This window comes from Eleutherodactylus coqui, chromosome 13 (genome assembly GCF_035609145.1).
Source record: "Eleutherodactylus coqui strain aEleCoq1 chromosome 13, aEleCoq1.hap1, whole genome shotgun sequence".
Taxonomy (NCBI): Eukaryota; Metazoa; Chordata; class Amphibia; order Anura; family Eleutherodactylidae; genus Eleutherodactylus; species Eleutherodactylus coqui.
Window position 1 is genome coordinate 128,303,231 of NC_089849.1, and position 144,179 is coordinate 128,447,409.

Consider the following 144,179-nt stretch of genomic DNA (forward strand, 5'->3'; position numbering starts at 1 on the left):
CCTCTCCTCCTACAGGTGTAATACTCTGCAGTACTGGGGCTCTGTGTGTCCTCTCCTATAGGTGTAATATTCTGCAGTACTGGGGCTCTGTGTGTCCTCTCCTATAGGTGTAATACTCTGCAGTACTGGGCTCTGTGTGTCCTCTCCTCCTACAGGTGTAATACTCTGCAGTACTGGGCTCTGTGTGTCCTCTCCTCCTACAGGTGTAATGCTCTGCAGTACTGGGGCTCTGGGTGTCCTCTCCTCCTACAGGTGTAATACTCTGCAGTACTGGTGTCTGTGTGTCCTCTCCTCCTATAGGTGTAATACTCTGCAGTACTGGGGCTCTGTGTGTCCTCTCCTCCTACAGGTGTAATACTCTGCAGTACTGGGGTCTGTGTACTCTCCTCCTACAGGTGTAATACTCTGCAGTACTGGGGTCTGTGTACTCTCCTCCTACAGGTGTAATACTATGCAGTACTGGGGTCTGTGTCCTCTCCTCCTATAGATGTAATACTCTGCAGTAGTGGGCTCTGTGTGTCCTCCCCCTACAGGTGTAATACTCGGCAGTACTGGGGTCTGTGTCTCCTCTCCTCCTACAGGTGTAATGCTCTGCAGTACTGGGGTCTGTGTGTCCTCTCCTACAGGTGTAATACTCTGCAGTACTGGGCTCTGTGTGTCCTCTTCTCCTACAGGTGTAATGCTCTGCAGTACTGGGCTCTGTGTGTCCTCTCCTACAGGTGTAATACTCTGCAGTACTGGGGCTCTGTGTCCTCTCCTCCTACAGGTGTAATACTCTGCAGTACTGGGCTCTGTGTGTCCTCTCCTATAGGTATAATACTCTGCAGTACTGGGCTCTGTGTGTCCTCTCTTCCTACAGGTGTAATACTCTGCAGTACTGGGGCTCTGTGTGTTCTCTCCTCCTTTAGGTGTAATACTCTGCAGTACTGGGGCTCCGTGTGTTCTCTCCTCCTATAGGTGTAATACTCTGCAGTAGTGGGCTCTGTGTGTCCTCCCCCTACAGGTGTAATACTCTGCAGTACTGGGGGTCTGTGTGTCCTCTACTCATATAGGTGTAATGCTCTGCAGTACTGGGGCTCTGTGTGTCCTCTCCTCCTACAGGTGTAATACTCTGCAGTACTGGGGGTCTGTGTGTCCTCTACTCATATAGGTGTAATGCTCTGCAGTACTGGGCTCTGTGTGTCCTCTCCTCCTACAGGTGTAATACTCTGCAGTACTGGGCTCTGTGTGTCCTCTCCTTCAGGTGTAATACTCTGCAGTACTGGGGTCTGTGTGTGCTCTCCTCCTACAGGTGTAATACTCTGCAGTACTGGGGCTCTGTGTGTCCTCTCCTCCTACAGGTGTAATGCTCTGCAGTACTGGGGCTCTGTGTGTCCTCTCCTCCTATAGGTGTAATACTCTGCAGTACTGGGGCTCTGTGTGTCCTCTCCTCCTATAGGTGTAATACTCTGCAGTAGTGGGCTCTGTGTGTCCTCTCCTCCTACAGGTGTAATGCTCTGCAGTACTGGGGCTCTGTGTGTCCTCTCCCCCTACAGGGGTAATACTCTGCAGTACTGGGGTCTGTGTGTCCTCTCCTCCTACAGGTGTAATACTCTGCAGTACTGGGGCTCTGTGTGTCCTCTACTCATATAGGTGTAATGCTCTGCAGTACTGGGGCTCTGTGTGTCCTCTCCTCCTACAGGTGTAATGCTCTGCAGTACTGGGGCTCTGTGTGTCCTCTCCTCCTACAGGTGTAATGCTCTGCAGTACTGGGGCTCTGTGTGTCCTCTCCTCCTATAGGTGTAATACTCTGCAGTACTGTGCTCTGTGTGTCCTCTCCTCTTACAGGTGTAATACTCTGCAGTACTGCGGCTCTGTGTGTTCTCTCCTCCTATAGGTGTAATACTCTGCAGTAGTGGGCTCTGTGTGTCCTCTGCTCCTACAGGTGTAATACTCTGCAGTACTGGGGCTCTGTGTGTCCTCTCCTACAGGTGTAATACTCTGCAGTACTGGGCTCTGTGTGTCCTCTCCTCCTACAGGTGTAATACTCTGCAGTACTGCGGTCTGTGTGTCCTCTCCTCCTACAGGTGTAATACTCTGCAGTACTGGGCTCTGTGTGTCCTCTCCTCCTACAGGTGTAATACTCTGCAGTACTGGGGTTCTGTGTGTCCTCTCCTCCTACAGGTCTAATACTCTGCAGTACTGGGGCTCTGTGTGTCCTCTCCTCCTACAGGTGTAATACTCTGCAGTACTGGGCTCTGTGTGTCCTCTCCTCCTACAGGTGTAATACTCTGCAGTACTGGGGCTCTGTGTGTCCTCTCCTCCTACAGGTGTAATGCTCTGCAGTACTGGGCTCTGTGTGTCCTCTCCTCCTACAGGTGTAATGCTCTGCAGTACTGGGGTCTGTGTGTCCTTTCCTCCTACAGGTGTAATGCTCTGCAGTACTGGGGCTCTGTGCGTCCTCTCCTCCTACAGGTGTAATACTCTGCAGTACTGGGGTCTGTGTGTCCTCTCCTGCTACAGGTGTAATGCTCTGCAGTACTGGGGCTCTGTCTGTCCTCTCCTCCTACAGGTGTAATGCTCTGCAGTACTGGGGCTCTGTGTGTCCTCTCCTCCTACAGGTGTAATGCTCTGCAGTACTGGGCCTCTGTGTGTCCTCTCCTCCTACAGGTGTAATACTCTGCAGTACTGGGCTCTGTGTGTTCTCTCCTACAGGTGTAATACTCTGCAGTACTGGGGTCTGTGTGTCCTCTCCTACAGGTGTAATACTCTGCAGTACTGGGGTCTGTGTGTCCTCTCCTCCTACCGGTGTAATGCTCTGCACTACTGGGGCTCTGTGTGTCCTCTCCTCCTACAGGTGTAATACTCTGCAGTACTGGGGCTCTGTGTGTCCTCTTCTCCTACAGGTGTAATACTCTGCAGTACTGGGCTCTGTGTGTCCTCTCCTCCTTCATGTGTAATAGTCTGCAGTACTGGGCTCTGTGTGTCCTCTCCTACAGGTGTAATGCTCTGCAGTACTGGGGCTCTGTGTGTCCTCTCCTCCTACAGGTGTAATACTCTGCAGTACTGGGGCTCTGTGTGTCCTCTCCTCCTACAGGTGTAATGCTCTGCAGTACTGGGCTCTGTGTGTCCTCTCCTCCTACAGGTGTAATACTCTGCAGTACGGGGGCTCTGTGTGTCCTCTCCTCCTACAGGTGTAATGCTCTGCAGTACTGGGCTCTGTGTGTCCTCTCCTCCTACCGGTGTAATACGCTGCAGTACTGGGCTCTGTGTGTCCTCTCCTCCTACAGGTGTAATACTCTGCAGTACTGGGGCTCTGTGTGTCCTCTGTTCCTACAGGTGTAATACTCTGCAGTACTGGGCTCTGTGTGACCTCTCCTACAGGTGTAATCTGTGTGTCCTCTCCTACAGGTGTAATACTCTGCAGTACTGGGGCTCTGTGTGTCCTCTCCTACAGGTGTAATACTCTGCAGTACTGGGGCTCTGTGTGTCCTCTCCTCCTATAGGTGTAATACTCTGCAGTACTGGGGCTCTGTGTGTCCTCTCCTACAGGTGTAATACTCTGCAGTACTGGGGCTCTGTGTCCTCTCCTACAGGTGTAATACTCTGCAGTACTGGTGTCTGTGTGTCCTCTCCTATAGGTGTAATGCTCTGCAGTCCTGGGGCTCTGTGTGTCCTCTCCTCTTACAGGTGTAATGCTCTCAGTACTGGGGCTCTGTGTGTCCTCTCCTATAGGTGTAATGCTCTGCAGTACTGGGCTCTGTGTGTCCTCTCCTCCTACAGGTGTAATGCTCTGCAGTACTGGGCTCTGTGTGTCCTCTCCTCCTACAGGTGTAATGCTCTGCAGTACTGGGCTCTGTGTGTCCTCTCCTCCTACAGGTGTAATGCTCTGCAGTACTGGGGTCTGTGTGTCCTCTCCTCCATGTGTAATGCTCTGCAGTACTGGGCTCTGTGTGTCCTCTCCTCCTTTAGGTGTAATACTCTGCAGTACTGGGGCTCTGTGTGTCCTCTCCATCTTACAGGTGTAATACTCTGCAGTACTGGGGCTCTGTGTGTCCTCTCCTCCTACAGGTGTAATACTCTGCAGTACTGGGGTCTGTGTGTCCTCTCCTCCTACAGGTGTAATACTCTGCAGTACTGGGGCTCTGTGTGTCCTCTCCTCCTACAGGTGTAATGCTCTGCAGTACTGGGGCTCTGTGTGTCCTCTCCTCCTACAGGTGTAATGCTCTGCAGTACTGGGGCTCTGTGTGTCCTCTCCTCCTAGAGGTGTAATGCTCTGCAGTACTGGGGCTCTGTGTGTCCTCTCCTACAGGTGTAATGCTCTGCAGTACAGGGGCTCTGTGTGTCCTCTCCTCCTACAGGTGTAATGCTCTGCAGTACTGGGGTCTGTGTGTCCTCTCCTACAGGTGTAATACTCTGCAGTACTGGGGCTCTGTGTGTCCTCTCCTCCTACAGGTGTAATGCTCTGCAGTACTGGGGTCTGTGTGTCCTCTCCTCCTACAGGTGTAATGCTCTGCAGTACTGGGGTCTGTGTGACCTCTCCTCCTACAGGTGTAAAACTCTGCAGTACTGATGTCTGTGTGTCCTCTCCTCCTACAGGTGTAATACTCTGCAGTACTGGGGCTCTGTGTGTCCTCTCCTCCTACAGGTGTATTGCTCTGCAGTACTGGGGCTCTGTGTGTCCTCTCCTACAGGTGTAATACTCTGCAGTACTGGGGTCTGTGTGTCCTCTCCTCCTACAGGTGTAATGCTCTGCAGTACTGGGGCTCTGTGTGTCCTCTCCTACAGGTGTAATGCTCTGCAGTACTGGGGCTCTGTGTGTTCTCTCCCCCTACAGGTGTAATGCTGTGCAGTACTGGGGCTCTGTGTGTCCTCTTCTCCTACAGGTGTAATGCTCTGCAGTACTGGGGCTCTGTGTGTCCTCTCCTACAGGTGTAATACTCTGCAGTACTGGGGCTCTGTGTGTCCTCTCCTCCTACAGGTGTAATACTCTGCAGTACTGGGGTCTGTGTGTCCTCTCCTCCTACAGGTGTAATACTCTGCAGTACTGGGCTCTGTGTGTCCTCTGTTCCTACAGGTGTAATGCTCTGCAGTACTGGGGCTCTGTGTGTCCTCTCCTATAGGTGTAATAGTCTGCAGTACTGGGCTCTGTGTGTCCTCTCCTACAGGTGTAATACTCTGCAGTACTGGGCTCTGTGTGTCCTCTCCTACAGGTGTAATGCTCTGCAGTACTGGGGCTCTGTGTGTTTTCTCCTCCTATAGGTGTAATACTCTGCAGTAGTGGGCTCTGTGTGTCCTCCCCCTACAGGGGTAATGCTGTGCAGTACTGGGGCTCTGTGTGTCCTCTCCTCCTACAGGTGTAATACTCTGCAGTACTGGGCTCCGTGTGTCCTCTTCTCCTACAGGTGTAATACTCTGCAGTACTGATGTCTGTGTGTCCTCTCCTCCTATAGGTGTAATACTCTGCAGTACTGGGGTCTGTGTGTTCTCCCGTCCTACAGGTGTAATACTCTGCAGTACTGGGGCCTGTGTGTCCTCTCCTCCTACAGGTGTAATACTCTGCAGTACTGGGGCTCTGTGTGTCCTCTCCTATAGGTGTAATATTCTGCAGTACTGGGGCTCTGTGTGTCCTCTCCTATAGGTGTAATACTCTGCAGTACTGGGCTCTGTGTGTCCTCTCCTCCTACAGGTGTAATACTCTGCAGTACTGGGCTCTGTGTGTCCTCTCCTCCTACAGGTGTAATGCTCTGCAGTACTGGGGCTCTGGGTGTCCTCTCCTCCTACAGGTGTAATACTCTGCAGTACTGGTGTCTGTGTGTCCTCTCCTCCTATAGGTGTAATACTCTGCAGTACTGGGGCTCTGTGTGTCCTCTCCTCCTACAGGTGTAATACTCTGCAGTACTGGGGTCTGTGTACTCTCCTCCTACAGGTGTAATACTCTGCAGTACTGGGGTCTGTGTACTCTCCTCCTACAGGTGTAATACTATGCAGTACTGGGGTCTGTGTCCTCTCCTCCTATAGATGTAATACTCTGCAGTAGTGGGCTCTGTGTGTCCTCCCCCTACAGGTGTAATACTCGGCAGTACTGGGGTCTGTGTCTCCTCTCCTCCTACAGGTGTAATGCTCTGCAGTACTGGGGTCTGTGTGTCCTCTCCTACAGGTGTAATACTCTGCAGTACTGGGCTCTGTGTGTCCTCTTCTCCTACAGGTGTAATGCTCTGCAGTACTGGGCTCTGTGTGTCCTCTCCTACAGGTGTAATACTCTGCAGTACTGGGGCTCTGTGTCCTCTCCTCCTACAGGTGTAATACTCTGCAGTACTGGGCTCTGTGTGTCCTCTCCTATAGGTATAATACTCTGCAGTACTGGGCTCTGTGTGTCCTCTCTTCCTACAGGTGTAATACTCTGCAGTACTGGGGCTCTGTGTGTTCTCTCCTCCTTTAGGTGTAATACTCTGCAGTACTGGGGCTCCGTGTGTTCTCTCCTCCTATAGGTGTAATACTCTGCAGTAGTGGGCTCTGTGTGTCCTCCCCCTACAGGTGTAATACTCTGCAGTACTGGGGGTCTGTGTGTCCTCTACTCATATAGGTGTAATGCTCTGCAGTACTGGGGCTCTGTGTGTCCTCTCCTCCTACAGGTGTAATACTCTGCAGTACTGGGGGTCTGTGTGTCCTCTACTCATATAGGTGTAATGCTCTGCAGTACTGGGCTCTGTGTGTCCTCTCCTCCTACAGGTGTAATACTCTGCAGTACTGGGCTCTGTGTGTCCTCTCCTTCAGGTGTAATACTCTGCAGTACTGGGGTCTGTGTGTGCTCTCCTCCTACAGGTGTAATACTCTGCAGTACTGGGGCTCTGTGTGTCCTCTCCTCCTACAGGTGTAATGCTCTGCAGTACTGGGGCTCTGTGTGTCCTCTCCTCCTATAGGTGTAATACTCTGCAGTACTGGGGCTCTGTGTGTCCTCTCCTCCTATAGGTGTAATACTCTGCAGTAGTGGGCTCTGTGTGTCCTCTCCTCCTACAGGTGTAATGCTCTGCAGTACTGGGGCTCTGTGTGTCCTCTCCCCCTACAGGGGTAATACTCTGCAGTACTGGGGTCTGTGTGTCCTCTCCTCCTACAGGTGTAATACTCTGCAGTACTGGGGCTCTGTGTGTCCTCTACTCATATAGGTGTAATGCTCTGCAGTACTGGGGCTCTGTGTGTCCTCTCCTCCTACAGGTGTAATGCTCTGCAGTACTGGGGCTCTGTGTGTCCTCTCCTCCTACAGGTGTAATGCTCTGCAGTACTGGGGCTCTGTGTGTCCTCTCCTCCTATAGGTGTAATACTCTGCAGTACTGTGCTCTGTGTGTCCTCTCCTCTTACAGGTGTAATACTCTGCAGTACTGCGGCTCTGTGTGTTCTCTCCTCCTATAGGTGTAATACTCTGCAGTAGTGGGCTCTGTGTGTCCTCTGCTCCTACAGGTGTAATACTCTGCAGTACTGGGGCTCTGTGTGTCCTCTCCTACAGGTGTAATACTCTGCAGTACTGGGCTCTGTGTGTCCTCTCCTCCTACAGGTGTAATACTCTGCAGTACTGCGGTCTGTGTGTCCTCTCCTCCTACAGGTGTAATACTCTGCAGTACTGGGCTCTGTGTGTCCTCTCCTCCTACAGGTGTAATACTCTGCAGTACTGGGGTTCTGTGTGTCCTCTCCTCCTACAGGTCTAATACTCTGCAGTACTGGGGCTCTGTGTGTCCTCTCCTCCTACAGGTGTAATACTCTGCAGTACTGGGCTCTGTGTGTCCTCTCCTCCTACAGGTGTAATACTCTGCAGTACTGGGGCTCTGTGTGTCCTCTCCTCCTACAGGTGTAATGCTCTGCAGTACTGGGCTCTGTGTGTCCTCTCCTCCTACAGGTGTAATGCTCTGCAGTACTGGGGTCTGTGTGTCCTTTCCTCCTACAGGTGTAATGCTCTGCAGTACTGGGGCTCTGTGCGTCCTCTCCTCCTACAGGTGTAATACTCTGCAGTACTGGGGTCTGTGTGTCCTCTCCTGCTACAGGTGTAATGCTCTGCAGTACTGGGGCTCTGTCTGTCCTCTCCTCCTACAGGTGTAATGCTCTGCAGTACTGGGGCTCTGTGTGTCCTCTCCTCCTACAGGTGTAATGCTCTGCAGTACTGGGCCTCTGTGTGTCCTCTCCTCCTACAGGTGTAATACTCTGCAGTACTGGGCTCTGTGTGTTCTCTCCTACAGGTGTAATACTCTGCAGTACTGGGGTCTGTGTGTCCTCTCCTACAGGTGTAATACTCTGCAGTACTGGGGTCTGTGTGTCCTCTCCTCCTACCGGTGTAATGCTCTGCACTACTGGGGCTCTGTGTGTCCTCTCCTCCTACAGGTGTAATACTCTGCAGTACTGGGGCTCTGTGTGTCCTCTTCTCCTACAGGTGTAATACTCTGCAGTACTGGGCTCTGTGTGTCCTCTCCTATAGGTGTAATGCTCTGCAGTACTGGGCTCTGTGTGTCTTCTCCTCACGCAGGTGTAATGCTCTGCAGTACTGGGGCTCTGTGTGTCCTCTCCTACAGGTGTAATGCTCTGCAGTACTGGGCTCTGTGTGTCCTCTCCTATAGGTGTAATGCTCTGCAGTACTGGGGCCCTGTGTGTCCTCTTCTCCTACAGGTGTAATACTCTGCAGTACTGGGCTCTGTGTGTCCTCTCCTATTGGTGTAATGCTCTGCAGTACTGGGCTCTGTGTGTCCTCTCCTCCCACAGGTGTAATACTCTGCAGTCCTAGGATCTGTGTGTCCTCTCCTCCTATAGGTGTAATGCTCTGCAGTACTGGGGCTCTGTGTGTCGTCTCCCCCTACAGGTGTAATGCTCTGCATTACTGGGGCTCTGTGTGTCCTCTCCTCCTACAGGTGTAATGCTCTGCAGTACTGGGGCTCTGTGTGTCCTCTCCTCCTACAGGTGTGATGCTCTGCAGTACTGGGCTCTGTGTGTCCTCTCCTCCTACAGGTGTAATGCTCTGCAGTACTGGGCTCTGTGTGTCCTCTCCTCCCACAGGTGTAATACTCTGCAGTCCTAGGATCTGTGTGTCCTCTCCTCCTATAGGTGTAATGCTCTGCAGTACTGGGGCTCTGTGTGTCGTCTCCCCCTACAGGTGTAATGCTCTGCATTACTGGGGCTCTGTGTGTCCTCTCCTCCTACAGGTGTAATGCTCTGCAGTACTGGGGCTCTGTGTGTCCTCTCCTCCTACAGGTGTGATGATCTGCAGTACTGGGCTCTGTGTGTCCTCTCCTCCTATAGGTGTAATACTCTGCAGTACTGGGGCTCTGTGTGCTTCTCCCCCTACAGGTGTAATACTCTGCACTACTGGGGCTCTGTGTGTCCTCTCCTCCTACAGGTGTAATACTCTGCAGTACTGGGCTCTGTGTGTCCTTCCCCTACAGGTGTAATACTCTGCAGTACTGGGGTCTGTGTGTCCTCTCCTCCTACAGGTGTAATACTCTGCAGTACTGGGGATCTGTGTGTCCTCTCCTACAGGTGTAATACTCTGCAGTACTGGGCTCTGTGTGTCCTCTCCTCCTACAGGTGTGATGCTCTGCAGTACTGGGGCTCTGTGTGTCCTCTCCTCCTACAGGTGTAATGCTCTGCAGTACTGGGGCTCTGTGTGTCCTCTCCCCCTATAGGTGTAATACTCTGCAGTACTGGGGCTCTGTGTGTCCTCTCCTATAGGTGTAATGCTCTGCAGTACTGGGGTCTGTGTGTCCTCTTCTTCTACAGGTGTAATACTCTGCAGTACTGGGGCTCTGTGTGTCCTCTCCCCCTACAGGTGTAATGCTCTGCAGTACTGGGGCTCTGTCTTCTCCTACTACAGGTGTAATGCTCTGCAGTACTTGGGCTCTGTGTGTTCTCTCCTCCTACAGGTGTAATGCTCTGCAGTACTGGGCTCTGTGTGTCCTCTCCTCCTACAGGTGTAATACTCTGCAGTACTGGGGCTCTGTGTGTCCTCTCCTCCTACAGGTGTAATACTCTGCAGTACTGGGCTCTGTGTGTCCTCTCCTCCTACAGGTGTAATACTCTGCAGTACTGGGGCTCTGTGTCCTCTCCTACAGGTGTAATACTCTGCAGTACTGGGGCTCTGTGTGTCCTCTCCCCCTACAGGTGTAATACTCTGCAGTACTGGGGCTCTGTGTGTCCTCTCCTCCTATAGGTGTAATACTCTGCAGTACTGGGCTCTGTGTGTCCTCTCCTCTTATAGGTGTAATACTCTGCAGTACTGGGCTCTGTGTGTCCTCTCCTCCTACAGGTGTAATGCTCTGCTGTACTGGGGCTCTGTGTGTCCTATCCTCCTACAGGTGTAATGCTCTGCAGTACTGGGCTCTGTGTGTTCTCTCCTCCTACAGGTGTAATACTCTGCAGTACTGGGCTCTGTCTGTCTTCTCCTCCTATAGGTGTAATACTCTGCAGTACTGCGGCTCAGTCTGTCCTCTCCTACAGGTGTAATGCTCTGCAGTACTGGGGCTCTGTGTGTCCTCTCCTACAGGTGTAATACTCTGCTGTACTGGGCTCTGTGTGTCCTCTGTTCCTACAGGTGTAATACTCTGCAGTACTGGGGCTCTGTGTGTCCTCTCCTACAGGTGTAATACTCTGCTGTACTGGGCTCTGTGTGTCCTCTGTTCCTACAGGTGTAATACTCTGCAGTACTGGGGCTCTGTGTGTCCTCTCCTCCTACAGGTGTAATGCTCTGCAGTACTTGGGCTCTGTGTGTCCTCTCCTCCTACAGGTGTAATACTCTGCAGTACTGGGGCTCTGTGTGTCCTCTTCTCCTACAGGTGTAAAACTCTGCAGTACTGGGGTCTGTGTGTCCTCTCCTCTTACAGGTGTAATACTCTGCAGTACTGGGGCTCTGTGTGTCCTCTCCTCCTACAGGGGTAATGCTCTGCAGTACTGGGGCTCTGTGTGTCCTCTCCTCCTACAGGTGTAATACTCTGCAGTACTGGGGCTCTGTGTGTCCTCTCCTCCTACAGGTGTAATACTCTGCAGTACTGGGGTCTGTGTGTCCTCTCCTCCTACAGGTGTAATACTCTGCAGTACTGGGGCTCTGTGTGTCCTCTCCTCCTACAGGTGTAATACTCTGCAGTACTGGGCTCTGTGTTTCCTCTCCTCCTACAGGTGTAATACTCTGCAGTACTGGGGGTCTGTGTGTCCTCTCCTCCTACAGGTGTAATACTCTGCAGTACTGGGGCTCTGTGTGTCCTCTCCTACAGGTGTAATGCTCTGCAGTACTGGGGCTCTGTGTGTCCTCTCCTCCTACAGGTGTAATACTCTGCAGTACTGGGCTCTGTGTGTCCTCTCCTCCTACAGGTGTAATACTCTGCAGTACTGGGGCTCTGTGTGTCCTCTCCTCCTACAGGTGTAATACTCTGCAGTACTGGGGCTCTGTGTGTCCTCTCCTCCTACAGGTGTAATACTCTGCAGTACTGGGCTCTGTGTGTCCTCTCCCCCTACAGGTGTAATGCTCTGCAGTACTGGGGCTCTGTGTGTCCTCTCCTCCTATAGGTGTAATACTCTGCAGTACTGGGGCTCTGTGTGTCCTCTCCTCCTACAGGTGTAATACTCTGCAGTACTGATGTCTGTGTGTCCTCTCCTCCTACAGGTGTAATACTCTGCAGTACTGGGGCTCTGTGTGTCCTCTCCTCCTACAGGTGTAATACTCTGCAGTACGGGGCTCTGTGTGTCCTCTCCTCCTACAGGTGTAATACTCTGCAGTACTGGGGTCTGTGTGTCCTCTCCTCCTATAGGTGTAATACTCTGCAGTACTGGGCTCTGTGTGTCCTCTCCCCCTACAGGTGTAATACTCTGCAGTACTGGGGCTCTGTGTGTCCTCTCCTCCTACAGGTGTAATGCTCTGCAGTACTGGGGTCTGTGTGTCCTCTCCTCCTATAGGTGTAATACTCTGCAGTACTGGGGCCCTGTGTGTCCTCTCCCCCTACAGGTGTAATGCTCTGCAGTACTGGGGTCTGTGTGTCCTCTCCTCCTATAGGTGTAATACTCTGCAGTACTGGGGCTCTGTGTGTCCTCTCCTCCTACAGGTGTAATGCTCTGCAGTACTGGGGCTCTGTGTCCTCTCCTACAGGTGTAATACTCTGCAGTACTGGGGCTCTGTGTGTCCTCTCCCCCTACAGGTGTAATACAATGCAGTACTGGGGCTCTGTGTGTCCTCTCCCCCTACAGGTGTAATACTCTGCAGTACTGGGCTCTGTGTGTCCTCTCCTCCTATAGGTGTAATACTCTGCAGTACTGGGCTCTGTGTGTCCTCTCCTCTTATAGGTGTAATACTCTGCAGTACTGGGGCTCTGTGTGTCCTCTCCTCTTACAGGTGTAATACTCTGCAGTACTGGGGCTCTGTGTGTCCTCTCCTCCTACAGGTGTAATACTCTGCAGTACTGGGGCTCTGTGTGTCCTCTTCTCCTACAGGTGTAAAACTCTGCAGTACTGGGGTCTGTGTGTCCTCTCCTACAGGTGTAATACTCTGCAGTACTGGGGCTCTGTGTGTCCTCTCCTCTTACAGGTGTAATACTCTGCAGTACTGGGGCTCTGTGTGTCCTCTCCTCCTACAGGGGTAATGCTCTGCAGTACTGGGGCTCTGTGTGTCCTCTCCTCCTACAGGTGTAATACTCTGCAGTACTGGGGCTCTGTGTGTCCTCTCCTCCTACAGGTGTAATACTCTGCAGTACTGGGGTCTGTGTGTCCTCTCCTCCTACAGGTGTAATACTCTGCAGTACTGGGGCTCTGTGTGTCCTCTCCTCCTACAGGTGTAATACTCTGCAGTACTGGGGTCTGTGTGTCCTCTCCTCCTATAGGTGTAATACTCTGCAGTACTGGGGCTCTGTGTGTCCTCTCCTCCTACAGGTGTAATACTCTGCAGTACTGGGGCTCTGTGTGTCCTCTCCTCCTACAGGTGTAATACTCTGCAGTACTGGGGTCTGTGTGTCCTCTCCTCCTACAGGTGTAATACTCTGCAGTACTGATGTCTGTGTGTCCTCTCCTCCTACAGGTGTAATACTCTGCAGTACTGATGTCTGTGTGTCCTCTCCTCCTACAGGTGTAATACTCTGCAGTACTGGGGCTCTGTGTGTCCTCTCCTCCTACAGGTGTAATACTCTGCAGTACTGGGCTCTGTGTGTCCTCTCCTCCTACAGGTGTAATACTCTGCAGTACTGGGGTCTGTGTGTCCTCTCCTCCTATAGGTGTAATACTCTGCAGTACTGGGCTCTGTGTGTCCTCTCCCCCTACAGGTGTAATACTCTGCAGTACTGGGGCTCTGTGTGTCCTCTCCTCCTACAGGTGTAATGCTCTGCAGTACTGGGGTCTGTGTGTCCTCTCCTCCTATAGGTGTAATACTCTGCAGTACTGGGGCCCTGTGTGTCCTCTCCCCCTACAGGTGTAATGCTCTGCAGTACTGGGGTCTGTGTGTCCTCTCCTCCTATAGGTGTAATACTCTGCAGTACTGGGGCCCTGTGTGTCCTCTCCCCCTACAGGTGTAATACTCTGCAGTACTGGGGTCTATGTGTCCTCTCCTCCTACAGGTGTAATACTCTGCAGTACTGGGCTCTGTGTGTCCTCTCCTCCTACAGGTGTAATGCTCTGCAGTACTGGGGCCCTGTGTGTCCTCTCCTACAGGTGTAATACTCTGCAGTACTGGGGTCTGTGTGTCCTCTCCTTCTACAGGTGTAATGCTCTGCAGTACTGGGGTCTGTGTGTCCTCTCCTCCTACAGGTGTAATGCTCTGCAGTACTGGGGTCTGTGTGTCCTCTCCTCCTACAGGTGTAATGCTCTGCAGTACTGGGGCTCTGTGTCCTCTCCTACAGGTGTAATACTCTGCAGTACTGGGGCTCTGTGTGTCCTCTCCCCCTACAGGTGTAATACTCTGCAGTACTGGGGCTCTGTGTGTCCTCTCCCCCTACAGGTGTAATACTCTGCAGTACTGGGCTCTGTGTGTCCTCTCCTCCTATAGGTGTAATACTCTGCAGTACTGGGCTCTGTGTGTCCTCTCCTCTTATAGGTGTAATACTCTGCAGTACTGGGCTCTGTGTGTCCTCTCCTCTTACAGGTGTAATACTCTGCAGTACTGGGGCTCTGTGTGTCCTCTCCTCCTACAGGTGTAATACTCTGCAGTACTGGGGCTCTGTGTGTCCTCTTCTCCTACAGGTGTAAAACTCTGCAGTACTGGGGTCTGTGTGTCCTCTCCTACAGGTGTAATACTCTGCAGTACTGGGGCTCTGTGTGTCCTCTCCTCTTACAGGTGTAATACTCTGCAGTACTGGGGCTCTGTGTGTCCTCTCCTCCTACAGGGGTAATGCTCTGCAGTACTGGGGCTCTGTGTGTCCTCTCCTCCTACAGGTGTAATACTCTGCAGTACTGGGGCTCTGTGTGTCCTCTCCTCCTACAGGTGTAATACTCTGCAGTACTGGGGTCTGTGTGTCCTCTCCTCCTACAGGTGTAATACTCTGCAGTACTGGGGCTCTGTGTGTCCTCTCCTCCTACAGGTGTAATACTCTGCAGTACTGGGGTCTGTGTGTCCTCTCCTCCTATAGGTGTAATACTCTGCAGTACTGGGGCTCTGTGTGTCCTCTCCTCCTACAGGTGTAATACTCTGCAGTACTGATGTCTGTGTGTCCTCTCCTCCTACAGATGTAATACTCTGCAGTACTGGGGCTCTGTGTGTCCTCTCCTCCTACAGGTGTAATACTCTGCAGTACTGGGCTCTGTGTGTCCTCTTCTCCTATAGGTGTAATACTCTGCAGTACTGGGCTCTGTGTGTCCTCTCCTCCTATAGGTGTAATACTCTGCAGTACTGGGCTCTGTGTGTCCTCTCCTCTTATAGGTGTAATACTCTGCAGTACTGGGCTCTGTGTGTCCTCTCCTCTTACAGGTGTAATACTCTGCAGTACTGGGGCTCTGTGTGTCCTCTCCTCCTATAGGTGTAATACTCTGCAGTACTGGGGCTTTGTGTGTCCTCTCCTCCTACAGGTGTAATGCTCTGCAGTACTGGGGCTCTGTGTGTCCTATCCTCCTACAGGTGTAATGCTCTGCAGTACTGGGCTCTGTGTGTTCTCTCCTCCTACAGGTGTAATACTCTGCAGTACTGGGCTCTGTCTGTCCTCTCCTCCTACAGGTGTAATACTCTGCAGTACTGCGGCTCTGTCTGTCCTCTCCTACAGGTGTAATGCTCTGCAGTACTGGGGCTCTGTGTGTCCTCTCCTCCTACAGGTGTAATACTCTGCAGTACTGGGGCTCTGTGTGTCCTCTCCTACAGGTGTAATACTCTGCAGTACTGGGGCTCTGTGTGTCCTCTCCTCTTACAGGTGTAATACTCTGCAGTACTGGGGCTCTGTGTGTCCTCTCCTCCTACAGGGGTAATGCTCTGCAGTACTGGGGGTCTGTGTGTCCTCTCCTCCTACAGGTGTAATACTCTGCAGTACTGGGGCTCTGTGTGTCCTCTCCTACAGGTGTAATACTCTGCAGTACAGGGCTCTATGTGTCCTCTCCCCCTACAGGTGTAATACTCTGCAGTACTGGGGCTCTGTGTGTCCTCTCCTCCTACAGGTGTAATGCTCTGCAGTACTGGGGTCTGTGTGTCCTCTCCTCCTATAGGTGTAATACTCTGCAGTACTGGGGCCCTGTGTGTCCTCTCCCCCTACAGGTGTAATACTCTGCAGTACTGGGGTCTATGTGTCCTCTCCTCCTACAGGTGTAATACTCTGCAGTACTGGGCTCTGTGTGTCCTCTCCTCCTACAGGTGTAATGCTCTGCAGTACTGGGGCCCTGTGTGTCCTCTCCTACAGGTGTAATACTCTGCAGTACTGGGGTCTGTGTGTCCTCTCCTTCTACAGGTGTAATGCTCTGCAGTACTGGGGTCTGTGTGTCCTCTCCTCCTACAGGTGTAATGCTCTGCAGTACTGGGGTCTGTGTGTCATCTCCTCCTATAGGTGTAATACTCTGCAGTACTGGGGTCTGTGTGTCCTCTCCCCTACAGGTGTAATACTCTGCAGTACTGGGGATCTGTGTGTCCTCTCCTACTACAGGTGTAATACTCTGCAGTACTGGGCTCTGTGTGTCCTCTCCTCCTACAGGTGTAATGCTCTGCAGTACTGGGGCTCTGTGTGACCTCTCCTTCTACAGGTGTAATACTCTGCAGTACTGGGGCTCTGTGTGTCCGCTCCTCCTACAGGTGTAATACTCTGCAGTACTGGGCTCTGTGTCCTCTCCTACTACAGGTGTAATACTCTGCAGTACTGGGCTCTGTGTGTCCTCTCCTCCTACAGATGTAATACTCTGCAGTACTGGGGATCTGTGTGTACTCTCCTCCTATAGGTGTAATACTCTGCAGTACTGGGCTCTGTTTGTCCTCTCTTCTTCTATTGGTGTAATACTCTGCAGTACTGGGCTCTGTGTGTCCTCTCCTCCTACAGGTGTAATACTCTGCAGTACTGGGCTCTGTGTGACCTCTCCTTCTACAGGTGTAATACTCTGCAGTACTGGGGCTCTGTGTGTCCGCTCCTCCTACAGGTGTAATACTCTGCAGTACTGGGCTCTGTGTCCTCTCCTACTACAGGTGTAATACTCTGCAGTACTGGGCTCTGTGTGTCCTCTCCTCCTACAGATGTAATACTCTGCAGTACTGGGGATCTGTGTGTCATCTCCTCCTATAGGTGTAATACTCTGCAGTACTGGGGTCTGTGTGTCCTCTCCCCTACAGGTGTAATACTCTGCAGTACTGGGGATCTGTGTGTCCTCTCCTACTACAGGTGTAATACTCTGCAGTACTGGGGCTCTGTGTGTCCTCTCCTCCTATAGGTGTAATGCTCTGCAGTACTGGGGTCTGTGTGTCCTCTCCTCCTACAGGTGTAATACTCTGCAGTACTGAGGTCTGTGTGACCTCTCCTTCTACAGGTGTAATACTCTGCAGTACTGGGGCTCTGTGTGTCCTCTCCTCCTATAGGTGTAATACTCTGCAGTACTGGGGTCTGTGTGACCTCTCCTCCTACAGGTGTAATACTCTGCAGTACTGGGGTCTGTGTGACCTCTCCTCCTACAGGTGTAATACTCTGCAGTACTGGGGTCTGTGTGTCCTCTCCTCCTACAGATGTATTACTCTGCAGTACTGGGGCTCTGTGTGTCATCTCCTCCTATAGGTGTAATACTCTGCAGTACTGGGGTCTGTGTGTCCTCTCCCCTACAGGTGTAATACTCTGCAGTACTGGGGATCTGTGTGTCCTCTCCTACTACAGGTGTAATACTCTGCAGTACTGGGGCTCTGTGTGTCCTCTCCTCCTACAGATGTAATACTCTGCAGTACTGGGCTCTGTGTGTCCTCTCCTCCTATCGGTGTAATGCTCTGCAGTACTGGGGTCTGTGTGTCCTCTCCTCCTACAGGTGTAATACTCTGCAGTACTGGGGCTCTGTGTGTCCTCTCCTCCTACAGGTGTAATGCTCTGCAGTACTGGGGTCTGTGTGTCCTCTCCTCCTACAGGTGTAATACTCTGCAGTACTGGGGCTGTGTGTCCTCTCCTCCTACAGGTGTAATACTCTGCAGTACTGGGCTCTGTGTGTCCTCTCCTCCTACAGGTGTAATACTCTGCAGTACTGGGCTCTGTGTGTCCTCTCCTCCTACAGGTGTAATGCTCTGCAGTACTGGGGCTCTGTGTGACCTCTCCTTCTACAGGTGTAATACTCTGCAGTACTGGGGCTCTGTGTGTCCGCTCCTCCTACAGGTGTAATACTCTGCAGTACTGGGGTCTGTGTGTCCTCTCCTTCTACAGGTGTAATACTCTGCAGTACTGGGGCTCTGTGTGTCCGCTCGTCCTACAGGTGTAATACTCTGCAGTACTGGGGCTCTGTGTGTCCTCTCCTCCTATAGGTGTAATGCTCTGCAGTACTGGGGCTCTGTGTGTCCTCTCCTCCTACAGGTGTAATACTCTGCAGTACTGGGGCTCTGTGTGTCCTCTCCTCCTACAGGTGTAATGCTCTGCAGTACTGGGCTCTGTGTGTCCTCTCCTCCTACAGATGTAATACTCTGCAGTACTGGGGCTCTGTGTGTCATCTCCTCCTATAGGTGTAATACTCTGCAGTACTGGGGTCTGTGTGTCCTCTCCCCTACAGGTGTAATACTCTGCAGTACTGGGGATCTGTGTGTCCTCTCCTACTACAGGTGTAATACTCTGCAGTACTGGGGCTCTGTGTGTCCTCTCCTCCTATCGGTGTAATGCTCTGCAGTACTGGGGTCTGTGTGTCCTCTCCTCCTACAGGTGTAATACTCTGCAGTACTGGGGCTCTGTGTGTCCTCTCCTCCTACAGGTGTAATGCTCTGCAGTACTGGGGTCTGTGTGTCCTATTCTTCTACAGGTGTAATACTTTGCAGTACTCGGGCTCTGTGTGTCCTCTCCTCCTATAGGTGTAATGCTCTGCAGTACTGGGCTCTGTGTGTCCTCTCCTCCTACAGGTGTAATGCTCTGCAGTACTGGGGCTCTGTGTCTTCTCCTCCTACAGGTGTAATACTCTGCAGTACTGGGGCTCTGTGTGTCCTCTCCTCCTCTAGGTGTAATGCTCTGCAGTACTGGGGTCTGTGTGTCCTCTCCTCCTACAGATGTAATACTCTGCAGTACTGGGGCTCTGTGTGTCCTCTCCTCCTACAGGTGTAATACTCTGCAGTACTGGGGCTCTGTGTGTCCTCTCCTCCTACAGATGTAATACTCTGCAGTACTGGGCTCTGTGTGTCCTCTCCTCCTACAGGTGTAATACTCTGCAGTACTGGGGCTGTGTGTCCTCTCCTCCTACAGGTGTAATACTCTGCAGTACTGGGCTCTGTGTGTCCTCTCCTCCTACAGGTGTAATACTCTGCAGTACTGGGCTCTGTGTGTCCTCTCCTCCTACAGGTGTAATGCTCTGCAGTACTGGGGCTCTGTGTGACCTCTCCTTCTACAGGTGTAATACTCTGCAGTACTGGGGCTCTGTGTGTCCGCTCCTCCTACAGGTGTAATACTCTGCAGTACTGGGGTCTGTGTGTCCTCTCCTTCTACAGGTGTAATACTCTGCAGTACTGGGGCTCTGTGTGTCCGCTCGTCCTACAGGTGTAATACTCTGCAGTACTGGGGCTCTGTGTGTCCTCTCCTCCTATAGGTGTAATGCTCTGCAGTACTGGGGCTCTGTGTGTCCTCTCCTCCTACAGGTGTAATACTCTGCAGTACTGGGGTCTGTGTGTCCTCTCCTCCTACAGGTGTAATACTCTGCAGTACTGGGGTCTGTGTGCCCTCTCCTCCTACAGGTGTAATGCTCTGCAGTACTGGGCTCTGTGTGACCTCTCCTTCTACAGGTGTAATACTCTGCAGTACTGGGGCTCTGTGTGTCCTCTTCTCCTACAGGTGTAAAACTCTGCAGTACTGGGGTCTGTGTGTCCTCTCCTACAGGTGTAATACTCTGCAGTACTGGGGCTCTGTGTGTCCTCTCCTCTTACAGGTGTAATACTCTGCAGTACTGGGGCTCTGTGTGTCCTCTCCTCCTACAGGGGTAATGCTCTGCAGTACTGGGGCTCTGTGTGTCCTCTCCTCCTACAGGTGTAATACTCTGCAGTACTGGGGCTCTGTGTGTCCTCTCCTCCTACAGGTGTAATACTCTGCAGTACTGGGGTCTGTGTGTCCTCTCCTCCTACAGGTGTAATACTCTGCAGTACTGGGGCTCTGTGTGTCCTCTCCTCCTACAGGTGTAATACTCTGCAGTACTGGGGTCTGTGTGTCCTCTCCTCCTATAGGTGTAATACTCTGCAGTACTGGGGCTTTGTGTGTCCTCTCCTCCTACAGGTGTAATACTCTGCAGTACTGATGTCTGTGTGTCCTCTCCTCCTACAGATGTAATACTCTGCAGTACTGGGGCTCTGTGTGTCCTCTCCTCCTACAGGTGTAATACTCTGCAGTACTGGGCTCTGTGTGTCCTCTCCTCCTACAGGTGTAATACTCTGCAGTACTGGGCTCTGTGTGTCCTCTCCTCTTATAGGTGTAATACTCTGCAGTACTGGGGCTCTGTGTCCTCTCCTACAGGTGTAATACTCTGCAGTACTGGGCTCTGTGTGTCCTCTCCTCTTACAGGTGTAATACTCTGCAGTACTGGGCTCTGTGTGTCCTCTCCTCCTACAGGTGTAATACTCTGCAGTACTGGGGCTCTGTGTGTCCTCTCCTCCTACAGGTGTAATACTCTGCAGTACTGGGCTCTGTGTGTCCTCTCCTCTTACAGGTGTAATACTCTGCAGTACTGGGCTCTGTGTGTCCTCTCCTCCTACAGGTGTAATACTCTGCAGTACTGGGGTCTGTGTGTCCTCTCCTCCTACAGGTGTAATACTCTGCAGTACTGGGGTCTGTGTGTCCTCTCCTCCTATAGGTGTAATACTCTGCAGTACTGGGCTCTGTGTGTCCTCTCCCCCTACAGGTGTAATACTCTGCAGTACTGGGGCTCTGTGTGTCCTCTCCTCCTACAGGTGTAATGCTCTGCAGTACTGGGGCTCTGTGTGTCCTCTCCTCCTATAGGTGTAATACTCTGCAGTACTGGGGCCCTGTGTGTCCTCTCCCCCTACAGGTGTAATACTCTGCAGTACTGGGGTCTATGTGTCCTCTCCTCCTACAGGTGTAATACTCTGCAGTACTGGGCTCTGTGTGTCCTCTCCTCCTACAGGTGTAATGCTCTGCAGTACTGGGGCCCTGTGTGTCCTCTCCTACAGGTGTAATACTCTGCAGTACTGGGGTCTGTGTGTCCTCTCCTTCTACAGGTGTAATGCTCTGCAGTACTGGGGTCTGTGTGTCCTCTCCTCCTACAGGTGTAATGCTCTGCAGTACTGGGGTCTGTGTGTCCTCTCCTCCTACAGGTGTAATGCTCTGCAGTACTGGGGTCTGTGTCCTCTCCTACAGGTGTAATACTCTGCAGTACTGGGGCTCTGTGTGTCCTCTCCCCCTACAGGTGTAATACTCTGCAGTACTGGGGCTCTGTGTGTCCTCTCCCCCTACAGGTGTAATACTCTGCAGTACTGGGCTCTGTGTGTCCTCTCCTCCTACAGGTGTAATACTCTGCAGTACTGGGGCTGTGTGTCCTCTCCTCCTACAGGTGTAATACTCTGCAGTACTGGACTCTGTGTGTCCTCTCCTCCTACAGGTGTAATACTCTGCAGTACTGGGCTCTGTGTGTCCTCTCCTCCTACAGGTGTAATGCTCTGCAGTACTGGGGCTCTGTGTGACCTCTCCTTCTACAGGTGTAATACTCTGCAGTACTGGGGCTCTGTGTGTCCGCTCCTCCTACAGGTGTAATACTCTGCAGTACTGGGGTCTGTGTGTCCTCTCCTTCTACAGGTGTAATACTCTGCAGTACTGGGGCTCTGTGTGTCCGCTCGTCCTACAGGTGTAATACTCTGCAGTACTGGGGCTCTGTGTGTCCTCTCCTCCTATAGGTGTAATGCTCTGCAGTACTGGGGCTCTGTGTGTCCTCTCCTCCTACAGGTGTAATACTCTGCAGTACTGGGGCTCTGTGTGTCCTCTCCTCCTACAGGTGTAATGCTCTGCAGTACTGGGCTCTGTGTGTCCTCTCCTCCTACAGATGTAATACTCTGCAGTACTGGGGCTCTGTGTGTCATCTCCTCCTATAGGTGTAATACTCTGCAGTACTGGGGTCTGTGTGTCCACTCCTCCTACAGGTGTAATACTCTGCAGTACTGGGGATCTGTGTGTCCTCTCCTACTACAGGTGTAATACTCTGCAGTACTGGGGCTCTGTGTGTCCTCTCCTCCTATCGGTGTAATGCTCTGCAGTACTGGGGTCTGTGTGTCCTCTCCTCCTACAGGTGTAATACTCTGCAGTACTGGGGCTCTGTGTGTCCTCTCCTCCTACAGGTGTAATGCTCTGCAGTACTGGGGTCTGTGTGTCCTATTCTTCTACAGGTGTAATACTTTGCAGTACTCGGGCTCTGTGTGTCCTCTCCTCCTATAGGTGTAATGCTCTGCAGTACTGGGGTCTGTGTGTCCTATTCTTCTACAGGTGTAATGCTCTGCAGTACTGGGGCTCTGTGTCTTCTCCTCCTACAGGTGTAATACTCTGCAGTACTGGGGCTCTGTGTGTCCTCTCCTCCTCTAGGTGTAATGCTCTGCAGTACTGGGGTCTGTGTGTCCTCTCCTCCTACAGATGTAATACTCTGCAGTACTGGGCTCTGTGTGTCCTCTCCTCCTACAGGTGTACTGCTCTGCAGTACTGGGGCTCTGTGTGTCCTCTCCTCCTACAGATGTAATACTCTGCAGTACTGGGCTCTGTGTGTCCTCTCCTCCTACAGGTGTAATACTCTGCAGTACTGGGGCTGTGTGTCCTCTCCTCCTACAGGTGTAATACTCTGCAGTACTGGGCTCTGTGTGTCCTCTCCTCCTACAGGTGTAATACTCTGCAGTACTGGGCTCTGTGTGTCCTCTCCTCCTACAGGTGTAATGCTCTGCAGTACTGGGGCTCTGTGTGACCTCTCCTTCTACAGGTGTAATACTCTGCAGTACTGGGGCTCTGTGTGTCCGCTCCTCCTACAGGTGTAATACTCTGCAGTACTGGGGTCTGTGTGTCCTCTCCTTCTACAGGTGTAATACTCTGCAGTACTGGGGCTCTGTGTGTCCGCTCGTCCTACAGGTGTAATACTCTGCAGTACTGGGGCTCTGTGTGTCCTCTCCTCCTATAGGTGTAATGCTCTGCAGTACTGGGGCTCTGTGTGTCCTCTCCTCCTACAGGTGTAATACTCTGCAGTACTGGGGTCTGTGTGTCCTCTCCTCCTACAGGTGTAATACTCTGCAGTACTGGGGTCTGTGTGCCCTCTCCTCCTACAGGTGTAATGCTCTGCAGTACTGGGCTCTGTGTGACCTCTCCTTCTACAGGTGTAATACTCTGCAGTACTGGGGCTCTGTGTGTCCTCTTCTCCTACAGGTGTAAAACTCTGCAGTACTGGGGTCTGTGTGTCCTCTCCTACAGGTGTAATACTCTGCAGTACTGGGGCTCTGTGTGTCCTCTCCTCTTACAGGTGTAATACTCTGCAGTACTGGGGCTCTGTGTGTCCTCTCCTCCTACAGGGGTAATGCTCTGCAGTACTGGGGCTCTGTGTGTCCTCTCCTCCTACAGGTGTAATACTCTGCAGTACTGGTGCTCTGTGTGTCCTCTCCTCCTACAGGTGTAATACTCTGCAGTACTGGGGTCTGTGTGTCCTCTCCTCCTACAGGTGTAATACTCTGCAGTACTGGGGCTCTGTGTGTCCTCTCCTCCTACAGGTGTAATACTCTGCAGTACTGGGGTCTGTGTGTCCTCTCCTCCTATAGGTGTAATACTCTGCAGTACTGGGGCTCTGTGTGTCCTCTCCTCCTACAGGTGTAATACTCTGCAGTACTGATGTCTGTGTGTCCTCTCCTCCTACAGATGTAATACTCTGCAGTACTGGGGCTCTGTGTGTCCTCTCCTCCTACAGGTGTAATACTCTGCAGTACTGGGGCTCTGTGTGTCCTCTCCTCCTACAGGTGTAATACTCTGCAGTACTGGGGCTCTGTGTCCTCTCCTACAGGTGTAATACTCTGCAGTACTGGGCTCTGTGTGTCCTCTCCTCTTACAGGTGTAATACTCTGCAGTACTGGGCTCTGTGTGTCCTCTCCTCCTACAGGTGTAATACTCTGCAGTACTGGGGCTCTGTGTGTCCTCTCCTCCTACAGGTGTAATACTCTGCAGTACTGGGCTCTGTGTGTCCTCTCCTCCTACAGGTGTAATACTCTGCAGTACTGGGGTCTGTGTGTCCTCTCCTCCTATAGGTGTAATACTCTGCAGTACTGGGCTCTGTGTGTCCTCTCCCCCTACAGGTGTAATACTCTGCAGTACTGGGGCTCTGTGTGTCCTCTCCTCCTACAGGTGTAATGCTCTGCAGTACTGGAGTCTGTGTGTCCTCTCCTCCTATAGGTGTAATACTCTGCAGTACTGGGGCCCTGTGTGTCCTCTCCCCCTACAGGTGTAATACTCTGCAGTACTGGGGTCTATGTGTCCTCTCCTCCTACAGGTGTAATACTCTGCAGTACTGGGCTCTGTGTGTCCTCTCCTCCTACAGGTGTAATGCTCTGCAGTACTGGGGCCCTGTGTGTCCTCTCCTACAGGTGTAATACTCTGCAGTACTGGGGTCTGTGTGTCCTCTCCTTCTACAGGTGTAATGCTCTGCAGTACTGGGGTCTGTGTGTCCTCTCCTCCTACAGGTGTAATGCTCTGCAGTACTGGGGTCTGTGTGTCCTCTCCTCCTACAGGTGTAATGCTCTGCAGTACTGGGGTCTGTGTCCTCTCCTACAGGTGTAATACTCTGCAGTACTGGGGCTCTGTGTGTCCTCTCCCCCTACAGGTGTAATACTCTGCAGTACTGGGGCTCTGTGTGTCCTCTCCCCCTACAGGTGTAATACTCTGCAGTACTGGGCTCTGTGTGTCCTCTCCTCCTATAGGTGTAATACTCTGCAGTACTGGGCTCTGTGTGTCCTCTCCTCTTATAGGTGTAATACTCTGCAGTACTGGGCTCTGTGTGTCCTCTCCCCTTACAGGTGTAATACTCTGCAGTACTGGGGCTCTGTGTGTCCTCTCCTCCTACAGGTGTAATACTCTGCAGTACTGGGGCTCTGTGTGTCCTCTCCTCCTACAGGTGTAATACTCTGCAGTACTGGGGCTCTGTGTGTCCTCTCCCCCTACAGGTGTAATACTCTGCAGTACTGGGGTCTGTGTGTCCTCTCCTACAGGTGTAATACTCTGCAGTACTGGGGCTCTGTGTGTCCTCTCCTCTTACAGGTGTAATACTCTGCAGTACTGGGGCTCTGTGTGTCCTCTCCTCCTACAGGGGTAATGCTCTGCAGTACTGGGGCTCTGTGTGTCCTCTCCTCCTACAGGTGTAATACTCTGCAGTACTGGGGCTCTGTGTGTCCTCTCCTCCTACAGGTGTAATACTCTGCAGTACTGGGGTCTGTGTGTCCTCTCCTCCTACAGGTGTAATACTCTGCAGTACTGGGGCTCTGTGTGTCCTCTCCTCCTACAGGTGTAATACTCTGCAGTACTGGGGTCTGTGTGTCCTCTCCTCCTATAGGTGTAATACTCTGCAGTACTGGGGCTCTGTGTGTCCTCTCCTCCTACAGGTGTAATACTCTGCAGTACTGATGTCTGTGTGTCCTCTCCTCCTACAGATGTAATACTCTGCAGTACTGGGGCTCTGTGTGTCCTCTCCTCCTACAGGTGTAATACTCTGCAGTACTGGGCTCTGTGTGTCCTCTCCTCCTACAGGTGTAATAATCTGCAGTACTGGGCTCTGTGTGTCCTCTCCTCCTATACGTGTAATACTCTGCAGTACTGGGGCTCTGTGTGTCCGCTCGTCCTACAGGTGTAATGCTCTGCAGTACTGGGGCTCTGTGTGTCCTCTCCTCCTACAGGTGTAATACTCTGCAGTACTGGGGCTCTGTGTGTCCTCTCCCCCTACAGGTGTAATACTCTGCAGTACTGGGGCTCTGTGTGTCCTCTCCTCCTACAGGTGTAATGCTCTGCAGTACTGGGGTCTGTGTCCTCTCCTCCTATAGGTGTAATACTCTGCAGTACTGGGGCTCTGTGTGTCCTCTCCTCCTACAGGTGTAATACTCTGCAGTACTGGGGCTCTGTGTGTCCTCTTCTCCTACAGGTGTAAAACTCTGCAGTACTGGGGTCTGTGGGTCCTCTCCTACAGGTGTAATACTCTGCAGTACTGGGGCTCTGTGTGTCCTCTCCTCTTACAGGTGTAATACTCTGCAGTACTGGGGCTCTGTGTGTCCTCTCCTCCTACAGGTGTAATACTCTGCAGTACTGGGGCTCTGTGTGTCCTCTTCTCCTACAGGTGTAATACTCTGCAGTACTGGGGTCTGTGTGTCCTCTCCTTCTACAGGTGTAATGCTCTGCAGTACTGGGGTCTGTGTGTCCTCTCCTCCTACAGGTGTAATACTCTGCAGTACTGGGCTCTGTGTGTCCTCTCCTCCTATAGGTGTAATACTCTGCAGTACTGGGCTCTGTGTGTCCTCTCCCCCTACAGGTGTAATACTCTGCAGTACTGGGGCTCTGTGTGTCCTCTCCTCCTACAGGTGTAATGCTCTGCAGTACTGGGGTCTGTGTGTCCTCTCCTCCTATAGGTGTAATACTCTGCAGTACTGGGGCCCTGTGTGTCCTCTCCCCCTACAGGTGTAATACTCTGCAGTACTGGGCTCTGTGTGTCCTCTCCTCCTACAGGTGTAATGCTCTGCAGTACTGGGGTCTGTGTGTCCTCTCCTCCTATAGGTGTAATACTCTGCAGTACTGGGGCCCTGTGTGTCCTCTCCTCCTATAGGTGTAATACTCTGCAGTACTGCGGCTCTGTGTGTCCTCTCCTACAGGTGTAATGCTATGCAGTACTGGGGCTCTGTGTGTCCTCTCCTCCTACAGGTGTAATACTCTGCAGTACTGGGCTCTGTGTGTCCTCTCCTCCTACAGGTGTAATACTCTGCAGTACTGTGGTCTGTGTGTCCTCTCCTCCTGCAGGTGTAATACTCTGCAGTACTGGGGCTCTGTGTGTCCTCTCCTCCTACAGGTGTAATGCTCTGCAGTACTGGGGCACTGTGTGTCCTGTCCTCCTACAGGTGTAATGCTCTGCAGTACTGGGCTCTGTGTGTCCTCTCCTCTTACAGGTGTAATACTCTGCAGTACTGGGCTCTGTGTGTCCTCTCCTACAGGTGTAATACTCTGCAGTACTGGGGCCCTGTGTGTCCTCTCCTCCTACAGGTGTAATACTCTGCAGTACTGCGGCTCTGTGTGTCCTCTCCTACAGGTGTAATGCTATGCAGTACTGGGGCTCTGTGTGTCCTCTCCTCCTACAGGTGTAATACTCTGCAGTACTGGGCTCTGTGTGTCCTCTCCTCCTACAGGTGTAATACTCTGCAGTACTGTGGTCTGTGTGTCCTCTCCTCCTGCAGGTGTAATACTCTGCAGTACTGGGGCTCTGTGTGTCCTCTCCTCCTACAGGTGTAATACTCTGCAGTACTGGGGCTCTGTGTGTCCTCTCCTCTTACAGGTGTAATACTCTGCAGTACTGGGGCTCTGTGTGTCCTCTCCTCTTACAGGTGTAATACTCTGCAGTACTGGGGCTCTGTGTGTCCTCTCCTCCTACAGGTGTAATACTCTGCAGTACTGGGGCTCTGTGTCTCCTCTCCTCCTACAGGTGTAATACTCTGCAGTACTGGGGCTCTGTGTGTCCTGTCCTCCTACAGGTGTAATGCTCTGCAGTACTGGGCTCTGTGTGTCCTCTCCTCCTACAGGTGTAATGCTCTGCAGTACTGGGCTCTGTGTGTCCTCTCCTCCTACAGGTGTAATACTCTGCAGTACTGGGCTCTGTGTGTCCTCTCCTCCTACAGGTGTAATGCTCTGCAGTACTGGGCTCTGTGTGTCCTCTCCTCCTACAGGTGTAATGCTCTGCAGTACTGGGGCCCTGTGTGTCCTCTCCTTCTACAGGTGTAATGCTCTGCAGTACTGGGGTCTGTGTGTCCTCTCCTCCTACAGGTGTAATGCTCTGCAGTACTGGGGTCTGTGTGTCCTCTCCTCCTACAGGTGTAATGCTCTGCAGTACTGGGCTCTGTGTGTCCTCTCCTCCTACAGGTGTAATACTCTGCAGTACTGTGGTCTGTGTGTCCTCTCCTCCTGCAGGTGTAATACTCTGCAGTACTGGGGCTCTGTGTGTCCTCTCCTCCTACAGGTGTAATGCTCTGCAGTACTGGGGCACTGTGTGTCCTCTCCTACAGGTGTAATACTCTGCAGTACTGGGGCTCTGTGTGTCCTCTCCTCCTACAGGTGTAATACTCTGCAGTACTGGGGCTCTGTGTGTCCTCTCCTCTTACAGGTGTAATACTCTGCAGTACTGGGGCTCTGTGTGTCCTCTCCTCTTACAGGTGTAATACTCTGCAGTACTGGGGCTCTGTGTGTCCTCTCCTCCTACAGGTGTAATACTCTGCAGTACTGGGGCTCTGTGTCTCCTCTCCTCCTACAGGTGTAATACTCTGCAGTACTGGGGCTCTGTGTGTCCTGTCCTCCTACAGGTGTAATGCTCTGCAGTACTGGGCTCTGTGTGTCCTCTCCTCCTACAGGTGTAATGCTCTGCAGTACTGGGCTCTGTGTGTCCTCTCCTCCTACAGGTGTAATATTCTGCAGTACTGGGCTCTGTGTGTCCTCTCCTCCTACAGGTGTAATGCTCTGCAGTACTGGGCTCTGTGTGTCCTCTCCTCCTACAGGTGTAATGCTCTGCAGTACTGGGGCCCTGTGTGTCCTCTCCTTCTACAGGTGTAATGCTCTGCAGTACTGGGGTCTGTGTGTCCTCTCCTCCTACAGGTGTAATGCTCTGCAGTACTGGGGTCTGTGTGTCCTCTCCTCCTACAGGTGTAATGCTCTGCAGTACTGGGGTCTGTGTGTCCTCTCCTCCTACAGGTGTAATGCTCTGCAGTACTGGGGCTCTGTGTCCTCTCCTACAGGTGTAATACTGTGCAGTACTGGGGCTCTGTGTGTCCTCTCCCCCTACAGGTGTAATACTCTGCAGTACTGGGGCTCTGTGTGTCCTCTCCTCTTACAGGTGTAATACTCTGCAGTACTGGGGCTCTGTGTGTCCTCTCCTCCTATAGGTGTAATACTCTGCAGTACTGGGCTCTGTGTGTCCTCTCCTCCTATAGGTGTAATACTCTGCAGTACTGGGCTCTGTGTGTCCTCTCCTCTTACAGGTGTAATACTCTGCAGTACTGGGGCTCTGTGTGTCCTCTCCTCCTATAGGTGTAATACTCTGCAGTACTGGGGCTCTGTGTGTCCTATCCTCCTACAGGTGTAATGCTCTGCAGTACTGGGCTCTGTGTGTTCTCTCCTGTGTAATACTCTGCAGTACTGGGGCTCTGTGTGTCCTCTGTTCCTACAGGTGTAAAACTCTGCAGTACTGGGGCTCTGTGTGTCCTCTGTTCCTATAGGTGTAATGCTCTGCAGTACAGGGCTCTGTGTGTCCTCTCCTCCTACTGGTGTAATACTCTGCAGTACTGGGCTCTGTGTGTCCTCCCCTCCTACAGGTGTAATACTCTGCAGTACTGGGGCTCTGTGTGTCCTCTCCTCCTACAGGAGTAATGCTCTGCAGTACTGGGGCTCTGTGTGTCCTCTCCTACAGGTGTAATACTCTGCAGTACTGGGGCTCTGTGTGTCCTCTCCTCTTACAGGTGTAATACTCTGCAGTACTGGGGCTCTGTGTGTACTCTCCTCCTACAGGTGTAATACTCTGCAGTACTGGGGCTCTGTGTCTCCTCTCCTCCTACAGGTGTAATACTCTGCAGTACTGGGGCTCTGTGTGTCCTGTCCTCCTACAGGTGTAATGCTCTGCAGTACTGGGCTCTGTGTGTCCTCTCCTCCTACAGGTGTAATGCTCTGCAGTACTGGGCTCTGTGTGTCCTCTCCTCCTACAGGTGTAATACTCTGCAGTACTGGGCTCTGTGTGTCCTCTCCTCCTACAGGTGTAATGCTCTGCAGTACTGGGCTCTGTGTGTCCTCTCCTACCGGTGTAATACTCTGCAGTACTGGGCTCTGTGTGTCCTCTCCTCCTACAGGTGTAATACTCTGCAGTACTGGGGCTCTGTGTGTCCTCTCCTCCTACAGGTGTAATACTCTGCAGTACTGGGGCACTGTGTGTCCTCTCCTACAGGTGTAAAACTCTGCAGTACTGGGCTCTGTGTGTCCTCTCCTTTTACAGGTGTAATACTCTGCAGTACTGGGGCTCTGTGTGTCCTCTCCTACCGGTGTAATACTCTGCAGTACTGGGCTCTGTGTGTCCTCTCCTCCTACAGGTGTAATACTCTGCAGTACTGGGGCTCTGTGTGTCCTCTCCTACAGGTGTAAAACTCTGCAGTACTGGGCTCTGTGTGTCCTCTCCTTTTACAGGTGTAATACTCTGCAGTACTGGGCTCTGTGTGTCCTCTCCTTCTACAGGTGTAATGCTCTGCAGTACTGGGGCTCTGTGTGTCCTCTCCTCCTACAGGTGTAATACTCTGCAGTACTGGGCTCTGTGTGTCCTCTCCTCCTACAGGTGTAATACTCTGCAGTACTGGGCTCTGTGTGTCCTCTCCTCCTACAGGTGTAATACTCTGCAGTACTGGGCTCTGTGTGTCCTCCCCTCCTACAGGTGTAATACTCTGCAGTACTACGCTCTGTGTGTCCTCTCCTCCTACAGGTGTAATGCTCTGCAGTACTGGGGCTCTGTGTGTCCTCTCCTCCTACAGGTGTAATGCTCTGCAGTACTGGGGCTCTGTGTGTCCTCTCCTCCTACAGGTGTAATGCTCTGCTGTACTGGGCTCTGTGTGTCCTCTCCTCCTACAGGTGTAATACTCTGCAGTACTGGGGCTCTGTGTGTCCTCTCCTACAGGTGTAATACTCTGCAGTACTGGGGCTGTGTGTCCTCTCCTCCTACAGGTGTAATACTCTGCAGTACTGGGGCTCTGTGTGTCCTCTCCTACAGGTGTAATACTTTGCAGTACTCGGGCTCTGTGTGTCCTCTCCTCCTACAGGTGTAATACTCTGCAGTACTGGGGCTGTGTGTGTCTTCTCCTCCTACAGGTGTAATACTTTGCAGTACTGGGGTCTGTGTGACCTCTCCTTCTACAGGTGTAATACTCTGCAGTACTGGGGCTCTGTGTGTCCGCTCCTCCTACAGGTGTAATACTCTGCAGTACTGGGGCTCTGTGTGTCCTCTCCTCCTACAGGTGTAATACTTTGCAGTACTGGGGTCTGTGTGTCCGCTCCTCCTACAGGTGTAATACTCTGCAGTACTGGGGTCTGTGTGACCTCTCCTTCTACAGGTGTAATACTCTGCAGTACTGGGGTCTGTGTGTCCTCTCCTCCTATAGGTGTAATACTCTGCAGTACTGGGGCTCTGTGTGTCCTCTCCTCCTATAGGTGTAATACTCTGCAGTACTGGGGCTCTGTGTGTCCTCTCCTCCTACAGGTGTAATACTCTGCAGTACTGGGGTCTGTGTGACCTCTCCTCCTACAGGTGTAATACTCTGCAGTACTGGGGCTCTGTGTGTCATCTCCTCCTATAGGTGTAATACTCTGCAGTACTGGGGTCTGTGTGTCCTCTCCCCTACAGGTGTAATACTCTGCAGTACTGGGGATCTGTGTGTCCTCTCCTACTACAGGTGTAATACTCTGCAGTACTGGGGTCTGTGTGTCCTCTCCCCTACAGGTGTAATACTCTGCAGTACTGGGGATCTGTGTGTCCTCTCCTACTACAGGTGTAATACTCTGCAGTACTGGGCTCTGTGTGTCCTCTCCTCCTACAGGTGTAATGCTCTGCAGTACTGGGGCTCTGTGTGACCTCTCCTTCTACAGGTGTAATACTCTGCAGTACTGGGGCTCTGTGTGTCCGCTCCTCCTACAGGTGTAATACTCTGCAGTACTGGGGTCTGTGTGTCCTCTCCTTCTACAGGTGTAATACTCTGCAGTACTGGGGCTCTGTGTGTCCTCTCCTCCTCTAGGTGTAATACTCTGCAGTACTGGGGTCTGTGTCCTCTCCTACTACAGGTGTAATACTCTGCAGTACTGGGGCTCTGTGTGTCCTCTCCTCCTATAGGTGTAATGCTCTGCAGTACTGGGGCTCTGTGTGTCCTCTCCCCCTACAGGTGTAATACTCTGCAGTACTGGGCTCTGTTTGTCCTCTCTTCTATTGGTGTAATACTCTGCAGTACTGGGCTCTGTGTGTCCTCTCCTCCTACAGGTGTAATACTCTGCAGTACTGGGCTCTGTGTGACCTCTCCTTCTACAGGTGTAATACTCTGCAGTACTGGGGCTCTGTGTGTCCTCTCCTCCTACAGATGTAATACTCTGCAGTACTGGGGATCTGTGTGTCATCTCCTCCTATAGGTGTAATACTCTGCAGTACTGGGGTCTGTGTGTCCTCTCCCCTACAGGTGTAATACTCTGCAGTACTGGGGCTCTGTGTGTCCTCTCCTCCTATAGGTGTAATGCTCTGCAGTACTGGGGTCTGTGTGTCCTCTCCTCCTACAGGTGTAATACTCTGCAGTACTGGGGCTCTGTGTGTCCTCTCCTCCTACAGGTGTAATACTTTGCAGTACTGGGGTCTGTGTGACCTCTCCTTCTACAGGTGTAATACTCTGCAGTACTGGGGCTCTGTGTGTCCGCTCCTCCTACAGGTGTAATACTCTGCAGTACTGGGGTCTGTGTGACCTCTCCTTCTACAGATGTAATACTCTGCAGTGCTGGGGCTCTGTGTGTCCTCTCCTCCTACAGGTGTAATACTCTGCAGTACTGGGGTCTGTGTGACCTCTCCTCCTACAGGTGTAATACTCTGCAGTACTGGGGTCTGTGTGTCCTCTCCTCCTACAGATGTAATACTCTGCAGTACTGGGGCTCTGTGTGTCATCTCCTCCTATAGGTGTAATACTCTGCAGTACTGGGGTCTGTGTGTCCTCTCCCCTACAGGTGTAATACTCTGCAGTACTGGGGATCTGTGTGTCCTCTCCTACTACAGGTGTAATACTCTGCAGTACTGGGGCTCTGTGTGTCCTCTCCTCCTATCGGTGTAATGCTCTGCAGTACTGGGGTCTGTGTGTCCTCTCCTCCTACAGGTGTAATACTCTGCAGTACTGGGGCTCTGTGTGTCCTCTCCTACAGGTGTAATACTTTGCAGTACTCGGGCTCTGTGTGTCCTCTCCTCCTATAGGTGTAATGCTCTGCAGTACTGGGGCTCTGTGTGTCCTCTCCTCCTATAGGTGTAATGCTCTGCAGTACTGGGGCTCTGTGTCTTCTCCTCCTACAGGTGTAATACTCTGCAGTACTGGGGCTCTGTGTGTCCTCTCCTACAGGTGTAATACTCTGCAGTACTGGGGCTCTGTGTGTCCTCTCCTCCTCTAGGTGTAATGCTCTGCAGTACTGGGGCTCTGTGTGTCCTCTCCTCCTACAGATGTAATACTCTGCAGTACTGGGCTCTGTGTGTCCTCTCCTCCTACAGATGTAATACTCTGCAGTACTGGGCTCTGTGTGTCCTCTCCTCCTACAGGTGTAATACTCTGCAGTACTGGGGCTCTGTGTGTCCTCTCCTCCTCTAGGTGTAATGCTCTGCAGTACTGGGGCTCTGTGTGTCCTCTCCTCCTACAGGTGTAATACTCTGCAGTACTGGGGCTCTGTGTGTCCTCTCCTCCTACAGGTGTACTGCTCTGCAGTACTGGGGCTCTGTGTGTCCTCTCCTCCTACAGATGTAATACTCTGCAGTACTGGGCTCTGTGTGTCCTCTCCTCCTACAGGTGTAATGCTCTGCAGTACTGGGGCTCTGTGTGACCTCTCCTTCTACAGGTGTAATACTCTGCAGTACTGGGGCTCTGTGTGTCCGCTCGTCCTACAGGTGTAATACTCTGCAGTACTGGGGCTCTGTGTGTCCGCTCCTCCTACAGGTGTAATACTCTGCAGTACTGGGGTCTGTGTCCTCTCCTACTACAGGTGTAATACTCTGCAGTACTGGGGCTCTGTGTGTCCTCTCCTCCTATAGGTGTAATGCTCTGCAGTACTGGGGCTCTGTGTGTCCTCTCCTCCTACAGGTGTAATACTCTGCAGTACTGGGGTCTGTGTGTCCTCTCCTCCTACAGGTGTAATACTCTGCAGTACTGGGGTCTGTGTGTCCTCTCCTCCTACAGGTGTAATGCTCTGCAGTACTGGGCTCTGTGTGACCTCTCCTTCTACAGGTGTAATACTCTGCAGTACTGGGGCTCTGTGTGTCCGCTCCTCCTACAGGTGTAATACTCTGCAGTACTGGGGTCTGTGTGTCCTCTCCTCTTATAGGTGTAATACTCTGCAGTACTGGGGCTCTGTGTGTCCTCTCCTACAGGTGTAATACTCTGCAGTACTGGGCTCTGTGTGTCCTCTCCTCTTACAGGTGTAATACTCTGCAGTACTGGGCTCTGTGTGTCCTCTCCTCCTACAGGTGTAATACTCTGCAGTACTGGGGCTCTGTGTGTCCGCTCCTCCTACAGGTGTAATACTCTGCAGTACTGGGGTCTGTGTGTCCTCTCCTCTTATAGGTGTAATACTCTGCAGTACTGGGGCTCTGTGTGTCCTCTCCTACAGGTGTAATACTCTGCAGTACTGGGCTCTGTGTGTCCTCTCCTCTTACAGGTGTAATACTCTGCAGTACTGGGCTCTGTGTGTCCTCTCCTCCTACAGGTGTAATACTCTGCAGTACTGGGGCTCTGTGTGTCCTCTCCTCCTACAGGTGTAATAATCTGCAGTACTGGGGCTCTGTGTGTCCTCTCCTCCTACAGGTGTAATACTCTGCAGTACTCGGGCTCTGTGTGTCCTCTTCTCCTACAGGTGTAATACTCTGCAGTACTGGGGTCTGTGTCCTCTCCTACTACAGGTGGAATGCTCTGCAGTACTGGGCTCTGTGTGTCCTCTCCTACAGGTGGAATGCTCTGCAGTACTGGGCTCTGTGTGTCCTCTCCTACAGGTGGAATGCTCTGCAGTACTGGGCTCTGTGTGTCCTCTCCTACAGGTGGAATGCTCTGCAGTACTGGGCTCTGTGTGTCCTCTCATCCTACAGGTGGAATGCTCTGCAGTACTGGGCTCTTTGTGTCCTCTCCTCCTACAGGTGGAATGCTCTGCAGTACTGGGGCTCTGTGTGTCCTCTCCTACAGGTGTAATACTCTGCAGTACTGGGGCTGTGTGTGTCCTCTCCTCCTATAGGTGTAATACTCTGCAGTACTGGGCTCTGTGTGTCCTCTGCTCCTACAGGTGTAATACTCTGCAGTACTGGGCTCTGTGTGTCCTCTGCTCCTACAGGTGTAATGCTCTGCAGTACTGGGGCTCTGGGTGTCCTCTCCTCCTACAGGTGGAATGCTCTGCAGTACTGGGCTCTGTGTGTCCTCTCCTACAGGTGGAATGCTCTGCAGTACTGGGCTCTGTGTGTCCTCTCATCCTACAGGTGGAATGCTCTGCAGTACTGGGCTCTTTGTGTCCTCTCCTCCTACAGGTGTAATACTCTGCAGTACTGGGCTCTGTGTGTCCTCTCCTCCTACAGGTGTAATACTCTGCAGTACTGGGGCTCTGTGTGTCCTCTCCCCCTACAGGTGTAATACTCTGCAGTACTGGGCTCTGTGTGTCCTCTCCTCCTACAGGTGTAATACTCTGCAGTACTGGGGCCCTGTGTGTCCTCTCCTCCTACAGGTGTAATGCTCTGCAGTACTGGGGTTCTGTGTGTCCTCTCCTCCTACAGGTGTAATACTCTGCAGTACTGGGGCCCTGTGTGTCCTCTCCTCCTACAGGTGTAATACTCTGCAGTACCGGGTTCTGTGTGTCCTCTCCTACAGGTGTAATACTCTGCAGTACTGGGGTCTGTGTGTCCTCTCCTATCAGGTGTAATACTCTGCAGTACTGGGGTCTGTGTATTCTCTCCTCCTACAGGTGTAATGCTCTGCAGTACTGGGCTCTGTGTGTTCTCTCCTCCTACAGGTGTAATGCTCTGCAGTACTGGGCCTCTGTGTGTCCTCTCCTCCTACAGGTGTAATGCTCTGCAGTACTGGGCTCTGTGTGTCCTCTCCTCCTACAGGTGTAATGCTCTGCAGTACTGGGGCTCTGTGTGTCCTCTCCTCCTACAGGTGTAATGCTCTGCAGTACTGGGGTTCTGTGTGTCCTCTCCTCCTACAGGTGTAATACTCTGCAGTACCGGGTTCTGTGTGTCCTCTCCTACAGGTGTAATACTCTGCAGTACTGGGGCTCTGTGTGTCCTCTCCTCCTACAGGTGTAATGCTCTGCAGTACTGGGGCTCTGTGTGTCCTCTCCTCCTACAGGTGTAATACTCTGCAGTACTGGGGCTCTGTGTGTCCTCTCCCCCTACAGGTGTAATGCTCTGCAGTACTGGGCCTCTGTGTGTCCTCTCCTCCTACAGGTGTAATGCTCTGCAGTACTGGGCTCTGTGTGTCCTCTCCTCCTACAGGTGTAATGCTCTGCAGTACTGGGGCTCTGTGTGTCCTCTCCTCCTACAGGTGTAATACTCTGCAGTACTGGGGCTCTGTGTGTCCTCTCCTCCTACAGGTGTAATACTCTGCAGTACTGGGTTCTGTGTGTCCTCTCCTACAGGTGTAATACTCTGCAGTACTGGGGTCTGTGTCTCCTCTCCTCCTACAGGTGTAATGCTCTGCAGTACTGGGGCTCTGTGTGTCCTCTCCTCCTACAGGTGTAATACTCTGCAGTACTGGGGCTCTGTGTGTCCTCTCCTCCTACAGGTGTAATACTCTGCAGTACTGGGGCTCTGTGTGTCCTCTCCTCCTACAGGTGTAATACTCTGCAGTACTGGGCCTCTGTGTGTCCTCTCCTCCTACAGGTGTAATGCTCTGCAGTACTGGGCTCTGTGTGTCCTCTCCTCCTACAGGTGTAATACTCTGCAGTACTGGGCTCTGTGTGCTTCTCCCCCTACAGGTGTAATACTCTGCAGTACTGGGCTCTGTGTGTCTTCTCCTCCTATAGGTGTAATACTCTGCAGTACTGGGGCTCTGTGTGTCCTCTCCTCCTACAGGTGTAATACTCTGCAGTACTGGGGCTCTGTGTGTCGTCTCCCCCTACAGGTGTAATACTCTGCAGTACTGGGGCTCTGTGTGTCCTCTCCTACAGGTGTAATACTCTGCAGTACTGGGCTCTGTGTGTCCTCTCCTACAGGTGTAATGCTCTCCCTAATAACATAGTCTATAATGTGCGGTGGGAGCCACGCTCTGCCCTGGAGATGACTAGTTGTCGGGTGCCTCGGATCACATGGCAGTAGTCGTGCCCGATGTGTGTTAATGGTCAGTCCTCCTACAGCGCTGAAGATGGCCGTCTGTGGGTACATGGGATGTACAAGATACTAAGATGCCAATCTACAGACAAGAGCCACAACTGCTGGCATCGATCACAGAAGGTATTTGATTCATCCGAGTCTGTAATAACTCTGCATCTGTCTATGAATAGACACTCAGGCACAATAAGTGTCTTTTGGTTGGTCTACTTTGCAGTGTAGCGCTATATATTATAAACTTTCATCCCTCAGCTGGTAGGTTATATAATAATAAGCTCTCTGCTCATTACTGTGCATAGAGCACTGCCAATCATTGGCTGGAGGAGGGGTGGGTGTGGCTGCAGCTCATGAATATGCAGGACTACTTGTGGGTCAGGCTGCTATTACTACAAGTCTCTCCTGCATAGATCCCCACCGCAGACGTATCACTGCAATCAGTGTGATGGGCGCTATCTTATGGGGACTGTCTCTTTTAAGATCTTCATGGATCGTTCAAGCGATCGTAGCCGTAGGACCTCTCGTGGGTTACGTGAACAGTTCTAGTTTTTGTAGGCACCAGTTTTGGGTCCATATAATGGATTGAGTAACTTAGCACATTTTCTTGCTGGTGGCTGTGGAAACAAAGCTATTTCCCCATTATTTGTCCCCATTTTCTGTCCTTCACCATGTGGTATAAGGACTTTATTGTTCGGGTCCTTCAGCTTACCCCAAACCTAACGCGATGGATACCTTGTATCACCCAGCTAGGGGCCCTCTGCTCTTCACCATGACATCTTGGAAGAATTCAGACAGTATGAAACCATGTATGTCCCAAAGCACCAGTCCTTCATGGAGGACTCAGCCGTCCCCGGCACACGCGGCCTAATGGCCGACTGCTCGCTTCTTCAAACCCCATTTTCTGCAAATAAAATGGAGCGATCAGTCCGAGCCGTGAGCTGGAGAGGTGTTAGTTCAAGCTTCACCATGTCCTTAGAACGGTCTTCAATCCCTTGCAGGTGACATCAGGGCGACGTCTTTAGCAAACCCTTCAGTTCCACCTCAACCTCTTGAGGACCACGCCGGCCCTGGGGATCAGTCCTCTAGCTTTCATACATACGAATGTCGTCCCTGCTGTGGTGAAGCTCAGATGTTCCCAGCAGAGACACTTACTGCATTATTAGATGCAGGTCCCGTCTATCAAGAACGTAGGTGGCCACCTGACTGGACTGGTTGCTGAAGGCCACAGTCTTCAGGCGGAGAAGAAAGGGAGAGGTATCTAATCTTTTCTATGGGAGTTACAAAAGTAAGCTGTCCCCCACAAAACCAGGTGGGGGTGGAGGTTGGGGGACCCCATTCTTGACAGGTACAGATGCCAGGAGGTATGAGACTCTCACACAATACCAACATCTCTTTATTTCCTCACAATGACTTAGGTAAGAACATACACCGATGGCATTTGACGAGTTGCTCTTCCCCCACATTTGCCCCGGTGTCAGCTCTATGATGGACGAGGTCAGCTGCTTTTATGCCAAAACATTTTCCACAATCTGAACATGAACATTGTTTCTCTTCCGTGTGAGATCGCTGATGGCGGACAAGGCCTGATTTCAGAGTAAAACATTTCCTGCATTCCGAACATGAAAATGGCCTCTCTCCTGTGTGAATTCTCTGATGTGCAATGAGAGTTGATTTCTGGCCAAACATTTTCCCACATTCTGAACATGAAAACGGTCTCTTTCCGGAGTGGATTTTTTCATGTTCTATAAGAACAGATTTATAGCTAAAAGATTTCTCACATTGCAAACAGGAATACGGGTTTTCCCCTGTGTGAATTCTCTGATGTGCAACAAGAGCCGAAATCCGAGTAAAATGTTTCCCGCACTCGGAACAAGAAAACGGCCTCTCATCTCGGTGGATTCTTTGATGTCTCTCAAGATGATCTTTACATGTAAAACCTTTCCAACATTCCAAACATGCAAAAGGCTTCTCCCCCGTGTGACTTCTCTCATGTTTAACAAGAGCAGACCTCTGGGCAAAATATTTCCCACATTCCAAACATGCAAAAGGCTTCTCCCCCGTGTGACTTCTCTGATGTTCAACAAGAATGGAGTTCTGTGTGAAGCCTTTCCCACATTCTGAACAGGAGAACGGCCGCTCGTCCCTGTGAATTCTCATGTGCAGAGAAAGGCTCGAGTTCTTCTTAAACAGTTTCCCACATTGAGAATAGGGAAATACTTTCCACGCGGCGGGAACGGCCCTTTCATTTACAATTTGTGACCGGTCAGGGAACCAGGGATGGTGGTGACGAGGATCAGATGGAAGCTCTGTGCTATGATGGAATGTAGACACCTGGGGCGCCAGGGCGTATCTTCCAGAATGACCCTCCGGACTATCAGAACCTTCAGCTTCAAAATCCGGAAGTAAAATTATGTGTTCTTCTAAACTCGTGGTGCAACCATCTGCGGGGAAACATAATCATCACTGTAGTAGGGGGAGAGAGAAGATCCCACACCAAGGACAACATACGCTTGTCTGCGAAGACTGACCTAAACCGACTATTCTTCATCAAGACAGGAAGTTCTGTTGTTCACATTCAGGCAGCCTCTCCCGGCCGTATGCGTAGAACAGAGTCGCGCAGGGTTTTACCGCGGTGCAGCCGGCCTACCTCCACCTAGGGCAGCCTATCTCACGCACGCAGTCATACGCAGTATCCCTGTTCTTCGTTTACATCCCCCATTCTATCGCTTTGCAAAGAAGACAATGCGTGTGTAATACGCAACGGACGCACGCAAACGAAACACGAGTCAATGGACTAGATTGCCTGAGAATTACCGCATATCACACCAGCAGACGTGCGCTTGTGCGAGCCCGGGCCGCAGCGCCGCAACATGTAGACTTCAGGAAAGAAAAAAGCAAGTTCTCGTATCATGGCGAGAGGTCGGCGGCGGCGGCAGACGGGACGGGATCATTCAGACTCCTGCTGCAGCAATCGTTCGGTGGAAACGCTGCCGGCGACTGAATGACAAACAATTCGATTGCTGATTGTAGTTCCCGCAGGCATAAACACCTGATGCTCCTCGCTGCACAATCCTGCTGAGCGCTCATTACTTCATCACGAGTCACCATTTCATTATTTACCTAATTTGATTTTACCTTTGTTGTGCTGCGGCTCTGCCAATCACTGCAGCGTTCAATGAACCAATGACAGCCTTTCATGGCTGTGATTGGTTGGCTGAGTTGCAGTAGTGAACAATCACACCCTGGTACAAAGGCCCGCCTCATAATCTGGACCTCCGCCCCGATAAGGGTGATCCCGTGCAAGAACTTCTTTGCAAGAGCCCTAGCTTTTCCTCTTTCCTTAGAATAATAAGTATGGGATAGAGCACAACAGCCAATGGAAAAACAGGGATGCATCCAAATGAAGGACCCCAAATAGTGCAACACATTCAAAATGCCAAGAGGGCCAACATTACAACAAAGAGACACCTAGAAGGGACTCGCCCCCGCATAACTCTGGCCTTAGGCAGACAAAATAACTCCCACCCTATCTAGTTCAACCCCTGCAATGTTGATGCAAAGGCAGGCAAACCCCCCAGGGGTCAGGAGCCAATCCTACTCATGTTAGACCCGTGTCACATGGGTGTATTTGTATGTACAATATGCAGACAATAGAACCAATGGATTTTAATCATCTAGCTTATGGCGCTTTAGGCAGGGGAGCTGGAATACCCCACCACTATGAGGGGCGCCCCGAGCCTACCCCACCACCATGAGGGGCGCCCCGAGCCTACCCCACCACCATGAGGGGCACCCCGAGCCTACCCCACCACCATGAGGGGCGCCCCGAGCCTACCCCACCACCATGAGGGGCGCCCCGAGCCTACCGCACCACCATGAGGGGCGCACCGAGCCTACCGCACCACCATGAGGGGCGCCCCGAGCCTACCCCACCACCATGAGGGGCGCACCGAGCCTACCGCACCACCATGAGGGGCGCCCCGAGCCTACCCCACCACCATGAGGGGCGCACCGAGCCTACCCCACCACCATGAGGGGCACCCCGAGCCTACCGCACCACCATGAGGGGCGCCTCGAGCCTACCCCACCACCATGAGGGGCGCCCCGAGCCTACCCCACCACCATGAGGGGCACCCCGAGCCTACCGCACCACCATGAGGGGCGCCCCGAGCCTACCGCACCACCATGAGGGGTGCCCCGAGCCTACCCCACCACCATGAGGGGCGCCTCGAGCCTGAAGCTTACCAGCAGCAGAAGGTCCTGGCAGAGCAGGACCCGCCGGCTCCGCCTCCAATTCAGGTTCATACGAGTTTTATGACAAAATCCTGCTCCTCACTGACGGCGCAGAACGCAAAGTACCCGCAGAGGGTTATTGTACACAAATACTAAGACGCCCCGCTGAGCCGCGCCATTTCCAACCATGAGAGGCCGGTTGACAACTAAACTTCAATGCACTTTAAGAAGCGTCTACTCGGTCCTCGCTAGTGGGTCCAGATTGGGTCTCCGAGTCCGTTGGCCTACGGTAGGACACAAGTGGGACATGGGTCGCCCGAGTCGGTTGGTGTGCAGAGGGAGGCAGTACGGGTGTCCCCACATTGGTGGGCTCCATAAACCTCCCTCTGATGCCCGGGGTTAACGATATGTTAGGTCTCAAATACCCAAAGAATGAAGTGGAGCCATTATTGGCTCATTGGAAGGGATATTGGGGAGGTAAAGGTGTGAGGCTACAGCGGGGAGGGACTCCAGGGTTACCTGGACAGTACAGGATCTACACCGCCGCTACAACACAATTAGATGATGCCGCTTGCCAAGTTTTCTTTAAACAGACTTTACTCTCAGAAAGGAAACAACTTGGGATATTTGACAACCCAGCGTCTCCGATTCCGTCGCTCCCCCAACCGTCCGGCCATCTTTAGCGTATGAGCGGCCGTCAGTTAACTTCAGTACAAGGAGGGGGATCCGGTGTAACACCGCCAGAAAGACGGGATGCCCGCTACAGGTGAGGCTCAACAGCCGGCATGCACTGTAAACAGGAGCGCACGAGGCTCAGCGGACCTCATCTATTGGAAACAGCGAGATTCCTGCAGCCGCGCAGAACATACGGCCATTTTTGTATCTCACACTAGCGTCTGTGCGGATCGACCCGCTGACAACAATAGCGTCTACTTCAGCGCATCTTGCAATGTACAAAGCTGGGACGAGAAACTCAGTTGTGTGAACGCGCCCTAAAGCTAATATCACACGGCTGCGTGCGACACTCCGCCAGATATCATATCCTGCATGTGCAACGTCCCAGCACGGGAGGCGATTCTGGGTCCAAAGCGGCTCCCATCACTTCCGTCAGGTTGCGATCCGCTGGCGCGGCTTTCATCAAGTATTTACATTGTTTCCAGTGAGGCTTTTGGAGGGAACGCCCAAAGATAAGACAGGATGTGGGAAAAAAGATGGTCGCTCGTATATGAAGCCGTTCAAAAGAATTCATGTTTTTTTTTGTTATAACCATTTTTATTCAAAGTTTTCACTTTTACAGAGAACAATAACAATATCAGAATAAAAGTCAAAGCTGGACCCTGGACATAATCGGGCCTTACATAGGACACCTTTTAAGGACTAATAAAGCTTTAGCGTATAATCATAATGAATGCGCTTCTTAAATTCTAGTGTCCTCGAATTCACTTGGGTCCTACTATATGCAATAGCCTAACGCGCGGCTATCCTATACACAAAATATCTAAAACATATACCAAAAGACATAACATGGGAGGTGGGGTAGGAAAGGGTAAGGTGGGGAAGGGTCTGGGGAGGGGGGGATGTTATAGCAGGTATATATTGCTCTTCCGAATTTACCTGTCTCTTGAATGGGGGGGGCGCTCGCCAATACCGCCTTCCCTCTAGTGTCTCCCTGGTCATCCGCCTCAGGCTTCCATTGTGAGGACTTCCAGTGGAAAGCACCATGCTAAGATCTCCCTCAACGTCCGGGGCGTCCCCCCAGCAAGGCTGGGTGACCGCAGCTTGAATGTAGAGGTTCGTTATGTGGGGGAGTGAGATGAAGCCGCCTTGTCCCCGGAAAGTCCGGGAAAGGGCGTTTCTCCTCCTGTCTTTATGTATTAATGTGTGACACGGGGCTTAGCTTATACGTTTCCACAACTCCCACTCCTTGATAAATTTGTCGTGGGTGTTCCTCTTCCAACTAATGAGTTCTTCAATATTATAGATCAGGTCAACCCTTTCTCTCCATTGTGTCCCAGTGGGGGTTAACTTTTGGAGCCACCATACCGGTATAAGCGCTTTCGCCGCATCAATTAACAGAGCGACTAGTTTGTCCTTCGTGGGGTGAAACTCAGGGGACGGCTTCCACAGGAAAATTATCTCTGGGGTCAGTACAAAGTTGGGCCTAACTGTTCTTATGGAGCGTTCAATCTCTTTCCAGTATGGGGTGATAGCTGGACAATCCCACCATATGTGGCGGTATGAGCCGCCGTCGGCATCACAACGCCAGCACCTGTCGTGCGAGGCCAAGTTGTGCGTGTGTAGCCCCTGCGGTGTTCTGTACCATCTAACGAGGGTTTTGTAATGAGATTCCTGCAGCGCCACACACAGGGACAGGCAAAAGCTAGCTGTAAGGTTAGTTTTGTGTCCTCTGCTGTGAGGTGAATACCGAGTTCTTTTTCCCAGGAAGTGAGAAATGCGGGCTTGTAGCCTATGCTGGGATCGATAAATTTCTTTTGTACTCTCGCTATTTGTTTTTGTTTGGGCGCTCCTTCCTCGAAGGGGGTGTGGGGTCTGGTAGATCTATGTTTTCTAAGAAATTCTTCTGTCGTTTTGCTGATATGTGCTCTGTGTAGGAAAGAGATTTGTAAATTAGCAGTCAGAGCCTGTCCATCCTCGCCTGATTCTTGGCTAGCTAGTGCCTGCACCTCTCTTATTTGAGCGCCTGCAAGACATTGCCATATATTTCTCATGTTCCGGTCCATGTCAATGCCCACCAGATCGCACATGATACTCAATGGGGCTATTGGGGAAGGGTCAGGTGCAAGGTTGGGCCTATATGTGTCCCAGGTCTCACAGGGGGCCCTCAATAAGGGATTGAATTTTTTGGAAGTATATCGCTGTCTCCCGGGCAACCACAGGTCTTTGACTATGTCTTCCCCGTGTGCGCATTCCGCAAATTTTTGGAGAAGGAGATCTCTGCTTGGGTGGGTAAGGTCTAACCAGTACGTGAGCTGTATGGCTCTGTATATGTTTGAGATGTTGGGTAAATCCATCCCTCCCTCTTCTCTTCTTTTGGACAGTAAGCTAAGTGCAATTCTTGGCTTCTTCCGGTTCCATACGTACGAGGCTAGCAAAGAATTCAGGTCCCGGAAGAATGGTTTAGGAATGTGAATCGGGATCATGCGCATTTTATAGGTGACTAGCGTACCCGTCGCGCGTTGCTGCGAAGACAGACAGACATACATTCGTTTTTATATATCTAGATAACAACCAATCACAGCGCAGCTTTTTTAGGTTACCTCAGTGGTATAATATATAACACCCAATCACAGCGCAGCTTATATGTTACCTCAGCAGTATAAAATATAACAACCAATCACAGTGCAGCTTTCGTGTTACGTCAGCAGTAAGAGAAATAACAACCAATCACAGCGCAACTTTTATTCTGCCTCAGCAATATAAAAAATAGCAACGAATCACAGCGCAGCATTCATTTTACCTCAGCGGTATAATATATAGCAACCAATCACAGCACAGCTTTCATTTTACCTCAGCATTCTGAATATCCAGGAATTGTCTTGTGATACGTTCGGCGGATGCATCATTTTGTAGTTGAACACGCCTCCCGTTGCTCGTAATGCCTTTTGCTTTTGTGCTTGAGATGGAAATCAAACGATCTTTGTCTGGGGGGCATAACTGTCGACGACGCTCGCACGCGCGCCACCTATCGTAGGATTGTTGTACTATGCCAGTAATCTTCCCAGGAGTGTACTCAACAACTTCCCATTAACTTTTCCTATTTATGACATAATCAATGCTCGTGCCAAATTTCAAGTTTCTATTACATCGGGAAGCGAGAGAATTCGATTCCGTACGTAAAATTTGGACGCTAATTCTTTTGCGCATAGAATTGAATAATCGAGTTGGGACCCATTAGCTTTTCCTATTTATGACATAATCAATGCTCGTGCCAAATTTCGAGTTTCTATGACATTGGGAAGTGAGAAAATTACTTTCCGTACGTAAAATTTGGACACTAATTCTTTTGTGCATAGAATTGAATAATCGAGTTGGGACCCATTAGCGTTTCCTATTTGTGACATATTCAATGCTCGTGCCAAATTTCAAGTTTATATGTGAGAAAATTACATTCCGGACGTAAAATTTGGACGCTAATTCTTTTGCGCATTGAATTGAATAATCGAGTTGGGACCCATTAGCTTTTCCTATTTATGACATAATCAACGCTCCTGCCAAATTTCACGTTTCTATTACATTGGGAAGCGAGAGAATTCGATTCCGTACGTAAAATTTGGACGCTAATTCTTTGGCGCTTAGAATTGAATAATCGAGTTGGGACCCATTCGCTTTTCCTATTTATGACATAATCAATGCTCGTGCCAAATTTCATGTTTCTACGACATTGGGAAGTGAGAGAATTAGTGGCAGTGATGGAAATCGAACGATTTACGTGGGGGGGGGGGCGTAACTGTCGACGACGCTCGCACGCGCGCCATTTATCGTAGGATAGTTGTACTATGCCTATAATCTTCCCAGGAGTGTACTCAACAACTTCCCAAAGTTTCATGGCGATCGGATGAATGGTGTAGTAGCGCATAAAGGACAAACAGACACGCACGCACGCACAACCATTTATGACATAATCAATGCTCGTGCCAAATTTCAAGTTTGTATGACACTGGGAAGTGAGAAAATTAGATTCCGTACGTAAAATTTGGACGCTAATTCTTTGGCGTTTAGAATTAAATAATCGAGTTGGGACCAATTACCTTTTCCTATTTATGACATAATCAATGCTTGTGCCAAATCTCAAGTTTCTATGACATTGGAAAGTGAGAGAATTAGATTCCGTACGTAAAATTTGGACGCTAATTCTTTGGCGCTTAGAATTGAATAATCGAGTTGGGACCCATTAACTTTTCCTATTTATGACATAATCAATGCTCGTGCCAAATTTCAAGTTTCTATGACATTGGAAAGTGAGAGAATTAGATTCCGTACGTTTGCGCTTAGAATTGAATAATCGAGTTGGGATGAGACATAAGGCCTTGCCCATAAGCATTCCCCAACCTCCAAGAACTGAACCTACCTACCTGAATGAGATTTTGTAGGCCGCTGCTTCCCCCTTGCGGGCTGAATAAAATAGCCGTTGGGTAAATCCATCCCTCCCTCTTCTCTTCTTTTGGACAGTAAGCCAAGTGCAATTCTTGGCTTCTTCCGGTTCCATACGTACGAGGCTAGCAAAGAATTCAGGTCCCGGAAGAACGGTTTAGGGATGTGAATCGGGATCATGCGCATTTTATAGGTGCTGATAGGGGTCACGTAGGATTTGACAATATTCTTTCTCCCGAACCACGAGAGGTATGGCAAATCATATGTACCCAACAGGTTTTTAATCTGTGTCAGAAGGGGTTGAAAATTGTATGTGTATAGGTTTTCTACCTTCTTCGTGATTTTAATCCCTAAGTACTCGATATAGTCCTCTTTCCATACTAGGGGTGATTCGGACCTCAGAATACTGCTAAATTTTGGAGACACCGAGACATTCAGGATCTTAGACTTTGCGTAGTTTATTTTAAAATCTGTAATGGACCCGGAAGTGTCCAAAGTTTTAATTAATGTGGGGATCCCTTTCCGCGGGTTCGACACGACGAACATAATGTCGTCGGCGTAAGCCGCCAAAGAAAGCATCTGACGTTCTACTGATAGCCCTTCAATCTCTGGGTGTCTCCTGATCTCCTGTAACAGGGGCTCTAGCGCTAGGACAAAGGGGGTCGGGGAGAGCGGACACCCCTGTCTTGTCCCATTACGTATCTCAAATGCCTGTGAAAGAGAATCGTTGACTTTCAACCTTGCGTATGGGTTATTATATAAAGAAAATATTGCCGTGACCCAGGGACTTGGGAAGTTGTAATTAAGCAACACTCTCTCTAGGTACGTCCAATTGATACGATCGAACGCTTTTTCAGCGTCAGTGCTGATCAATACTGTGGGAATTTTGCGTGCCTGGGCGACCTTTATCGCGTGCAGCAGTCTATATGCGTTATCCTTCCCCTCCCTGCCCTTGATAAACCCCGCCTGCACTTTATTTATTAACTTAGGGATATGGTCCTCCATCCTTCTAACCAGGAATTTGGCCCATAATTTCGCATCAACATTAATAAGCGAGATTGGCCTGTAGTTTGCACAGTTTACAGGATCTTTATCCCCCTTTTGAATGAGGGCTATGTGAGCTTCCAATGCTTGTTTAGGGAAAGCCTCGCCTTGTAATAGTGAATTAAAAAGATTCTTTATATGAGGGATAAGTGTTGCTTTAAAGGTCTTGAAATATGTGGCTGAGAAGCCATCCGGCCCTGGACTTTTGCCTGTGGGGGTGGCTGTGATTATGCCTTCTATTTCTTTGTCTGTGGCTGGTGTCAGGAGGGCTTGCGCATCTGCCTCCTTTAGTCTGGGGAGTGTTAGTGACTCTAGAAAGGTGCTTATTTTACTTATATGTAGGGTTTGTTCTGTCGGGGATGGGCGTTTTCTTAGATTGTACAATTTAGTATAGAAATCCTGAAATACTTTGGCTATTTCCTGCGTTGAAGTTTTTATCATGCCCGCCTGATCTTTTATTGAGTTAATATGATTTCTGGATTTGGCTTTTTTAAGAAGAGCCGTCATAAACTTACTCCCTTTATTCCCCTGAATATATACTGTCTGTTTAAGAAATAAATGCCTTCTGTTAAATCTGGATTGCAATAGCCGGCTCAGTGTCCTTCGTTTTTCTATTAGCTCATCCAGATTGTTCCTAACAGATGACAGTTTAGAAGCGTATTCCAGCTTTGCAATTTGGGATAGTAATATGTCAATCTCTCTATTTCGTTGTTTCTTGTGTTTGGTCCCTAACGCGATGAGTATCCCCCTCATGTAGGCCTTATGGGCCTCCCACACCACCGGGGGTTTAGGGCCCTTCTCTCCGTTTAAACGGAAATATTCATCCATAAGTTCCGTTAATTTAGCCCTATCCTCCTCCTTGTCTAATAGGGTGTCGTTAATTCGCCATATCCATTCTCTGGGGCTTTCGCTTGCTATAGTTATGTCTAAGTGAATGGGGGCGTGGTGCGATATTGAAATCACGTCTATGACTGCTCTGGTGACCTTTGGTAGAAGGGTTGTGGATGTGAATAAATAATCCAATCTTTGATAAGACCCATGTTGTTGTGAGAAGTGGGTGTAGTCCCTGGTTGAAGGGTGTTGTGTGCGCCAGACATCTACTAGTCCGAGGTCTCCGTCAGCTTTAATGAATTTACTAATGCGTCCCTGTGAGACCTGGGATCTACCCTTAGATGAATCCAGATAGGGGTTCAGGGAAAGGTTCCAGTCACCTCCCATCAAGATTTCTCCACTGGCGAATTCTTTGAGAATTTTGACTTGCTTGAGTAACCATTCAATCTGGTGGGTATTGGGAGCATAAAGGTTTGCTATAGTAAGTCTGACTCCGTTGATCGAGCCCTTGACAAACAGCGCTCTACCTTCCTGATCCGAATACTCCGCAGAGGGAATAAAGTTAACCGACCTGTGGAAGAGGATAGAAACCCCTTTGGAGGCTGAAAGGGGGTGAGAGTTGTGGAAAGATTGCACAAACTGTTTCCCTGGTAAGGGGAAATGTTTGCCCCCCTTAAAATGTGTCTCCTGAAGGAGTAATACTTTTGATTTATGTTTTTTGACTAGTTGGGATATTCCATACCTCTTTTGCGGCGTGTTGAGGCCCCGGACGTTGAAGGATGTGCATCTCAGTACCACCATGAGTAGAATCCAACCAGGGAGATCACTGTGTCACTAAAGAGAAAGTAGAAAGATTAAGAGTTTGCAGGTTCCGAGATGATTTTTCCCCCAGGACTGTGGGTCAGCAAATGTTGTGCAAGGCCCTGTGTTTCGCTCACCCGGTCGCGTCGGGCAGGGCAAGCCCGTGCCGTCTTACTTGCTCCGCTCCTAGTTGCAGTCCGAGTTGAGGAAGTGGGATTGGACGTCGAAGATCCGGAAGAATCTATAGTAAAGGGTAGGCTGGAAGGAGAAAAAGGGGTGGGGGGGTGGGGAACACACGTAGGACTGAGGGAATAGATATCACAAGACAATACAACAATTAAGCGATGAGACAATAAAACAATCAGTTAACTCTCTTAACTTTCTCTCACTTTACTAGTGAGAGACGAACGTGGTCTTCCGAAGACCTGGTTACGTTCGTGAATGTGAGGCAGAATTAAACTACAGTTTAAACCTTTAAAGTTTATAAACTCTCTGTGCCTGATCCGGATGAGGCGGTCAGACATCCCTTTTCCATAGGGGTTCTTTTTAGACGCAGTCTTTTGAGGACCGAAAAGTCTGAAGTACTCCAGGGGGGAGGGGGGGGGGGGGGGGGGCAAAAGGAAAAAAAAAGAAGAGAAAGCAGGGACGGGACGGGGCCGTCCATTAAATCCGTGGCACCCGGAACCCCGGAAATCCCCGAGTGAGCCGTGAAAGCCCCAAAGTTCTCTTACCCAGAAGGTTTGTAGAACTGCCCTGGGTATGGCTTTCAGGTGTCAGTCTCTGTGAGCTCCTCTCTTTGCTTCTTCTTGTTCTTACTCCTTGGTGATTTCATGTTGGTTACCGTATTCCAATTTTCTGCGATTGGCAGGGTAGGTAAAGGAGGGAAGTCCGGTAAGGGGAGCCAATTGGGGATCTCCATGGGCTCTCCAGCAGGTGCCAGCTGTTGCGCAGGTCATCAGGCGTTCTAATATTTATTCTTTTGCCTCTGTGGGTCACCCCCAGGCCAAAGGGGAACAGCCAGGCGTACCTTATGTTTTTTGCCTTCAGCAGGGGTCTTAAAATCCTGCGTTTGGCCAGCGTGGTGGGAGAGAGGTCCTGATAGAATTGGATTAACGCTCCTTCATACTGTAGGCCCCTCTGATTTCTAGCCGCTTCTAGAATAGATACTGCATCCGGATATGAGAGCAGTTTGCAGATTAAGTCCCTTGGGGGCTCCTCTACAGAGGGTAACGGGTGCAATGCTCTATGAACTCGCTCTATCACTATGCTCGCTGCTCTGTCTGCACCCAGCAATGTAGCAAATATCTCTCTGACCACCTTAGGGAGGGCCTCCGACGCCCAGGACTCGGGGACCCCCTTAATGCGCACATTACTGCGCCGGCTGCGATTCTCTAAGTCTTCCTGTTGCAGAAGAACTTTGTTAAGGTGTTGGTGCAGTGATTGCAGGGCCTGTGCGAGTTCTAGCGAGTGTGAAGTTATAGCTGCAGCCGTTCCCTCCAGGTCCTCCACTCTCCTGCCCATGTGCCTGACTTCTTCTTTGATTACCGTTAGGTCCGCTAGGACTGGGCTCATAGCAAAAGCGATGAGATCCCTCATGAAAGCCCTGGAGACTCCCTGCTCCTCTTCTCCCTCAGATGAAGACTCACCCCCTCCTGCACTGCGAGGTCTCGGCTCCGCTGCCGGCGCCATCTTGATAGGAGCGCGGGGGGAGCGTGCAGCTCTCTCTCGGAGGTATTTTTGCAGGTCTGCTTGTCCCCGTGCCGGTTTTGGAGTTCCTGAAGCCTCTCCGCTCCTTTCTTTTGTCAGTTTTCCCATCTTGGGGTCTGATAGCTGTAGCGGGATGTCTGTTGTACAGCCTCAACGACAGAGCCGCTCTAGCAAGCGGCCATCTCTCTCCGCGGTCAGGCTCCGCCCCAAAAGAATTCATGTTTGTGCGCCTCGCAATGCACAAATCGCACGCAATTTTCTCGGTTGTGTGAGAGCGGCCCAACAGTCACATCCGAAAGAGGAGTACTCACCCGCACCGATATCCACAGGGACGTCCTCCTCCTTACACCGCCGGCAGCCCTTCACGTACATCTCTGCCAGCGGTAGATCTTCCACTTTCATGTTGGTCGCATCTTCCGCCTGATTCAGTATTTGGGCAAAGAACAGACAAGAAACAGCAAAATGTGAAGTAAATATAATTACCGGCCAACCAGAAGTTAGAGGACAGCAAGGGTTAACAAGGGGGTCCCGAGCGTTCCCCACAGGGGGACATTCTGCTGAATGTAGTGAACAGACACCAGGCAGCAAGCCCCTCGGCTCCTCCACACCCTGCCGCTATCAGACCTACCCGGGGGGTCTGCGGGGCTCCCCCAGCTTCCTCTGGACACTCCCGGAACCCCGGAGGACTGCGGCATCGATCTGGTGGAGTCTCATTACTAGGTCCATCTATAGGGGAAAAGACAGGAGGTGACTGAGCACACCGTTCATATGCGATACGCAGGCGACCCTATAAGCTGCTCCACCGCACAGCGTACCCCATTCATTCTTCTACCGCTACATCCACGGTCATACATCGGCCGGGACCAGCCTTTACAGCTTTACTAACCAAAGGCCGGCTTCAGGCGGCCAAGAGAATTGCGCAGTGCGAGACGCACAAATATGAACCCAATCTTTGGACTAGGGTCATACATGTCAGCCATGTTTTCCTGCATTGGCCCAGCGAAGACACCGAGGGGTTTGCAGGGTGTCAGTGAATGATGGAATGGACGCTACGGAGGGGAACCAGGTTAGATTGGGCGCTGACGACGGCCGTGTTCGTGTCTGGTGACCTTGGGGTGAGCGCCCCAATCATGCCCCAACTGCTGCTGTGATGATCTGCGGGAGATCCATTGAGATGGAGGACAATTGATGCCACCCATGAGTGATGGAGCGCGCCGCAGACGGTCAGTGCTATCCTATGGGGCAGGGGATGAACCGTGTGGATTGGATAGATCTAATTTCCCATGAGGCCTCGCTCTCAGCCCTCTATGTGTTAAGTTGTATATAAATAAAAGTTACATTTTAACCCCTTCCTGCTCCAGGACATCCTGGAGCGTCGGAGTACGTATGCAGAGAGGTCGTGGGGCGACCTGTCTGCATACAGCGCAGGCATCAGCCGTTTACTACAGCGAACACCAGTGGGCAATAGCCACGATCGGCAGTTTGGCCGATCGCGACTATTAACCCTTTAAATGCCGCTGTCAATTCTGACAGCGGCATTTAAAGCCCCTGAACGCTGTTCGGGGGTCCCGTACCCCCCCCCCCTCCCGCAGTGAGGTTGGGGGATCTGTGCAGGTGTCATGGCAGCCGGGGGCCTTCAGAGAGGAGTCATGTCTGCCTTGGAAGACTGCCTATCAAGCTATCCCCGTGGGGTGGCTTGATAGGCTGCCTGTCAGAATGCAGTATGACGTAATGCTGTATAATTACATACTCTGCAGGAGCGATCAAAGCATCACTGTTTGTGGTCCCCCAGGAGGGCTTAAAGGTAAAAAAAAAATAATAATAATAATAAAGTTTTTTTTAATTGTAAAAAAAAAAAAAAGTAATACAAGTTTAAACCCCCCCCCCCCCCGTTGCCATATCTATCATTAAAAAGTCTAAATAATAAAATAAAAATACATATTTGGTATCCCCGCGTCCGTAAAAGTCCGATCCATCAAAGTAGCGCATTATTTACCCCGTATGGTGAATGTCATCCAAAAAAAAAAATACAGAACGCCAGAAATGCACTTTTTCAGTCCCCCTGTCTCCAAGAAAAAAAACGCAATAAAAAGCGATCAAAAAGTCGTATGTATTCTGAATTAGTACTAACGGAAACAACAGGACGTCCCGCAAAAAGTGAGCCCTCGCTCAACTACGTCGCCGTAAAAATAAAAAGTTATTGCGCGCAGAAGATGGCGGCAGAAAATAATAAAAAAACATTAAATGTATTTGAAAAAAAAAAAAGAGTAGTACAGCAAAAAAAATAACACAAGTTTGGTGTCGCAGTAATCGCACCGACCCGCAGAATAAAGGTATCATGTCGCTTTTGTTGCAGTTTGTGCGCCGCAGAAACAAGATGCACTGAAAGATGGCGGAATGTTTTCATTTTATTCCACTTTTCAGTCCATTATAGGGTAGATTAAATAGAACTGCTGAAAACTACAACTCGTCCCGCAAACAACAACAACCCTCATACAGCGACGTTATGATTTTTTTAAGGGGGGAGGAAAAACCGAAAATGTTTAAAAAAAGGGCCGCGTCATGAAGGGGTTAAGGATTCTGTGCAGTGAAGGGCTGCCTGTTTCACCAGTTTTCTCCTGTACTGGCTCCACCTCTAATTCCCAGTTGTCCCTGAACTAGTAGGTGGAGACCAGCTGCTATGATGTCTCCCATACACTGCACACAAGAAGTAGAGAAGATTCTGCTCCTCTATCGCTACATCTCATATACCAAGACGCAGCGGCATGGAAGACACTGTAAAGAGCAGTGTAGAGGTGATTGCAGTAGCCGTAAGACAGTAAAAGAATACTACTGTAGCAGCATGTCTGTGTCTCTGCTTCTCACTCAGCTTTTCCACCTCTCTCCATAGACTTTGATGGGAGGCATGTAATGTGGGCAGACATCTATGTCGTTAGACTTCACTGACAGAACACAGTGTGAAGTCCGCTGGAGTAGGGAACGTGTGGCCTTTACCTGCTTGGATACCTACAGGACCGTCCTCCATCCACCGCCGATCACATCTCACGCGGGTCTCTTCATCGCCTGACAACGTCTCCATTTTCATATCAATCGGATCTTCGCCCTGTGGTCATACATGGACAGATGCAAAACAAGGAGAACTGGAAGCAGTAAATACATCGTAACAAAGACGTCTGAGGGCGCCACAAGTGCAGAACAAGGAGGGGACAACAATGTAGATGCGCAGCACCGCGGCACAAGGAGGGGACAACAATGTAGATGCGCAGCACCGCGGCACAAGGAGGGGACAACAATGTAGATGCGCAGCACCGCGGCACAAGGAGGGGACAACAATGTAGATGCGCAGCACCGCGGCACAAGGAGGGGACAACAATGTAGGACCGCGGCACAAGGAGGGGACAACAATGTAGATGCGCAGCACCGCGGCACAAGGAGGGGACAACAATGTAGGACTGCGGCACAAGGAGGGCACAACAATGTAGATGCGCAGCACCGCGGCACAAGGAGGGGACAACAATGTAGATGCGCAGCACCGCGGCACAAGGAGGGGACAACAATGTAGGACCGCGGCACAAGGAGGGGACAACAATGTAGATGCGCAGCACTGCGGCACAAGGAGGTGACAACAATGTAGGACCGCGGCACAAGGAGGGGACAACAATGTAGATGCGCAGCACCACAGCACAAGGAGGGGACAACAATGTAGGACCGCGGCACAAGTAGGGGACAACAATGTAGATGCGCAGCACTGCGGCACAAGGAGGGGACAACAATGTAGATGCGCAGCACCACGGCACAAGGAGGGGACAACAATGTAGGACCGCGGCACAAGGAGGGGACAACAATGTAGATGCGCAGCACTGCGGCACAAGGAGGGGACAACAATGTAGGACCACAGCACAAGGAGGGGACAACAATGTAGATGCGCAGCACCGCGGCACAAGGAGGGGACAACAATGTAGATGCGCAGCACCGCGGCACAAGGAGGGGACAACAATGTAGGACCGCGGCACAAGGAGGGGACAACAATGTAGCTGCGCAGCACTGCGGCAAAAGGAGGGGACAACAATGTAGATGCGCAGCACCGCGGCACAAGGAGGGGACAACAATGTAGATGCGCAGCACCGCGGCACAAGGAGGGGACAACAATGTAGGACCGCGGCACAAGGAGGGGACAACAATATAGATGCGCAGCACCGCGGCACAAGGAGGGGACAACAATGTAGGACCGCGGCACAAGGAGGGGACAACAATGTAGATGCGCAGCACCGCGGCCTCCTCCTTCTATGATGCATCACATATATAGTAAACTGTATAAAACAACCAAAGATGGCCTTTACAAGTGGGGCACATTACCCACACCCTATGGAGGTCACCAGAGCCACAGGCACAGTGTCTCCGGGCATTTCCCGCTACTCGCCGAGCCAACGCCAGCCAATAACCCATGCGCTCCTCTGGTGACGATTGCGACATTGATGCAGAAATACTGCAGATTTTGCAGTGGAAAACCCGCAGCATTTCCGCTACAAGTGAGCGCATCCTGAGGGGAAGGAAGTAAACGTACGGTTTCATTCATTCCGCATCCCACATAATGTAGTTTATAGTGTGGGAATGCCAAAAAGATGTGATAGACTTCATTTAAGCCCCATTTATGTGCCAACTACAATCTAGTCTACCCCTCTAGTCTGGGTCCTCCTGGCCAACCACGGTGCCCATCATCATCTGCTCCACCTCCTAATACTCGGTCCAGTACTAGTGACTATTACTGCTGAGTTCTGTGCACCGGCGGGGTGTTTGCACTGGTGAACCTCTAGGCTGTACCATGAAGCGAGGTGAAGGGTCCGCTGCGTAGGTGTAGGAATTGTGTAGCCAGATAATGCTGAGAGTTGTGGTGATTAGATGGACGGTCACCGGAGGCCCTAAGATGGTTCCCCCTTGGCCTATAAGAGGCTCTCGGAGGCTCCTTGTGTGTAGTGACCTCTTCCGCTTGTAGAGCTTGTTGGCCACTAGATGCCTCTACGACGCAGAGAAGAGATTTCACCCCGTTACCAGAGGGGGGCGCATTATTGGGATGGGAGAAGCTGGAGGGTCGTATCCATGAATTGTCCCCACCGGGCCGTTCTGACCAGACTGTTAGGAGGTGTTGGGACCAGTGAATGGGGGTACACAAGGTGACCGGGCGCAGGACGCCCCCTACAGACCACCAGCAGAGAGGAGCATCTGACCAGACTGTTAGGGGGTGTTGGGACCAGTGGATGTGTGAGGGCACACAAGGTGACCGGGCTCAGGACGCCCCTACAGGCCACCAGTAGAGAGGAGCATCTGACCAGACTGTTAGGCGGTGTTGGGACCAGTGGATGGGGGCACACAAGGTGACCGGGCTCAGGACGCCCCTACAGACCACCAGTAGAGAGGAGCATCTGACCAGACTGTTAGGGGGTGTTGGGACCAGTGGATGGGGGCACACAAGGTGACCGGGCTCAGGACGCCCCTACAGGCCACCAGTAGAGCGGAGTGTCTGATCGTGCGAGAAGCACCAGCAGCCCCAACTATTTCATTGTCCGCCAACCAGAGACAGGGGGCGCCAAAGTTACTCCCATGTCTGTCAGATCCATTTCCAGGCGTTTGGTCTCACGGCTTCCATTACGTGATTAGCGTTTCATTCCCACGCCTACGTTTGTAGTGGCATTGTGAATGATGAAGCTGGACGCTACGGAGGGGAAGCGGGTTTTCTTCAGCGATGAATTCAGGTTTAGTTTGGGCGCTGACGACGGCTGTGTTCGTGTCTGAAGACCTCAGGGTTGGCGCCTCAATCCTGCCTTTACTGTGGAGCGGCACACTGCCCCCTGCTGGTGTGATGGTCTGGTGGATCATTGCATATGACAGTCGGTCCCCCCTAGTGGTGGTACGAGGGACAATGACAGCTCAGTGATATGTTCAGGACGTCCTGCAGCCACATGTGTTCCTCTCATGGCGGCTCCCAGCAGGATAATGTTCGGCCGCACACACAAGGGGGTCCCAGGAGCCCCCACAACATAGTCACACTTCTGTGGCTGCCCGGTCACCAGATGTATCACCAGTACAACATGTATGGGGCCATCCGGGGCTCCAACTGCGACACCCTATGAGTTTGCACAATCTAGAGGCTCAGTTAAAACAAACACACTTGCGGTCATGACATGAGAGACACACATATGTACATACATGTCACACACGTCACACACACACGTCTCACACACACACACACGTCTCACACACACACACACGTCTCACACACACACACACACGTCACACACACACACACACGTCACACACACACACGTCTCTCACACACACACACGTCACACACACACGTCTCACACACACACACACACGTCACACACACACGTCACACACACACACACACACACACACACACGTCACACACACACACACACACACACACACACACACACACACACACACACACACACACACGTCACACACACACACACACGTCACACACACACACACACGTCACACACACACACACGTCACACACACACACGTCACACACACACACACGTCACACACACACACACGTCACACACACACACGTCACACACACACACGTCACACACACACACGTCACACACACGTCACACACACACACACGTCACACACACACGTCACACACACGTCACACACACGTCACACACGTCACACACACACACACGTCACACACACACACACACGTCACACACACACACGTCACACACACACACGTCACACACACACACGTCACACACACACACGTCACACACACACGCCACACACACACACGTCACACACACACACGTCACACACACACGTCACACACACACACACACACGCGTCACACACGACACACACACACACACGTCACACACACACACGTCACACACACACACACACGTCACACACACACACACACGTCTCACACACACACACACGTCTCACACACACACACACGTCTCACACACACACACACACACACGTCACACACACACACACGTCACACACACACGTCTCACTCACACACACGTCTCACTCACACACACGTCTCACTCACACACACGTCTCACTCACACACACGTCTCACTCACACACACGTCTCACTCACACACACGTCTCACTCACACACACGTCTCACTCACACACACGTCTCACTCACACACACGTCCCACACACACGTCCCACACACACGTCCCACACACACGTCCCACACACACGTCCCACACACACACGTTGCTCTGAGCTGTAATACACAGGAACAGTCATCAGACATTATATAGCATCACCTCTCCCGTCAGCAGCTCAATGATCCTGTAGGTGAGGTCTAGGATCTTGTCCGTCTCGTGTATCCGCGAGTGAGACGGCGGGTCCCATCCTCCGAACACCCGGGGACAGCTGCTGGGGATCACGCAGGCATCAGAGGTCTTCACTACCGTGTGATCCTGCATGGAGAGAGACTAATATCACCGAACTCCCAGAACACCTCACCTCCATCATGATCCGTCCCCTAGAAGCCCTCACCTCTCCGGTCAGCAGGCGGATGATCTCCAGCGTGAGGTCTAATACCCGCTCGGCCGTCTCCACCCGGCCCATCCTCGAAGGTCAGGAGACGGACACTTGTCTTCAGGAGGATCCTTTTACTACAAGACACAAGTCACAGATCTGTGGTATGAACCGGCCGCCCAACACTAGTCAGCCAGCAGGAGGCGCTATACTCCTTGTACAGGGATCCATCTTACCTACAGCCACAGGCCGTCCATATAAGACCATCCAAGTGAAGCAAAGATGGAGCCGCACAACCAGTCATCCAAAACACAGCTGCTTCATTAATACATCCAAAAAAACCAGCAGCAACGTTTCTACCCCTTCCGGGGTCTTTGTCAGGCTAGCTCCAAGTAAAAACAGCAGACCCTATATACAATATACAGGCCAATCACAGCAAAAGGTAGAACAAGCAATTACAACCACAGGACCTCCCCATCACATAGCAGCGGCAGGCGTGGCACCGGGAGCGGCAGGCGTGTACCACGCTGCTCTGATTCTTCTGTATGGACTAATGAAGCAGCTCTGTTCTGGATGACTGGTTGTGCGGCTCCATCTATGCTTCACTTGGATTGATCCTGCAGTCCTAGGAGTCAGGATCTTATCCACGCTCCCTATAGGTGTACTGTGTCAGGGTCGGCTGGGCCTGCGGGGCTGCTGCCGCCGCCGCCGCGCCGGGGTCGGCTGGGCCTGCGGGGCTGCTGCTGCCGCCGCCGCGCCGGGGTCGGCTGGGCCTGCGGGGCTGCTGCTGCCGCCGCCGCGCCGGGGTCGGCTGGGCCTGCGGGGCTGCTGCTGCCGCCGCCGCGCCGGGGTCGGCTGGGCCTGCGGGGCTGCTGCTGCCGCCGCCGCGCCGGGGTCGGCTGGGCCTGCGGGGCTGCTGCTGCCGCCGCCGCGCCGGGGTCGGCTGGGCCTGCGGGGCTGCTGCTGCCGCCGCCGCGCCGGGGTCGGCTGGGCCTGCGGGGCTGCTGCCGCCGCCGCCGCTGCGCCGGGGTCGGCTGGGCCTGCGGGGCTGCTGCCGCCGCCGCCGCTGCGCCGGGGTCGGCTGGGCCTGCGGGGCTGCTGCCGCCGCCGCTGCTGCGCCGGGGTCGGCTGGGCCTGCGGGGCTGCTGCCGCTGCGTCAGGGTCGGCTGGGCCTGCGGGGCTGCTGCCGCCATTCTGTCCGCTTCCCACTGAGAAAAACTCAGCAATTTCCCCTCTTTCATTTTAGTTCTTCTCCACCAAAAGTGGCGCAGAGAGATGGAAGCCCTGAACTGCCCCCAGCGCCACGGCGGCCCCCTAGACTTAAATGCCCCCCAGGGAAGCGGCGGCCCCCTAGGCTCAAGCGCCCCCGGCGCTGGAAGTAAACAGAAAGCTCCCCGTTTGCTGCCGTTCAGCATGTTGTGCCACCCGCACAGCGGGACAGTCAGACAACACGCATGTGAACGGACCCCCGGCGCCCCCTACACCAACTGGTAATCCTGCAGGGGAATCTACATAATTATCACGTGACTCACGCAGGATCACCGCCCCGCATGTCAGGGCTACGGTACGCGTCTCACACGCCGCCACGCGTCTTCCTGTGCTTTCACTTTGGTACGACAGGTATAGATGCGGCCCGTACGCAGGGCGGGGGGCACACGGGGCGCGATGTACACGCGGAGCAGCGTACGGCCTCCTGCCCACGGTGGGTCCTTCCTGCAGAATCCCGCGTGGAGTCCGGACGTGACCGCGGCGAGTGACCCTGCGTACCCGTGTCCAGTCAGCGGCGTCCGTGCGGACCTGTCTACGTCTCCGCACTGCGGACGGTCCGCACGTCTCGCCGTCGCACTACAGAGGTTTTTTTTTTAACTCCTGCTTTTCATGTGGAATCTTCGACCTTTCAGCAATGTCAAGGCGGAGCGGCGGCTTCCTGGCGGCCCGTAACTTCCGCCCGCCGCTCTCTACACCGGCATGTACCCCCCGCTCTCTACAGCGGCCCGTACCCCCCGCCCGCCGCTCTCTACACCGGCATGTACCCCCCGCTCTCTACAGCAGCCCGTACCCCCCGCCCGCCGCTCTCTACACCGGCATGTAACCCCCGCTCTCTACAGCGGCCCGTACCCCCTGCCCGCCACTCTCTACACCGGCATGTAACCCCCGCTCTCTACAGCGGCCCGTACCCCCCGCCCGCCGCTCTCTACACCGGCATGTACCCCCCGCTCTCTACAGCGGCCCGTACCCCCCGCCCGCCGCTCTCTACACCGGCATGTACCCCCCGCTCTCTACAGCGGCCCGTACCCCCCGCCCGCCGCTCTCTACACCGGCATGTACCCCCCGCCCGCCGCTCTCTACACCGGCATGTACCCTCCCGCTCTCTACAGCGGCCCGTTGCCCCTGTCTGCCGCTCTCTACACCGGCATGTACCCCCCGCTCTCTACACCGGCATGTACCCCCCGCCCGCCGCTCTCTACACCGGCATGTACCCCCCCGCCCGCCGCTCTCTACACCGGCATGTACCCCCCGCCTGCCGCTCTCTACACCGGCATGTACCCTCCGCTCTCTGCAGCGGCCCGTACCCCCCACCCGCCGCTCTCTACACCAGCATATACCCCCCGCCCGCCGCTCCCTACACCAGCATGTACCCCCCGCCCGCCGCTCTCTACACCAGCATGTACCCCCCGCCCGTCGCTCTCTACACCAGCAGGTACTCCCCGCTCTCTACAGCGGCCCGTACAACCCCCGCCCGCAGCTCTCTACACCAGCATGTACCCCCCGCACGCTGCTCTCTACACCAGCATGTACCCCCCGCACGCTGCTCTCTACACCAGCATGTACCCCCCGCACGCTGCTCTCTACACCAGCATGTACCCCCCGCACGCTGCTCTCTACACCAGCATGTACCCCCCGCCGCTGTCGTCATCCTCTCGCTTTCACACGTCATCTGCTGCGATGACGTCACTACTAAGGAGCGCTTACCACGTGACGGATTCTCCAAGCGGGGTTGGTTGTTCTGCTGAGCCTGAATTAGTGCCGTGTGGTTGAGCCGACAGACCTGACAGCCGGCTACTGCAGGGAGAAGGACCTTCCGTGATGTCATGACCATGTGATCGGTCACATGATGGGGAGGAGGCAGACTGTGCTGCTTTGGCTGCCTTTCAGGGTCTGCTTTTTGAGAACGTCCGCCGTCACATCTGCTCTAGAACGTCCGCCGTCACATCTGCTCTAGAACGTCCGCCGTCACATCTGCTCTAGAACGTCCGCCGGCACATCTGCTCTAGAACGTCCGCCGTCACATCTGCTCTAGAACGTCCGCCGTCACATCTGCTCTAGAACGTCCACCGGCACATCTGCTCTAGAACGTCCGCCGTCACATCAGCTCTAGAACGTCCGCCGTCACATCTGCTCTAGAACGTCCGCCGTCACATCTGCTCCAGAACGTCCGCCGTCACATCTGCTCCACAACGTCCGCCGTCACATCTGCTCCACAACGTCCGCCGTCACATCTGCTCCACAACGTCCGCCGTCACATCTGCTCCACAACGTCCGCCGTCACATCTGCTCTACAACGTCCGCCGTCACATCTGCTCTAGAACGTCCGCCGTCACATCTGCTCTAGAACGTCCGCCGGCACATCTGCTCTAGAACGTCCGCCGGCACATCTGCTCTAGAACGTCCGCCGGCACATCTGCTCTAGAACGTCCGCCGTCACATCTGCTCTACAACGTCCGCCGTCACATCTGCTCTACAACGTCCGCCGTCACATCTGCTCCACAACGTCCGCCGTCACATCTGCTCCACAACGGCCGCCGTCACATCTGCTCCACAACGGCCGCCGTCACATCTGCTCCAGAACGTCCACCGTCACATCAGCTCTAGAACGTCCACCGTCACATCTGCTCTACAATGTCCGCCGTCACATCAGCTCTAGAACGTCCACCGTCACATCTGCTCTACAACGTCCGCCGTCACATCTGCTCTAGAACGTCCGCCGTCACATCTGCTCTAGAACGTCCGCCGTCACATCTGCTCTACAACGTCCGCCGTCACATCTGCTCTACAACGTCCGCCGTCACATCAGCTCTAGAACGTCCGTCGGCACATCAGCTCTAGAACGTCCGCCGTCACATCTGCTCTAGAACGTCCGCCGTCACATCTGCTCTAGATCGTCCGCCTTCACATCAACTCTAGAACGTCCGCCGTCACATCTGCTCTACAACGTCCGCCGTCACATCTGCTCCACAACGTCCGCCGTCACATCTGCTCCACAACGTCCGCCGTCACATCTGCTCCACAACGGCCGCCGTCACATCTGCTCTACAACGGCCGCCGTCACATCTGCTCTACAACGGCCGCCGTCACATCTGCTCTAGAACGTCCACCGTCACATCAGCTCTAGAACGTCCACCGTCACATCTGCTCTACAATGTCCGCCGTCACATCAGCTCTAGAACGTCCGCCGTCACATCTGCTCTACAACGTCCGCCGTCACATCTGCTCTAGAACGTCCGCCGTCACATCTGCTCTAGAACGTCCGCCGTCACATCTGCTCTACAACGTCCGCCGTCACATCTGCTCTACAACGTCCGCCGTCACATCAGCTCTAGAACGTCCGTCGGCACATCAGCTCTAGAACGTCCGCCGTCACATCTGCTCTAGAACGTCCGCCGTCACATCTGCTCTAGATCGTCCGCCTTCACATCAACTCTAGAACGTCCGGCATCACTTAAACTCTAGAACGTCTGCCGTCACATCTGCTCTAGAACGTCCGGTGTCACTTAAACTCTAGAGCGTCCGCCGTCACATCTGCTCTAGAACGTCCGTCGTCACATCAACTCTAGGACGTCCGCCGTCACATCTGCTCTAGAACGTCCGCCGTCACATCTGCTCTAGAACGTCCGCCGTCACATCTGCTCCAGAACGTCCGCCGTCACATCAGCTCTAGAACGTCCACCGTCACATCAGCTCTACAACGTCCGCCGTCACATCTGCTCTACAACGTCCGCCGTCACATCTGCTCTACAACGTCCGCCGTCACATCAGCTCCACAACGTCCGCCGTCACATCTGCTCCACAACGTCCGCCGTCACATCTGCTCCAGAACGTCCGCCGTCACATCAGCTCTAGAACGTCCGCCGTCACATCAGCTCTAGAACGTCCGCCGTCACATCTGCTCTACAACGGCCGCCGTCACATCTGCTCTACAACGGCCGCCGTCACATCTGCTCTAGAACGTCCACCGTCACATCAGCTCTAGAACGTCCACCGTCACATCTGCTCTACAACGTCCGCCGTCACATCTGCTCTAGAACGTCCGTCGGCACATCAGCTCTAGAACGTCCGCCGTCACATCTGCTCTAGAACGTCCGCCGTCACATCTGCTCTAGATCGTCCGCCTTCACATCAACTCTAGAACGTCCGGCATCACTTAAACTCTAGAACGTCTGCCGTCACATCTGCTCTAGATTGTCCGGTGTCACTTAAACTCTAGAGCGTCCGCCGTCACATCTGCTCTAGAACGTCCGTCGTCACATCTGCTCTAGAATGTCCGGTGTCACTTAAACTCTAGAGCGTCCGCCGTCACATCTGCTCTAGAACGTCCGTCGTCACATCAACTCTAGAACATCCGCCATCACATCTGCTCTAGAACGTCCGCCGTCACAACTGCTCTAGAACGTCCGCCGTCACATCTGCTCTAGAACGTCCGCCGTCACATCTGCTCTACAACGCTGCCGTCACATCTGCTCTAGAACGTCCAGTGTCATATCTGTGCTAAAATATCTGTCAGGAGGCTCCAGCACAAAATACCGGAAGAATAGCGCAGCACAAAGGAAGATGCCGGCATCTGAGTGGAAACCGAACGGACCACAATGCAGTCAGCGATAAGACAGAACCAGACATCTGCTCTAGAACGACCAGGGCGGGGAGACCAGTCAGGGTGGATGGAAACCAGGCACCGCTCATCCCCAGCCCAATACCATCCCTATACTGAAGGCTGGTGGTGGAGCATCATGTCGGGGAGGGGAGACCGGTCAGGGTGGATGGAAACCAGGCGCCACTCATCACCTGCACAATACCATCCCTACAGTGATGCCTGGTGGTGGAGCATCCTGGTGGCGGAGGGTAGATCGGTAAGCATGGATGGAAAACCAGGCGCCGCTCATCACCTGCCCAATACCATCCCTACAGTGAAGCCTGGTGGTGGAGCATCATGTGGGGGAGGGGAAACCGGTCAGGGTGGATGGAAACCAGGCGCCGCTCATCACCAGCCTAATACGATCTTTACAGTGATGCTTGTTGGTGGAGCATCATACTAGGGGAGGGGAGACCGGTCAGGGTGGATGGAAACCAGGCACCACTCATCCCCAGCCCAATACCATCCCTACAGTGAAGCCTGGTGGTGGAGCATCATGTGGGGGAGGGGAAACCGGTCAGGGTGGATGGAAACCAGGCACCGCTCATCACCTGCACAATACCATCCCTACAGTGATGCCTGGTGGTGGAGCATCATCCTGGTGGAGGGAAGACCGGTCAGGGTGGATGGAAACCTGGCACCGCTCATCCCCAGCCCAATACCATCCCTACAGTGAAGCCTGGTGGTGGACCATCATGTGGGGGAGGGGAAACCGGTCAGGGTGGATGGAAACCAGGCACCGCTCATCACCTGCACAATACCATCCCTACAGTGATGCCTGGTGGTGCAGCATCATGGTGGGGGAGGGGAGACCGGTAAGCGTGGATGGAAAACCAGGTGCCGCTCGACACCTGGTTGTGGAGCATCATGCTGGGGGAGGGGAGACCAGTCAGGGGGGGATGGAAACCAGGCGCCGCTCATCACTTACCCAATATCATCCCTACAGTGAAACCTGGTGGTGGAGCATCATGCTGGGGGAGGGGAGACCGGTCAGGGGGTTTAAAACCGGGCGCCGTTCATCACCTGCCCAATACCATCCCTACAGTGAAGCCTGTTGGGGGAGCATCATGCTGGGGAAGGAGAGACCGGTCAGGGTGGATGGAAATCAGGCGCCGCTAATCACCTGCCCAATACCATCCCTACAGTGAAGCCTGTTGAGGGAGCATCATGCTGGGAGGGTAGAGACTGGTCAGAGTGGATGTAAATCAGGCGCCGCTAATCACCTGCCCAATACAATACCTACAGTGAAGCCTGGTGGTGGAGCATCATGCTGGGGGAGGAGAGACCGGTCAGGGTGGATGGAAACCAGGCGCCGCTCATCACCAGTCTAATACCATCCCTACAGTGAAACCTGGTGGTAGAGCATCATGCTGGGGGAGGGGAGAATGGTCAGGGTAGATGGAAATCAGGCGCCGCTCATCACCAGCCTAATACCATCCCTACAGTGAAGCATCATGCTGCAGGAGAGGAGACCGGTCAGGGTGGATGGAAATCAGGCGCCGCTCATCAGCTGCCCAAAGTATCCCTACAGTGAAGCCTGGTGGTAAAGCATCATATTGTGGGAGGGGAAACCAGTCAGGGTGGATGGAAACCAGGCACCGCTCATCAACTACCCAATACCATCCTTACAGTGAAGCTTGGTGGTGGAGCGAGACCGGTCAGGGTGGATGGAAACCAGGCGCCGCTCATCAACTACCCAATACCCTCCCTACAGTGAAGCCTGGTGGTGGAGCGAGACCGGTCAGGGTGGATGGAAATCAGGTGCCGCTCATCACCTGCCCAAAGTATCCTGACAGTGAAGCCTGGTGGTAAAGCATTATGTTGTGGGAGGGGAAACCAGTGAGGGTGGATGGAAACTAGGCGCCGCTCATCACCAGCCTAATACCATCCCTACAGTGAAGCTTGGTGATGGAGCATCATACTGGGGGGAGGGGAGACCGGTCAGGGTGGGTGGAAACCAGGCGCCGTTCATCACCTGCCCAAAGTATCCTGACAGTGAAGACTGGTGGTGGAGCGAGACTGATCACGGTGGATGGAAATCAGGCGCCGCTCATCACCTGCCCAATACCATCCCTACAGTGAAGCCTGGTGGTGGAGCGAGACCGATCACGGTGGATGTAAATCAGGCACCGCTCATCACCTGCCCAATACCATCCCTACAGTGAAGCCTAGTAGTGGAGCATCATGCTGGGAGGGAAGACCGGCCAGGGTGGGAGGAAACCAGGCGCCGCTCATCACCAGCCTTATACCATCCCTACAGTGAAGCCTGGTGGTAAAGCATCATATTGTGGGAGGGGAAACAAGTCAGGGTGGATGGAAACCAGGCGCCGCTCATCACCTCCCCAATACTATCCCTACAGTGAAGCCTGGTGGTGGAGCATCATACTGGGGAGGGGAGACCGGTCAGGGTGGATGGAAACCAGGCGCCGCTCATCCCCTATCCAATACCATCCCTACAGTGAAGCCTGGTGGGGGAGCATCATACTGGGGGAAGGAAGACCGGTCAGGGTGGATGGAAATCAGGCGCCGCTCATCAGCTGCCCAAAGTATCCCTGTGGTGGAAGTCCAGTATTCCTATATTATGGATCGGTGGGCTTTGGCAGTAGACAGTTGTCAATTGAACATTCTGTATACATATTTCTGTCTTGATACAAATATAATGTCTTGCTACAAGTTATGCAATAGGTACTTCCGCTTATATGAAATATCTGTTTTATAAAACTCTGCTGACAAAGATTGAATTTAGCAATTTAGCCCGTAACCAACATGTATAAATATATGTGACTGTCCAGCTGCATGCACTAATACGGAACTAGGAATCAGACATGGACAACCGCAGAAATTTCCCCAGCGACTTTACTGGAAACGTATGCAAATAACATGGGAGGTTTGTGCAATTTATAGTTCATGATGTAACATCCAATCATATCGAAGGAACCCCACGTGGCTCCAAGACAACCCACTCATTTCATCCACCACCTGATGGCCAATCACAGATGACCGGAGGATGGAAGAATTGCAAGATGCTTATCCAATAATTAAACAATACGTTGTATGCATGTAATTTTTGACCTGCCCAGATGGGCGGATTTGTTAAACTCTTAAAATAGGCTACACGCCGATCATTAAAGTTAGAATTGAGGAAGCTATGCATGCTGAACAGCCTGTCAGTGTGGGAACTTCTTATGCGCATTATCAATTCAGAATTAATATGGAGGGCTGTAAACATTCCAAATGGAGTAAGGCGTGGTTCCGCAAAGGAAGGTTCCTCGTCAATTGGTGGCCCGTACGGGGAGTGATCGATAGGTTCCATAGAATTCGGACAGAAGACACGGACATATGCGACCTTGGACTTGGTGGGCCCAAAATATCATCAGAACACGGTGAGATAAATTAATTATCTATACCTGTGTGGCTAAGTTCAGGCTCGCCTATGTGCCGTGCCAGGCCGAATTATTTGGATCCGCACGACGACAGGTACTTCTTTAAGTCTCGATCACTCGATAAGAACCTGTCATAAGATATAAAGGAATGTTTACATGCCTGTCGTTTTGAGAGTACTGGTCGGTTGGCAAGGTCAGTGAATTGCTTTAAGGGAGAGGAAGTCCCCGCAGGGGCCCCCTGCTCGGTTCAGGTTTGGAGTGTAAAACCTTAGAGTCAGGGGGACCTGACAGGGTAGTTTGACTAGGAGGTCTTGCTCGGTTCAGGTTTGGTGTCTAAAACCTTAGAGTCAGGAAACGGTCAAACGTCTGGACAGGCACCTCTGCTCCGGTAAAGTCTGGTAAAAGATCTAGGACAGGGGGGCTACCAGACAGTATCCCGAGGGGCAGTTTAGACTAAGCCAGCCGTACTGGTGCTCCGTCTAATTGTCTGTCTATTTGTGTGTGTCCACAAATATTTGTTTATTGCTTAAATGTCCACGAGTAGATCCCTCCGTCTGAGGGTAGATTGATAAACTGTGTAGCGACAGAAATGCTAGAGACTCTAGGGCGGGGCATACTGTGTCCGGCGTCTGAGGAGACTTCTATAATCATAAATCTGGCAGCCATGATTGAAATTGAAAGGCAGCAAACAATACCAAGGTTAATTCTTACACCCTCCAGGAAAGTGTGAAAAGGGTGGAGAGTCAAGTTATCATTGATTAATCAAGCAATCTTTCTGTGTGTCCTATCTGTCTTTGTGTATAAAGTTAGTGTGCTTGTTTGTTGTGTAGAGCTAATCCTGCTGAGTTGTTGTATAGAAATAGTCTGTTGGTTTGTCTGTCATACAGAATTAGTATCAGTAACTGTAGCAATTGGTTATAGCCAAGATAATGCACCGTACACAGCGGCGCGCTGTGGGTTTGGACTTTATAGGTTAGGTTGCATTATTGGATCCCTTCTAGTAAAAGACAGACTACTAAACTATATTGCTTCCGAATTGTTAAACGTTAATAATAGCATAGAAGCATAGGCTTGTGCCCGTAAGTGTGTTTGGAAAAAGGAAAAAAAAGAGCTGCTAACTACATTTAAAAAGAGGAAGTGGAACTCTCAATAGAAGCGGAGCAATTCCTGTGCTGTAATAAATAACTACTGTTGGATGTTAAAACTACTGCGGATGGCTTGTTATGTAACCTAATCCTTCAGACAAATACATCCGTCATACAAATGTAAAAAGTTGTATGCCACGCACATCCTGAGGGGGCTTTTAAGAATACAGACTGCGTAGCCCACCAAATCCCAATACACCGTGCCCACAAGAAAATACGTCTATGTTTGCCAAGTCCCCAATAGGTGTTTAGTCCCCAATTCAATTGTAACCACCGCTGTGACAGAAGTTACAACATAATATATGTGATTTATGCATTAGACGTTAGAATTTCTCTAAGTGTCAGAAAAGAGGAAGTGAAGGTGGGCTGCAATGGCGTCTGTATTAATATACAAAGACACGAGCTTAGTGAATAGAGAGAATTGCAGTACATTACCAATCAGATGGAGATGCCCGGCATCTAATACTGCATCTGCCCGGTCGCCGGAAGTCTGACAAAAATTGTTGTAAAAGTGAAAATTAGCCACGTACTCCCGTTATCTCCCTTATAATCCTGTCGCTGGGCTGTCACATGAGTAAGAGACCTAAAAAGAGGAAGTTACTTGCCCGGTAGTCCCAGCACAAGTAACGTATATTCACAGACAATATAAAATAAATAAACTACAGGGAGAAAGAGAGACGGTAGGGAAGCCAAGGAATAGGAAACAAGCAGGTAACGATAAGGCCAGGTATCCACAGGAGGAACGGGGCAGATTGACCCGTAATTTGTAAAATGTAAATTGTGTGATGCATAAGACTTTATCTTTATTGAGTTGTGATGTGTACCCAAGGACTGCCAAACATTGAATGAGGGAATAAGGAAGTAAGGGATTAGCCACACTCGGAGGGGTGGAGCTTGATGATGCAAGAACACGTCTCTTATCCAAGGAGGGGGTAAGAATCATAGATAGCCAGAAGAAAAAGTTTTGTTTTTTCTCCTGTCCCAAACTCAGCTTTCCACGGATCCTGACAAATTATGGGACACCTACAAGACAGGCATAGGGAAATTGAATGTATCGACCATGATAATATATACGAGACCCAGATACACACCCCTGGGTCAAACAGTATCCCCCTAGATAAAAAAAAAAAAAAAAAAGAAGGGTCAGCCACACATATTAGGTGCTGTGTGCTGATGCTTTGGAAAAAACTGCCAACCGGCCACAATTTCACTGTTAAATTCTCTTGCAGAAGGCTGTAAGGCCTGGAGGCCTCCAAGGACTAACCAAGTTCTGCAGGCTATACCTGTACTTACACCCGTTGCCAAATTCCGCACCTTTCTGGACCTTGTTTCATACTGCCACCTATACGACAGTATTGACACAAAAGCACGGAGGACAACCACAGCCATGAGGGTGGATCCAGTGACTTGAGGAGCTCCCTCATCTGCTTTTGCGATGGCAGCAGTACAGGCAATGGTTGACAAATCTTCTAAGTTGGTATTGGACTACCCCCTAGTGGTCCACACCCCAAATGACACCCAGAACATACTCATGCAAGTGCAACCCAAGCACTTATCTCTGGCCTATTAGATCCGACTACAATGTGCTCTTTCCTATGCCTCCCCCAATATTGCTCTGGGCTTCCCAATGTTGTAATACCTTGAATCCGGCCACTCTTCTTTTAATCAGGTATTCAGGTTCAAACGGGGGAGGGGAGGCATAGGTGATCTGAGTATGGCAGATCAGCTATTTTTTTTAAATAGCATTATTGTAGTGATGTACACACTGTTAATGATGCATATTTTGAGTTTTCTTTTGTAGATGGTATCAGGGTGAGGATTGATGATTCCGAACCAGATATGCAGAGGTGACACAACAAGATGTCCTAAACGCAGAAGCTCTGCCTCCGCATGTCTCAGGGCAAGAAGCGGAACCGGAGGCCCTCACTGAGGCGTGTGGAGTGGTAGAAGGTAAGTCGGCAACTTTTTACACTGACTCCTGGAATGCATTTGGCATAGCTCATGATTATGGCCCAATATGGAAGGCCAGACAGCTTGTTATCTCAGTAGGACAGCCAATTAAGAATGGTGCAGCGGTGCAGAGTCTCATGGAAACCCTACCACTACTACCTGGCAATGGAGAATCCACACCGATTTCTACAACGGAGAAGCGAGAGATGACACCCTCGCCGACAACACAGCAAAGGCAGCGGCCCTCAAGCCGTGGAAGAAAGAAGAATAGATACTGACAGCATGAGTCAGTGATAAGACTTTAGACTTTGATAAAACCTTTGGACTTTGATAAAACCTTTGGACTTTGATAAGACTTTGATATGTCAAGGACTTTACAGTTACAAGTCAACGAGGAAAGAAAGCAGATGGGCTAAAATACGGGAGCGACAGCACAGGACGGCGTATGGCGAACAATCAACAGAACTTGCCTACAGAGGTCCCTGTTCCCCATGATGGCCCAGCTGGTATACAGAATCAAAAGCAGCGATGACGGCGACACTGAACAAGAATGGGTGACACCTGGGTTCTCTGTAGCTGCTGCATCATTTGTCCAGTTAGCATGATCTTTGCCATATGCGAGTCCGGACAGAAGTAAGGTGGCCATATAACACTTGCCTTGACCACTCTACCCATTTCAGAGATTGCCAATTTGACCACATTCAGCTCACACCTGTTGGGGAGTATGAATATGTGCTTGTTGTTGCTCGAGTCTTTTTCAGGTTGGAGGCCCACCCGGATACTAAGGTAAATGAGCAGATAACCACACAGAAATACATGAATGAGGTAATCTGCAGATATGGGGTACCAGAAGTGATTGAGTCGAACAAAGGTACACACTTCACAGGTGAAATAATGCAACACATCATGTCTGTTTTGGGTATATTTCAGGCTTTTCACACACCCTACCATCCACGGAGTAGGGGGAAAGTAGATACGAAAGGCAATAGAGAAAATGGGTAAATTTTGAATTGAGTGTCTCTCATTAGTTTTTCTTTTTCTTAGGAGGATACATGCCACAGTAGCTGAATTTGGGGAATGATTTTCTTGTTAATTTTGTCATAGGCCTCTCCAAGGAATTGTTAGTAATGCATTCTGCAGTCTCTGCTTTTCCCCAGGTCCTACAGATGAGTGTCACAATCTAAAACCAGGTGACAGGGTCTATGTGGAAAAGTTTAAGAGAGAAACCCTGTTTGAATGTCCCTACCAGATGTTGCTCACCACCCCAACTGCAGTCAAGCTCAAAGGAAAGCCCACTTGGACCCACATGTTGGCGTTGAAAAAACTAATGATCCTGCATATCCTTTACATGCTATAATGTGGTACACTGAGGGTGAGAATCTAACACTGCATCGTGCTAAGAGAGACGTTGACGCTCCAGGTGGTAACTTTGATCCACATGTACACATAGATGTAATAGGAGTGTAAAGGGGGGAGCGAGATTAATTTAATTCTAGAGATCAGGTTAAAGCAGGTTTTGATTCCTCATTTGCTTTTGTCACTGTTAATAATAATGTAGATTGGATGAATTATATCTATTACAATCAGCAGAGGTTTGTAAACTACACCAGGGATACTTTGCAAGGGTTAGCTAACCAGTTAGGGCCCACTGCATTCATGGCGTTCCAAAATAGAGTGGCCGTGGATATGATTTTCGCAGAAAGAGGTGGGGTATGTAATTTCCTGTACGTGTATTCTCCCTTTAATGTGACCAATGTTTCCCTTGTTTGAAAAAGATGAAGAGCCAGTTCCGATAATGCCAACCAGGTACGTTAGCAGAAGAATGGAGAAATGTACCAGTACTGCGCCTGCCTCAGTCTCATAAGATGGACTGTCAGTGGACTTCCCATTTGCCTAGGGAAAGTGCAGAAGACCTTAGGTTCCGGCGAGGGCACACCCTGTGGGGTGTTAACTCGTACAGATAGAGGGTATGGATGCCCGGAAATAAGCCCAGGGAATCCATGGCCTCCTTCTGAGGTGAGGTAGGGATCCCTCCCCTTTTAGGAGTAGGGACTTACGGGCAGTGGGAAAACCCTGACGCAAGGGTTAGGCGACCTGGACGTGTTCACCATGAGGACTATCTCCAGGAGGGACAATGGTGTGGGTGAAGATTAGGGAGTCCCACGCCGTGCGTACCTGTGCGCACTACTAGTATGTACTTCTAGTACAGCACATTAGAGTGAGAAGAGAGGCTCCTGGTGATAGTTTTGATCTACACGTATACATTGACATCATAGGATAGCCAAGGGGGGTACCTGACAAGTTTTAAAAATTAGAGACCAAGTTAAAACTAGATGGCTCGAGTCCATTTTTCCGATTATTAGGGTAAATAAATGTTGACTGGATTAATTATGTTTATTATAATTAACAGCGGTTTATAAATTATACTAGAGACGCCTTATAGGGACTAGTCGACCAATAGAACCTACCTCGACTATGACTTTTCAAAATAGAATGGCACTAGGTACGATTTTAGCCAAAAAAGGGAGTGTCTGTAAGATGATAGGGGAGACATGTACCTACATTCCAGACAAAACGTGACCCACAGGTAAAAACGCAGTTGCCATTAAGAAGCTGACCGCACTAACTAAAAAGAGCAACCTTAGTCTGTTTTCCTCAGTTAGGTACCTAACAGGAGAAGGAAAAAATATAGAAAAATAAGTTTTGGAACATTGTGTATTTAGAACACTGTGATAGGGTTTTGCTAAGACTTTGCTTTATTTTATCTGCAGTGCACTCTGCTTATGTCCACGCAACATGCCGGTGTTACAACGCCCCTGGTCCTGTTACCTTGCCGCCTCTGGAAAAGGGAAGTGGGAATAATCACCTTGTAGCTCTTTCCTTCCAGACTAATATATATGATAATGCACTTACTAATGAGACAGGGGTTCAGTTATATTGATCAGTAATTAGATAGTCCTGATTTTGCACTCTTGTTGATGAATCGAGGTAACGTCAAGAAGGCGGGGTTCTATACAAGTTATGCAGTGTTTACCTGAGATAGTAAAAGTCGCACCTCTCCTAACCTGATTATATTTGTCACCTTTATAGTCATTCTAATTTCTGTTTGTTGTTGCATACAGTGTATTCCGACCCTGATGACTGCCTGGTCCACCTGTCCCACTACGATGTCCAACAAAAAGCCCACTGTCAGCGCAACCGTCGTCATCATGGATCCAGAATGTGATGATGTCAAACCATCCTATACCCCCATGGCAGTAGTAGGCCTAGTCGTCTACAACGCAATGCGAGTCTAGGGTCAGCGGTGGGGGATTGGGGTGGGACGGAGCAGGGCGAGTTTAGTGAAACAGATAGTTTCAAGGGGGGTCTGTGGTGGAAGTCCAGTATTCCTATATTATGGATCGGTGGGCTTTGGCAGTAGACAGTTGTCAATTGAACATTCTGTATACATATTTCTGTCTTGATACAAATATAATGTCTTGCTACAAGTTATGCAATAGGTACTTCCGCTTATATGAAATATCTGTTTTATAAAACTCTGCTGACAAAGATTGAATTTAGCAATTTAGCCCGTAACCAACATGTATAAATATATGTGACTGTCCAGCTGCATGCACTAATACGGAACTAGGAATCAGACATGGACAACCGCAGAAATTTCCCCAGCGACTTTACTGGAAACGTATGCAAATAACATGGGAGGTTTGTGCAATTTATAGTTCATGATGTAACATCCAATCATATCGAAGGAACCCCACGTGGCTCCAAGACAACCCACTCATTTCATCCACCACCTGATGGCCAATCACAGATGACCGGAGGATGGAAGAATTGCAAGATGCTTATCCAATAATTAAACAATACGTTGTATGCATGTAATTTTTGACCTGCCCAGATGGGCGGATTTGTTAAACTCTTAAAATAGGCTACACGCCGATCATTAAAGTAGAATTGAGGAAGCTATGCTGAACATCGTGTCAGTGTGGGAACTTCTTATGCGCATTATCAATTCAGAATTAATATGGAGGGCTGTAAACATTCCAAATTGAGTAAGGCGTGGTTCCGCAAAGGAAGGTTCCTCGTCATCCCTACAGTGAAGCCTGGTGGTAAAGCATCATATTGTGGGAGGGGAAACCAGTCAGGGTGGATGGAAACCAGGCACCGCTCATCAACTACCCAATACCATCCTTACAGTGAAGCTTGGTGGTGGAGCGAGACCGGTCAGGGTGGATGGAAACCAGGCGCCGCTCATCAACTACCCAATACCATCCTTACAGTGAAGCTTGGTGGTGGAGCGAGACCGGTCAGGGTGGATGGAAATCAGGTGCCGCTCATCACCTGCCCAAAGTATCCTGACAGTGAAGCCTGGTGGTAAAGCATTATGTTGTGGGAGGGGAAACCAGTGAGGGTGGATGGAAACTAGGCGCCGCTCATCACCAGCCTAATACCATCCCTACAGTGAAGCCTGGTGGTGGAGCATCATACTGGGGGGAGGGGAGACCGGTCAGGGTGGATGGAAACCAGGCGCCGTTCATCACCTGCCCAAAGTATCCCGACAGTGAAGACTGGTGGTGGAGCGAGACCGATCACGGTGGATGTAAATCAGGCACCGCTCATCACCAGCCCAATACCATCCCTACAGTGAAGCCTAGTAGTGGAGCATCATGCTGGGAGGGAAGACCGGCCAGGGTGGGAGGAAACCAGGCGCCGCTCATCACCTGCCCAATACCATCCCTACAGTGAAGCCTGGTGGTGGAGCGAGACCGATCACGGTGGATGTAAATCAGGCACCGCTCATCACCTGCCCAATACCATCCCTACAGTGAAGCCTAGTAGTGGAGCATCATGCTGGGAGGGAAGACCGGCCAGGGTGGGAGGAAACCAGGCGCCGCTCATCACCAGCCTTATACCATCCCTACAGTGAAGCCTGGTGGTAAAGCATCATATTGTGGGAGGGGAAACAAGTCAGGGTGGATGGAAACCAGGCGCCGCTCATCACCTCCCCAATACTATCCCTACAGTGAAGCCTGGTGGCGGAGCATCATACTGGGGAGGGGAGACCGGTCAGGGTGGATGGAAACCAGGCGCCGCTCATCCCCTATCCAATACCATCCCTACAGTGAAGCCTGGTGGGGGAGCGAGACCAGTCAGGGTGGAGGGAAACCAGGCGCCGTTTATCACCTGCCCAAAGTATCCCTACAGTGAAGTCTGGTGGTAAAGCATCATATTGTGGGAGGGGAAACCAGTGAGGCTGGATGGAAACCAGGCGCCGCTCATCACCAGCCTAATACCATCCCTACAGTGAAGCATGGCGGGGGAGCGTCATGCTGGGGGAGGAGAGACCAGTCAGGGGGGGATGGAAGCCAGGCGCCGCTCACCACCTATCCAATACCATCCCTACAGTGAAGCTTGGTGGTGGAGCGAGACCAGTCAGGGTGGAGGGAAATCAGGCGCTGCTCATCACCTGCCCAAAGTATCCCTACAGTGAAGCCTGGTAGTAAGGCATCGTATTGTGGGAGAGGAAACCAGTTAGGGTGGATGGAAACCAGGAGCCGCTCATCACCAGCCCAATGCCATCCCTACAGTGAAGCCTGTTGGTTGAGCATCATGCTGGGAGGGAAGACCGGTCAGGGTGGATGGAAAGATGAATAGAGCAAAGTACAGAGATATTTTGTAAGTAAAATCTGATCCAGAACACAAGGGACCTCTGAGCAGAAGGTTGACCTTCCAAGACAATGACCCTAAGACCCCAGCTAAGACCACCCAGGAGGGGGGACAACTGTGAATGTCCTTGAGGGACTGTCCAGAGCCCTGAAGCCAATGGGACATCTCAGGAGACCTGACAATGGCTGTCCACAGACGGCCCCCATCCAACCTGACAGAGGGCAGAACAACCCAAACCCAGGGGGTAAAGCTTGTGGCATCATCCTCAAGAAGACTGGAGGCAGGGTGGGAATACTTCTGGCACTGCGGGGGTTATTTTACAGAGATTTCTCGGGTTCTGGTGTCACTGTGTCATTATGGGGTCCGGAGTGCAGAATGAGGGGAAACTTGAACTTTATCTTCAAATAGAAAAGGCCACAATGTAACAAAACGTAAAATGGAATGAGAGGGTCTGAAGACTTCCCGATGCAGTGTAGGCCTAAGGCGGAGCTCACACCAGCCGATTTCGTCCGGCGCCCCGGCTGTGACTGCGCTGGCTCGCTGGCGGTCAGGCACAATACAGTCATACCTCTACTTTTGTCAGTTTCCAGTTTTGCCGATTCTTCACTGCAGGATTTTGCTCCACTTTCGTCGCCTGCTTCCAGTTTTGCTGACCAATCAGGCATTCATGGATGAATGGCTGTGACTGGAGCATCCAGCGCTGCTTGCGATTGGCTGAGCAGGCTGTCACTCAGCCAATCAGAGCAATCTCTTGCTGGAGGCGGGGAATTTCAATCCCTGTCACTAGCAAGATGCTCTTCTGGATTGACCAGTGCCCAGCGGGCGGCCCGGAGAGCGCCCCCCAGGACCCCGACGGCACCTGCAAGGTATTGATTTTTATTCTCGCAGTAGTGTAGCTCGGGCATTTAGCGCTGCCAAGTTGTGTCGTGTTTTCGGACATTCGTTTTAATGGCTGAAGCCGCCTGTGTGAGCAGCGCCACTGACAGAAGGGGAGCGTCGCGCAGTAATTAGCGCTGAACAATAATGCGGTTTGGGGTTTTTCAGAACGTCTAGAACACATTCAGTGGATTTATATGGATGTTACAGATGGGGTTACCACTAGGGGCGCCGGTGTCCGGGTGAGGCGGAACGCTCGTCCTGGAGCTGTGGGGCCCCCTGCTCTGGCGGTTGGTGGGGCGTCCGCTGGCCCAGTGTTTGGTTCTGACTCCGTCTGCCTACACCCGCATTGTTGACCTAATTGTGCTCGGACTTCGGCTTCTACTGACTCCGTTTTTAGTTTGCCCCCTGTACTGCGCCCGTGTCTTCAGGTTGGACCTCGTCTCCCCACTTCTCTCTGGCTGTTTGTGTCTTGTCAGCTACGTGGTGCCCACCTGTCGTTCTCCCAGTCCCTCCCAGTTGTCGCCCTGGGGCCTAGTAGGTAGGGACACGGGAGAGGGCTGGCGTAGGGACTCCCTGTCCACCCGTAACAATGGATTCCTATGGAAGTAATGGCCTCCAGTTTCTGGTTTAGCGGATGGCTTTCGGACGGGTTACCAACGACACGAGAGGTTTGACTGTAGCTTATGTTTTTCGTGTGCCGTTGCCTAGTGATGACGCGGGGTTCGCAGCCCGTACGCAATGGAGGCCGTCCGCACGGATTCAGCTGCAAAATAGAGCATGCTGCGCGTTTTCTTCCACTCGCGAAATACGCAATTCATATCTGTGACTGTGAATGAAAAAGTGAAAATGCATTCCCTCAACCGCCCACATTTTACTGCAGATCGCCCGTGTGGACGGCGACTGCACAATCCACATCCTCCCGTGTCGAGTGCGATATCAGGCTGCGCCAACATGCCACTTCCCCGCAGATCTGAGGCGTTATCTCCAAACCTCTTGGAGCGGTGGAGGGCAGAGGTTCGCCCAGTGGGTGCAGCAGGATGCTGCCGCCGGCCCCGCTGAGGACAGCGGGCGGTGTGAGAGCGCGCCCACAGAGAACGTGCTGCAGGGTGATGGGGGTGATAATAAGGTGCTCGTATGTGTGACTACATTCACAAGAACGGGGGTCACAGTTGTGCATCTTGCAACGCATAAACCTTGCGCAGTTTTCTCCTCCCTGCGCAGCCGGCCTCCTGCGCAGACTGAACCGTGTCCGCAGTTATTGCGCAGCTCATGTGCTGCTTGGATCGCACTTTTAGCCACGGATCTCCATTTTATGCATCTGTATTTGAAAAACTGCTCTCCCAGACAATTGCCTTAAGGCGCCCGTGTGCGGGCCCCTGGTGATGGGAGCCGGAGAGGACTGCTCCCCACGGGGGAGCCCAGCCATAGGCACCCACACTACTGGTTTCAGGGCAGCCGCAGTCCCGTCACCGTATTACCCTACTGACATAACAGTATATAGAGACAGCTCCCCCGCCCGTCAGTGACGCTCTGCAGGACCCCTCGTTGCCATGTAGAGGGTCTTGCGGTTTATCGCTGGGGCCGCAGTAGCACAGAGTTTGAGGGTCTCCTGTTTGCATACGGGACTTCTGTTCACCTCCTGCCGCTCCGTCCGTTGGGGCTCCGGCTTAGGGCCCATGTAGATGGAACGATCCTTCAATAAACCCTTCGGACAAGCGAAACATAACCGCTTGCTTTCCGTGGGCCGTTCTATCATGCAGACATGAAGGCCAGCGCTGGTTGGTTCACCCATTGTTCGGTTTAAGGATCGTTCCGTCCTTAAGGCCTCATGTCCACGGGGAAAATCAGGCCCGCTCCGGATTGGGCTGCTGCTGCCCCGCGGACATGAGGCATAAAAATAAGAATTAACTTACCTTTCGCCCGCTCCGGATCTTCCCTTCGCCGCAGCGTCATCTTCTCTGCGTTGCGGCCGGATCTTCTTTCTTCGGGCCGGCGGATGCGCAGGGCACGTCGGTGACGTGCCCCGCGCATGCGCCGGCCCGAAGAAAGAAGATCCGGCCGCAACGGAGAGAAGATGACGCCGCGGCGAAGGGAAGATCCAGAGCGGGTGAGTAAATTCCCATTTTTGTCTCCCGCGGATCCGAACGGCTTCCATAGGCTTCAATAGAAGCCCGCGGGAGCCGTCCCCGCGGGAGACCCGCACGAAAATTGAGCATGGTCCAGATTTTTTCATGCTCCATTTTTTTTTAAATCACTTTTATTGACGATCCGCGGGTATTTATCTACCCGCGGGTGGTCAATGCATCCCTATGGGGTGCGGATCCGCGCGCGGGAGAAGAGTTAAAATCCGCTGCGGGTTTTAATTCTTCTTTTGCCTGTGGACATGAGGCCTCATGTCCATGGGTGGGAGCCTGCAGCAAAATGCCACCCCATCCCGTGGCACGGCAGATGTGGGAGGGCGCTCTGCAGCACGGGCGCAGTGGAGGGTTTTTGTTAATCTCCTGCTTTCTCGCAGGATCCGCGGTCTGTCTGCAGTGTCAGCGCCGGCGGGCCGTGGATCAGACGGCTTCCATAGGGGTTATGTGCGCGGGCGCGGGGTTAGGTTTTATTTGTACATTTCAAATGTGTGACGCTTGCCCCGGCTACCAGAGCAGCAAAATGGCGCAAAACTCATGGCAGTGAAAGGGTGAAGTGGTCATATTTACCGCAGTTATATATATTTTTTTTACCGTCTATCAATTTGATTCAAACTTTAATTACAAAAACACAATTCCAAAAAGACTCCTGAGTTGATAAATCAGCAGATTACATTGTAGAAAATGTATTTAATGCACTTCCAGCAGAGCGACTGTAAGAGGGTAACGCCATCCCCACTGCCACGCCCGGTAACACTGACTAGACTGTGTGCCCTCTATGGAGGAGTCCATGCGGCACACTAGGTGATGGAGTAGGGCCGCTGCCCCGCGTGGATCATCTGATGCTTTAGAAGCTGCGAGTTTCGGGTAAAGCACTTGCCGCACTCAGAACATAAGAATGGTTTCTCTCCCGTGTGCGTCCTCTGATGTCTCACCAGGACGGAGCTGTTGGTGAAGAACTTGCCACATTCTGTACATGAGTATGGCTTCTCCCCCGTGTGGATTCTCTGGTGGGATATAAGATTGGGGCTACTTCTAAAGCACTTGCCGCAGACAGAGCAGGCGTAGGGCTTCTCCCCGGTGTGCACCCGCTGGTGCAGCGTCAGGTTGGTGCTGCTGGTGAAGCATTTGCCACAATCGGCACAAACAAACGGCTTCTCTCCCGTATGAGTCCTGCGATGCTTGATGAGGGAAGCCTTCTGGCTGAATGACTTGCCACAGTCGGAACACATGAAGGGCTTCTCCCCTGTGTGAATTCTCTGGTGTGTGATGAGGTGGGCGCTGACCGAGAAACTCTTCCCACAGTCGGAACAAGAGAAGGGCTTCTCCCCTGTGTGAATGCGCTGGTGCCTTATATACATGGAGTTCTTGGCGAAGGTCTTCCCGCAGTCCGAACATATAATGGACTGCGATTGTCTGTGAGCCTTCTGATGTTTCAGCAAATCTGCATTTCTTGTAAAACATTTTTGGCACTCGGGGCATTTGTAACTTCTCTCGGTGGTGTTTTTTGACTGCCTGGGTATGTTGTAGCATTTGCCAGCCCTTCCCACAGTCGTAGCGTCTGAACTTGGGGAATCGCTATCTTCATCAGTATAAGGTACCAGATAGTCTATCTGTATGTAGGCGTCCGTGGAATCCACCTCCTGCTTAATGGGGGCAGGTAGACCTTGTTGGGTTTGCCCTAAAGTAGGCAGTTCTGTGACCGCGGCACGCCCTTCCTGAAATAAGCCGGACTCCTCCTTAACCCGAGGGGCCGACCGCTGGCCGCTACACAGTTTAGAGGCTCCAAGACCCCCATCTTTCTGGGGGGTAATGCTGTTTGGTGCATCCTGCGGCTGAGCGATGGGGGGAACCAGCTCCTCTTTAATATTAAGAGCACTTGAGTTGTACTTGAGGTCTGTGGGCTCGCAGCCATCACCACCAGCCATGACCGCTTCTTCTAATGAAGCTGTGCCTTCCTCAATATGGCCATTTGTATCTGGAGTCTGCGGGTATAATTGTGCGTGAATGGCGACATCATTGGCTTCTTGATGCGTCACGGATTCTTCATTACCGTCTGTAGGGACGGGGGGAGCTTGGGAACGTTCTGGAGAGTAAAAAACACAAATTATTGATACACCAGGCGAGGTCAACGAGAAAGGGAAAAACATGCGGAGCAGAAGAGGATCAGACTGGTGGGCTGTGAGGAAGGCGAAGGGCAAGAGAGCGTTATCTAGAGGGGTGTTGGCACCTGCTACGCTGGACCACCGCTGGTCCACTAAGCGTTCTGGTGCGGCCTAGAAGTAATAACCGGTCTTGGGTGTCGGTGCCAATGAAGTGCGGTCGCAGAGGACCCAAAAGGGCTTTCTTTTTTAAATTAATACCAGCAATGTAACACGCTTCGAGGTTTGCAGACCCCTTCATCAGACAGCTGGGGATGTGTAACTCATGCGGATAACATCTGTTTCCCGCAGTCGGCCACGTGCCGGACATAGTGACCCCTGGTCTTTCAGCTCTACTATATTGAGGCCAAGATGTTATCCACGTGACTTAAACGTTCCCAAGTTGTCTGATGAAGGGGTCTGAGGACGTCCAATGACTTACTAGAAAAATAAAGCACCTCTGGATCCTAAACGACTGTTTACTGGCAACGATCTGATCGCTCATCACTTATGGGCTTCACCAGAGTCCAAGCCTTTTATTTTCCCACTACTTGGTATCACTGCAAGTACAAATATAGTAAGAGGTACAAGCATCCTAGTACATTTGTCGCAGCGGGCGGCACTGCTGTGCACGAGTCTGAAACCTATGCCAATCACCAGCCCAGACCCAGAAAGTCGTAATTTTGCCATTTGCATCAAAGCAGCAACTCTGGTGCAAGAGGTTTAATACAAGGTCTATCTGCAGATAAGGACGTCTCCGGGGTCTGAGTGGGAAATCCCTCTGTGCCCCAAAGAGTGACAGGCAGAAAGGGTTAATGCTCATGGCTGTACGCGAGGGCAGGCTGCAGCGTTGGCATAGATTCTGTTCAAAAACGGGTACTGAACCCATCAGAGAAGAGTGGCAAAGCATCTGGTGTTGGGAAAGTCCTTCTACTCTTGGCAGGCGCTGCGCTCGTCCTACAAAGATCACGTCGGCTGCCAGCAGCCCAATGAATCAGAGTCTAAAGAGAGATATATATAGCTATACCTAGATAGCTAGCCATAGTACAGGCAGTAGAGCTTCGCCCGTGGGGGCATCTCATGGGCTATACTGAGCCATTTCTGATGACCAGTTCTGTTCTGTCCCTGATGAGTCCTACATGACGAAACGCGTGGAACTTCTTATATAGAACGATATATTCACAGAACAGAGCGGCGTGTACAACAGCCGTGTGCTGAGAGTATACACGGCTTTACCCGAAGATCAGTACTCTATGTGGCAGCATCATAGAGAACGACCACTGATGGGTACTAGTCCGGGCGCTCTATAGGGACTGACACTAATCCACATACACAGGACCGCTCTGCCCGGGCGGCTCCGCTGTGTATGTCTGGACAGCTCTTCATACTGGCTTGTAGCCTAGATTGGAGAAGTATATTTGTTTGTGGTCTTTTCATGTTGGTCCCAGATATAGGACCGGTTCATCATTAATTAAATCAGTCCAGGTTATGTTTTAGGGGTCCCACCCAGAGATTCTAAAGTTTAGTTCAAGTTGAAGGAAGAGTTTCCTGAAGGTCGTCTAATAAGGATGACGCTCTCTGGTGCCTCTACACGTTAGACAGAAATAGGCTGATAGTTGTACAACTCTTGTACCGAGGACGGTCTGCTGAGTGATCGCCAACGCCGACAGCTGTAAACATTGTAGTCCACATGGGCCAAGTCATTCAACTTGGCCATATGTGCGCCGGCCCCCGGCTGTAGTTGGCCGTACTGCTGATTACGGATGACAGCTGTACGCAGGGGACGGCTGCCCGGGGAGGGCGGCTTCTCATCGCTACAACAATTGTTTATTGTTACATTTCCAATGGTCTTGGTTGAAATCATCCATTCTGACAGACTTTAGACTAATGTATGGCCAAGACTTCTCCCCGCTCTTTAAGAAGGTCCTCTTACCGGGATGTGTGATCTGCTGGTGGTGCTCACCGTGGACAGCCGACTGCCCCAAATACTTCCAGACCTGCAGAGAGAGAGCTTGCAGTAACCCTGAGGCAGCATTAGTGGTCCCGCAGACCCCGCATGTGCTCACCTCCCCAGTCAGAAGATGGATAATCCGGTTGGTGAGCTCCAGGATCTTCCGCTCGTTGGCTCCTTCTGGGATCAGAGGAGGACATGAGGGCATCATGATGGAGGTCTGGTGTTCTCTGGTGTCACCGGGCGTCACATGATCTCCGGGCCTCTTCACAACCATATAATCCTGCCAATGTGTTACAGTAATTCACTACAGAAGAAATGGCAGTCTTGGCTGAATCAGAAAAAACACCCTAAAATTAACCCTTTTGCACAAAAGGGCATAAATGTACACACTTTGGTACCAGGGGGAGTGGAGCGGGCCCGGGGGACGAGCCTGCTCCATACCCAGCGGGTGACAGTAGACATGGGCTGACCAATAGCCTAACATCACGCTGACCATGGCATCTAAGGGCCCTTCTACACGGGGCGGCCTGATCGGCCCGGGGCTTTTACACAGGAAGGATCACAGCTAGTGAGTGGGGGTGCAGCAGCGGGGGATGGTTCCGCTCGCCTCCAATCACAGTAAACAGGCAGTTGTTCATAGATGATCTGCCTGTTCACACGAGCCGATCCGTCATTTGGTTTTTTTGCAAGCAGAAACTGAAAAAGTGGATTAATTGTTTGTGCATCTAGACTGAATGATGACGGCGGTCGCTGACAGCGGGGATCGGAGCGGGCTCTGGGCCCCTGTGACCCCACGCTCCTGTGGCATGGCAGCCAGGGCTAGTGAAGGCTACCGGGCCTGCCATGGAATCAGGCCTATTCACAACACAGAAGCATTTTCAGTATATTCTACAAGCAACCAAACAGTCACAGGTTCAAATCCCCAGAGAACAAGAGCTTTAATACACGGAATATTGGTTATGGTGAAAAATGCTTAGATTTGACCCCCCCCCTCCCCACACACACAAACACACACACACACACCCCCTCCCCCCACCCCCACCTAACCCCCTCCTCCCCCCTTAATGACACCCCCGCCCCCTCCCCATTTTCAGTTTTTCCTCCCCCTGTTAAACAAGTCGTAGCTCCTCTATTCGTCCGCCGCGGTCGCCGTCTGCAGGTTGTATTTTCCAGCGGCGCCATTTATTGTACCGTATAAAATGTACTGAAAAAACATTAAAACTCTAAGTGGAGTAAAATGAAAAAAGACCAACTGAGGCGCCATGTTTGTGCGTCTTGTCTACGGCGCACACTGCCCCAAGAACAAGCAAACACAACCCTTCCTAATTTATAATAAAGGCCTGGCCGCGCCGTGAGGGTCCGCTCTGTGTGAGCAATGCCTTATTACCGCGTGCGGTGAACGTCTTCAGAGAACGCACAACACAACACCTGCGCTTTATGGTCCCCGTCTCCAAGAACAAAACTGAAATCAAAAAGTCGTGTTTCCTCCAATATGGCACCAAACTAAAGGCCGCGCAGAACCGGGGCGCCGAAAAGAGGAGCTACACGTGTTTACACCTGGTATCAGTCAGAAGGGTCAGCGGGTACTTGTGCGGCAGCGATCACAATAAGACCCGCCGCAAGATGGCAGAATGGGGTTTTTCCATTTCCCTCCACTTAAGGCCCCCTGTCCGCGGGTGCTGCGGAGCCGCCGCCGGGGCGCAGGAGTCAGCAGACAGATCTCCGCAGTGAGCCTATCTGACAGACAGGCTGACCGCGGAGAATGGCTGCGATCTGCCGGTCTCTGTAGTAACGCTCTGGAGAGCGTGCACTGCGTTCCCCGCAGCCGGATTATCGCCACAAGTAACACAATGAGGATTCGCCCGTGGACAGCAGCCCGGAATGTTTGTCAAGTAGCATATAACATCGTGAATCCAGCGAATACTACGAACCCCCCGCAGAGCGAGCCTCCCCGCAGAGCGAGCCCCCCCGCAGAGCGAGCCCCCCGGCAGAGCGAGCCCCCCCCGCAGAGCGAGCCCCCCCCGCAGAGCGAGCCCCCCCCCGCAGAGCGAGCCCCCCCCCCCGCAGAGCGAGCCCCCCCCGCAGAGCGAGCCCCCCGGCAGCAGCGGATCACCAATGGTTAGCAGTGGGGGAAAAAAAATGGGTGTTCTTGTGTAACCCCACAAGCCCTTTAATGACTGGGAAGACATATGGTGGGGTGCAGAGCCACGCCTCTAACCACGCCCATCCCTGCCCTAGAGGTATACTGCTATACAATGGCGTACATCCGCAGCGCCTACTACATGATAGGGCTCGCCCCGGGCTCGCCCATCTCAGCGCCTCCATGCGCCAGGCCTGATCGTTTCTGCCATTAACATAAATGTGTTTATCCGCGGCAGCCCCTCCCCCTTCCCCTCCCCCTCCCCATAAAAGTGGTCTGAGCGGCACTAAACACTTAAGTCGTACATTTTTTGCCAATTCCCACTTTTTATGCCAGAAGGTAATGCAAGAGGCTGAAGGCCATGGTGTGTGGGCGCAGGGCAGAGGTTGGGCTCTTACCTCTCCGGTCAGCAGGTGCACCACCTCCAAGGTGATGGTGATGATGCTCTCGCTCGTGGGCCCCTGCTCCATCATCAGCCATGCAGGTAGGGAGGCGTCCAGCTCCAGTTATCACACGCAGAGGGCGGCTGGGCCGGAGACACTACACCGAGAGAGAAGACCCCGCATCAGGGAATGTATGCACAAACCGCAGAGAGCTCAGGATGAGGGGGGCGGGCAACGCCGCGGCGCCGCTAGGGGATGATAGCGGGAGGGCCGCGGGGCGGACGGCTTACACCGACTTCAATGGAAGGCGTCCGCGCAGAATCCATGATAGGATCCCCCCGCGAGCGGAACAATCGCAGGAAAAAGGGCTTCTCTATTAAATGCCATGGAAGGTATGTGGAGGCCGACGCCCACTCCGGGGTCCATAATGCAACGGGGGGGGGGGTGCAGCCGGCCGCACTGTCCTGTTACATTATACACGAGGCTATTATAACCTATACAGTCATACAGCAGGCTGATGTGTAATGCCGCACCGCTCTACTCTACATACCGTGTAACGCCGCACCGCTTTACTCTACACACCGTGTAACGCCGCACCGCTCTACTCTACACACCGTGTAACGCCGCACCGCTCTACTATACACACCGTGTAACGCCGCACCGCTCTACTATACACACCGTGTAACGCCGCACCGCTCCACTATACACACCGTGTAACGCCGCACCGCTCTACTATACACACCGTGTAACGCCGCACCGCTCTACTATACATACCGTGTAACGCCGCACCGCTCTACTATACACACCGTGTAACGCCGCACCGCTCTACTATACACACCGTGTAACGCCGCACCGCTCTACTATACACACCGTGTAACGCCGCACCGCTCTACTATACACACCGTGTAACGCCGCGCCGCTCTACTCTACATACCGTGTAACGCCGCACCGCTCTACTATACATAGCGTGTAACGCTGCGCCGCTCTACTCTACATACCGTGTAACGCCGCACCGCTCTACTCTACATACCGTGTAACGCCGCACCGCTCTACTATACATACCGTGTAACGCCGCACCGCTCTACTCTACACACCGTGTAACACCGCACCGCTCTACTCTACATACAGTGTAACGCCGCACCGCTCTACTCTACATACCGTGTAACGCCACACCGCTCTACTATACATACCGTGTAACGCCGCACGGCTCTACTATACATACCGTGTAACGCCGCGCCGCTCTACTATACATACCGTGTAACGCCGCGCCGCTCTACTATACACACCGTGTAACGCCGCACCGCTCTACTATACATACCGTGTAACGCCGCACCGCTCTACTATACATAGCGTGTAACACCGCACCGCTCTACTATACATAGCGTGTAACACCGCACCGCTCTACTATACACACCGTGTAACGCCGCACCGCTCTACTATACACACCGTGTAACGCCGCACCGCTCTACTATACACAGCGTGTAACGCCGCACCGCTCTACTATACATACCGTGTAACGCCGCACCGCTCTACTATACATACCGTGTAACGCCGCACCGCTCTACTCTACACACCGTGTAACGCCGCACCGCTCTACTATACATACCGTGTAACGCCGCACCGCTCTACTCTACACACCGTGTAACACCGCACCGCTCTACTCTACACACCGTGTAACGCCGCACCGCTCTACTCTACATACCGTGTAACGCCGCACCGCTCTACTATACATACCGTGTAACGCCGCACCGCTCTACTCTACACACCGTGTAACACCGCACCGCTCTACTCTACACACCGTGTAACGCCGCACCGCTCTACTATACATACCGTGTAACGCCGCACCGCTCTACTATACAAACCGTGTAACGCCGCACGGCTCTATTATACATAGCGTGTAACGCCGCACCGCTCTACTATACACACCGTGTAACGCCGCACCGCTCCACTATACATACCGTGTAACGCCGCACCGCTCTACTCTACACACCGTGTAACACCGCACCGCTCTACTCTACATACCGTGTAACGCCGCACCGCTCTACTCTACATACCGTGTAACGCCGCACCGCTCTACTATACATACCGTGTAACGCCGCACCGCTCTACTATACATACCGTGTAACGCCGCGCCGCTCTACTATACATAGCGTGTAACGCCGCACCGCTCTACTATACACACCGTGTAACGCCGCACCGCTCCACTATACACACCGTGTAACGCCGCACCGCTCTACTATACATAGCGTGTAACGCCGCACCGCTCTACTATACATAGCGTGTAACGCCGCACCGCTCTACTATACATAGCGTGTAACGCCGCACCGCTCTACTCTACATACCGTGTAACGCCGCACCGCTCTACTCTACATACCGCATCGCTCTACTATATATAGCGTGTAACGCCGCACCGCTCTACTATACACACCGTGTAACGCCGCACCGCTCTACTATACACACCGTGTAACGCCGCACCGCTCTACTCTACATACCGTGTAACGCCGCACCGCTCTACTCTACATACCGCGTAACGCCGCGCGGCTCTACTCTACATACCGCGTAACGCCGCACCGCTCTACTATACACACCGTGTAACGCCGCACCGCTCTACTCTACATACCGCGTAACGCCGCACCGCTCTACTCTACATACCGCGTAACGCCGCGCGGCTCTACTCTACATACCGCGTAACGCCGCACCGCTCTACTATACACACCGTGTAACGCCGCACCGCTCTACTATACATACCGTGTAACGCCGCACCGCTCTACTATACACACCGTGTAACGCCGCACCGCTCTACTATACATACCGTGTAACGCCGCACCGCTCTACAATACATACCGTGTAACGCCGCACCGCTCCACTATACACACCGTGTAACGCCGCACCGCTCTACTCTACATACCGCGTAACGCCGCACCGCTCTACTATACACACCGTGTAACGCCGCACCGCTCTACTCTACATACCGTGTAACGCCGCACCGCTCTACTATACACAGCGTGTAACGCCGCACCGCTCTACTCTACATACCGTGTAACGCCGCACCGCTCTACTCTACATACCGTGTAACGCCGCGCCGCTCTACTATACATAGCGTGTAACGCCGCACCGCTCTACTATACATACCGTGTAACGCCGCACCGCTCTACTATACACACCGTGTAACGCCGCACCGCTCTACTATACACAGCGTGTAACGCCGCACCGCTCTACTATACAAACCGTGTAACGCCGCACGGCTCTATTATACATAGCGTGTAACGCTGCACCGCACATATTCGACTCTGATCTCTCCTTTACCCCCTACATCTAATCTCTGGCCCGAACATGTCAGCTGCACCTCAAGAACATCGCAAGAACCCGCTCTTTTCTCACGGTGGACGCGGTAAAAACAGTCACTTCACAGAGGTCTGATTTTCAAATCCCGTATCCAAAAATTTCAGTTATGTGTAAATAATCTTTTGGGAAATCCCGCGATTTTATAGGAGTTCTGAAGAAAACTCATTGCTCAAAGCTCTAGAAACCATATGTACAAAGTTCTCACTGATTTAGTAATATCATTTTTGGAAGTTAGCACCGCAGAGACACATTTGTTGATTTTTTTGCTTAATTCGCTAGAACTATTTTTAAAAAGAATTGGGAACTCTAGAGCTCTTTGGGGGCATCCAGAACTTATAAAAAAATTAACTTTTTTAAAAGATGGGGTGCTGACTTCACAGAGGTATCACAACAGCTTCATAGGAGAAGAGTCCGGGGTGAACCAGCCGCCTGCAGTCCAGACCTTCCACCATATACTACATCCATCACAACAGCATGTCTTCACAGGAGAAGAGTCCGGGGTGAACCGGCCGCCTGCAGTCCAGACCTTCCATCATATACTACATCCATCACAACAGCTTCACAGGAGAAGAGTCCGGGGTGAACCGGCCGCCTGCAGTCCAGACCTTCCACCATATACTACATCCATCCCAGCAGCTTCACAGGAGAAGAGTCCGGGGTGAACCAGCCGCCTGCAGTCCAGACCTTCCATCATATACTACATCCATCACAACAGCATGGCTTCATAGGAGAAGAGTCCGGGGTGAACCGGCCACCTGCAGTCCAGACCTTCCATCATATACTACATCCATAAGAACAGCTTCACAGGAGAAGAGTCCGGGGAGAACCGGCCACCTGCAGTCCAGACCTTCCACCACATACTACATCCATCACAACAGCATGGCTTAACAGGAGAAGAGTCCGGGGTGAACCGGCCACCTGCAGTCCAGACCTTCCACCATATACTACATCCATCACATCAGCTTCACAGGAGAAGAGTCCGGGGTGAACCGGCCGCCTGCAGTCCAGACCTTCCACCATATACTACATCCATCACAACAGCTTCACAGGAGAAGAGTCCGGGGTGAACCGGCCGCCTGCAGTCCAGACTTTCCACCATACTACATCCATCACAACAGCATGGCTTCATAGGAGAAGAGTCCAGGGTGAACAGACAGCCTGCAGTCCAGACCTTCCACCATATACTACATCCATCACTACAGCATGGCTTCATAGGAGAAGAGTCCGGGGTGAACTGGCCGCCTGCAGTCCAGACCTTCCACCATATACTACATCCATCACAATAGCTTCACAGGAAAAGAGTCCGGGGTGAACCGGCCGCCTGCAGTCCAGACCTTCCACCATATACTACATCCATCACAACAGCATGGCTTCACAGAAGAGTCCGGGGTGAACCGGCTGCCTGCAGTCCAGACCTTCCATCATATACTACATCCATCACAACAGCATGTCTTCACAGGAGAAGAGTCCGGGGTGAACCGGCCGCCTGCAGTCCAGACCTTCCACCATATACTACATCCATCCCAGCAGCTTCACAGGAGAAGAGTCCGGGGTGAACCAGCCGCCTGCAGTCCAGACCTTCCATCATATACTACATCCATAAGAACAGCTTCACAGGAGAAGAGTCCGGGGAGAACCGGCCACCTGCAGTCCAGACCTTCCACCACATACTACATCCATCACAACAGCATGGCTTCATAGGAGAAAGGTCCGGGGTGAACTGGCCGCCTGCAGTCCAGACCTTCCACCATATACTACATCCATCACAATAGCTTCACAGGAAAAGAGTCCGGGGTGTACCGGCCGCCTGCAGTCCAGACCTTCCACCATATATTACATACATCACAACAGCATGGCTTCACAGGAGAAGAGTCCGGGGTGAACCAACCGCCTGCAGTCCAGACCTTCCACCACATATTACATCCATCACAACAGCTTCACAGGAGAAGAGTCCGGGGTGAACCAGCCACCTGCAGTCCAGACCTTCCACCATATACTACATCCATCACAACAGCATGGCTTCACAGGAGAAGAGTCCGGGGTGAACCAACCGCCTGCAGTCCAGAGCTTCCACCATATACTACATCCATCAGAACAGCATGGCTTCACAGAAGAAGAGTCCGGAGTGATGAACCGGCCACCTGCAGTCCAGATCTTCCACCATATACTACATCCATCACAACAGCTTCACAGGAGAGTCCGGGGGGGAACCGACCCGTCTACAGTCCAGACCTTCCACCATATACTGCATCCATCACTACAGCTTCACAGAAGAAGAGTCCGGGGTGAACCGACCGCCTGCAGTCCAGACCTTCCATCATATACTACATCCATCGCTACAGCTTCACAGGAGAAGAGTCCGGGGTGAACCGACCGCCTGCAGTCCAGACCTTCCATCATATACTACATCCATCACAACAGCATGGCTTCACAGGAGAGGAGGCCGGGGTGAACCAGCCACCTGCAGTCCAGACCTTCCACCATATACTACATCCATCACAACAGCTTCACAGGAGAAGAGTCCGGGGTGAACCAACCACCTGCAGTCCAGACCTTCCACCATATACTACATCCATCACAACAGCATAGCTTCACAGGAGAAGAGTCCGGGGTGAACCGACCGCCTGCAGTCCAGACCTTCCACCATATACTACATCCATCACAACAGCTTCACAGGAGAAGAGTCCGGGGTGAACCGGCCGCCTGCAGTCCAGACCTTCCACCATATACTACATCCACCACAACAGCTTCACAGGAGAAGAGTCCGGGGTGAACCGGCCGCCTGCAGTCCAGACCTTCCACCATATACTACATCCATCACAACAGCATGGCTTAACAGGAGAAGAGTCCGGGGTGAACCGGCCACCTGCAGTCCAGACCTTCCACCATATACTACATCCATCACATCAGCTTCACAGGAGAAGAGTCCGGGGTGAACCGGCCGCCTGCAGTCCAGACCTTCCACCATATACTACATCCATCACAACAGCTTCACAGGAGAAGAGTCCGGGGTGAACCGGCCGCCTGCAGTCCAGACTTTCCACCATACTACATCCATCACAACAGCATGGCTTCATAGGAGAAGAGTCCAGGGTGAACAGACAGCCTGCAGTCCAGACCTTCCACCATATACTACATCCACCACAACAGCTTCACAGGAGAAGAGTCCGGGGTGAACCGGCCGCCTGCAGTCCAGACCTTCCACCATATACTGCATCTATCACAACAGCTTCACAGGAGAACAGTCCGGGGTGAACCGGCCGCCTGCAGTCCAGACCTTCCACCATATACCACATCCATCACAACAGCATGGCTTCACAGGAGAAGAGTCCGGGGTGAACTGACCACCTGCAGTCCAGACCTTCCACCACATACTACATCCATCACAACAGCATGGCTTCACAGGAGAAGAGTCCGGGGTGAACCAACCACCTGCAGTCCAGACCTTCCACCATATACTACATCCACCACTACAGCATGGCTTCACAGGAGAAGAGTCCGGGGTGAACCAACCACCTGCAGTCCAGACCTTCCACCATATACTACATCCATCACAACAGCTGCACAGGAGAAGAGTCCGGGGTGAACCGGCCGCCTGCAGTCCAGACCTTCCACCATATACTACATCCATCACAACAGCTGCACAGGAGAAGAGTCCGGGGTGAACCGACCACCTGCAGTCCAGACCTTCCACCATATACTACATCCATCACAACAGCTTCACAGGAGAAGAGTCCGGGGTGAACCGGCCGCCTGCAGTCCAGACCTTCCACCATATACTACATCCATCACAACAGCATGGCTTCACAGGAGAAGAGTCCGGGGTGAACCGGCCACCTGCAGTCCAGACCTTCCACCATATACTACATCCATCACATCAGCTTCACAGGAGAAGAGTCCGGGGTGAACCGGCCGCCTGCAGTCCAGACCTTCCACCATATACTACATCCATCACTACAGCATGGCTTCATAGGAGAAGAGTCCGGGGTGAACTGGCCGCCTGCAGTCCAGACCTTCCACCATATACTACATCCATCACAATAGCTTCACAGGAAAAGAGTCCGGGGTGAACCGGCCGCCTGCAGTCCAGACCTTCCACCATATATTACATGCATCACAACAGCATGGCTTCACAGGAGAAGAGTCCGGGGTGAACCAACCGCCTGCAGTCCAGACCTTCCACCACATACTACATCCATCACAACAGCTTCACAGGAGAAGAGTCCGGGGTGAACCAGCCACCTGCAGTCCAGACCTTCCACCATATACTACATCCATCACAACAGCATGGCTTCACAGGAGAAGAGTCCGGGGTGAACCAACCGCCTGCAGTCCAGAGCTTCCACCATATACTACATCCATCAGAACAGCATGGCTTCACAGAAGAAGAGTCCGGAGTGATGAACCGGCCACCTGCAGTCCAGATCTTCCACCATATACTACATCCATCACATCAGCTTCACAGGAGAGTCCGGGGGGGAACCGACCCGTCTACAGTCCAGACCTTCCACCATATACTGCATCCATCACTACAGCTTCACAGAAGAAGAGTCCGGGGTGAACCGACCGCCTGCAGTCCAGACCTTCCATCATATACTACATCCATCGCTACAGCATGGCTTCACAGGAGAGGAGGCCGGGGTGAACCAGCCACCTGCAGTCCAGACCTTCCACCATATACTACATCCATCACAACAGCTTCACAGGAGAAGAGTCCGGGGTGAACCAACCACCTGCAGTCCAGACCTTCCACCATATACTACATCCATCACAACAGCATAGCTTCACAGGAGAGGAGGCCGGGGTGAACCGGCCGCCTGCAGTCCAGACCTTCCACCATATACTACATCCATCACAACAGCTTCACAGGAGAAGAGTCCGGGGTGAACCAACCACCTGCAGTCCAGACCTTCCACCATATACTACATCCATCACAACAGCTTCACAGGAGAAGAGTCCGGGGTGAACCGGCCGCCTGCAGTCCAGACCTTCCACCATATACTACATCCACCACAACAGCTTCACAGGAGAAGAGTCCGGGGTGAACCGGCCGCCTGCAGTCCAGACCTTCCACCATATACCACATCCATCACAACAGCATGGCTTCACAGGAGAAGAGTCCGGGGTGAACTGACCACCTGCAGTCCAGACCTTCCACCACATACTACATCCATCACAACAGCATGGCTTCACAGGAGAAGAGTCCGGGGTGAACCAACCACCTGCAGTCCAGACCTTCCACCATATACTACATCCATCACAACAGCATGGCTTCACAGGAGAAGAGTCCGGGGTGAACCAACCACCTGCAGTCCAGACCTTCCACCATATACTACATCCACCACTACAGCATGGCTTCACAGGAGAAGAGTCCGGGGTGAACCAACCACCTGCAGTCCAGACCTTCCACCATATACTACATCCATCACAACAGCTGAACAGGAGAAGAGTCCGGGGTGAACCGGCCGCCTGCAGTCCAGACCTTCCACCATATACTACATCCATCACAACAGCTGCACAGGAGAAGAGTCCGGGGTGAACCGACCACCTGCAGTCCAGACCTTCCACCATATACTACATCCATCACAACAGCTTCACAGGAGAAGAGTCCGGGGTGAACCGGCCGCCTGCAGTCCAGACCTTCCACCATATACTACATCCATCACAACAGCTTCACAGGAGAAGAGTCCGGGGTGAACCGGCCGCCTGCAGTCCAGACCTTCCACCATATACTACATGCATCACAACAGCTTCACAGGAGAAGAGTCTGGGGTGAACCGACCACCTGCAGTCCAGACCTTCCACCATATACTACATCCATCACAGCAGCTTCACAGGAGAAGAGTCCGGGGTGAATCGGCCGCCAGCAGTCCAGACCTTCCACCATATACTACATCCATCACAACAGCTTCACAGGAGAAGAGTCCGGGGTGAACCGGCCGCCTGCAGTCCAGACCTTCCACCATATACTACATCCATCACAGCACCCCCTCCCCCCACCACACTGCGATTATATTTTCCCCGCATGTCTTCAGAGGATCGGGCTGCATATCTGGGCGCCTCGTAACACAACCTGCACAATTTTCTAATTGAAAGCGGCCTGAAGGTCTTCACTTATTTATGTTACATGATCCAGCCCCGCCCCCAGCCCCGCCGAGCGGATATAATATATGGAGAGGAGAGCGCCGAATTCATGTACTTTACATTCACTGACTTTACACAGCGACCGACTGCGCGACACCGGCTATCCATCTACCGCCCCGCTGGGGGTGGGTGTGTGTGTGTGTGTGTGTCTCGCCTCCCTCCGACGCCCCGCTGGGGGGTGTGTGTGTGTGTCTCGCCTCCCTCCGACTCCCCGCTAGGGGGGAATGTGTGGTGTTTCGCCTCCCTCCGACGCCCCGCTGGGGGAGGGGGGTGTGTCTCGCCTCCCTCCGACGCCCCGCTGGGGGTGTGCGTGTGTGTCTCGCCTCCCTCCGACGCCCCGCTGGGGGGATGGGGAGTCTCACCTCCCTCCGACGCCCCGCTGGGGGGGGGGGGGGGTGTGTGTCTCGCCTCCCTCCGACGCCCCGCTGGGGGTGGGTGGGTGTCTCACCTCCCTCCGACGCCCCGCTGGGGGGGTGTGTGTGTGTCTCGCCTCCCTCCGACGCCCCGCTTGGGGATGTGTGTGTGTCTCGCCTCCCTCCGACGCCCCGCTGGGGTGTGTGTGTGTGTCTCGCCTCCCTCCGCCGCCCCGCTGGGGGGGGGTGTGTCTCGCCTCCCTCTGACGCCCCGCTGGGGGGGGTGTGTGTGTGTGTGTCTCGCCTCCCTCCGCCGCCCCGCTGGGGGGGGGGGTGTGTCTCGCCTCCCTACGACGCCCCGCTGGGGGGGGGTGTGTGTGTCTCGCCTCCCTCCGACGCCCCGCTGGGGGGGGGTGTGTGTGTGTGTCTCACCTCCCTCCGACGCCCCGCTGGGGGGGTGTGTGTGTGTGTGTGTGTCTCACCTCCCTCCGACGCCCCGCTGGGGGTGTGTGTGTGTGTGTGTCTCACCTCCCTCCGACGCCCCGCTGGGGGTGTGTGTGTGTGTGTGTCTCACCTCCCTCCGCCGCCCCGCTGGGGGTGTGTGTGTGTGTGTCTCGCCTCCCTCCGCCGCCCCGCTGGGGGTGTGTGTGTGTGTGTGTCTCGCCTCCCTCCGCCGCCCCGCTGGGGGTGTGTGTGTGTGTGTCTCGCCTCCCTCCGCCGCCCCGCTGGGGGGGTGTGTGTGTGTCTCGCCTCCCTCCGACGCCCCGCTTGGGGATGTGTGTGTGTCTCGCCTCCCTCCGACGCCCCGCTGGGGTGTGTGTGTGTGTGTGTCTCGCCTCCCTCCGCCGCCCCGCTGGGGGGGGTGTGTCTCGCCTCCCTCTGACGCCCCGCTGGGGGGTGTGTGTGTGTGTGTGTCTCGCCTCCCTCCGCCGCCCCGCTGGGGGGGGGTGTGTCTCGCCTCCCTACGACGCCCCGCTGGGGGGGGGTGTGTCTCGCCTCCCTCCGCCGCCCCGCTGGGGGGTGTGTGTGTGTGTCTCTCGTCTCCCTCCGACGCCCCGCTGGGGGGGGGGGGGGGGGGGGGGGGGGTGTGTGTGTCTCGCCTTCCTCCGCCGCCCCGCTGGGGGGTGTGTGTGTGTGTGTCTCGCCTCTCTCCGACGCCCCGCTGGGTGTGTGTGTCTCGCCTCCCTCCGACGCCCCGCTGGGTGTGTGTGTGTGTGTGTGTCTCGCCTCCCTCCGCCGCCCCACTGGGGTGTGTGTGTGTGTGTGTGTCTCGCCTCCCTCCGCCGCCCCGCTGGGGTGTGTGTGTGTCTCGCCTCCCTCCGCCGCCCCGCTGGGGGTGTGTGTGTGTGTCTCGCCTCCCTCCGACGCCCCGCTGGGGGTGTGTGTGTCTCGCCTCCCTCCGACGCCCCGCTGGTCGCTGGGGGTGTGTGTGTCTCGCCTCCCTCCGACGCCCCGCTGGGGGGTGTGTGTGTGTGTGTGTCTCGCCTCCCTCCGACGCCCCGCTGGGGGTGTGTGTGTGTGTGTGTCTCGCCTCCCTCCGACGCCCCGCTAGGGGGCTGGTGTGTGTGTGTGTCTCGCCTCCCTCCGACGCCCCGCTGGGGGTGTGTGTGTGTGTGTCTCGCCTCCCTCCGACGCCCCGCTGGGGGTGTGTGTGTGTGTGTCTCGCCTCCCTCCGCCGCCCCGCTGGGGGTGTGTGTGTGTGTGTCTCGCCTCCCTCCGCCGCCCCGTGGGGGCTGGGGTGTGTGTGTCTCGCCTCCCTCCGCCGCCCCCGCTGGGGGTTGTGTGTGTCTCGCCTCCCTCCGCCGCCCCGCTGGGGTGTGTGTGTCTCGCCTCCCTCCGCCGCCCCGCTGGGGGTGTGTGTGTGTCTCGCCTCCCTCCGCCGCCCCGCTGGGGTGTGTGTGTCTCGCCTCCCTCCGCCGCCCCGCTGGGGTGTGTGTGTCTCGCCTCCCTCCGCCGCCCCGCTGGGGTGTGTGTGTGTGTCTCGCCTCCCTCCGCCGCCCCGCTGGGGGTGTGTGTGATCTCGCCTCCCCTCCGCCGCCCCGCTGGGGTGTGTGGGTCTCGCCTCCCTCCGCCGCCCCGCTGGGGTGTGTGTGTCTCGCCTCCCTCCGCCGCCCCGCTGGGGTGTGTGTCTCGCCTCCCTCCGCCGCCCCGCTGGGGTGTGTGTGTCTCGCCTCCCTTCGACGCCCCGCTGGGGTGTGTGTGTCTCGCCTCCCTCCGACGCCCCGCTGGGGGGTGTGTGTCTCGCCTTCCTCCGCCGCCCGCTGGGGGGGGGGGTGGGGTGTCTCGCCTCCCTCCGCCGCCCCGCTGGGGTGTGTGTGTCTCGCCTCCCTCCGCCGCCCCGCTGGGGGGGGGGGGGGGGGGGGGTGTCTCGCCTCCCTCCGACGCCCCGCTGGGGTGTGTGTCTCGCCTCCCTCCGCCGCCCCCGCTGGGGGGGGGGGGGGGGGGGGGTGTCTCGCTCCGACGCCCCGCTGGGGTGTGTGTGTCTCGCCTCCCTCCGACGCCCCGCTGGGGGGTGTGTGTCTCGCCTCCCTCCGCCGCCCCGCTGGGGGGGGGGGGGGGGTGTCTCGCCTCCCTCCGACGCCCCGCTGGGGGGTGTGTGTCTCGCCTCCCTCCGCCGCCCCGCTGGGGGGGGGGGGGGGGTGTCTCGCCTCCCTCCGCCACCCCGCTGGGGGGTGTGGGTGTCTCGCCTCCCTCCGCCGCCCCGCTGGGAGGTCTCGCTTCCATTTACCACCCCTCTTGGAGGTCTTGCCCCCGTCCACAGCCCCGCCGCGGGTTCCACACTCTTCCTGGCCCCCAGCACTGTCACAGCCCCTCCATCACACATGGTCCCAGTGCCGGCATGCAGCGTTATATCCCCCGGCTGCTCACCTCTGTGGACGGAGGGGGCGCTGCCGACTGCTCTCCTCTCCGGACCACATGGACCCGTCCTCACATAATACACAATCACTTCCGGATGACGGACAGCTCATTTCCGGCCGTGCGCGCCCAATCGCGTCCGGGTTCAGCTTGATTTGGGTTCCGCCCTCTGCAGGTCACGTGGAGGCTGACGGACAGCATGACTGGCGTTCCCGCGAGGGGGCGTCAGAGGGCAATGCGACCCTGCAGGAGCCTCTATGGTGGCTGTTCGTCCAGAGAGTAGCTGCGGGGGCCCCTTACAAAGTACCCCATAACAGTGCAGCCCCGGGGCCCCCGCAGCCTTATCACCCCCTGCAGGGGCCCCTAACAGAGTACTCCATAACAGTGCAGCCCCCGGGGCCCCTCAGAGTTACCCCATAACAGTGCAGCCCCCGGGGCCCCTCAGAGTTACCCCATAACAGTGCAGCCCCCGGGGCCCCTCAGAGTTACCCCATAACAGTGCAGCCCCCGGGGCCCCTCAGAGTTACCCCATAACAGTGCAGCCCCCGGGGCCCCCGCAGCTTTGTCACCCCACCTTTGAAAATTGGGTTAATTTTCCACAGACAAGCGTGACATGGGCATTAAGAGCGGCGCTCGCCAGCCTGCGATGCCCCCCAGATCTTAGCCGTTTCCGCCGTGGCTCCCTTGGGGGATGCAGCGGCTGCAGCTTTTAGTCGCTGCAGTGGGTGAACCCCCCGCCGCCCCCCCCCCCCGTCTACTGGAGATGCCGCGGTGTTCCCTGCGCTGCAGTTCAGAATCCCTTGTGTGTGCGCCGTTCACCGCAGCCGCATTATGTGAGATGCGTCGCACCGCACAAACCGCGCGCAATGTTCTCAGCCGCATGAAAGGGGCCTAAAAGAAGCATTCTCCACATCTAACGGAATGAATGGAGACCTCATGCCGCCAGCCAGTGGTTGCCATGACGTTTGTGGCTGCAGCACTGTGGGAGCGCACGAGGGGCTCAGTCACATGGCGGTTCTATGACGTCACCCAGGACTCGCCCGCTTCTTGTGATCAACGACCTTTAAGGGAGATGGCGGGACCGCGCCCCACACTGCGCGCCCCACACTGCCCGCCTCACACTGCGCGCCCGACACTGCGCGCCCCACACTGCCCGCCCCACACTGCTTTCCATGACGTGGGGCCAGCAAGCTTACTAACATTATTTCTTGTTGGGGGCGACCTCTAACGTTCCTGAACCTCCCGCTGACGTTCCCTGCCCAGACCGGCTGCCGGTTTTGAGCGTCCCGAGGGCAGACCGTCCGCCGGTTTTGGGCGTCCCGAGGGCAGACCGTCCGCCGGTTTTGGGCGTCCCGAGGGCAGACCGTCCGCCGGTTTTGGGCGTCCCGAGGGCAGACCGTCCGCCGGTTTTGGGCGTCCCGAGGGCAGACCGTCCGCCGGTTTTGGGCGTCCCGAGGGCAGACCGTCCGCCGGTTTTGGGCGTCCCGAGGGCAGACCGTCCGCCGGTTTTGGGCGTCCCGAGGGCAGACCGTCCGCCGGTTTTGGGCGTCCCGAGGGCAGACCGTCCGCCGGTTTTGGGCGTCCCGAGGGCAGACCGTCCGCCGGTTTTGGGCGTCCCGAGGGCAGACCGTCCGCCGGTTTTGGGCGTCCCGAGGGCAGACCGTCCGCCGGTTTTGGGCGTCCCGAGGGCAGACCGTCCGCCGGTTTTGGGCGTCCCGAGGGCAGACCGTCCGCCGGTTTTGGGCGTCCCGAGGGCAGACCGTCCGCCGGTTTTGGGCGTCCCGAGGGCAGACCGTCCGCCGGTTTTGGGCGTCCCGAGGGCAGACCGTCCGCCGGTTTTGGGCGTCCCGAGGGCAGACCGTCCGCCGGTTTTGGGCGTCCCGAGGGCAGACCGTCCGCCGGTTTTGGGCGTCCCGAGGGCAGACCGTCCGCCGGTTTTGGGCGTCCCGAGGGCAGACCGTCCGCCGGTTTTGGGCGTCCCGAGGGCAGACCGTCCGCCGGTTTTGGGCGTCCCGAGGGCAGACCGTCCGCCGGTTTTGGGCGTCCCGAGGGCAGACCGTCCGCCGGTTTTGGGCGTCCCGAGGGCAGACCGTCCGCCGGTTTTGGGCGTCCCGAGGGCAGACCGTCCGCCGGTTTTGGGCGTCCCGAGGGCAGACCGTCCGCCGGTTTTGGGCGTCCCGAGGGCAGACTCAGACCGTCCGCCGGTTTTGGGCGTCCCGAGGGCAGACCGTCCGCACGGTTTTGAGGCGTCCCGAGGGCAGACCGTCCCGCCGGTTTTTGGGCGTCCCGAGGGCAGACCGGTCCGCCGGTTTTGGGCGTCCCGAGGGCAGACCGTCGCCCGGTTTTGGGCGTCCCGAGGGCAGACCGTCCGCCGGTTTTTGGGCGTCCCACGAGGGCAGACCGTCCGCCGGTTTTGGGCGTCCCCGAGGGCAGACCGTCCGCCGGTTTTGGGCGTCCCCGAGGGCAGACCGTCCGCCGGTTTTGGGCGTCCCGAGGGCAGACCGTCCGCCGGCTTTTGGGCGTCCCGAGGGCAGACCGTCCGCCGGCTTTGGGCGTCCCGAGGGCAGACCGTCCCGCCGGCTTTGGGCGTCCCGAGGGCAGACCGTCCGCCGGCTTTGGGCGTCCCAGAGGGCAGACCGTCCGCCGGTTTTGGGCGTCCCCGAGGGCAGACCGCTCCGCCGGTTTTGGGCGTCCCGAGGGCAGACCGTCCGCCGGTTTTGGGCGTCCCGAGGGCAGACCGTCCGCCGGTTTTGGGCGTCCGAGGGCAGACCGTCCGCCGGTTTTGGGCGTCCCGAGGGCAGACCCGTCCGCCGGTTTTGGGCGTCCCGAGGGCAGACCGTCCGCCGGTTTTGGGCGTCCCGAGGGCAGACCGTCCCGCCGGTTTTGGGCGTCCCGAGGGGCAGAACCGTCCGCCGGTTTTGGGCGTCCCGAGGGCAGACCGTCCGCCGGTTTTTGGGCGTCCCGAGGGCAGACCGTCCGCCGGTTTTTGGGCGTCCCGAGGGGCAGGACCGTCCGCCCGGTTTTGGGCGTCCCGAGGGCAGACCGTCCGCGCGGTTTTGGGCGTCCCCGAGGGCAGACCGTCCGCCGGTTTTGGGCGTCCCGAGGGCAGACCGTCCCGCCGGTTTTGGGCGTCCCGTAGGGCAGACCGTCCGCCGGTTGAACCGGGGGCGTCCCGTGGGCAGACCGTCCGCACGGTCCGGGCGTCCCGTGGGCAGACCGTCCGCCGGTCCGGGCGTCCCGTGGGCAGACCGTACCGCCGGTCCGGGCGTCCCGTGGGCAGACCGTCCGCCGGTCCGGGCGTCCCGTGGGCAGACCGTCCCGCCGGTCCGGGCGTCCGCCGTGGGCAGACCGTCCGCCGGATCCGGGCGTCCCGTGGGCAGACCGTTCCGCCGGTCCGGGCGTCCCGTTGGGCAGACCGTCCGCCGGGTCCCGGGCGTCCCCGTGGGCAGACCTGAGAACAGACTGGCCGCCATCTTTTTTTGGGGGGGTGGGGAGGAGTATTTTTTCCCTGTAATGGCATGTATTCTGAGCTGCTGCTGCTGGCGGCAGTGACTTCTACATATCACGGGGGTAGGGGCAGTACAACGTTACAAAGTTACAAAGTTAGTGAGTGATTGGATGACAGTTGCTTCGGGTGAAGGGACCATACGTCTCCCCAAGGCCCGCTGTCCACGGCCCGCACCGGGATCTTGCAGGGGTATCCAGCCGCAGACGTGGGCAGGAAGATACATTAACTTACCTGTCTAGCTCCAGCCGGATCGTCTTTCTTCAGCACGGTGAGTGCGCTCTGGACGCTCCAGCGGGGGGCCACAAACATGCACAGTGCATACGGCGGTCACAGAGACGAGAGCGCGCGGGGGCCGCCACAGAGACGAGAGCGCGCGGGGGCCGCCACAGAGACGAGAGCGCGCGGGGGCCGCCACAGAGACGAGAGCGCGCGGGGGGCCGCCACAGAGACGAGAGCGCGCGGGGGCCGCCACAGAGACGAGAGCGCGCGGGGGCCGCCACAGAGACGAGAGCGCGCGGGGGCCCCGCCACAGAGACGAGAGCGCGCGGGGGGCCGCCACAGAGACGAGAGCGCGCGGGGGGCCGCCACAGAGACGAGTTGCGCGCGGGGGCCGCCACAGAGACGAGTGCGCGCGGGGGCCGCCACAGAGACGAGTGCGCGCGGGGGCCGCCACAGAGACGAGTGCGCGCGGGGGGCCCGCCACAGAGACGAGTGCGCGCGGGGGCCGCCACAGAGACGAGTGCGCGCGGGAGGCCGCCACAGAGACGAGAGCGCGCGGGGGCCGCCACAGAGACGAGAGCGCGCGGGGGCCGCCACAGAGACGAGAGCGCGCGGGGGCCGCCACAGAGACGAGAGCGCGCGGGGGGCCGCCACAGAGACGAGAGCGCGCGGGGGGGCCGCCACAGAGACGAGAGCGCGCGGGGGCCGCCACAGAGACGAGAGCGCGCGGGGGCCGCCACAGAGACGAGAGCGCGCGGGGGCCGCCACAGAGACGAGAGCGCGCGGGGGCCGCCACAGAGACGAGAGCGCGCGGGGGCCGCCACAGAGACGAGAGCGCGCGGGGGCCGCCACAGAGACGAGTGCGCGCGGGGGCCGCCACAGAGACGAGAGCGCGCGGGGGCCGCCACAGAGACGAGTGCGCGCGGGGGCCGCCACAGAGACGAGTGCGCGCGGGGGCCGCCACAGAGACGAGTGCGCGCGGGGGCCGCCACAGAGACGAGTGCGCGCGGGGGCCGCCACAGAGACGAGTGCGCGCGGGGGCCGCCACAGAGACGAGTGCGCGCGGGGGCCGCCACAGAGACGAGTGCGCGCGGGGGCCGCCACAGAGACGAGTGGCGCGCGGGGGCCGCCACAGAGACGAGTGCGCGCGGGGGCCGCCACAGAGACGAGTGCGCGCGGGGGCCGCCACAGAGACGAGTGCGCGCGGGGGCCGCCACAGAGACGAGTGCGCGCGGGGGCCGCCACAGAGACGAGAGCGCGCGGGGGCCGCCACAGAGACGAGAGCGCGCGGGGGCCGCCACAGAGACGAGAGCGCGCGGGGGCCGCCACAGAGACGAGTGCGCGCGGGGGCCGCCACAGAGACGAGTGCGCGCGGGGGGCCGCCACAGAGACGAGTGCGCGCGGGGGCCGCCACAGAGACGAGTGCGCGCGGGGGCCGCCACAGAGACGAGTGCGCGCGGGGGCCGCCACAGAGACGAGTGCGCGCGGGGGCCGCCACAGAGACGAGAGCGCGCGGGGGCCGCCACAGAGACGAGAGCGCGCGGGGGGCCGCCACAGAGACGAGAGCGCGCGGGGGGCCGCCACAGAGACGAGAGCGCGCGGGGGCCGCCACAGAGACGAGAGCGCGCGGGGGCCGCCACAGAGACGAGAGCGCGCGGGGGCCGCCACAGAGACGAGAGCGCGCGGGGGCCGCCACAGAGACGAGTGCGCGCGGGGGCCGCGTCAGAGACGAGTGCGCGCGGGGGCCGCCACAGAGACGAGTGCGCGCGGGGGCCGCCACAGAGACGAGTGCGCGCGGGGGCCGCCACAGAGACGAGTGCGCGCGGGGGCCGCCACAGAGACGAGTGCGCGCGGGGGCCGCCACAGAGACGAGTGCGCGCGGGGGCCGCCACAGAGACGAGTGCGCGCGGGGGCCGCCACAGAGACGAGTGCGCGCGGGGGCCGCCACAGAGACGAGTGCGCGCGGGGGCCGCCACAGAGACGAGTGCGCGCGGGGGCCGCCACAGAGACGAGAGCGCGCGGGGGGCCGCCACAGAGACGAGAGCGCGCGGGGGCCGCCACAGAGACGAGAGCGCGCGGGGGCCGCCACAGAGACGAGAGCGCGCGGGGGCCGCCACAGAGACGAGAGCGCGCGGGGGCCGCCACAGAGACGAGAGCGCGCGGGGGCCGCCACAGAGACGAGAGCGCGCGGGGGCCGCCACAGAGACGAGAGCGCGCGGGGGCCGCCACAGAGACGAGAGCGCGCGGGGGCCGCCACAGAGACGAGTGCGCGCGGGGGCCGCCACAGAGACGAGAGCGCGCGGGGGCCGCCACAGAGACGAGTGCGCGCGGGGGCCGCCACAGAGACGAGTGCGCGCGGGGGCCGCCACAGAGACGAGTGCGCGCGGGGGGCCGCCACAGAGACGAGTGCGCGCGGGGGCCGCCACAGAGACGAGTGCGCGCGGGGGCCGCCACAGAGACGAGTGCGCGCGGGGGCCGCCACAGAGACGAGTGCGCGCGGGGGCCGCCACAGAGACGAGTGCGCGCGGGGGCCGCCACAGAGACGAGTGCGCGCGGGGGCCGCCACAGAGACGAGTGCGCGCGGGGGCCGCCACAGAGACGAGTGCGCGCGGGGGCCGCCACAGAGACGAGTGCGCGCGGGGGCCGCCACAGAGACGAGAGCGCGCGGGGGCCGCCACAGAGACGAGAGCGCGCGGGGGCCGCCACAGAGACGAGAGCGCGCGGGGGCCGCCACAGAGACGAGTGCGCGCGGGGGCCGCCACAGAGACGAGTGCGCGCGGGGGCCGCCACAGAGACGAGTGCGCGCGGGGGCCGCCACAGAGACGAGTGCGCGCGGGGGCCGCCACAGAGACGAGTGCGCGCGGGGGCCGCCACAGAGACGAGTGCGCGCGGGGGCCGCCACAGAGACGAGAGCGCGCGGGGGCCGCCACAGAGACGAGAGCGCGCGGGGGCCGCCACAGAGACGAGAGCGCGCGGGGGCCGCCACAGAGACGAGAGCGCGCGGGGGCCGCCACAGAGACGAGAGCGCGCGGGGGCCGCCACAGAGACGAGAGCGCGCGGGGGCCGCCACAGAGACGAGAGCGCGCGGGGGCCGCCACAGAGACGAGTGCGCGCGGGGGCCGCGTCAGAGACGAGTGCGCGCGGGGGCCGCCACAGAGACGAGTGCGCGCGGGGGCCGCCACAGAGACGAGTGCGCGCGGGGGCCGCCACAGAGACGAGTGCGCGCGGGGGCCGCCACAGAGACGAGTGCGCGCGGGGGCCGCCACAGAGACGAGTGCGCGCGGGGGCCGCCACAGAGACGAGTGCGCGCGGGGGCCGCCACAGAGACGAGTGCGCGCGGGGGCCGCCACAGAGACGAGTGCGCGCGGGGGCCGCCACAGAGACGAGTGCGCGCGGGGGCCGCCACAGAGACGAGAGCGCGCGGGGGCCGCCACAGAGACGAGAGCGCGCGGGGGCCGCCACAGAGACGAGAGCGCGCGGGGGCCGCCACAGAGACGAGAGCGCGCGGGGGCCGCCACAGAGACGAGAGCGCGCGGGGGCCGCCACAGAGACGAGAGCGCGCGGGGGCCGCCACAGAGACGAGAGCGCGCGGCGGCGGCCACAGGGAGGCAAGAATATAAAGAAGTCAGGGGCGTTTTAACTGAATCTAATAAAAATTTTATGCAGAGAAAAATGTGGAAATGTTCCTGAATGCCCCCGAGGCCCCCGATGGAACATTCTTGTGTTATAAAGGATATTAGCGCCCCCTCAGATCCTGAGGCCATGACTAATACTGCTCTGACGGAGGCAGAGGCCTGCAGATGTGGGAGAAGAAGGATCGGGGCCTCCAAACATCTCATACAGCAGGAGGCGCCCGGCTGCATGCGTGGCACAAGAGGTGCCCTGGGGGGCACTGCCAATCATGGAGCTCATTCCACAAAAAGTGATACATGGAAAAATTAAAGCAGATGTGCCGTAACAAAGTACAAGCGCCTCTTTCCAGGTCCCACACTTAACCCCTTAGTGCCCAAGCCTGTTTGCGCCTTAATGACCAGGCCAAATTTAGCAAATCTGACGTGTCACTTTAACATGGAAAAACACCAGAAAGGTTTTGCATATCCAAGCGGTTCTGACTGTTTTTTCGCCACATGTTGTACTTCATCTAGGCGGAAAAAATAGACCGATAGAAATTGTGTTTATTTATTAAAAGCGCCAAAATTGGGAAAATTTTGAAAAAATCGTCATTTTTTCACATTTCCAACTGCAATATCTCAACTATGTGCAAACATAATATAGAAATTTTTGCTAAGATTTATATTTCCACCCGTTTACTTTATTTTGGACGCACATTGGAAAAACTTTCGTTTTTTTTTTAACCATTTGGGAGACGTACAAATTTAAGATTACTTTTCAGCATTTTGAGGAACACTTTGTTTTCCTGCAGCAAGCCAAGATTGGAAAGGCTCATGAGTGTCAGAATAATAGATACCCCCACAAATGACCCCATTTTAAACACTACACCCCTTAGTGTATTCACTGAGGGGTGTCAGGAGGATTTTAACCCCATAGTTTTTGAATGATTCTAAGCAAAGCAGAAGGAAAAAATTACGATTTTCATTTTTTTGGCAATTTTGTCAAATTAAAAAAACTGTTTTTTTTGTACAGTATACATAGGAATGAAGACTTTCACCCCAACATGGATCCCCCCATTTGTCCCGTGTTCAGAAACATACCCATTGTGGCCCTAATCTACTTACAGGAAACATGGCTAGGCCCATAATGGAGGGAATGCCCGCTGGATTTCAGGGCACAACTGAATAAATTCCAGGCCCCATTGCCCACTTGTACGGAAAAAACTTGACTTCCTAAAAATAATCCCCCCCCCCCCCCCCCGCCATCCCCATTTTTTGGCATTCCCTAAATATTAGATAAAGGTAATAATATAAACTGCGTTTTATGTCCGAAGACAGGGGTAATTACGGAGGCTGCTTGGGATGGGCACATGGGACAAGAAAACCGGGTATCCCCCCTCCTCTCATGCTTTTTGGGGGTATTTCTTGACCTCAGCGGCAGGGATGGGGTGTAAAGTGGCGCTCTTTGAGTCTCCGTAATCTCGCTAAGGTGCGGCGGTCTCACACAGAAGACGCTCAACAAGCTGCTCCTGGAACTGCATGAAGGCGAGCGTTCCCGGGGCTTCTTGTAAAATACGTATCACAGGTAGCGGTCTGAATAACGCCGGGCTCACACGGCCGGATGTGGGATCTGCTTGTGGAGACCCGCGGATCCCAGCTGTGAGCCCGGCTGTGACCCTGCGTACGGCCACGTAATGTACTGCGCATAACTGCCTACTCACACAGGCGGTCAGGCGCAGTACACCTTTTTTTTTGTTTGCATTTCCCGCACCGTCGCTTAGCGATGAGGCGGGTACCCGCAGCCCGTATACAATGTAGTTGCGTATGGGCAGCGGGTATATCCATGACCATGGAGCACAATGGGCTCTACGTTGCGGATATCCGCGGTAAAATGCTGCGTTCTCTTTTCTGCGAGTGGATTACGTAATTCCAACCCGCTAATGTGAGCGCAATTGTGTAATCCAATGCGATTGATCTGCGTATTACCGCGGATCAGATGCATGCGGAATCTGTAATTCCTATCCGGTCATGTGAGACCGACCTATGTTAGAGCGCTACCTTTTTATTACGTGATCGGGGACCACTCAACGAGGCCACCCGTCACTGCTCCAGGCTCTCGGCGACCGTTGGTCGCTGGGAGTAAGGGGATTTTAAGTTTCCTGGGCTCCCCGACTCCTGCGCATGTGTCCGGTGTTTTGCCAGCGGTCGCATTCGCAGAATCCGGGTAAATTCACGGATGAGGATCGCGTCGGGGTGCAAATACGGAGGCCTCCGGTAAAAAGTTTCATCTCCTCTCACCGATCGCATCAGTGAGGGGAGATGAACCTTAACTTTTTTTTTTTACTTTAACGTGATCGCCATTATCCATTGGATGACTGCGACCACGTGATCAGGAACCGCTTACCGCGGCTCTCCGTGAAATCTCCAGACTCTTGTAGCCAAGAGCAGGGAAATTTTAAGTTATCCTGGCAATTCACGGCTTTTGCGCATGCGTCTGCTGCTTTGGCGACGGCCGCGTGCACAGAAGCTGGGGTAAGGTCCGCGGATAAATCCAGGGGCCTTAGGTACGTAAGTTCATCCTCCCTCACAGATATGATCCGTGAGGGGAGATGAAATGTAAGTGTTTTAAACTTTTTTACACTTTTTTTTACATTAAATGATCCCTGTTATCCATTGGATAACAGTGATCATCTCTGCAGTGACATCCCTCTGCTCCTGGCTACACATGGCAGCCAGGAGCAGAGGGATTTTAAATTTCCCGGGTTTATGTCACTCATTGGGCGCGCATGCGCAGAAGGGGACTCCCGTTCCGGAAGACCCGGACACCGCTGAGGAGCGGGGGTGAGTATTTTCACCTCCCCTCATGGATCCGATCCATGAAGGGAGGTGAAATTAACCTTATTTTTACTTTTTAAAAAAAACTTTTCCGCGATCGCGGGCCTGGGGACCACTCGCCGCAGTCCTCGGGGACATCCCCTGGTTGCTGGCTACCTTCAGGAGCCGGGAACCAGGAGATTTTAAACTCCCCGGGGTTCCCATTCTCCTGCGCATGCGCGTGACGTCATTCATCTGGCACGCATGCAAAGAAGAGCTGCGCCGTGTCCCGGAGGACCCTTTCACTGCAGCAGACATCAGGGAAGCCGGGTGAGTAATTTTAGCTGCCCTGATGGATCCGATCCATCCGGGGAAGCTAACTTTTTTTTAAAACTTTATTGCGATCGGCGCTATCCATTGGATAGGGCCGATCGCAATGCCGGGGGGGGACTGCCCGCAGCCCAGGATGACAGCTCCATGCTGTCAGCTACCTGTGGGCACCGACAGCATGGAGCTGTCACGTCCCGAGCCCACGGGGCTTTATTCTCTGTAGGACGCATGTTTTTACGTCCTCAGAGAATAAAGCCCACTTGGGCAGGACGTAAAAACACTATGGGCTGGTCGTTAAGGGGTTAAGGAACAGCACACTTGGACTGCGGCTCGCTCACTCAGGAGTGCTTCATGTGGCTCTCATCTGTAATGCTCCTCCTCTGCTGGGAACGGCTGCCCTTGAGTGTAAGAGCAGCCATGCAGGGAAACCATCAACAAGCATAGATCCATCATCTCGCTCAGCTTCTTCCCACTGGCAGACCCAATGTCCACAGGGGGAGCTGGACTACAGAACCTGCGGCCAATCCACAGTTCAAGCCGCTCATAGACCATCATGGGCGCCCGCAGCTGAGTTTAGGCGCGCAGACCTTTTGGTCCGGAAAACAAATCACAGCATACTCGACTTTGCTGGGGGTCCCACACGGATGGTTTCCATTGAAGTCAACGGGAGCGGTCCGAGCCGCAGCCGACGCTGCTGATGGGCCGCAGATCCAGCCGGAAAGCAGATTAAAAAAAGAAAACTTCACTGCACACGTGCGGCAGCACGCCCTCCCACATCCGCAAGATGGAAGACCCGCACTGCCACGCGGGTAAGTAATGTCCTCTCGACGCGGGGCAGGGTGGTCTTTCAGTGCAGGCTCAGGCCCATGGCATCTGCCCCACCCGTGGACATGAGGCCCACAGCTTCAACTCTGTTCCTCTGTGAACCTGAATAACGGCGGTTCGTTCCCCCGCTGCGCTCAATGGGGTTTAGAAGCAGAAGGCATTCCATTTGGTTCTGTTCTCTAACTGGAACAAACGGCGCGGCCGGACACGGAGAAGAGAGAGACGTCATGGAACAGAAACAAACGGAACGCTCTCAGTTGGTTCTTTTTATAAATCCCGGCTGAAACCAATATGGAGGAACCGGTCCATTTATTCTGATTTCACGTCAGTTTCTTTCTTCCCTGGGTGGAAGGTGAGATTTTTTTATAGTTTCAACACTCCAACCAATGGCCGGCTGCCATCACACATGAGCCTGGAGTTTATGTGCCCGACGCCATGGTTGGCCTCATACAATCTCACTATTGTCTGCCCAGCCTCAACTTGGCCTCCTGTTTCTGGGAGAGGGGGCTCAGATTGGACCATTTAGGCGCCGCTGCTCTCGTGGAGGTCCGGGCTCATTGGTGTGTGTGACCTACCTGCACTGATTGATTTATTCTACTTCGTATTTGGCCATTGATCATGCGTCCGGCCGTATTCTCTGTCCTGTTGGAGTATTCAGATATCGTTACGTTATGCTATACTTAGTAATTTACGTAATTGTATTGATATTTTTACTCACCATCCACTGTAATACAACCGCTCTCCCCCGCCTGTCTGACACGGTCCGGCTCCGTCTGCTAAATCCAGGTTTTAAAGGAAAACTACATTGTAGCCGAGCGTCCCCGGGAGTGTTGTCACCCCTCTGATGGGGAGAAGCTGGCGGTCTGAGCGGGGATCATACAGAAACCACTAGAAGACTGATCCAATGAAAAAAGGATATAACTACTGTAATGCCGACCAATATATCCAATAATATGACACCCGCCCACACACACACACACAATATAAAACATAGCTACAAATGAAACCCCCCTCCGTACAAGAATATAACTACTATAATACCGCCCCCTATGTACAAGAATATAACTACTATAATACTGCCCCCTGTGTACAAGAATATAACTACTATAATACGGCTCCTGTGTACAAGAATATAACTACTATAATACTGCTCCCTATGTACAAGAATATAACTACTATAATACTGCTCCCTATGTACAAGAATATAACTACTATAATACTGCTCCTATATACAAGAATATAACTACTATAATACTGCCCCCTGTGTACAAGAATATAACTACTATAATACTGCCTCCTATGAACAAGAATATAACTACTATAATACTGCCCCCTATGTACAAGAATATAACTACTATAATACTGCTCCCTATGTACAAGAATATAACTACTATAATACTGCTCCCTATGTACAAGAATATAACTACTATAATACTGCCCCCTATGTACAAGAATATAACTACTATAATACTGCTCCTATATACAAGAATATAACTACTATAATACTGCCCCCTGTGTACAAGAATATAACTACTATAATACTGCCCCCTATGTACAAGAATATAACTACTATAATACTGCCCCCTATGTACAAGAATATAACTACTATAATACTGCCCCCTATGTACAAGAATATAACTACTATAATACTGCCCCTATGTACAAGAATATAACTACTATAATACTGCCCACTATGTACAAGAATATAACTACTATAATACTGCCCCCTATGTACAAGTATATAACTACTATAATACTGCCCGCTATGTACAAGAATATAACTACTATAATACTGCCCGCTATGTACAAGAATATAACTACTATAATACTGCCCCCTATGTACAAGAATATAACTACTATTATACTGCCCCCTATGTACAAGAATATAACTACTATAATACTGCCCCTATGTACAAGAATATAACTACTATAATACTGCCCACTATGTACAAGAATATAACTACTATAATACTGCCCCCTATGTACAAGAATATAACTACTATAATACTGCCCCCTATGTACAAGAATATAACTACTATAATACTGCCCGCTATGTACAAGAATATAACTACTATAATACTGCCCGCTATGTACAAGAATATAACTACTATAATACTGCCCCCTATGTACAAGAATATAACTACTATAATACTGCCTCCTATGTACAAGAATATAACTACTATAATACTGCTCCCCTATGTACAAGAATATAACTACTATAATACTGCTCCCCTATGTACAAGAATATAACTACTATAATACTGCCCCCCTATGTACAAGAATATAACTACTATAATACTGCCTCCTATGTACAAGAATATAACTACTATAATACCGCCCCCTATGTACATGAATATAACTACTATAATACCGCCCCCTATGTACAAGAATATAACTACTATAATACCGCCCCCTATGTACAAGAATATAACTACTATAATACCGCCCCCTATGTACAAGAATATAACTACTATAATACCGCCTCCTATGTACAAGAATATAACTACTATAATACCGCCCCCTATGTACAAGAATATAACTACTATAATACCGCCCCCTATGTACAAGAATATAACTACTATAATACTGCCTCCTATGTACAAGAATATAACTACTATAATACTGCTCCCTATGTACAAGAATATATCTACTAAAATACTGCCCCCTATGTACAAGAACATAACTACTATAATACTGCACCCTATGTACAAGAACATATCTACTATAATACTGCCCCACATGTACAAGAATATAACTACTATAATACTGCCCCCTATGCACAAGAATATAACTACAATAATACTGCCCCCTATGTACAAGAATATAACTACTATAATACTGCTCCCCATGTACAAGAATATAACTACTATAATACTGCTCCCCATGTACAAGAATATAACTACTATAATACTGCCCCCTATGTACAAGAAAATAACTACTATAGTACTGCCCCCTATGTACAAGAATATAACTACTATAATACTGCCCCCTATGTACAAGAATATAACTACTATAATACTGCTCCTATGTACAAGAATATAACTACGATAATACTGCCCCCTATGTACAAGAATATAACTACTATAATACTGCCCCCTATGTACAAGAATATAACTACTATAATACTGCCTCCTATGTACAAGAATATAACTACTATAATACTGCCCCTATGTACAAGAATATAACTACTATAATACTGCCCCTATGTACAAGAATATAACTACGATAATACTGCCCCCTATGTACAAGAATATAACTACTATAATACTGCCTCGTATGTACAAGAATATAACTACTATAATACTGCCCCCTATGTACAAGAATATAACTACTATAATACTGCCCCCTATGTACAAGAATATAACTACTATAATACTGCCCCCTATGTACAAGAATATAACTACTATAATACTGCCCCCTATGTACAAGAATATAACTACTATAATACTGCCCCCTATGTACAAGAATATAACTACTATAATACTGCCCCCTATGTACAAGAATATAACTACTATAATACTGCCCGCTATGTACAGGAATATAATTACTATAATACTGCCTCCTATGTACAAGAATATAACTACTATAATACTGCCTCGTATGTACAAGAATATAACTACTATAATACTGCCCCCTATGTACAAGAATATAACTACTATAATACTGCCCCCTATGTACAAGAATATAACTACTATAATACTGCCCCCTATGTACAAGAATATAACTACTATAATACTGCCCGCTATGTACAGGAATATAATTACTATAATACTGCCTCCTATGTACAAGAATATAACTACTATAATACTGCCCCCTATGTGCAAGAATATAACTACTATAATACTGCCCCTATGTACAAGAATATAACTACTATAATACTGCCCCCTATGTACAAGAATATAACTACTATAATACTGCCCCCTATGTACAAGAATATAGCTACTATAATACTACCACCTTTGTACAAGAATATAACCACTATAATACTGCCCCCTATGTACAAGAATATAACTACTATAATACTGCCTCCTATGATCAAGAATATAAATACTATAATACTGCCCCTATGTACAAGAATATAACTACTATAATACTGCCCCCTATGTACAAGAATATAACTACTATAATACTGCCCCTATGTACAAGAATATAACTACTATAATACTGCCCCCTATGTACATGAATATAACTACTATAATACTGCCTCCTATGTACAAGAATATAACTACTATAATACTGCCCCCTATGTACAAGAATATAACTACTATAATACTGCCTCCTATGAACAAGAATATAACTACTATAATACTGCCCCTATGTACAAGAATATAACTACTATAATACTGCTCCCTATGTACAAGAAAATAACTACTATAATACTGCCCCCTATGTACAAGAATATAACTATTATAATACTGCCTCGTATGTACAAGAATATAACTACTATAATACTGCCCCCTATGTACAAGAATATAGCTACTATAATACTGCCCCCTATGTACAAGAATATAACTACTATAATACTGCCCCCTATGTACAAGAATATAACTACTATAATACTGCCCCCTATGTACAAGAATATAACTACTATAATACTGCCCGCTATGTACAGGAATATAATTACTATAATACTGCCTCCTATGTGCAAGAATATAACTACTATAATACTGCCCCTATGTACAAGAATATAACTACTATAATACTGCCCCCTATGTACAAGAATATAACGACTATAATACTGCCCTCTATGTACAAGAATATAACTACGATATATTCTTGTACATAGGGGGCAGTATTATCGTAGTTATATTCTTGTACATAGAGGGCAGTATTATAGTCGTTATATTCTTGTACATAGGGCGCAGTATTATAGTAGTTATATTCTTGTACATAGGGGCAGTATTATCGTAGTTATATTCTTGTACATAGAGGGCAGTATTATAGTAGTTATATTCTTGTACATAGGGGGCAGTATTAACTACTATAATACTGCCCCCTATGTACATGAATATAACTACTATAATACTGCCTCCTATGTACAAGAATATAACTACTATAATACTGCCCCCTATGTACAAGAATATAACTACTATAATACTGCCCCCTATGTACAAGAATATAACTACTATAATACTGCCCCCTATGTACAAGAATATAACTACTATAATACTGCCCCCTATGTACATGAATATAACTACTATAATACTGCCCCCTATGTACAAGAATATAACTACTATAATACTGCCCCCTATGTACAAGAATATAACTACTATAATACTGCCCCCTATGTACAAGAATATAACTACTATAATACTGCCCCCTATGTACAAGAATATAACTACTATAATACTGCCCCCTATGTACAAGAATATAACTACTATAATACTGCCCCCTATGTACAAGAACATAACTACTATAATACTGCCCCCTTTGTACAAGAATATAACTACTATAATACTGCCCCCTATGTACATGAATATAACTACTATAATACTGCCCCCTATGTACATGAATATAACTACTATAATACTGCCTCCTATGTACAAGAATATAACTACTATAATACTGCCCCCTATGTACAAGAATATAACTACTATAATACTGCCCCCTATGTACAAGAATATAACTACTATAATACTGCCCCGTGTACAAGAATATAACTACTATAATACTGCCCCGTGTACAAGAATATAACTACTATAATACTGCCCCCTGTGTACAAGAATATAACTACTATAATACTGCCCCCTATGTACAAGAATATAACTACTATAATACTGCCCCCTATGCACAAGAATATAACTACTATAATACTGCCCCTATGTACAAGAATATAACTACAATACTGCCCCCTATGTACAAGAATATAACTACTATAATACTGCCCCCTATGTACAAGAATATAACTACTATAGTACTGCCCCCTATGTACATGAATATAACTACTATAATACTGCCTCCTATGTACAAGAATATAACTACTATAATACTGCCCCCTATGTACATGAATATAACTACTATAATACTGCCTCCTATGTACAAGAATATAACTACTATAATACTGCCCCCTATGTACAAGAATATAACTACTATAATACTGCCCCCTATATACAAGAATATAACTACTATAATACTGCCCCCTATGTACAAGAATATAACTACTATAATACTGCCTCCTAAGTACAAGAATATAACTACTATAATACTGCCCCACATGTACAAGAATATAACTACTATAATACTGCCCCCTATGTACAAGAATATAACTACTATAATACTGCCCCCTATGCACAAGAATATAACTACTATAATACTGCCCCTATGTACAAGAATATAACTACTATAATACTGCTCCCCATGTACAAGAATATAACTACTATAATACTGCTCCCCATGTACAAGAATATAACTACTATAATACTGCCCCCTATGTACAAGAAAATAACTACTATAGTACTGCCCCCTATGTACAAGAATATAACTACTATAATACTGCCCCTATGTACAAGAATATAACTACTATAATACTGCCCCCTATATACCAGAATATAACTACTATAATACTGCCCCCTATGTACAAGAATATAACTACTGTAATACTGCCCCCTATGTACAAGAATATAACTACTATAATACTGCTCCCTATGTACAAGAATATAACTACTATAATACTGCCCCCTATGTACAAGAATATAACTACTATAATACTGCCCCCCTATGTACAAGAATATAACTACTACAATACTGCTCCCTATGTACAAGAATATAACTACTATAATACTGCCCCCTATGTACAAGAATATAACTACTATAATACTGCTCCCCATGTACAAGAATATAACTACTATAATACTGCCCCCTATGTACAAGAAAATAACTACTATAGTACTGCCCCCTATGTACAAGAATATAACTACTATAATACTGCCCCTATGTACAAGAATATAACTACTATAATACTGCCCCCTATATACCAGAATATAACTACTATAATACTGCCCCCTATGTACAAGAATATAACTACTGTAATACTGCCCCCTATGTACAAGAATATAACTACTATAATACTGCTCCCTATGTACAAGAATATAACTACTATAATACTGCCCCCTATGTACAAGAATATAACTACTATAATACTGCCCCCCTATGTACAAGAATATAACTACTACAATACTGCTCCCTATGTACAAGAATATAACTACTATAATACTGCTCCCTATGTACAAGAATATAACTACTATAATACTGCTCCCTATGTACAAGAATATAACTACTATAATACTGCCCCTATGTACAAGAATATAACTACTATAATACTGCCCCTATGTACAAGAATATAACTACGATAATACTGCCCCCTATGTACAAGAATATAACTACTATAATACTGCCCCCTATGTACAAGAATATAACTACTATAATACTGCCCCCTATGTACAAGAATATAACTACTATAATACTGCCCCCTATGTACAAGAATATAACTACTATAATACTGCCCGCTATGTACAGGAATATAATTACTATAATACTGCCTCCTATGTGCAAGAATATAACTACTATAATACTGCCCCTATGTACAAGAATATAACTACTATAATACTGCCCCCTATGTACAAGAATATAACTACTATAATACTGCCCCCTATGTACAAGAATATAGCTACTATAATACTACCACCTTTGTACAAGAATATAACCACTATAATACTGCCCCCTATGTACAAGAATATAACTACTATAATACTGCCTCCTATGATCAAGAATATAAATACTATAATACTGCCCCTATGTACAAGAATATAACTACTATAATACTGCCCCCTATGTACAAGAATATAACTACTATAATACTGCCCCCTATGTACAAGAATATAACTACTATAATACTGCCCCCTATGTACAAGAATATAACTACTATAATACTGCCCCCTATGTACAAGAATATAACTACTATAATACTGCCCCCTATGCACAAGAATATAACTACTATAATACTGCCCCTATGTACAAGAATATAACTACTATAATACTGCTCCCCATGTACAAGAATATAACTACTATAATACTGCTCCCCATGTACAAGAATATAACTACTATAATACTGCCCCCTATGTACAAGAAAATAACTACTATAGTACTGCCCCCTATGTACAAGAATATAACTACTATAATACTGCCCCTATGTACAAGAATATAACTACTATAATACTGCCCCTATGTACAAGAATATAACTACTATAATACTGCCCCTATGTACAAGAATATAACTACGATAATACTGCCCGCTATGTACAAGAATATAACTACTATAATACTGCCCGCTATGTACAAGAATATAACTACTATAATACTGCCCCCTATGTACAAGAATATAACTACTATAATACTGCTCCTATGTACAAGAATATAACTACTATAATACTGCCCCCTATGTACAAGAATATAACTACTATAATACTGCCCCTATGTACAAGAATATAACTACGATAATACTGCCCCCTATGTACAAGAATATAACTACTATAATGATCTTTTTATTTAAAACTTGCAACAAAATTATTACAATATACTAACTATAAACACATAAGAGTCAACAACGAAAACAGAACAACAGAACAGAAAAACAGAACAAAATAAACTTCAGACCAACCGCACAGAAGTTGGTACCCGGATTCTCCTCCAGTTTATACTATGTACATTGTTTCTGTTCTTAGTCTTGACACTGTTCCCATTTATAGAGCAGACTCTCAAAACTCGTTTAAGTCACTGGTCTTTCTTGCTTTTCCTCCTCCGTCCGCTGCTGTCACCTGCAGAGCCCCATCTTTTGGTGGACACTGATGGTTGAGGTTCCTCTTCCTGAAGGTCATCATCAGAGTTATGTAAAGAGACACAATCTTTCTCTGACTTCTCCTCTGATTCTTCTCCCAGCACTCCATACTGTCCGGAGGTTATGGCCGGCACCGGCTGATCCGGGGTTTTCTTTGCTGCGGTGACTTTTCTAGCAGGATCTGCAGTTTTATTCTTTCTTTTCACCGCCTGGAACCCCTCTTCATCCACAGAGGGGCGTCTGGGCCTTGCGGCTCGGTCGGAGGGTTCTGTAGCCATACATGGCTGCTGTTTTGGTGATTTAGCAAGAGGTTTACTGGATATTTTCTTCTTTTCATGAGGTTTCTCTTCAATAGCTGGTGCTTGTAGTACAACAGGGGATTTTTCACTTCTTACAGCAAGGATTTTTCTTTTTCCATCAGATGCATTCTCGGTGGCTGGTACTTGTGCTGTAGTGGGAGGACCATCCATCTCTCCCTTTGCTGGTACTTGTAGTGCAGCAGGTGAGTTATCAGTCTCTAAAGCAGGGTCACTGGTACTTTGCACTACATTAGTATTAGGACTGTTGGATTCTGGGGCTGTATCTGCTCTTGCGGCGACATCCTCTTTACCTTCCTCCATGGGCTCTATGCCGATATCATCACCTCCTTTATTATGCTCTGCATGTGGACACTCCCGGAATGTATGACCTGCTCCTAAGCACAGGTTACAGATGACGGGTCCTCTACAATCGCTTTTTGAATGTCCAAACTGTCCACATAATGAACACTTGACTCGAGAGCAGTTGAAAGCGAGGTGTCTGCCCCCACACCTATGACACAGACGAGGCTGACCAGGGTAATAGCATATTCCTCTCTCTGAGCCTAGATAGAAGGAGTGCGGTAGATGTCTGGTCACACCATTGGCTCGCTCTAATTGGATCTTTACGGTGTATCCACCATTCCAGATTCCCTCCTCATCATAGATTTTTTCTGGATAGTTCATGATCATACATTGCCTACTCAGCCAGTGCTCCAGATCTGCCAGCGCCACCACCTCAGACTGGAACAATATGGTGGCCCTCACCACCTGAGGCTTGGACAGCTGGATCACCTGGAGATACTCCCAGATTGACTGTCCCCTTGTGTCATTATATATACTCCAGAATGCATCCAAGTCATATTGCAGCTTAAAGCTGATGTCGTAGATTCTGCTGGAGGGGATATGGATCAGAGCGTACACCTCAGAGGCTTTAAACTTCATAAAGTCCTTTAGGAGACTCTTCCCGATGTACAGTCTGGAGGGAATGTTCTCCTCAGGCCCCGTGTACTTAATCCTGACAGCGTTTCTCCTCTGTGGTGGAGGGGGAGCTGGCTTTGTGACATTGGAGAATAGTCTGTTGAATTGTGGACGGTCTGCAGAGGGATGAGTGCCTGACCTTTCCTCATCAGCAGGCTTACTGACTCCTGATTGATCTGCAGACACACCTGCGGTGGTTTCACACTGTCCTGCAGACACACCTGCGGTGGTATGAGACTGTCCTGCAGACACACCTGCGGTGGTATGAGACTGTCCTGCAGATTGCTGTATACGCTCCTCTGCAGATGCCTGAGAACCTTCACAAATCTCCACCATATCTACTCCGGACAATGCAGTTGTCTCTTCACTCATGACACTGCACAGTGTTTCATTTACAATGTCAGTACCTGAAGCATACACCAGTTTACTACTTGCATTCATTTCATCAGCACTGCAAACAGAGTCCTTTGCAATTAACCCCTTATTGGCTGTCACATTTTGCTCCTCAGTATTAGCAGCATTTTCAGAGTCTGATAGCTCAGCTCCCATACTCAGTGACCCTCCAGGCGCTGCACCCGCACATCTCAGAGGGGTTCCCTGCTCCACCATACCATACACAACATTATAATCAGTACCTTTTTTCTCAATGACTTCTTTAATCTTCATGTTTTGCACTCTGGCCTCCCTCTTCATGTTTTGCACTCTGGCCTCCCTCTTTTTCTCCATTGCCCAGTTTTCTACTTTAGGTATTGCATTTGCTTCTTTGTCTAGTCGCTCCTTTAGTATAGCGAGCTCACGTGTGCAATTATCCAGGCACTCACACTTCATCAGCTTTGTCTTTGCATCCGTCTCTATCTTAATCTCTTCTCTTAACTTCAAAATTTGTCTTTCCAGTTTAAATAAACTTTTCTTAGTCACTTTCATACTCAATCCAAATGCTTTACATGATTCAGTAATCTCACCAGCCACCATTTCCTGGTTACCACTTTCTTGATCTCCATGCTGCAAGCCACACTCCAGGCTCTGGGCTCTCCCAGGATCGTCAGCCCAGCTGCACTCACTTCCTCCTGGGTCAGAGGCCATGCCTCCTCCCTACTGGGAGCTCACAAGCACACGTCTATCCTCTCCTATGGACAAGAATATAACTACTATAATACTGCCCCCTATGTACAAGAATATAACTACTATAATACTGCCCCCTATGTACAAGAATATAACTACTATAATACTGCCCCCTATGTACAAGAATATAACTACTATAATACTGCCCGCTATGTACAGGAATATAATTACTATAATACTGCCTCCTATGTGCAAGAATATAACTACTATAATACTGCCCCTATGTACAAGAATATAACTACTATAATACTGCCCCCTATGTACAAGAATATAACTACTATAATACTGCCCCCTATGTACAAGAATATAGCTACTATAATACTACCACCTTTGTACAAGAATATAACCACTATAATACTGCCCCCTATGTACAAGAATATAACTACTATAATACTGCCTCCTATGATCAAGAATATAAATACTATAATACTGCCCCTATGTACAAGAATATAACTACTATAATACTGCCCCCTATGTACAAGAATATAACTACTATAATACTGCCCCCTATGTACAAGAATATAACTACTATAATACTGCCCCCTATGTACAAGAATATAACTACTATAATACTGCCCCCTATGTACAAGAATATAACTACTATAATACTGCCCCCTATGCACAAGAATATAACTACTATAATACTGCCCCTATGTACAAGAATATAACTACTATAATACTGCTCCCCATGTACAAGAATATAACTACTATAATACTGCTCCCCATGTACAAGAATATAACTACTATAATACTGCCCCCTATGTACAAGAAAATAACTACTATAGTACTGCCCCCTATGTACAAGAATATAACTACTATAATACTGCCCCTATGTACAAGAATATAACTACTATAATACTGCCCCTATGTACAAGAATATAACTACTATAATACTGCCCCTATGTACAAGAATATAACTACGATAATACTGCCCCCTATGTACAAGAATATAACTACTATAATACTGCCCCTATGTACAAGAATATAACTACTATAATACTGCCCCCTATGTACAGGAATATAACTACTATAATACTGCCCCTATGTACAAGAATATAACTACTATAATACTGCCCCTATGTACAAGAATATAACTACTATAATACTGCCCCTATGTACAAGAGTATAACTACTATAATACTGCCCGCTATGTACAGGAATATAATTACTATAATACTGCCTCCTATGTGCAAGAATATAACTACTATAATACTGCCCCTATGTACAAGAATATAACTACTATAATACTGCCCCCTATGTACAAGAATATAACTACTATAATACTGCCCCCTATGTACAAGAATATAGCTACTATAATACTACCACCTTTGTACAAGAATATAACCACTATAATACTGCCCCCTATGTACAAGAATATAACTACTATAATACTGCCTCCTATGATCAAGAATATAAATACTATAATACTGCCCCTATGTACAAGAATATAACTACTATAATACTGCCCCCTATGTACAAGAATATAACTACTATAATACTGCCCCTATGTACAAGAATATAACTACTATAATACTGCCCCCTATGTACATGAATATAACTACTATAATACTGCCTCCTATGTACAAGAATATAACTACTATAATACTGCCCCCTATGTACAAGAATATAACTACTATAATACTGCCCCTATGTACAAGAATATAACTACTATAATACTGCCCGCTATGTACAGGAATATAATTACTATAATACTGCCTCCTATGTGCAAGAATATAACTACTATAATACTGCCCCTATGTACAAGAATATAACTACTATAATACTGCCCCCTATGTACAAGAATATAACTACTATAATACTGCCCCCTATGTACAAGAATATAGCTACTATAATACTACCACCTTTGTACAAGAATATAACCACTATAATACTGCCCCCTATGTACAAGAATATAACTACTATAATACTGCCTCCTATGATCAAGAATATAAATACTATAATACTGCCCCTATGTACAAGAATATAACTACTATAATACTGCCCCCTATGTACAAGAATATAACTACTATAATACTGCCCCTATGTACAAGAATATAACTACTATAATACTGCCCCCTATGTACATGAATATAACTACTATAATACTGCCTCCTATGTACAAGAATATAACTACTATAATACTGCCCCCTATGTACAAGAATATAACTACTATAATACTGCCCCCTATGTACAAGAATATAACTACTATAATACTGTCCCCTATGTACAAGAAAATAACTACTATAATACTGTCCCCTATGTACAAGAATATAACTACTATAATACTGCTCCTATGTACAAGAATATAACTACTATAATACTGCCTCCTATGTACAAGAATATTACTACTATAATACTGCTCCTATGTACAAGAATATAACTACTATAATACTGCTCCCTATGTACAAGAATATAACTACTATAATACTGCCCCCTATGTACAAGAATATAACTACTATAATACTGCCTCCTATGTACAAGAATATTACTACTATAATACTGCTCCTATGTACAAGAATATAACTACTATAATACTGCTCCCTATGTACAAGAATATAACTACTATAATACTGCCCCCTATGTACAAGAATATAACTACTATAATACTGCCTCCTATGAACAAGAATATAACTACTATAATACTGCCCCCTATGTACAAGAATATAACTACTATAATACTGCCTCCTATGTACAAGAATATTACTACTATAATACTGCTCCTATGTACAAGAATATAACTACTATAATACTGCTCCCTATGTACAAGAATATAACTACTATAATACTGCCCCCTATGTACAAGAATATAACTACTATAATACTGCCTCCTATGTACAAGAATATTACTACTATAATACTGCTCCTATGTACAAGAATATAACTACTATAATACTGCTCCCTATGTACAAGAATATAACTACTATAATACTGTCCCCAATGTACAAGAATATAACTACTATAATACTGCTCCCTATGTACAAGAAAATAACTACTATAATACTGCCCCCTATGTACAAGAATATAACTATTATAATACTGCCTCGTATGTACAAGAATATAACTACTATAATACTGCCCCCTATGTACAAGAATATAACTACTATAATACTGCCCCCTATGTACAAGAATATAACTACTATAATACTGCCCCCTATGAACAAGAATATAACTACTATAATACTGCCCCCTATGTACAAGAATATAACTACTATAATACTGCCCCCTATGTACAAGAATATAACTACTATAATACTGCCCCCAATGTACAAGAATATAGCTACTATAATACTACCACCTTTGTACAAGAATATAACCACTATAATACTGCCCCCTATGTACAAGAATATAACGACTATAATACTGCCCTCTATGTACAAGAATATAACTACGATATATTCTTGTACATAGGGGGCAGTATTATCGTAGTTATATTCTTGTACATAGAGGGCAGTATTATAGTAGTTATATTCTTGTACATAGGGGGCAGTATTATAGTAGTTATATTCTTGTACATAGGGGCAGTATTATAGTAGTTATATTCTTGTACATAGTGGGCAGTATTATAGTAGTTATATTCTTGTACATAGGGGCAGTATTATCGTAGTTATATTCTTGTACATAGAGGGCAGTATTATAGTAGTTATATTCTTGTACATAGGGGGCAGTATTAACTACTATAATACTGCCCCCTATGTACAAGAATATAACTACTATAATACTGCCCCCTATGTACAAGAATATAGCTACTATAATACTACCACCTTTGTACAAGAATATAACCACTATAATAGTGCCTCCTATGTACAAGAATATAACTACTATAATACTGCCTCGTCTGTACAAGAATATAACTACTATAATACTGCTCCTATGTACAAGAATATAACTACTATAATACTGCTCCTATGTACAAGAATATAACTACTATAATACTGCCCCCTATGTACAAGAATATAACTACTATAATACTGCCTCCTATGTACAAGAATATAACTACTATAATACTGCCTCCTATGTACAAGAATATAACTACTATAATACTGCTCCTATGTACAAGAATATAACTACTATAATACTGCTCCTATGTACAAGAATATAACTACTATAATACTGCCCCCTATGTACAAGAATATAACTACTATAATACTGCTCCCTATGTACAAGAATATAACTACTATAATACTGCTCCTATGTACAAGAATATAACTACTATAATACTGCTCCTATGTACAAGAATATAACTACTATAATACTGCCCCCTATGTACAAGAATATAACTACTATAATAGTGCCTCCTATGTACAAGAATATAACTACTATAATACTGCCCCCTATGTACAAGAATATACCTACTATAATACTGCCTCCTATGTACAAGAATATAACTACTATAATACTGTCCCCTATGTACAAGAATATAACTACTATAATACTGCTCCTATGTACAAGAATATAACTACTATAATACTGCCCCCTATGTACAAGAATATAACTACTATAATACTGCTCCCTATGTACAAGAATATAACTACTATAATACTGCTCCTATGTACAAGAATATAACTACTATAATACTGCTCCTATGTACAAGAATATAACTACTATAATACTGCCCCCTATGTACAAGAATATAACTACTATAATACTGCTCCTATGTACAAGAATATAACTACTATAATACTGCCTCCTATGTACAAGAATATAACTACTATAATACTGCCTCCTATGTACAAGTATATAACTACTATAATACTGCCCCCTATGTACAAGAATATAACTACTATAATACTGCCCCCTCTGTACAAGAATATAACTACTATAATACTGCCCCCTATGTACAAGAATATAACTACTATAATACTGCCTCCTATGTACAAGAATATAACTACTATAATACTGCTCCTATGTACAAGAATATAACTACTATAATACTGCTCCCTATGTACAAGAATATAACTACTATAATACTGTCCCCAATGTACAAGAATATAACTACTATAATACTGCTCCCTATGTACAAGAAAATAACTACTATAATACTGCCCCCTATGTACAAGAATATAACTATTATAATACTGCCTCGTATGTACAAGAATATAACTACTATAATACTGCCCCCTATGTACAAGAATATAACTACTATAATACTGCCCCCTATGTACAAGAATATAACTACTATAATACTGCCCCCTATGAACAAGAATATAACTACTATAATACTGCCCCCTATGTACAAGAATATAACTACTATAATACTGCCCCCTATGTACAAGAATATAACTACTATAATACTGCCCGCTATGTACAGGAATATAATTACTATAATACTGCCTCCTATGTGCAAGAATATAACTACTATAATACTGCCCCTATGTACAAGAATATAACTACTATAATACTGCCCCCAATGTACAAGAATATAGCTACTATAATACTACCACCTTTGTACAAGAATATAACCACTATAATACTGCCCCCTATGTACAAGAATATAACGACTATAATACTGCCCTCTATGTACAAGAATATAACTACGATATATTCTTGTACATAGGGGGCAGTATTATCGTAGTTATATTCTTGTACATAGAGGGCAGTATTATAGTAGTTATATTCTTGTACATAGGGGGCAGTATTATAGTAGTTATATTCTTGTACATAGGGGCAGTATTATAGTAGTTATATTCTTGTACATAGTGGGCAGTATTATAGTAGTTATATTCTTGTACATAGGGGCAGTATTATCGTAGTTATATTCTTGTACATAGAGGGCAGTATTATAGTAGTTATATTCTTGTACATAGGGGGCAGTATTAACTACTATAATACTGCCCCCTATGTACAAGAATATAACTACTATAATACTGCCCCCTATGTACAAGAATATAGCTACTATAATACTACCACCTTTGTACAAGAATATAACCACTATAATAGTGCCTCCTATGTACAAGAATATAACTACTATAATACTGCCTCGTCTGTACAAGAATATAACTACTATAATACTGCTCCTATGTACAAGAATATAACTACTATAATACTGCTCCTATGTACAAGAATATAACTACTATAATACTGCCCCCTATGTACAAGAATATAACTACTATAATACTGCCTCCTATGTACAAGAATATAACTACTATAATACTGCCTCCTATGTACAAGAATATAACTACTATAATACTGCTCCTATGTACAAGAATATAACTACTATAATACTGCTCCTATGTACAAGAATATAACTACTATAATACTGCCCCCTATGTACAAGAATATAACTACTATAATACTGCTCCCTATGTACAAGAATATAACTACTATAATACTGCTCCTATGTACAAGAATATAACTACTATAATACTGCTCCTATGTACAAGAATATAACTACTATAATACTGCCCCCTATGTACAAGAATATAACTACTATAATAGTGCCTCCTATGTACAAGAATATAACTACTATAATACTGCCCCCTATGTACAAGAATATACCTACTATAATACTGCCTCCTATGTACAAGAATATAACTACTATAATACTGTCCCCTATGTACAAGAATATAACTACTATAATACTGCTCCTATGTACAAGAATATAACTACTATAATACTGCCCCCTATGTACAAGAATATAACTACTATAATACTGCTCCCTATGTACAAGAATATAACTACTATAATACTGCTCCTATGTACAAGAATATAACTACTATAATACTGCTCCTATGTACAAGAATATAACTACTATAATACTGCCCCCTATGTACAAGAATATAACTACTATAATACTGCTCCTATGTACAAGAATATAACTACTATAATACTGCCTCCTATGTACAAGAATATAACTACTATAATACTGCCTCCTATGTACAAGTATATAACTACTATAATACTGCCCCCTATGTACAAGAATATAACTACTATAATACTGCCCCCTCTGTACAAGAATATAACTACTATAATACTGCCCCCTATGTACAAGAATATAACTACTATAATACTGCCTCCTATGTACAAGAATATAACTACTATAATACTGCCCCCTATGTACAAGAATATAACTACTATAATACTGCCCCTATGTACAGGAATATAATTACCATAATACTGCCTCCTATGTGCAAGAATATAACTACTATAATACTGCCCCTATGTACAGGAATATAACTACCATAATACTGCCTCCTATGTACAAGAATATAACTACTATAATACTGCCCCCTATGTACATGAATATAACTACTATAATACTGCTCCCTATGTACAAGAATATAACTACTATAATACTGCTCCCTATGTACAAGAATATAACTACTATAATACTGCTCCTATGTACAAGAATATACCTACTATAATACTGCCCCCTATGTACAAGAATATAACTACTATAATACTGCTCCCTATGTACAAGAATATAACTACTATAATACTGCTCCCTATGTACAAGAATATAACTACTATAATACTGCCCCCTATGTACAAGAATATAACTACTATAATACTGCCCCCTATGTACAAGAATATAACTACTATAATACTGCCCCCTATGTACAGGAATATAACTACTATAATACTGCCCCCTATGTACAGGAATATAACTACTATAATATTGCCCCCTATGTACAAGAATATAACTACTATAATATTGCCCTCTATGTACAAGAATATAACTACTATAATACTGCCCCCTATGTACAAGAATATAACTACTATAATACTGCCCCCTATGTACAAGAATATAACTACTATAATACTGCCCCCTATGTACATGAATATAACTACTATAATACTGCCCCTATGTACTAGAATATAACTACTATAATACTGCCCCCTATGTACAAGAACATAACTACTATAATACTGCCCCCTATGTACAAGAACATAACTACTATAATACTGCCCCTATGTACAAGAACATAACTACTATAATACTGCCTCCTATGTACAAGAATATAACTACTATAATACTGCCCCTATGTACTAGAATATATCTACTATAATACTGCCCCTATGTACAAGAATATAACTACTATAATACTGCCCCTATGTACAAGAATATAACTACGATAATACTGCCCCCTATGTACAAGAATATAACTACTATAATACTGCCCCCTATGTACAAGAATATAACTACTATAATACTGCCCCCTATGTACAAGAATATAACTACTATAATACTGCCCCCTATGTACAAGAATATAACTACTATAATACTGCCCCCTATGTACAAGAATATAACTACTATAATACTGCCCCCTATATACCAGAATATAACTACTATAATACTGCCCCCTATGTACAAGAATATAACTACTGTAATACTGCCCCCCTATGTACAAGAATTTAACTACTATAATACTGCCCGCTATGTACAGGAATATAATTACTATAATACTGCCTCCTATGTGCAAGAATATAACTACTATAATACTGCCCCTATGTACAAGAATATAACTACTATAATACTGCCCCCTATGTACAAGAATATAACTACTATAATACTGCCCCCTATGTACAAGAATATAGCTACTATAATACTACCACCTTTGTACAAGAATATAACCACTATAATACTGCCCCCTATGTACAAGAATATAACTACTATAATACTGCCTCCTATGATCAAGAATATAAATACTATAATACTGCCCCTATGTACAAGAATATAACTACTATAATACTGCCCCCTATGTACAAGAATATAACTACTATAATACTGCCCCCTATGTACAAGAATATAACTACTATAATACTGCCCCCTATGTACAAGAATATAACTACTATAATACTGCCCCCTATGTACAAGAATATAACTACTATAATACTGCCCCCTATGCACAAGAATATAACTACTATAATACTGCCCCTATGTACAAGAATATAACTACTATAATACTGCTCCCCATGTACAAGAATATAACTACTATAATACTGCTCCCCATGTACAAGAATATAACTACTATAATACTGCCCCCTATGTACAAGAAAATAACTACTATAGTACTGCCCCCTATGTACAAGAATATAACTACTATAATACTGCCCCTATGTACAAGAATATAACTACTATAATACTGCCCCTATGTACAAGAATATAACTACTATAATACTGCCCCTATGTACAAGAATATAACTACGATAATACTGCCCCCTATGTACAAGAATATAACTACTATAATACTGCCCCTATGTACAAGAATATAACTACTATAATACTGCCCCCTATGTACAGGAATATAACTACTATAATACTGCCCCTATGTACAAGAATATAACTACTATAATACTGCCCCTATGTACAAGAATATAACTACTATAATACTGCCCCTATGTACAAGAGTATAACTACTATAATACTGCCCGCTATGTACAGGAATATAATTACTATAATACTGCCTCCTATGTGCAAGAATATAACTACTATAATACTGCCCCTATGTACAAGAATATAACTACTATAATACTGCCCCCTATGTACAAGAATATAACTACTATAATACTGCCCCCTATGTACAAGAATATAGCTACTATAATACTACCACCTTTGTACAAGAATATAACCACTATAATACTGCCCCCTATGTACAAGAATATAACTACTATAATACTGCCTCCTATGATCAAGAATATAAATACTATAATACTGCCCCTATGTACAAGAATATAACTACTATAATACTGCCCCCTATGTACAAGAATATAACTACTATAATACTGCCCCTATGTACAAGAATATAACTACTATAATACTGCCCCCTATGTACATGAATATAACTACTATAATACTGCCTCCTATGTACAAGAATATAACTACTATAATACTGCCCCCTATGTACAAGAATATAACTACTATAATACTGCCCCTATGTACAAGAATATAACTACTATAATACTGCCCGCTATGTACAGGAATATAATTACTATAATACTGCCTCCTATGTGCAAGAATATAACTACTATAATACTGCCCCTATGTACAAGAATATAACTACTATAATACTGCCCCCTATGTACAAGAATATAACTACTATAATACTGCCCCCTATGTACAAGAATATAGCTACTATAATACTACCACCTTTGTACAAGAATATAACCACTATAATACTGCCCCCTATGTACAAGAATATAACTACTATAATACTGCCTCCTATGATCAAGAATATAAATACTATAATACTGCCCCTATGTACAAGAATATAACTACTATAATACTGCCCCCTATGTACAAGAATATAACTACTATAATACTGCCCCTATGTACAAGAATATAACTACTATAATACTGCCCCCTATGTACATGAATATAACTACTATAATACTGCCTCCTATGTACAAGAATATAACTACTATAATACTGCCCCCTATGTACAAGAATATAACTACTATAATACTGCCCCCTATGTACAAGAATATAACTACTATAATACTGTCCCCTATGTACAAGAAAATAACTACTATAATACTGTCCCCTATGTACAAGAATATAACTACTATAATACTGCTCCTATGTACAAGAATATAACTACTATAATACTGCCTCCTATGTACAAGAATATTACTACTATAATACTGCTCCTATGTACAAGAATATAACTACTATAATACTGCTCCCTATGTACAAGAATATAACTACTATAATACTGCCCCCTATGTACAAGAATATAACTACTATAATACTGCCTCCTATGTACAAGAATATTACTACTATAATACTGCTCCTATGTACAAGAATATAACTACTATAATACTGCTCCCTATGTACAAGAATATAACTACTATAATACTGCCCCCTATGTACAAGAATATAACTACTATAATACTGCCTCCTATGAACAAGAATATAACTACTATAATACTGCCCCCTATGTACAAGAATATAACTACTATAATACTGCCTCCTATGTACAAGAATATTACTACTATAATACTGCTCCTATGTACAAGAATATAACTACTATAATACTGCTCCCTATGTACAAGAATATAACTACTATAATACTGCCCCCTATGTACAAGAATATAACTACTATAATACTGCCTCCTATGTACAAGAATATTACTACTATAATACTGCTCCTATGTACAAGAATATAACTACTATAATACTGCTCCCTATGTACAAGAATATAACTACTATAATACTGTCCCCAATGTACAAGAATATAACTACTATAATACTGCTCCCTATGTACAAGAAAATAACTACTATAATACTGCCCCCTATGTACAAGAATATAACTATTATAATACTGCCTCGTATGTACAAGAATATAACTACTATAATACTGCCCCCTATGTACAAGAATATAACTACTATAATACTGCCCCCTATGTACAAGAATATAACTACTATAATACTGCCCCCTATGAACAAGAATATAACTACTATAATACTGCCCCCTATGTACAAGAATATAACTACTATAATACTGCCCCCTATGTACAAGAATATAACTACTATAATACTGCCCGCTATGTACAGGAATATAATTACTATAATACTGCCTCCTATGTGCAAGAATATAACTACTATAATACTGCCCCTATGTACAAGAATATAACTACTATAATACTGCCCCCTATGTACAAGAATATAACTACTATAATACTGCCCCCAATGTACAAGAATATAGCTACTATAATACTACCACCTTTGTACAAGAATATAACCACTATAATACTGCCCCCTATGTACAAGAATATAACGACTATAATACTGCCCTCTATGTACAAGAATATAACTACGATATATTCTTGTACATAGGGGGCAGTATTATCGTAGTTATATTCTTGTACATAGAGGGCAGTATTATAGTAGTTATATTCTTGTACATAGGGGGCAGTATTATAGTAGTTATATTCTTGTACATAGGGGCAGTATTATAGTAGTTATATTCTTGTACATAGTGGGCAGTATTATAGTAGTTATATTCTTGTACATAGGGGCAGTATTATCGTAGTTATATTCTTGTACATAGAGGGCAGTATTATAGTAGTTATATTCTTGTACATAGGGGGCAGTATTAACTACTATAATACTGCCCCCTATGTACAAGAATATAACTACTATAATACTGCCCCCTATGTACAAGAATATAGCTACTATAATACTACCACCTTTGTACAAGAATATAACCACTATAATAGTGCCTCCTATGTACAAGAATATAACTACTATAATACTGCCTCGTCTGTACAAGAATATAACTACTATAATACTGCTCCTATGTACAAGAATATAACTACTATAATACTGCTCCTATGTACAAGAATATAACTACTATAATACTGCCCCCTATGTACAAGAATATAACTACTATAATACTGCCTCCTATGTACAAGAATATAACTACTATAATACTGCCTCCTATGTACAAGAATATAACTACTATAATACTGCTCCTATGTACAAGAATATAACTACTATAATACTGCTCCTATGTACAAGAATATAACTACTATAATACTGCCCCCTATGTACAAAAATATAACTACTATAATACTGCTCCCTATGTACAAGAATATAACTACTATAATACTGCTCCTATGTACAAGAATATAACTACTATAATACTGCTCCTATGTACAAGAATATAACTACTATAATACTGCCCCCTATGTACAAGAATATAACTACTATAATAGTGCCTCCTATGTACAAGAATATAACTACTATAATACTGCCCCCTATGTACAAGAATATACCTACTATAATACTGCCTCCTATGTACAAGAATATAACTACTATAATACTGTCCCCTATGTACAAGAATATAACTACTATAATACTGCTCCTATGTACAAGAATATAACTACTATAATACTGCCCCCTATGTACAAGAATATAACTACTATAATACTGCTCCCTATGTACAAGAATATAACTACTATAATACTGCTCCTATGTACAAGAATATAACTACTATAATACTGCTCCTATGTACAAGAATATAACTACTATAATACTGCCCCCTATGTACAAGAATATAACTACTATAATACTGCTCCTATGTACAAGAATATAACTACTATAATACTGCCTCCTATGTACAAGAATATAACTACTATAATACTGCCTCCTATGTACAAGTATATAACTACTATAATACTGCCCCCTATGTACAAGAATATAACTACTATAATACTGCCCCCTCTGTACAAGAATATAACTACTATAATACTGCCCCCTATGTACAAGAATATAACTACTATAATACTGCCTCCTATGTACAAGAATATAACTACTATAATACTGCTCCTATGTACAAGAATATAACTACTATAATACTGCTCCCTATGTACAAGAATATAACTACTATAATACTGTCCCCAATGTACAAGAATATAACTACTATAATACTGCTCCCTATGTACAAGAAAATAACTACTATAATACTGCCCCCTATGTACAAGAATATAACTATTATAATACTGCCTCGTATGTACAAGAATATAACTACTATAATACTGCCCCCTATGTACAAGAATATAACTACTATAATACTGCCCCCTATGTACAAGAATATAACTACTATAATACTGCCCCCTATGAACAAGAATATAACTACTATAATACTGCCCCCTATGTACAAGAATATAACTACTATAATACTGCCCCCTATGTACAAGAATATAACTACTATAATACTGCCCGCTATGTACAGGAATATAATTACTATAATACTGCCTCCTATGTGCAAGAATATAACTACTATAATACTGCCCCTATGTACAAGAATATAACTACTATAATACTGCCCCCTATGTACAAGAATATAACTACTATAATACTGCCCCCAATGTACAAGAATATAGCTACTATAATACTACCACCTTTGTACAAGAATATAACCACTATAATACTGCCCCCTATGTACAAGAATATAACGACTATAATACTGCCCTCTATGTACAAGAATATAACTACGATATATTCTTGTACATAGGGGGCAGTATTATCGTAGTTATATTCTTGTACATAGAGGGCAGTATTATAGTAGTTATATTCTTGTACATAGGGGGCAGTATTATAGTAGTTATATTCTTGTACATAGGGGCAGTATTATAGTAGTTATATTCTTGTACATAGTGGGCAGTATTATAGTAGTTATATTCTTGTACATAGGGGCAGTATTATCGTAGTTATATTCTTGTACATAGAGGGCAGTATTATAGTAGTTATATTCTTGTACATAGGGGGCAGTATTAACTACTATAATACTGCCCCCTATGTACAAGAATATAACTACTATAATACTGCCCCCTATGTACAAGAATATAGCTACTATAATACTACCACCTTTGTACAAGAATATAACCACTATAATAGTGCCTCCTATGTACAAGAATATAACTACTATAATACTGCCTCGTCTGTACAAGAATATAACTACTATAATACTGCTCCTATGTACAAGAATATAACTACTATAATACTGCTCCTATGTACAAGAATATAACTACTATAATACTGCCCCCTATGTACAAGAATATAACTACTATAATACTGCCTCCTATGTACAAGAATATAACTACTATAATACTGCCTCCTATGTACAAGAATATAACTACTATAATACTGCTCCTATGTACAAGAATATAACTACTATAATACTGCTCCTATGTACAAGAATATAACTACTATAATACTGCCCCCTATGTACAAGAATATAACTACTATAATACTGCTCCCTATGTACAAGAATATAACTACTATAATACTGCTCCTATGTACAAGAATATAACTACTATAATACTGCTCCTATGTACAAGAATATAACTACTATAATACTGCCCCCTATGTACAAGAATATAACTACTATAATAGTGCCTCCTATGTACAAGAATATAACTACTATAATACTGCCCCCTATGTACAAGAATATACCTACTATAATACTGCCTCCTATGTACAAGAATATAACTACTATAATACTGTCCCCTATGTACAAGAATATAACTACTATAATACTGCTCCTATGTACAAGAATATAACTACTATAATACTGCCCCCTATGTACAAGAATATAACTACTATAATACTGCTCCCTATGTACAAGAATATAACTACTATAATACTGCTCCTATGTACAAGAATATAACTACTATAATACTGCTCCTATGTACAAGAATATAACTACTATAATACTGCCCCCTATGTACAAGAATATAACTACTATAATACTGCTCCTATGTACAAGAATATAACTACTATAATACTGCCTCCTATGTACAAGAATATAACTACTATAATACTGCCTCCTATGTACAAGTATATAACTACTATAATACTGCCCCCTATGTACAAGAATATAACTACTATAATACTGCCCCCTCTGTACAAGAATATAACTACTATAATACTGCCCCCTATGTACAAGAATATAACTACTATAATACTGCCTCCTATGTACAAGAATATAACTACTATAATACTGCCCCCTATGTACAAGAATATAACTACTATAATACTGCCCCTATGTACAGGAATATAATTACCATAATACTGCCTCCTATGTGCAAGAATATAACTACTATAATACTGCCCCTATGTACAGGAATATAACTACCATAATACTGCCTCCTATGTACAAGAATATAACTACTATAATACTGCCCCCTATGTACATGAATATAACTACTATAATACTGCTCCCTATGTACAAGAATATAACTACTATAATACTGCTCCCTATGTACAAGAATATAACTACTATAATACTGCTCCTATGTACAAGAATATACCTACTATAATACTGCCCCCTATGTACAAGAATATAACTACTATAATACTGCTCCCTATGTACAAGAATATAACTACTATAATACTGCTCCCTATGTACAAGAATATAACTACTATAATACTGCCCCCTATGTACAAGAATATAACTACTATAATACTGCCCCCTATGTACAAGAATATAACTACTATAATACTGCCCCCTATGTACAGGAATATAACTACTATAATACTGCCCCCTATGTACAGGAATATAACTACTATAATATTGCCCCCTATGTACAAGAATATAACTACTATAATATTGCCCTCTATGTACAAGAATATAACTACTATAATACTGCCCCCTATGTACAAGAATATAACTACTATAATACTGCCCCCTATGTACAAGAATATAACTACTATAATACTGCCCCCTATGTACATGAATATAACTACTATAATACTGCCCCTATGTACTAGAATATAACTACTATAATACTGCCCCCTATGTACAAGAACATAACTACTATAATACTGCCCCCTATGTACAAGAACATAACTACTATAATACTGCCCCTATGTACAAGAACATAACTACTATAATACTGCCTCCTATGTACAAGAATATAACTACTATAATACTGCCCCTATGTACTAGAATATATCTACTATAATACTGCCCCTATGTACAAGAATATAACTACTATAATACTGCCCCTATGTACAAGAATATAACTACGATAATACTGCCCCCTATGTACAAGAATATAACTACTATAATACTGCCCCCTATGTACAAGAATATAACTACTATAATACTGCCCCCTATGTACAAGAATATAACTACTATAATACTGCCCCCTATGTACAAGAATATAACTACTATAATACTGCCCCCTATGTACAAGAATATAACTACTATAATACTGCCCCCTATATACCAGAATATAACTACTATAATACTGCCCCCTATGTACAAGAATATAACTACTGTAATACTGCCCCCCTATGTACAAGAATTTAACTACTATAATACTGCCCCCTATGTACAAGAATATATCTACTATAATACTGCCTCCGTACAAGAATATAACTACTATAATACCGCTCCCTATGTACAAGAATATAACTACTATAATACTGCTCCCTATGTACAAGAATATAACTACTATAATACCGCCCCCTATGTACAAGAATATAACTACTATAATACTGCTCCCTATGTACAAGAATATAACTACTATAATACTGCTCCCTATGTACAAGAATATAACTACTATAATACTGCTCCCTATGTACAAGAATATAACTACTATAATACTGCCCCTATGTACAAGAATATAACTACTATAATACTGCCTCCTATGTGCAAGAATATAACTACTATAATACTGCCCCTATGTACAAGAATATAACTACTATAATACTGCCCCCTATGTACAAGAATATAACTACTATAATACTGCCCCCTATGTACAAGAATATAACTACTATAATACTGCCTCCTATGTACAAGAATATAACTACTATAATACTGCCCCCTATGTACAAGAATATAACTACTATAATACTGCCCCCTATGTACAAGAATATAACTACTATAATACTGCCCCCTATGTACAAGAATATAACTACTATAATACTGCCTCCTATGCACAAGAATATAACTACTATAATACCGCCCCCTATGTACAAGAATATAACTACTATAATACTGCCCCAATGTACAAGAATTTAACTACTATAATACTGCCCCCTATGTACAAGAATATTACTACTATAATACTGCCCCCTATGTACAAGAATATAACTACTGTGACACTGCTCCCTATGTACAAGAATATAACTACTATAATACTGCCCCCTATGTACAAGAATATAACTACTATAAAGAACTGTATGCTATGGTAAGAAAATCACACCAATAATACTGTCCCTATAGAAGAGAATGCAAGATAGCGGTTGTACGTGTCATACCAACACTATGCAATAAATATAATGGTCGTAATAATGCTTCCTAAGGCCAGGCATTAGGGGGAATGAGGTGGTGGCATCACAGGAGGTGGCAGTACTGCTGCAGGGGGTGTTACTGCAGGAGGAGGTGGCGGTACTGCTGCAGGGGGTGTTACTGCAGGAGGTGGCGGTACTGCTGCAGGGGGTGTTACTGCAGGAGGAGGTGGCGGTACTGCTGCAGGGGGTGTTACTGCAGGAGGAGGTGGCGGTACTGCTGCAGGGGGTGTTACTGCAGGAGGAGGTGGCGGTACTGCTGCAGGGGGTGTTACTGCAGGAGGAGGTGGCGGTACTGCTGCAGGGGGTGTTACTGCAGGAGGAGGTGGCGGTACTGCTGCAGGGGGTGTTACTGCAGGAGGAGGTGGCGGTACTGCTGCAGGGGGTGTTACTGCAGGAGGAGGTGGCGGTACTGCTGCAGGGGGTGTTACTGCAGGAGGAGGTGGCGGTACTGCTGCAGGGGGTGTTACTGCAGGAGGAGGTGGCGGTACTGCTGCAGGGGGTGTTACTGCAGGAGGAGGTGGCGGTACTGCTGCAGGGGGTGTTACTGCAGGAGGAGGTGGCGGTACTGCTGCAGGGGGTGTTACTGCAGGAGGAGGTGGCGGTACTGCTGCAGGGGGTGTTACTGCAGGAGGAGGTGGCGGTACTGCTGCAGGGGGTGTTACTGCAGGAGGAGGTGGCGGTACTGCTGCAGGGGGTGTTACTGCAGGAGGAGGTGGCGGTACTGCTGCAGGGGGTGTTACTGCAGGAGGAGGTGGCGGTACTGCTGCAGGGGGTGTTACTGCAGGAGGAGGTGGCGGTACTGCTGCAGGGGGTGTTACTGCAGGAGGAGGTGGCGGTACTGCTGCAGGGGGTGTTACTGCAGGAGGAGGTGGCGGTACTGCTGCAGGGGGTGTTACTGCAGGAGGTGGTGGCGGTACTGCTGCAGGGGGTGTTACTGCAGGAGGAGGTGGCGGTACTGCTGCAGGGGGTGTTACTGCAGGAGGAGGTGGCGGTACTGCTGCAGGGGGTGTTACTGCAGGAGGAGGTGGCGGTACTGCTGCAGGGGGTGTTACTGCAGGAGGAGGTGGCGGTACTGCTGCAGGGGGTGTTACTGCAGGAGGAGGTGGCGGTACTGCTGCAGGGGGTGTTACTGCAGGAGGAGGTGGCGGTAGTGCTGCAGGGGGTGTTACTGCAGGAGGTGGCGGTAGTGCTGCAGGGGGTGTTACTGCAGGAGGAGGTGGCGGTACTGCTGCAGGGGGTGTTACTGCAGGAGGAGGTGGCGGTACTGCTGCAGGGGGTGTTACTGCAGGAGGAGGTGGCGGTACTGCTGCAGGGGGTGTTACTGCAGGAGGAGGTGGCGGTACTGCTGCAGGGGGTGTTACTGCAGGAGGAGGTGGCGGTACTGCTGCAGGGGGTGTTACTGCAGGAGGTGGCGGTAGTGCTGCAGGGGGTGATACTGCAGGAGGAGGTGGCGGTACTGCTGCAGGGGGTGATACTGCAGGAGGAGGTGGCGGTACTGCTGCAGGGGGTGTTACTGCAGGAGGAGGTGGCGGTACTGCTGCAGGGGGTGTTACTGCAGGAGGAGGTGGCGGTACTGCTGCAGGGGGTGTTACTGCAGGAGGAGGTGGCGGTACTGCTGCAGGGGGTGTTACTGCAGGAGGAGGTGGCGGTACTGCTGCAGGGGGTGTTACTGCAGGAGGTGGCGGTAGTGCTGCAGGGGTGTTACTGCAGGAGGAGGCGGTAGTGCTGCAGGGGGTGGAGGCACTGCAGGCGATTAAAGTTTTAATAAATCCTGATGAGCAAGAGGGATGCGGCAGCGCGGCTGGAGTGCAGAGGGCGAGGTCTCCCGGACGCCGCACATTATAGGGCCGACCCTCCTACCACACTTGGGGTGTCGGTCTGGGCACTAACAGTCACTCATTCTAATAAGTGCTAATTGTTTTTCCATGCAGGCTTTGTCCACACGGACAGACAGAACTCCCCAGGAAGCTCCCCTGTGTGAATACACCCTGAATAAGATATGGGAGAGGGAGTTAACCGTTTGTTAGCTGGAGAGCGGCGTGTAGCATGGTTGAGCAGGTTCTGCCAGTAAGTCTAAGCCCGCAGCCACCCAGGTATACAATAGGTTCCTCAGGCGATTCTTCTTCGACCATCCACCTACTTCTATCCAATGTAATGTCCACTCTTAATCCAAGGCCAGTAGCGGGACCCCGGTCCGAGCAGGGTGAAGTGGAAGCGGCTTATACAGGGCGATTCAAAAGTCCAGGCCACCCAGAATACATCTGAACGAAGAGAGATACAAGTAGGAAACCTTACTTCAGTAAGGGGGGAGCCATCTGTAGTATGGGGGCGCTGCTGGCCACCTTGGGTCCAGCCCAAGACACTTCAGTGGAAAGAGGGTGGTGGAATCCAGGATGTAAGGGTAGAACGTCATCACACATTCATAGCTGCAGTCTGTGCCGGGGCTCACCAACCAGACAGTCCGGGCCATTACCCAGGTTGTATCCCTGGGCCTTCTGACACTTCTCATTGGCCCAATATTAGCCCCACCTACAAGGCTATTATTGATTTTACAGAAAATCCAAGTCATGCAGCCTTAAAGGGGTATTCCATCATGGAAATCTCATTTCAGTAGCTTCAAAAATCACAAAACAATGCCTTCACCCATACAATGCTTATTTCCAAAATCCTCTGCCCTCCGACTGTTTACAGCTCAGCACCAGGGAGACCGCCCACCTCCTCTATGGTTAGAGATAGCAGAGGAAGCCGTGGCATAATCACTTCTTTATCTAAATCTGATGGCCGGACCTGAGGGGCGCGTGTGCCTCCAGCCATCGGGGGCGCGTGTGCCTGCAGCCCGGCCTCCAGCCATCGGGGGCGCGTGTGCCTGCAGCCCGGCCTCCAGCCATCGGGGGCGCGTGTGCCTGCAGCCCGGCCTCCAGCCATCGGGGGCGCGTGTGCCTGCAGCCCGGCCTCCAGCCATCGGGGGCGCGTGTGCCTGCAGCCCGGCCTCCAGCCATCGGGGGCGCGTGTGCCTGCAGCCCGGCCTCCAGCCATCGCTGTGCTCTGCCATTTCCTTCCATAGAAGAGTCGGTTGGTTGCCATGGCAACGAGCAGTAAACAACAAGAGGAATCAATAGCTGCAGTGTCCGGAGAACGGAGCATTCAGGAAATAGACATCTTATGGGCGAGGGCATGGTTCTGTGACTTCTAACACACTGGATTCCCAAGATGAGAAATAAACCGAATGTGATTAATCACCCGGCCCTCGGGTAGGGGGTCTGGAAGCCCAAAACACAGTTCGAAAAGTAACCTATAAAAAAGGTGAGTAAAATAGAATACACACAAAAGAGCACAATAAAACCCAAACAATATAATTACACTTGAAATCGATGTGGACACAGACCAACCAACACTACAATCTGATTGTAGGCCAACAGCGTCATACAATCAAATCTGACAAAACTCTTAAGACGTGTGCAGTCCTTCTCTGCTGTAATCTTGGTGCGCGGCGAGGGCCGGAGGGCCGGTCACTTCTGAGCAGTCAGAAACTGATAGAAGGAAGTCGTCTACGCAGAAAGAAAATCTGGAAATGGCAAAGAAACTCGGATCACAGCACCCTGGGGTGGTAGAAGAGCCCCTCGTACGGAGCGCGCCGAGTCACCAGCGAGAAGACATGGGAAGATAAATAAGCGTAGGGATTAGAGAGGGCCCGGCTCTTAGCAGTGGAGTTTGGTCTTGGATCTAGCTCTCCGGGGGTTTTCTGTGATTTTCCTGATGTTTGATGAAGCGAGATCGCCTGGTAAAGCTTTTCCCACAGTCAGTGCATGCGAAGGGCTTCACGCCGGTGTGCATGGACTGGTGCTTAAGGAGATTGGATTTGCGGGTGAAAAACTTGCCACATTCGGCACAAGAGAAGGGCTTCTCCCCCGTGTGCATTATCTGATGATTGAGGAGGACCGACTTCTGGGTAAAGGATTTGCCACATTCCAAGCACACGAAAGGCTTCTCTCCTTTATGAATTCTCTGGTGGATGACAACATCAGATTTCTGGGAGAAGCACTTTCCACACTCCGAACATGAGAATGGCTTCTCCCCTGTGTGAATTCTCTCGTGTCGGACTAGATCAGATTTGAATTTGAAGTATTTGTCGCACTGACAGCATGAGAACGGTTTCTCGCTATTGTGGATGACCTGGTGGTCGTCAAGATCGGATTTTTTCACAAAAAACTGGCCACAATCAAAACAAGGGAAAGGATTCTCCCTGAAGTGGCTGCGCTGATGCTCCAGAAGAACGGACTTCCTTGTGAAGCATTTCCTGCATTCAGGACAGGAGAACGGCCGCTCCTCCGTGTGAACCTTCTGATGCTTGATAAGAATGGATTTCTGCGTGAAGCAGCGGCCGCACTCCGAGCACGAGAACGGCTTCTCACCGTTGTGAATCCGCTGGTGTTGGATCAGAACAGACTTCTGCGAAAAAGATTTTCCACATTCCAAACATGGAAATGGCCGCTCCCCCGTGTGGATTCTTTGGTGCCGGGCCACATCCGACTTGTGGGTGAAGCACTTACCACATATGGGACATGGGAAAGGCTTTTCTCCTTTGTGGATCTTCTGGTGTCTCATGAGGTTTATTCTTTGGCTGAAGCACTTGCCACACTCCATGCAGGGAAAGAAGTTATCCATCGGGTCGCCCGGCTTCAGGGCATCGGAACAAACATCGGCACGCTCAGAGTAATGGTGGGGGCTACTGGGGTATTCCACCTCGTTATCTTCCGTCTTAAAGTCTAGGATCTTCCCACTACTTTCTCCATCTGTTGAAGATAAAGGACATGGCAGCATGAAGAAGTTACAGATACACCTGAGCTGTAGAGACATTATATAATATCCATGACTGCCCTGAAACCAAGTCATAGATGAGAGCCTAGAATGGCCAACACAAACACGTTACAGCAGGCCTGTGAATCTATCCACCATTCTTCAGCAGGCTTCTACCAAGAGCGATCCCCAGAATCACGTTCACTACCAGGCGGTACATATTGTGCTTACGTTGTCTCTGTATTGGAGCAGTTGACTTCTGGGTATCCTGGTGGCTCTGGTCATGTGAGCAGTTGATGTTGGAGGGTAGCCCTGAGTTATAAAGGTCCTTTTGTGACATTTATATCATCCATGTCTGTGTGGCTAGAGTAGATCTGGGCGTATCTGATGGCCCGGCGGTAGACGGTGAACTTTTTGACGCGTTTGGGGTGGAAGCGGTCTCATCTGAGGTTTGTCAGCCGATCAATGAGCTTACGGTACAGGCAGGTTTGTATGGAGTTGTTCTGCATGTCAGGAAAGTTAGTTTCTGTATCCGAGTAGTTCATGGTGGGGTGGAACTTACTGAATGTATGAGTTCGTGTTCAGAGTAAGTCCA

At 50.1% G+C, this 144,179-nt stretch overlaps 3 protein-coding genes and 1 long non-coding RNA gene across 4 annotated transcripts in view; 1 reads left to right on the plus strand and 3 right to left on the minus strand.

Annotated features, from left to right (window-relative positions):
* Window positions 1-38,253: 38,253 nt before the first annotated feature.
* On the minus strand, window positions 38,254-98,615 carry LOC136587448 (zinc finger protein 271-like). The gene is made up of 7 exons (XM_066586017.1): window positions 98,515-98,615; window positions 85,820-85,961; window positions 83,261-83,561; window positions 79,988-81,272; window positions 78,007-78,193; window positions 42,706-42,814; window positions 38,254-39,299 (listed from the first exon to the last, which is right to left on the minus strand). The coding sequence occupies exons 2-7, from the start codon at window positions 85,892-85,894 to the stop codon at window positions 38,260-38,262; spliced, it is 2,997 nt and encodes a 998-aa protein (XP_066442114.1). The 5' UTR covers window positions 85,895-85,961; window positions 98,515-98,615; the 3' UTR covers window positions 38,254-38,259.
* Window positions 49,638-61,203, minus strand: LOC136588330 (uncharacterized). The gene is made up of 6 exons (XM_066587455.1): window positions 61,096-61,203; window positions 58,141-58,259; window positions 57,906-58,061; window positions 53,581-53,689; window positions 51,215-51,312; window positions 49,638-51,006 (listed from the first exon to the last, which is right to left on the minus strand). Exons 2-6 carry the CDS (start codon window positions 58,210-58,212, stop codon window positions 50,803-50,805), a joined length of 639 nt encoding a protein of 212 aa, XP_066443552.1. The 5' UTR covers window positions 58,213-58,259; window positions 61,096-61,203; the 3' UTR covers window positions 49,638-50,802.
* On the plus strand, window positions 66,589-74,478 carry LOC136588332 (uncharacterized). Its single transcript, XR_010787567.1, has 2 exons — window positions 66,589-67,664; window positions 67,738-74,478. It is a non-coding gene; the product is annotated as an uncharacterized lncRNA (long non-coding RNA).
* A 43,504-nt stretch (window positions 98,616-142,119) lies between the features above and the next one.
* Window positions 142,120-144,179, minus strand: part of LOC136588329 (gastrula zinc finger protein XlCGF26.1-like) — an 8,001-nt gene continuing 5,941 nt past the window's right edge. The window contains exon 5 of the mRNA XM_066587454.1: window positions 142,120-143,580. Within this exon, the coding sequence (XP_066443551.1) occupies window positions 142,511-143,580 (1,070 nt within the window). The 3' untranslated portion in view covers window positions 142,120-142,510. The remainder of the gene's footprint in view (window positions 143,581-144,179) is intronic.

Coding starts and splice junctions, on each gene's coding strand:
- LOC136588330 (XM_066587455.1), bottom strand. CDS start 58,212: ATGGGCCGGGTGGAGACGGCCGAGCGGGTATTAGACCTCACGCTGGAG. Junction 58,062..58,140: donor TCCGCCTGCTGACCGGAGAG/GTGAGGGCTTCT, acceptor CTCTCCATGCAG/GATCACACGGTAGTGAAGAC. Junction 51,313..53,580: donor TCCTGTAGGTATCCAAGCAG/GTAAAGGCCACA, acceptor TTTCCCCTATAG/ATGGACCTAGTAATGAGACT.
- LOC136587448 (XM_066586017.1), bottom strand. CDS start 85,894: ATGATGGAGCAGGGGCCCACGAGCGAGAGCATCATCACCATCACCTTG. Junction 83,562..85,819: donor TGCACCTGCTGACCGGAGAG/GTAAGAGCCCAA, acceptor ACACATTGGCAG/GATTATATGGTTGTGAAGAG. Junction 39,300..42,705: donor CCCCCCCATTCAAGAGACAG/GTAAATTCGGAA, acceptor GTTTCCCCGCAG/ATGGTTGCACCACGAGTTTA.